Below are 114,054 nucleotides of genomic sequence, written 5' to 3'. Positions count from 1 at the left end.
GCTGACTATGCATTGTCTTCTTTATGTCTCAATTAATTATTTTCAGTTAGTTCTACTCAAACTCTTGACGAGAGCACTCGGCTCCCGAAATTCTTTAATTCGGTATTTTCTGTAGTTGTAGTGTTAATAAAGTTTCAATTTTTAAAAACTCAGTCGTGTCGTCCAATCACTTAACTTAGGACTTAGCTAAATCCCGAGCTCGGAAACCGGCCCCTAGTACCTTGAAGAAAAATAAAATTAATTTTATTTTAAAAATGTTTAATTTTTTAAAATATTTCAAGTTTTTAATAAAAGGGTTTTTAATAAAATTGTTATTTTAATAATTTAATTGTACGGTAGGCCTAATAGAATATTAAGGTAGGTAAGAGAAGATTCATTCTTGAGTGTAGGCTACTTTAACAATTATTTCAATGCACAAAAATTCACCAATTTCTATTACATTAATTGTAGATATGAGCCACATGGTAGCTAATAGGTCATTTGTATGAAAGAAAAGCCTATAAGATGAAATAAGATTTATTCAACCTGCAAATGTTAATAACTATTATTATTCTAAAATATATACAATAAGAATCGATATTCTTTTCGTCTAATGAATGAAACAAAACAAATCAAAAATTTATCATTATATTTGTTTTAAATAAGCTACTCAATAAAGAACCTTTTCATTGCATTATTCTCATTTATAAGATTCCCGATCCATTACAAAATATAAAATGTCTGCAACTCTACCAAATATTAATACAGATTCGATAAAAATTATAACTGACCGGTCAAAAATTGGTTTTAATGGTTCTTCTTCTTGAGCAGTCTCCAAAAATTTGTTCTTAACTTGTTGAATGTCATCAGTCAACACTCCCAACAATACAAGAGCAGATCCAAAGTGAATCACGTATTTTGGAAACACCCTGTAGTTTTCATACAGTATTAAACGATCTAATGCACTTGCTATGACAATTACAATTCCAATCCGCGAAATTTCATATCCAAAACTATTGAAAATGAAATGATTGTTTTCTAAAGGAATAATAGTTCCAGTAACAAAGCAAACAGTTACAACGATTATTGTAAAAAACAACGTTTTAACTAAGATTTCATTACTATATTTACTATAATACAGACTTGGAAGAGCATAGAAAATAAGTGAACCTATAATTAAATTTATTTTTGAGATAAAAGATCGTTCCTGCAGGGTACCAATATCAGGTCGAAGTTTGAACATACTATAAATTGTTATTAGAAAAGTCGTTCTTGGGTATGCCTGCACGCATTCTGGTATTTTTGTCAACTTAATGAGATACATTGAAACAACTGAGGAAAGTGCGCCCAACTTAAAAAAACAAACAGTTTTTGCAAAATTTTTAAATCCATTTCCAGTGGGATCAACTCGCGACCGAAATCCAACATATTTCACTGCAAGACCGCCTGCCAATACTCCAGCTGAAATCCACATCCAACCGCTCTGCAATTGTAACATTATCCTGATCAAATATTATTAAAAAATTTAACATTTGAATTAATACTGATTTCTATTGAACAAACCAGAAAATAAGAGCACTCAACAGGCATTTCAATTAAATGTACATGTGGTTCCATTACAAAGAACAATTAAAAAAAAAAGAGCTTGAACTGAAATTTACAAAATTATTGTGGAATGATAAGCATATGACTATAATAATAATTTGGAAAATTTATGAGTACGTTATTATTTCTTCATCTTCTTATACATGATTTCTAAGATTAAAAGACATTTATTTTAACTCATTTATTTTATTGATTAAACAACTGATTGAAAAGTTTTGTTTTATGTTGATGTGCTCATTAACCTTAATAACACACAAAATTGACACTAGTTTGATCCTCACACACACTACTTCAGAAAAATGACATCCCAATAAAATCATACAGTTTTCTTCATCATGACAACTTACTCCGACATAAAAACAAGACTTTTCTATGACAGAGATAAGACAGCAAAGCAGCGCTTGAGGCGAAAACGTAGCAGTGGTCGACTAAAACAATATAACTCAGAGCAGGACTTGCGAAGTTGGGGCACTGACCAGGATGACAGGCGGCGCCACATTCTCGATGGCATGAGTGGCCTGGTAATCTATTCAATATAGCCTACAAATATATTTCACCAACAAGAAAAGCTTTTATTTAGATTAAATAAATAGTCAATTTTGGTTTTACAAGAAATTTACATTTTTTTCAATTCAATTTTGAAGCAGATTTATTTTTTCATTCAATGATAGTAGGCTTTTATTTAGCACTTTCCATTCTTTGAGTATTACATTAAAGTATTTAAAATCAGTTTATTTTTAAATTCAAAATAAAGAAAAGATAAACTAAGATAAACAGAAATAAACTAAGATATAAATCAATATATAGAAATAATTTAAACATCTTATAGTACAAAATAGTATAAAAATGAGTTAAAGACAATTGAGATAATTGAAGATAATTTGTAAAAACTTTAATAATGTCCAATAAAAAATTATATTGTGCAGAAAGTAAATTTATATTTTTGTAAAAACTCAGCGCAATTAAACCTCTAGAAACAGATTGTAGTCTATACCAAAATACACATTCCACATTGCTATAATTTAACTTATACTAAATAAAATATTAAATACTTATTTAAGGGGTTTTTGTATGAGTAATCACTATTTTAACTCTTATTATGTGAGTGATAGGTCTATACCATGAAGGTGTTGAATATATAAGTGCCATCGAAAAAGTATATCCAATAATTGTTTTCTATATTCTTTATTAATCAGCAAAAAAAATGATGTTATCTTAGGCTTTTTGTGTTTTTTATGTATTTTGTTCGAAATCAAAGAAGGGACTTTGCTCACATGTACACGTACTTATTTTCTAAGCAAGGAGTATTTTCATTCGTATATGGTACTGTGATTTAGTAGCTTATCACACATTTCATTTTTAAAATTATTTCTCAACTAATTCAAGCACCGTTATTTGAAAGTTGGCAATTCTCTTTGTGATAAGGGAATATAGGTGAACCGAGTCATGAGAGTAGTTTTTGGTTTGTGACAAAAAAATAAATATTGATTTTGAGTATCGTAGAAAGTTTTAAGAGTATGGATTTACCACCATAGGCTAATTGTAAACCCCTATTTCTGGGCATTCACATTTTTGAATAAAATACAAATTTGAAACTGCAAAAAATGTACCGGTATCAATAACAATTTTTCTTTTTCATTCTTGAGTTGTAAGTTTTTTTAGTTAGTTATTCATTTCCTATTTGTATTTTATAATATAAATATAACTTTATTTCTTACAGAAAACATTATGGGGAAATTACGTACCTTTCGAAACGTTATTTGCTCAGTTGAGATTGGTAAGTGTCTTGTCAAGAGACAAATTCATAATTGACTTAATTTTAAAAATCCAGAATAATGCATGAATCTTTAATTAATATACCATGTTTTATATTGGATTTTATTGAAATGAATTATTATGTTTTTCCATGAGGGGGTTTCGTCTATTATTTCAAGAGGAAGTAAAAGTAGAATACAAAAAATGTAATTTAGAAAAAAACACTTAGCACCCTAAATACACCAGCAAAGGCACTTGAAAATATTTTGAGCCTGTTATCCCATTATGTAATTATTGTAAGCCTTATAAACGTGAGTACTCATTTTTTTCTCAATAAAAGCCACGATCTTACATATCGTACTTATCAACTTGAATACTTGGCTCCTTAGACTTCATTACACAACAATAACTAGTAGTGTTTAAAAATACTTACGACAATTTTAGTCATCCAGAATAAGTTTTAATACAAATATTGAAATGCTCAAATAATGCATGGAATAAAAAGTTTATTGGAATAATGTGAATGAGAAGTATATTTTTACTAAAAGGGAATTTTTGGTTGTTTTAGATGTCAACTGGGCAGCATCCTATTCCAAGTACATCAACAGAGCCCTCTGCTAAAAGAGCTGGCGAACCTTCTACCACACCCTCGACATCCCAGAAGCCTGTACTTGGTAAGGATCCTTTCTCCAAATATGACTATTCGCAAGTGGCTGGCCGCGGCTTACCCCAATCCGGTGGTGCTGGTGCAATTCCAATTGCAGCTTTCAAAGCCAAGGAATTGGAAGCACAAAAGGTGAGAAGCACCAGACTTACAATCAATAACTCATAATGTATTTTGTACAAACTATTATCATAGTTTACTGATAATAAATAATAATTATTATTAATAATTATTAATAATAATTATCATTATTATTATTATATAATTGTTATAATTATTGCGGGTTATTGAAACAATTATTTTTCTGAATTAATTATTATTTTTATTGCAGAATTATTATTGGTATATAAGTAATAATAAGATCGAAAATTGTATTCATGTTGGAGACCTTACTTTTTCAAACCACAATAATTAATAGCTTTGCAATTTTGATTCAGAAAACAATGTTAATAGCGGATAGGCTATGCTGTTGGAATGTGATAGGCGAGATTCAGAAATTATATTTACTATTTCATTTCATACTTGATCTTCATCCTAGAAATGTTTTGATGTGTTGAATTAAACACATGCAATGTATTTTTTAATAACCAACTCATTTTCAATTCTATTTTATTGACTTTTGCAGGAAGATTTGAGTGACCTTGTGAAGGCTATGAACAAAGATGCGAATGATTTGAAACGAGACAGCGCATCAGTCAAATCTGAAAACGAAAATTTAAGGGAATCAGTAAATCTATTGGAAGATCAAATCAAACAGCTAGAAGATCAAATTAAAGAGGGTCAGGTGTGTTGAATTTCATCATTAGTCAAAAATAATTCATTTTTTTGTCGGGCAAAAAAGGCAATTAAGGTTATCAAGTGACATTACTCAAGGATGTACAGAAGTGAGAAATACAAGATATTTCAATTCGACGAGAGATAAATAGTAATGGTTGAAATTAATGAATTGAACAGCAAGTTATTTGAATAATCTTACATTCATTGTAATTGTGCAGACCCTATACTGTACTGATAATTATTATCATGATGCATTCTATGTAGGATTCTGTAGCTTGCTTACAAGTATTGGTTTATATTAAAGTTTTCTTTGTTTTAGGAAGCGAAAGAAGCGAAAGATAATTTGGAAAATGAGTTAAAAAAGGGAAAGGAGGATGCCAAAGAACTAGAAGAAGAACTAGAGAATGAAAGGAGATTGAGCCAGGTAAATAATATGAAATAATATTAAGCCAGATGTAAAATTATGTGAACAATTATGCACATTTCTGATAAATTTAAGTAGTGGGCCTCAAAAGTAAAATACCTGACACAGCATGAAATTAACAAACTGAGATGCTGAAAAAAATGTCAGCTACATTTCATGTAGATTTGGATGCTAAGGTAAATTACCGATTGTACAGAACTAATCATGAGTACCACGCTCAGCTTTAAACGACTTTTAATAATAGTTTGTAATTAATGGTAACTTACCCTATCCGATTGCTCAGGCATGTACAAGATCCTTGGAAGACTAACACATTGAGAATCATTAAAAATTAATAATATTTTCTATGTTGATATTGATAAAGCATCTTTCTTCCATTATTGTTAATTAGTAGCTAGCTTCAATTTTCTTCATCATCCATAAATAGACACAAAGGCTTGTTTAGAACTTGTATCATTGACCACACAATGATGGAAACAAAATACATTAGGCTACTGTATTTATTGGTACATTATTGGTTAATATATAATTATTACTAATATTGGACTGTAGTAAACATTTGAAAAGGGTCAATTCTGGGAATAAGTATGTTGTGACTTTTCAAGTGTAATAATTGTACATTACTATATAAATAAGAGAAATAAATAATATTTAATGTTTATTCAGGAGTTGGAGGATGAGAAAAATCAAGCCAAAGAAGAAGCTGAAGCTCTTGCCCAGCAGTTGGAAGATGAACGACGAAAATCAGCCGTCATTCAGGAGCAACTCCAAAATGAGTTGGAAAGAGAAAAACGAAAGTCGAGTATAGCAAAGGATGCTGCCGAAAGACTCAAAGATGAATTGGTTTGTTGGTTTTTACCTCATTGGAAAATGATAAAAATGGCAAATTGGCTATAAGAAAAATGTTTCTTTGTGAAAGGACTCGTTCAATTCTATACACGACATCTAGTATTCTTATGATAGGGGAGAACCTATACATACAGAAGACACATCGTTTTATACTGGTCTGAAGTAGCAAATGCAATTGGTGGATCAACTGAAAATATAACAAGAACTTTATATGTTTCCTAAGTGAATTTTTTTATCAATTAAGAAGGCCTACACAATAAATTACTCACTCCACAACCATAGAAGTAAAATTACCCAACTTACCCTGCTTTACCCAACTTACCCAAGAGTATACTTCCTCGTCGATAACGATACCAAAAACCAAAAAATGGATATTTTCAAATCATCTCTTGTTAGTTAAAAAAGGAGGCCTACATTGAAAAACTTCTTTCATTCAAAAGTCTATGAGAATATAGTATTTCATTGTTAGCTTGCAAACTTCAATTGTAGGTTTTTTTGTGATTAGTCTTGAAAACCCCCACCCAAAAAAAAGTTGCATTCATTGAATTATATGGTACCCGTAGTTACACCCTGGGTCCTATGATGTACTCAATGTCATGTGCTGGTTTTATTTGGAGTAAATAGAATATCTAGAGGTACCTATCCTTCCTACATTTAACGCATACTTGTGACTGAAGTCACAAACCAGGCCATAATTGAAAAATTATGTCTCATATTTCCAGCCTCAAAGTTTTTTATTGTACATTGGTTGATGATTGGATTTTGAATGATCAATTTGAAGCTCAGTTTTTGCAGGCCGGACACAGCAATGTATTCCGTATAACATAATGCATACCCAACCATGAAAAAAGCATAAGCTATAGTAGCTTAGCTACTAGTAGTAAGCTAGTAGTAAAGATGTAGGTACATTCTTTCTCTATATCCACATCCACACCAGCAGCGAAAATATTAAGCTATGCATCAATCTCGATTTTATTCCCCCTTCAAAGGAGAAACTAGTTAAATTATACTAATTGTTTTATAGTTTTGCTATGTTTTGTGATAAGAACATAATGAAGCTATATAAAATCATACATAATATTAACAGGAATTTTCGTAATTTGTTAAATGATTTGTGGTAAATGACATCATGAAACTAAATTAATCTATCCGTCTACAGGAGGAAGAGAAAAGTCTTGGTAGATCAGGCTCTTTGAAGTCGGAAGAGCCGCCAAAGTCGGAAAAATCAGTTTCGTTGAGAACAGAGCAGCCGCCATATTATGAGGACGAGCGAAGGGCATCAAAAGAACTCAATGACAGGCTCCAGAGGGATCTGCAAGATGAAAGGAGACGCTCTGATGCTACCAGAGATAGAGTAAGGGAGCTTGAAAAACAACTCGAAGACGCTGCTAGGAAAGATGCCGATGATGCACTCGAGGTGAGAATAAACATATTTAAAAAATCAAATAAATAATTGAAATATTTCTTCCTATTATTAAAGTCCCCCAATGATTTATTGTTTTTCACTTACTGCTATACAGTTGAGAATCTTCTAAAAATCATTCAATCAAATTATTCTTATTTCTGATCACTTGAACACTCGAGTACTTACATAGTGATAATATTTTTGGGCGTAGAAGCATGGCTAAAACCGATCTTTTAGAGTGCACTTGCATATAATAAAATAATAATGATAGCCTACTTTCCGAGTCTTATCATACCGGCGCCACTTGGAAATCTCGCCTCAAATTGGAATGTTCAATGCAGATATGGATACATTATGTTGTATTTCTATTTGAACATTTATCTCTAGTTGTATTTCTTCTTTTATTTGTACAGTAGTTGTATTTGAACAAAAATTCAACTTGTCGTTGATTTTCATTTAGCATTGCTTAAATTCTGTATGAACACTCAATCTCCTGACAATTTGTAATTGGAAGGAAAAAAATATATTCATTGATTTTTAACGTTTGATTGATTGATTCCCCTAGGATAAATCGGCATTGAGAAGATCATTGAAAATGGAGCAATGCCTGAGGAATGAAGTGAGCAGCTTGGAGAATGAAAACGATTGTTTGCGCAAAGAGATCGAGAGACTTAGAATGGTTGAGTGCGAACTGACTGATTGTGAGATTGAGAAACAGGACCTACTTTGCGAGGTGGAATCACTTAAATGCTGTCTTGAAAGGCAGGAATATGAACATCAGAAAATGTCTTGTCTTATCAAGGAGCAACAGGTGATCCTTATAATTTTAAAAGCATTTTTTAATTAGGTAAAAAACTATTTTCAAGCTTTCACTCACTCTGATAATACTTGAACGTTTCAGAATTTATCAAACTCTTCATCTTCTTTATCTGCCCCGTTGTGCCTCACAGCGTCGGGGTAGCGTCAGACCACCGCCTCCAGTTGTTCCGACCACGGCCAGCCAGCGCATTCGCCCTACAGTCTTTCCTCCCTCCTCTCCCAATCTTCTTATGTGCTCTTCATACGAGTACCAGGGACGTCCTCTCTTCCTCCTACCACCCACAACCATATTCGCATATTTTTTTACTTATCAAACACAATACATAAAATTATTATGATTGAGAAGAATGGTGAAATATATATTTAAAAAAAGTAGAATCTATATATATATATATATATATATATATATAATATATATATATATAATAATGAATGTCTGTTTGTGTGTTTGTTTTTTAGTTAGTTTGTTTGTTCCCTATAGACTTAAAAACTACTTGACAGAACGGCATGAAACTTTGGGAATATGCTGTGTGAATATTGGGGATGGGTTTTGACCAGACATTTTAATAGGGTTTTCGAATTGCCGGCCGAGCGGGTACCGAAGATCGGAAAGATGATCATGATTCAAGATCATGTTATGATCTTAGCATCTAAAGTTACCAGCTGTAATAAACAGGTCACCCGTGCTTAATACGGTAGTTTGGAGTTGAAATGTAATTGATTGGTACCAGCTGCAGATAATGGTTCTTTGGAAGACCTATACAAAAAAATTATTATCAGTCCCCTATCATTGAGAAACTGGAAAATGTTGGAAAAAAATTATTAACCTCGTGAAAGAGAGTTGTTCATATTGCATCCATAAATTATCAAAGACCTTGAAGAGATATAGACCCACAATGCCTATGCCTTCCCAATGATAGCTCTTACTTGAAATTGAAGGCCGCCATTGGGGTATTTTAGCACAATATATTAGCCTATATCTATATATTTGTAATGTTATAGATTACAAAGGCATTGGTATGTAATAATCTTATAGGTTACCCCATCAATGGCCGATTTCAATTCCAAGTACGACACTAGTGTTGCATGTGAGTCTATGCATCTTTAAGGCCTTTGTTAATTACTACAGAATGACAGAATATTTTATATTTTTTTTTGAATTTAGCTAAGCTGATATTCATCCTGAAATGGAAGATGGAAAGAATATGGAATTCTGTGTGATTCATCGTATATTTCCTGGACCATCTATTGACAATCAACAACTATGAACGCATTTAATTCTTCTTTGAAACACTGATTTAACCTATCTATTTTTTTTTTAATTCAACACTTTACTGATAGATATTACTACCAATTGACTGAGTGAAATTATATAAAGAAATATGTTTTCGGAATAATAAATGCTGCATGACTAAGCACATAGGAAGTCCATATTGAGATGTAAATGAAAGCATTGTGAGATAAATTTCATGATATTACCACCAAATAAAGTCAAGTGTGACATGAGATACATTGACTTTTTGGCGGTACGAAGTTCGCCGGGCCAGCTAGTATTTAATAAAGATATGAATTCAAAAGATGTAGTATCTCATTTAAAGGAGATACCTTGTCTAATAGACATAGTTTTGTATTAGACAACATTGTATTGAAGCTTAGACATAGAATTATAATTAAAATTAGAAACTTGTCATTTTCATACCTTACTTGTTGGTGGGATTTAAAAAAAATATCACCAAGATAGGAGAATTGTCTCTGATTTTAACAATTGATTGATCAAATTAAATATTTACCAAGTAAAATTGAAGTTAATCAATTGGAACTATTAGATAGATTTTCATTCACTTCAGTTTTAGATTTTCTCATTTGGTCTATGTTGTCTAGTGCTATTCTCTTGATTATCCCGCAGATTAATATTATCAACTATTATTTTTATGTATTCCAGGACCTCATTTTCAACTTACAAGACGTGGTGACAAGTAACAAATCCAATGAAAATCTCCAAAGTGAGTCTTGGGCTAGCTGTAACGAAAGTTTGGTGGAATATCAATGTCAAATAGAAGATCTCAACTCCACAGGTAACTTGGAACATTTAATTACTTTTCTCGTGAATTAAATGTATAATAAATCGAGGAGATCCAAGTATAATAAATCGTAATAGCAAAAAATCCATTATAGAACTTTTTAAATGTAGAGATTCAAGAATAATAAATCATAATTGAAAATAACCAATTGTATAGAATATTAATATCAAGATAAAATAGTAGTTTTTCGCAGTTGCAAAAGTCAGATTGAACTCAATAACATTTTGAATTCTGTTAAAATTGGAATAATGGTTTTTGACAGTTGCAAAGCAGAAGAGTCTGATATCGAGCCAAGGCGAGTGTCTGCAGAGGCAGCATAACTACATCACACAGCTGGAGCAGGTCCGCTGCAAGCTGCAGAGTCAGATCGAAGTCTACAAGAATGAAATCAAGGAGGCTAAATGTGAAGTGGACTTACTGTGTACAAAACGGAAACAATTGCAACAAGAGTTGGACTTCCTCACCAAAAAGCTTGAGAGTTATCTGTGAGTTCTCACCAATCAATTCAATCAAGTATTATTTTGTACAATCACATATTATACTTAAACCTAATTTTGTAAGGGTACAAACATCTTAACCGATTAAGACATATTTTAGCTACTAACCAGGATAGCTGTTTTTCTGTAGATTGCAGTACGGTAATTTTAATTTCTTTAAATTAAAAACTAGCTCTAAAATCAAGACGTTTTTTTTAAATTATATATTTTTTAATTCTACGTGATTACTATGATGGACTAATTCAACATAATGCACGGTAATACAATGTAGAGAGTGGTCAAAATGCCACTCAAATGATAACGCTTTCGATCACTGTGTATTTGCATAATTAATTAGAATAACTTAAAAAAACAAATTATAATCTTACTTTAAAAACATATTTCATTTGCAAAATCAATTGAAAATTCAATTTCAAATGAGTTTCCTGTTGAAAAAAATCCTGTAATAGCTGACCCAATATGCCTACATTCTAGGATCAACATTCTCCCCATAGCGCACCTTTCTGTGGCAGTCTTGTGACTGGGTAACTTAGACACTACTGTATGATTTCTCAAAGGATTCCTGTAGGTTTTATGGCTTTCCTGTCTTATAGAATTTCTACAATCGTATTAACTCTTGAGACACTCTTGATAAATTAATGTAATATATACTGTTTGCATAAAATTGGGTACAAATAATAAAAGTTACTACAGTAATTCAGCAATATAAAACTCAGGTAGCGAGAAATTTCTCTTGCCATTTTTCCAAACATAAATACTTTAATAAAATAATTGCTTTCAAGTAATATTTCATTTTTTGTTGACAGAGAGAGAATTCAGGGACTTGAAAAGTCGCAGCTGCTGAACAGCAAGCCATGTCGGCAATCATCGCCGATGAGGAGTGAGAGGAGCGACAGGGGATCTATGTCGACCTATTCCACTTACAGTCGGGATGTCTGTGGTGGAGGTTCCACTTCAAAGTGCTATCCCTCTCCCTCGATGCAGCCTGAACTGGACATGTCTGCAGGAAGGTCGACGGCCAACAGACAGTCAACCTGCAGAAGTCGGTCGTGCCAATCATCGTCCAAAAAACAGTTTGGGTTTAGATAGCGCGATAATGGTGAGTTATAACATAGAGTAAAGATACCTTTTAATAATCATTCGTCTTGTAGTAATACAAGACAATGTAGATCATGCTAGATCATACCTTGATAATTCGTCTCTGGCTATACTTGTTGAATTCTAACTCCATTTAGACATGTTTGCACACTTTTGGGATGAATGGGCTGGAGATGGATGGAGTCCATTACACAGCACAGCCACAACATACAACTAATACAGCTACAATATAGTATATCTAATATTAATTTCATATCTGTTGTTGAAATCTATCTCAATCACGTCGAGTTCTCATAATAAAATTAATTACTACTGTAGATAAGTAGGCTTATTTTCAAAAGTCGACGTTAAAATTAATGTTTTGTTTCTCATCACTATTACTAGTAGTTCTGTGAACAGTAGACCTCACGCAGTATTCTCATCCACAAGTACCTGATTAAAACTATAGACCTTATGAAAATACAGCAATACACTGGCTTCTCCACACATCTGTGTAATCACTTGTCAGCTGATTTATGATGAATAATTCTATAGTCTGATTTTTACTCTAATATTGGCGTATGAAGGAGGCTCCTTTTTCCTTTTATATTATCCTTGAAATGCAAAATTTCCAAAAACCTTGTATATACGTCGACGCGCAATTAAAAAAGGAACATACCTGTCAAATTTCATGAAAATCTATAACCGCGTTTCGCCCTAAATGCGCAACAAATAAACATATAAACATTTAAACATTAAGAGAAATGCCAAACCGTCGACTTGAATCTTAGACCTCACTTCGCTCGGTCAACTAACTACTATAAGTATTTTTTATTAAAATTTAAAAAAATATTAAGACCATGCAGTCAATAATTTTATTTGGCTGACATGCAATCCTCTTGTGATTATATTGTATCTAAGCAAATTGAATTCAGATTGATTTTCAATCAACCTCAACACTTAATTTATTGGATAGCTGATTTGAGCATTAAGGGTTGTTGTGTGAATTAGATCACTGTTTCATTACCTCGCAACCTATTTTATTATTACTGTTGATCTTATAAATCTTATAGATCTAATGCCTTGATAAAAGAATTTAATAAATTATACTACTGTAGCCATGAAATTTATGTTGTATGTTTCTCTTTTCAGGTAAGTAAATTCTATCGGCGAGCAATATTAATCCGAAGACATGAACAGTTTATAACTCAGACCAGTCTTGATGAATTCATTTGGAAGCCTTAGCAAGAATTTTATACTACATTATTTGGTATCATGAGTAAAAAAGAACATATTTTTAAATGCTTCCAATCAAAATATCTTGAGGAAAATTTTTCGAAATTGGATACTTTACATTAGAAGATTTAACAGATATTTAGAATTGATTCATGGAAGGTATCTTTGAGAAGAAAATTCTAACATTCTACCAAGTCGCAAATAGTTTTGTGTAAATGAGGTGAACACTGAAGATCTATTCGAACTTTACTGAAGTGAGTCGTTTGTAAATTTGGAATTAAAATCTCAGCCAATAGCTCGTTTTTTAGTTTTATTGCTAAGAATAATTAGTTTTCAGGATGGTAAATGATACTGAATTACTATATCATTGATTCAAGTAATGATAATGGCAAAAATCATTACCCAGAGAACTTTCATCATTAAAAAAATTGTCTGGTCCGATAATATTACCATTAGTTTCGTACTCTACTAGCCAATCGCAACAGATCTGTGACTTGATTGATTAAATCTAAGGGTATTACATTGGATGCGTGATGCAATTGCAAGGCAGATCATGCATGAGTCGAAAAACAAAATCTGGAAACAGCCATTGAAACACGTTGCAACTTGCATGTAGCTGCTCACACTGAACGCAACCAGCAACAATTGCACGCGTTCAGTGTGAGTGTTCCTATAGCTCTTTCCAGATTTTTTCTCATCTGGGCGCTTGGTCATGCATGCATAACCGAGAGTGCACTTTCACATATTTGTGTGACTTTGTCTTGTGATTTTTGGGCTAGGTGACAATAAAAATGGTATTTATTTAATTATTTATTCATATTATACGCTTCCAATGTGATGACACCCTTACGATATGGGACTACCATATGATGTTTTCTATAACTTATAAAGGATTAAAGCTACCTTCATCCCATCAAAACCTGTTTTTTGTATCAATATCAATAATTCATGAAATAAAGAATAGTTATTTTACGATTTATAGCCTTATAATCTTAAATGGGATTTTTCAAAATTGATTTTCAATACTTTTAAATGATGATGATTCTATACTCTATAGCTTCAACGAAATATGAGAGAAAGCAACAGAAAAACGAATTTGAATTGTTTTCATTTATTTGTTTATGGTTTTTATAACCCGAAATTCCCATCAACAATCACCCCGTAACAAAAATAATATTTTTCATATTATAACAAAATGTCAACAAAATAAACAACAATCTTCAATCTTAAAGATACCCTCAAATTTAGCATTTTATATTCATAGCAATACATAGAAAAATTATCAAGAACATTGAACTATTAAAAAATAATATCCTTTTAAGGATGTAATTCGACACACCAAGTAAGTTTATCAAAGTCTCATGCAATATTTAAACAATTGTCAGTGCTTCACTAATCAATAATAATCAGTCATTAGAATAATACACTGTCCATTTTATCCAATACTATCGGGAAAGTCCTAAAAATTGTTTCAAGAAACTCAAGTGTTAAGTAGTTGGTAATTATGTTTTCTACTACAGCCAAGTTACAACAAGACATTAATATTTAGAAGGCTACAAAGAAACAAGAAAACTATTCAGAGTTGACGTAGTCGCAAAAAAAGAACTAGCACCAGGAAATCTAATTAAATGAGAATAGTTCATTATATTGCACAGAGTAGCACTATTTTAGATATGACGAATTATTGAATAAAGAAAAGATTTTAAGAATGAATAGAAATTAAATTGAATAGTATCTCTTTTCAATTATTGAGAGACGTTATAATCTAACTCATTACAAAAATGTATTATTCAAAAACTACTCTATTACTAGGCAAAGACTAAAGATCTTGATGTGATTTACACAAGAAACACAACACATCATTAACTTTGATTCACAGTGTTTTCCTAAAAATCACATCTAATATATTGTTTCTACTCGTTACAATGCAGTTTTCAAGAGAAAGTACTAAGTTAATTGAATTAAGTTGATAATTTTGGGCTATTCAATTGAGCTATGAATTGTTTTCTTTGCTTTGTTCATAATCTCTAAGGCACCTTGCTTTATCAGAATCAATGCTAGATCACAACCGACCTTTTCTGCTGCAACCAAATCTTCTGGGCTCAATGATCTTGTAGAAAGTCCACAATATAATCGTTGTTCTTTGTGTTGGCATTTTCTGTAAAAAAAAGAAAATAACATGACTATAAATCTTAATTTGCAGGTAATCATAATTCCCCATTAATTTATCCTGTTTCTTGTACAAAGATTAATAAGATTAGGTACGTTGAAAATTTTCAACTAGAGCGGCTTATAAAGATGGGGGAAAGAGAGATTAAATTTTACTAAAAGCCAATGCTTGTCATTACGTTACTTTCAATCAGATGTTCTGTTAATGGAAAATGGTAAAAGTGACGTGATAAAAAGCACTGGCCACCAGTAACTCAACATTCCTACTTTCCCCATCTATAAGACGCTTTAAAAAGGAAAATCTGCACTGATCAGGATATCAATGTGGTGTCTAGGGCCCAATTCATACAGAAGTTGCGTATGACACGGACGTTGCGCGGACTTTTTCATTCATCACTGCACCATATCACTTATACGTGCTTTGGAACATATTGTGTTTATATAGGAGTGACGTGTAAGTGGAAAAAGTCAATGCCACGTCCGCGCCATACTCCACTTCTGTGTGAATTGTGCCCTAGACTCTACATTGATATCCTGATCAGTACAGATTCCCCTTTCTAAAACGTCTTATAGATGTGGAAAGTAGAGATGTCAAGTTACTGATGGTCAGTGCTTATTATCACGTACTTTTCTGTGCCTAAGACTAGGAGTGATGTTTTGTGACTAAACTGATAAGTAGTAGACTTCTGAGTGGACAATGGGAAGTATGATGAGGGCTGCCCGCGAAAGGTGGTTTCAATCAAAACGTGATTTTAATGTAATCTTTCTGTTCATTGATCAATATCCTTGTTTATTAAAAGACCTTTGCAAAACTAATGACAGCCTGTGTAAAAGTTATACAGAACCACATTACATGCTGTTTGTACCAAACAATTTTATTCAAAAATGTGATTTTTGAAACAAATTCAATAAGAAAGTAATTTTGATATGTTTCTGTTTAATGATTAATGTATTAAACGACCTTTGCAAAACTAATGACAAGGCAGTGTAAACGTTATACAGAACCACGTTACATGCGGTTTGTACTAAAACAATTGATTCAAGAATGTGAAATAAGTAGAAATGTATGGTGGCGCTAATTAGTGGCTTTTTGACAGAATATCTTGGACTTGAGTGTTTGGCAGAGTATTGAATAAGTTAACAGCAAATTTGATAGAAGCAAGGGGCGCAATGCTGTAAGTACACTCCAGTTTCGGGTGGGTCATGGAAGGAGGTGAATGACCTAGCAGTGGAGGGACTGAAGGTTATCAAATCCTGGTTAGATAATAACACCTTGACACTTAACTATAAAAAAAGTAATTTCATAACCTTCTCACCAAACATCAGTACTCAACCCACAAATATAAACCTACAAATACATGCCTCATCCTGTGTTTCGTCCACATCTACCCCGTGCCGGTGTCCATTGCTGGGAGAAACTGACCATGCTAAATACCTTGGAGTTATAATTGATGCACATCTAAGATGGAACTATCACATTGATGATAAATGTAAGAAGTTGAAATACTTGATTTACAGATTCCATAGAATCAGTTTAATAAACAATAAGAGTATTGCAAAATTGCTATATACTGCATATGTTCAGTCCATCTTGCGGTATGGATTACTGGCTTGGGGTGGTGCGGCAAACTGTTACATAAATGGGTTATTTCTTGTGCAGAAGTATATAATAAGAGCGGCTCTTGGAAAACAAAGACGTTTCCCGAGTGCTGAATTGTTCATAACATTTGATGTTTTGCAATTAAAAGAATTATACATTAAGAGTTTAATTCAACATGTAAAAAGGAAAAATATTGAAATTACTATCCGTGAAACTCCATATAATCTCAGAAATCAGACAGTTGAACAGGACAGAATTGACCTAGAAATTTGTAGGCGTCAATTAAATTTTAGAGTAAATAAAATCTTACAAACAGTTCCTGATAATATTATTAAAATTAGCTGTGATAAACATAAGGCTGGTGAATTTCACGACTGGATAAAGGCTTATGAGCCCACTTGGTGAGCCCACTTGTGTGTGTTTGTCTATTGTCAAATCGCGTGTATAGAGTTTTTGAAATCTCCGTTAGTCTTTTTTTTTCTTGTTTTGTTCCACTTGACTTTCATCTGTTTTTTCTGCAGTTTCATCTCCACATCCAAAATCATACGTCTAAAATCACACTGCTGTACGATAAAAAAGCAACTCGTATCCGCGCTCAGTTTTTTCTTTGCGGGTACTATATTGTTTCCGAAGTGTATTGATTTTTAGTTTAAAATGTTGAAAGAAAAAAAAAAAGTTTTAAATATAGTAATAAAGTACAAGTAGTACAGTAGAATCAAAGCATAATAAAATTCATGAACGTAGAGGCCTCGGATTTAACCTAGCTCAGACTACACGCAGACAGCAAATAATAGCAGCGTTGCTGGGAGTGCGAACGGCCGCAGTGGCCCTTCCGGATAAAATTGAGATAAATAAATGGAGGACACTATACGATGAGTTATTTGTGAAATCAAAAGAGTGCCTTGAGGAGAAACTTTCAGGGATCGACAAGCCGCCCATTTTCACCCAATCAGAACTCGACGGTGCTCATTCTGAGGGTGGATGTGAATTGAAACCTAACCTCAGTCCAGCGGCTCTATACATAATAAATATAATTTTATGCACAAAAATTCTGATAGAACGAGCTCAATAGATTCATCTTCTTATATTAAAGTCCATCACTACGCAGATAGTCAAGGAAAGAATGTGAGAAGTGAATTTACAAGGAAAAGCAATCACAGTTTCACTTCATTTGTCAAACCTGGCGCTAAATTTCTTGACGTACTACCAGAGAATTTAGCAGATTACGGTGAAAGAGACTTTCTAGTGATTCAAGCTGGCTCAAACGATGTGTCCAAGAATGAGGCGGGAGACGTGCTGGTGGCGCTACGGAAGAATTTGGCGTATCTCTACAGAACTAATGTTATTGTTTTCTCCATTCCTCATCGATATGACTTGGCGGTCTGGTCATGTGTTAATAAGGCGATAGCACAGACTAACAAGAAGATGCAACAAATTTGTAATCTGTTCTCAAACTGTAGTTTTATTGATATTAGTAATATAGGTAAGTAAACTATGCCATACGTCTCACGGTATGCATCTAAATAAGCAGGGGAAGAAATATGTTAGTGACAGCATTATGAAATACATTGACATTCAACTATTAAATTTGGAATCATCTCCACCGATAGCACTTAATTTTTTAGAGTAGAATCGAGTCTCACAACGGAGCTAAGCTTTGAGGCAACTAATAGATCAGGATTGAAGATGGGTTTCATTAACGTTCAGGGTTTCATTAACAAAGATTTAATTATGAATGAATTTTCACTGGATAACAATATTGATATTATCTGTATTAGAGAGCACTGGTGTAGAAGGGATGAATTATCTTTTGTTAAACTGAATGATTATTGCTTGTTGAACGGGTTTTGTAGGATACAACACATGAGAGGTGGTGTAGCTATATACAGTAAAAGTTCGAATGACTCGTTCGAGTCTTTAAATTGTGACTTTCTCTGCAAAGAGTTGGATTTCGAAGTAACACGTGTGTTAAATCGCATCACCAGACTGGTGATTGTCTCTCTGTACAGGTCTCCAAATGGAAAGCCAAAAATATTTTTAGAAAACATGGAGAAGCTTTTAGACTTTTTACATAGACCTGAATTTAAAAATTTTCAAATATTTATAGGGGGTGACGTAAATTCTGAATTTGATGTTAAGAAAAACCAACGGAGCACAACTGAACTAATAAATTTGCTAAGACAGCACAATATGATTTATTCGAATAGCGAGAATACTAGAGGGAATGCCTGTCTGGACAACATTTTCACTAATGTTTGGAATGCTGCTACTACCAATAAAGTAGTATCATTTAGTCACTCAGACCATAAGTTCTTGACAATTGAATGTCATAATGATGCAACTGTTGTAGGCGGTAGTCATTTTAAGATAGTAGTTACTAGACCTATTAATAAGGACAACATATTTAGATTTAAGAATCTACTGTATAATTGTGACTGGTCTAATTTATTATATAGAAATGAGCTGTCTGCTAATGATGCATTTCAGAGATTTTTTCATCAGTTCACTAAAGCATTTAATGAGTGTATTCCACAACGTGAATGTAAGGTTTTAAATAATGGTCGCATGAGGGTCAAGCACGATACAAATGATAACTGGTACACCCCGTATCTGTCGGCTCTTAAGGAACACTTATTGTTGCTGTTGACTATACATGACAAATATCAAACTGTATAGATACTAGACTAGCGTATATCAAATGTAGAAATGAGTATAAAATCGCTATAAGAGAGGCTAAAAGGTTACATAATAAGAACTCCATTGAAAACTCAAAAAATAAATGTAAGGCTGCCTAGAAGACAATAAATAATGTAGCCAAGGAATCAAGACGGACAATAACTATGCAACCGGAGACACTTAACAACTTTTTCATTCAGTCAGTTAGAGAAATCAGAGCCTCTGTGAATGGACCCAGCACTTTTAGAATTGATATGCAAGCAATCAACGGGCCAAGTTTGCCACAATGTTTCAATTTCTGTCAGGTGTTGCCTGAGTTGGTTATAAATATAGTAAGAGGTTTCAAGTCTTCGAGTAGCAGAGACGACTATGGAGTATCTGTTAATTTATTGAAGGAGATAATTGATAGTATAGTGGAGCCTCTGACTCACTGTTTAAACAAGTGTCTTAAGGAAGGAGTGTTCCCTGAAGAGCTGAAGAAGGCGAGGGTTGTGCCCATTTATAAAAAAGGTGACAAGAACTGCCCAAGTAGCTATAGACCCATTTCTATTGTTCCGGTCTTGGCCAAAATATTGGAAACAATTATGTACATGCAGTTATCTGAGCATTTCGAGGAGTTCCAACTAATGAATGAGTGTCAATTTGGCTTTAGGAGGGGAAGGTCCACAGTGGATGCTCTTCAAAAAGTGGCGAGAAGGGTACTGCAGTCATTCGAGCAGGGAAGCTTCACTCAAGCCACCTTCTGTGACTTGAGTCGAGCTTTCGAGTGTGTAGATTCGGGGATTCTGCTTGACAAGTTGAGGTATTATGGAGCTGGGCACATTGCCCTTAAGCTTTTGAGGTCGTACCTAACGAACCGTACGCAATTGGTGACTGTAGGCAGTGATAATAATAAGTCTTCATTGTTAAATATAGAATCAGGCGTGCCACAAGGCTCAATACTTGGCCCTTTTCTTTTTCTTGTCATGATAAATGATCTGCCTGCCTACATAGGGTCTGATACGGTGCTCTACGCAGATGACACTACATTCTTGCACACCAATAATGATTTGAGAGGCCTTATCCAAGAGACGGAGAGTACGATGGAACGAGCATCTCTCTGGTTCAGGGCGAATGGCTTTGTATTGAATTCAGATAAGACAGAAAGAATCAATTTCAATTTGAAATACGGAGCTACTCTCAACGCATCTAGTATAAAATTTCTTGGTGTACATTTAGATCCAAAACTCACTTGGGAGCCTCATGTCAAATATGTAAGCACTAAGCTGTGTAGAGTGATCTATCTGCTGAGAAGCCTCGCTAATACGGTACCAAAATTATATTTACGGACAGCATACTTTTCTTTCTTTCACAGTCTCATGTCTTAGGGTATTCTTCTATGGGGAAATTCAGCGCACATTAACGATATTCTCCTGCTACAAAAAAAAGCCGTGCGAATAATCACGGAATCACCTTATTTAGAACACTGTAGGCCTTTATTCATAAATAATACAATTCTGACAGTAATAAATCAGTACATATATTCTGTTTTGTTATACACTAAGGAGAATCTGCATCGTTATCAATTAAGAAATACTGTTCACTCTGTTAATACCAGAAACAATAGACAGATCTATATTCAATACCAAAGATTGTCTAAATCTTTAAACAGTTTTGAAGCAGTTGGGCAAAAGGTGTATAATAAGTTACCGCTACACCTCCAACAAACACCCCTAAAACTGTTCAAATTAAAGGTGCACGATTGGCTGGCAAAAAATCCTTTTTATAAATTAAGTGAATTTTACGAGAGCAGAATCAGCATACCTTAATTCTTATTGTTAGCACGTATGAACTAGCTGCTTAATTTTGTAATATTGTCTTTGTTATTTGTAATATTTGGAAATGTAATCTAAATAGCAATGTAGTAGTAACAATGTGTCTCTTAATGTGTGACTGTCTATTTCATGTTCTATTTGTGTGACTTTGTCTTGTGCTTTTTTGGCTGGCTGACAATAAAATTGAATTTATTTATTTATTTATTCCAACCAGGCATCGTCGGCTTTGCACCACCCAGCGTACAGACACAAGATCGGTTCAAGATCGGTTAATTTGATCCCTCAGACAGGCTCAGCCGAGCAGCCAAAACAATAGAACAATGGAGTGGCGGTATAGTTAGCGTTCATCAGCAGTTTTCGCTACGTTCGCCTTATCCATCTAGCCAGAGGGCTCCGCCCCCTAGATCCCAAGCTGGATCATTTCAGCTTTCTTCCTTCCGTAAAAAGTCAAAATATAATTTCAGAAACGATTCAATCATCAGTTCTCTTTGAATTATGTAGTACAGGGTTGCAAAAATCAGAATTAATGGATATTCAGTTATTTTTCGACTAGAGACTTGGCTAGGATATTATGAGAAATATTGTACTTCAGTCTAATAGTTATTTGAAATTTTAAACAGGAATGATATGGAGAACTTAACAAACATCCATATCTAACCCTGTCAAGTATGAATTTGCTTGAGGAATATAGAAAAATGTTTTGACAACTCAATGAAAAACTTCAGAAAAGAAACCCTCTAAAAAACGCTGGGGAACACTTGGAAAAGGCTGTAAAAGCGCCTATATTGGGCGTATCTTTGGCGTAATTTTTAAGTTCTCTCAGGACAACATTCTAGATCGCTGAACTTCTATACCAAGTACGAACATTTTCTCTCAATTGATTCTTAAAAAATGTGAGAAAACGCAGAAAAAAGGTTAGGGAACGCAAGGAAACGCAGTAAAACCGACCATCTTGGACGTATCTTTGGCGTAATTCTGAAGTCCTCTCAAGACAAAATTTCTAGACACTTTCTGAACTTCTGTACCAAATCTGATCAAAACCTGTCAATTAGTTCTTGAGAACGCGTAGAAACCGCAGGAAAACGCTCAAAACCCGCGAAACTTGGGCGTTATTCCCAATACTTACTTTACTTTCGCTGGCTCTACAGTCCGGTGTGGACCTTGGCCTCCCTCACGATTTGCCTCTATGCTTCTTTGTCTCCTGCTTTTCTCCTCCACGACCGCACTCCCATGATATGCAAGTCCTCCTCCACATCCCGTAGCCACCTCTTCCTTGGTCTTCCACGCTTTCTATTCCCATTACTTCCAATTATTATAATATTTTTTGTTGTGTGAAGCCACAAATTCTGAGCAGTGCTCAAGTGGAATACAACATGTCATTTTAATAACTGAGTCACAAACGCTCTAAATCACTCCTCAATGCTATAAGTACAAGCCTCTACAAGTGTCCTAATTATCTTTGATACGAATAACCTATAGCTGCTACACAGCCTGATATCCTCTGGAATATAATTAAAACACTTGAGTCCTGAATAATGCGGTCCCTTTTCGAGAAGAGTCAGTCTATGTATAGGGAACTGGAATAATCCTGTATTTTTAACTCGTGTTTTATAAGTATGACAAATTCAGTTAGCATTAAAAATATTTTTGTTTTCGAACACAAACGAAACAGCTTCCTGGAAGTATATCGCTGGAACTATAAGTAGATGGAGTGCTTTGAATATGGTCTTACAGGAGAAAGATGGAAAAAAATCCGAATTGCTTTATTCTGCATTTTTAGGTCTGTGTTCAAATGATTTTTTCCAGCCCCCCAAAACAAAATACTATATCTAATGAGTGAAATAAAATACCCGTGGTGAACCTTTACAGCTGTCTTGAGATTTGAATTCGACTCAACTGTCCTCAGAGCAAAGAGAGCATGATAAAGCCTTTTCTGGAGTTTCTCTATGTGACTATCCCATTTCAAGTTTGCCTGCAATTCAACCCCCAGAAACCTTGTCATATCAGTAGCAGGACACTCCCATCCCATAACAGCTGGATCATTCTCATTACCTCTCATAGAGAACTTAATAAAATTTGTCTTGTTTAGATTAAGCTTCAAGGAATTATCATAAAACCATCCATTAAGATGCTGCATAGCAATCTTAGCCTTCTCTATGAAATCTTGATAGTGGCATCCTTCAAGTAAGATTGTTGTGTCGTCAGCATACAATACCAATTTACCATCAACATTGTAGGGCAAGTCATTGATAAATATATTGTACAATGTAGGCCCAAGTATGGAGCAATGAGAAACCCCTTGGTTAACCAGCTGCCATTCAGAAAGCATCTGAGAGCCCTCACAATCATTTTTCACAGCCTGGTATCTATCCACAAGATAGGATATCAAAAACACCTCTGCATGACCTCTAAAATTCAATACGGTACTTGTATTCTCAATACAAGAGCTTCCCAATACAACATTTTTATACCTCAGCTGAGCCTGTGTACCAAAATTAAACATTCTCTATGAATTAGTTCTTTCAAAATGTGAAAAGCCGCTCGGGAACGCGGGAAAACGCAGAAACCCACCCATCTTTGGCGTAATTCTGAGTCCTGAATTGAGAATAAATTTCTAGACCCTTGCTAAACTTCTGTACGAAATTTGAACACGATCTGTCAATTAGTTCTTGAGAAGGCCAAGAAAACGCAGCAAAAACCGCCGATCTTGGGCGAAACTTTGGCCTCTGAACTTTAGGCGAAACTTTACTTCCAATACAACATTTTTATACCTCAGCCGAGCCTGTGTACCAAGTTTGAACATTTTTTTTACCAATTAGTTCGTGAAAAAGCTGAGAAAACGCTGGCAAAACGCAGATTTTGGGCGTATCTTTGGAGTTTTTCAAATCCGTTCTTAGTGCGCTTCTAGATGGCCAACTGAACATATATTCGCGTTTATACTGTCATGAATAACGAAGAACTCCAGCTACTGATATTTCAGCAACCGTAGCAGTCACCCAGCAAAGTGGCCGAAACACTTCCATTCAAGCTACAAGTATAAGAACAAACATTGAATCAGGACACTGTTCACTCGGCAGTCACATGTAATGAGAGGCCAAGTGTCACAACTAAATACTCGGCCTCTGCCAAGCTACTCAGAAGACAGTAGTTGACTTCTCACCTAGGAGGCTCGTCGTCATCATCGTCAACGTTGGAATCGCTCTGCAAGGCACAAGAGCTGGAGTGCTTCACAGTTTGCCGGCCATCGAGACTCCACACGGCGCCGGAAAGAGCGAGAGTGGTGGGGGGTGCCGTCTGGGCATGCGCTGTAGCTGGCACCTGTTGCGCCGGCGCAGTAGTGATGTGTGAGCAGACAGCAACAGGTGCCGAGCAGCCGCCGCCCAGTCGGTTGAGAAAGCTGCGCTCGGCCACAATGCGCGCTACAGTCGACTTGTCGCTTATCGCGTCCAACATCACCAGTGTTGCCGAGTCGTGGCCGCGACACTCCACGGCCAGCGCCCCTTGGCCCACCGCGTACATCATGTCGTCAGTGTCCAGCACCTGAAATTATTATTAAATGAATATTGAATAATGAAATATATTTATTATTAATTAAATATTGAATATTGAAAGTGTGGAGTGAATCTTGGAGCAGCAAAACCGTTCCACAGTAAGCTACTCAAAGAGTAGGAAATTGATACTAAACTAATTTATTATTAATACAAAGAAAAGTCAGCATATGCTTTATGGTATGTTTATGATAGCGATATACCATCGCTTCTCTATGGTATTAAATTAGGTGATTCAGTGTGAATGAAAGCATTGTGTATTTTCAAGTGTTGCAATTGATAGCTGATATGTGTCATCACATTCTTACAAGCGCAAACATTACTGAGGTGAGTGTAGACAGTGAGTTTCAGATGTAATCAATCCCGGTTACGTGGTCAAGTGCAAATGGAATATAATATATGCAAATATCATAACCATTACACTTATGGTTTCCCTAAAATGAACATGACATTGATGTGGATATTGACAGGATAAGATTGCTTTTATTTTAGTGAAGGAAATGTGGGTGCGACAAAGAGAACCCAGAAACTCCAACCTAGACGGAGATGAAGAGGGACGAAGAGGATGAAAACGACAACTGATTACAAAATGACTGTAGGAAGTTCACAAATAAAGTACACCCAATATTAGCTGGTACTAGCCACAATAAGTAAAAGGTATCAACTAATTCTAAAATGCCGTCATTCTATTCTGTGACATACAGAGTATGTCAAGAGTAAAGAACTACTGCAAGTGCAGTAGTTCTTTCGCTTGAGAGAGTCTATTTTACCAAGTCAAGATTATTATTTACAATACAAATTATAGAAATGAAAAAAAAAACATTCGACAACAAATACTTTTGACACTACCGTACTCACTCTGACGCTACTCAAATCGTAAAGCCACTCGGTCTCTTGGAAACGCAGTAAGTTTTTTCATATGACGACATGCAGACTGAGTGGTTGTTCCAGTATCGAGTACTCTATGACTGGGCAACCACGTTGCCCGGCGACTTGACATGCTGGTCGTCAAGAGACTAAATTTCGAGTAAACTTATTTTCAATAAATTAAGCTCATGAGTTAGAGTAGATTAGCATGAACATGAACACGTTCAATTATCAAGTTTGTTACAAATGTATCAAATTATACAATTTTCAACTTGTATATTATAAAAATCTCATAGAAATGAACCGAAAATCTAAATTTCAAAAAAGTCGAACGGCTACTGGCAACTGGAGTAGTGGGAAGTGAGCATGGCAAGCGGCTAAAGTCGTACGGTCTGAGGAACCCGTAACACTATGCACGATTTGAGTAGCTCCTTATTCCTTTAATATGAGCGAGTCCTGGATTCAATCTATTCCATACCAGATTTAGAGTGTCATTAGGACGTACCTGGCTAATTTTTTCCGTCCAGCCCATGCGATCAACGCCGGCTTTGGCCAGAACTATGGCATCGTACTGATTGTCTTCATCCAACTTGCGTAGTCGCGTGTTCAGGTTTCCTCTTATGTTCTTCACTTCCAGCTCAGGATAGTTACGCTGCAATTGCGCTGTTCTCCTCAATGAACTAGTACCTGTATATCACAAAATTTCTATCATCATCGGATGAAAGTAAGTTTGGATGATATGGTAGCTACATAGAATTGTTGTAGTTGAGAAGCGATTTGGTTTCGTGGTCGCGCCAGCTACTACCGTTGTAGGAGAGACCACTTCAAGAGCCAAACTCTTCTAAATACCATTTGAGTTTAAAAAACGCTACCAGGTGGTTCGGAACCCAACTAAAGCTGTAGGTTCACTCATCTCACATCGTTATTGTCTCATTACACATGCACAAGCCTAAAGCTCATGTGGGCATCATCCGCAGCAAAAAAATGGTTCAATTTTCGGTATCCCTTACCGAAGGATAGTTTTCTCTATATACAGAATATATAGAAATATATATCTACAGTACAATTTCAAATTATTTATAAATAACAAACACAGCTGTTAAGTAAGGTAAATGTTAGTTCGTAAGGCCCGGTTGCACAAAAGCCTGTTACATTTAAACCATGATCAAATGTCACCAGAAACAATCAGATAAGGTTTTTCCCGAAAAAGTCTTCTCTGATTGGTTGTCGTTGCATTTAATCACGATAAAAATTTGTGTGAGCGGGCCAAACAATTTATTCTATTTTATTTTTTATTATAGCAAAAAGCAAATGAATTTGGTTTTGATTTGATTGATTTAAAATGGAGTCTTAAAAAGTAACAAGTAAAATTATGATAACAATCAAACTAACTATTAATGTATTTTTTTCAATTTCATTATAGCATGATAGTTTTGATCTGAATTGAAATTGAAATATTGAATTGAATTCAACTTACCTACAACACTCCCTTTTGGTAACGTTTTCAATGTTTTTCCTTTCATTTTTGAGTTCATAATAACAACATCTCTTGGATCTTCTCGTCTAGAAAATATAACGCATGATAAAATCTCACAAAACATGGAATTTATAATCATATTTAAATAACTTTTCATGTACAACAAATTTTTTATTTATTTTATGTTTTTGTACAGAATATAATATTCAATGAAAATGTTGAAGATCACCTATGTTTATGTAAGCTCATTTGAAAGTTTTTGAACAATAATGAAGTATGGTTAATTTTTTATATTTTGTCTTCCAAGACAAAACTCTTAATAGCCATTACAGTAGTATTCTTAAAATTCCACAAAAAATTGTTTTGGTTTGGTGATATAATTATAATATTTATCATAATTTTGTTTTGATATATTTCGCTGAATCACCATAGCAGTGGGAATGAATCATTAATATCGGAGAACCGAGCTTCGCTTATTTATTTACTGATACACAAAACACAATTCTTAAAAATGATTGGAGAAGGACTAATATGCTCAGCCCAAAACTGTTTCTTCTAAAAATTTTGATTTTTACACTATAAATAGGTAGTCCAAAAAGTAGGTTATGTTGAATTCAGGTCTAATTTCCAGTCCAAACATTTGAAAATAGAAAAGTTTCAATTTAGATTGTTTACAAACCAAATTGAATAACAAAATAACACTTACTAATCACTTAAAACTGTAAAATAATAATTAACTTTTGAAAATTCTGATATACTTCAATTTAGGATGATATACCATGTTATGTCAACAAATCAGATATTTTAATCAAGTTGATTAAAATTTCTAGATAATATTTATCGCGAGATAAGCTGATTGATTCAACAGCTTGACATAATTTTGTCTCTCTCCCACATTTGCACTCTTATTTTCTGTTATCGACAGACGACGAAAGTATCATCTGTTTTTCCAAGGATGAATAGTGAGGTGCTACCAATTTATCCTAATAGGTTGGTTAGCCTTCACCTATACTCTAAGGAAAGTCATCGGTTCCAAATAAGCTAATATCTTGATATATCATGAATGGATCTAATGCTTATGAATAAGAAATCCAGTTCAGAGCAAATCAAATTATAATTTAAAAAATTACAGTTTACACCAAAACAAATAATTATACATGGATCGAACATAGATTGAACATGATTGAGGTTACTAATATGTTTGTTCTGTTCATCAAAATTGCTTTCACAAAAACTCAGAAATTATTGTTTCAAATCAAGGTCAAAATATATAACTTCTAGATTAAGAATACTTATCTATCGTTTACAGGTTTCAAAACAGGCTTATGGCTTTCAACATTAAACGAGAAATTCAGCACAAGATGAAAAGAAAAATTGAAATCTACATTTCATGTATGTTCAATAACATCAATAAACTTTACAGAAACATTTAGATCACAAATAACACATCTTAAATTTCAATTATTTAGGAGAGAGCAATAACTTACTCGAGTACAGCACCGATGACCATGCCTTCAGGGAGGTCGGTGGGCATATCCTTCAACGAATGTACAAGAAAATCGACAGTACCAAGTTCTAGAGCTGTTTCAAGCTCCTTAGTGAACAGACTCTTCTCTCCAATTTTTGGCAGAGGCTTATCTAATATCTGGTCCCCGATAGTCATCATTGTAACTGATAAACAAACAAAAATAATTTAATTTAGAAAATGAATAAATAGTAAACTGAACTTTATTAATTACATTACAGGAGAACCTAAGTTTCATGTTAAACCCACACATCTTCAACTGTGATTTGGTTTCAAATTTTCTTCAATTAAAATTAAAATACTAAGAAAGTAGAATTTACTATGTCGATTTAAATAATAAAATAGATTTTCTCATTCATCAATACGTGCTCTACAAATTTTACTGGAAAGTAATTTATTTAAAATTATTTGAACTGAAAAAACATTAGTCTATTCTAAAAGTAACTAAAACGTTTACATGCAGTGGTGTACAAAATGTAAAAGTGCTGATCTGTTTAAAAAGATGACGTAATCTATAGATCACTTTTCTAATACTCAAGATATGATTTAGCAGGCTGAACTGAATGAATAAAAGCTATGAATCAGCTTCTATTCAATTTGTGGATCGCTTTAGGGCGCTGTCGCCATTTTAACAACAGCTAATAATAGCAATTATTCATTAGAATCCTGACTGCTATGTCACATCTAAAGTATTGAAAAAGTAGGCCTACCTAATCATTAACAAGCAATTCATAATAGAAAGTGAAATTGAAGAGTAATCTATAGAGGTGACGCTCGCATAAATAATTTTTAAGGTGATATGAAGTGATTGAACAATTGCTTGAATCTTGAAATCAAAAATCGTAGATGATAGTAGGATGTGGAGTTGATAATCTGCTGAGCACAAACCACTAACATTACAATTTAAAATTACGTCATAGTTTAGCCAAATCGTGAAACAACTAATTAGTGATTACAAAATTGGCAAAATTGACTTCAACTTGATTTCTTCCAATCACTAATAATCTTCTTTTTCTCTTGAAGTTGATAAGAGTAGGATTAATATAGACATAATATTTGTACTAACCGATTTCAAATTTCTTTGTAGAATACAAGTCCTCTAATTTTTTGATCACATGATTGGTTTGAATCAAGGCCAACTGAAAAAATAGACAAGATCAGAGCGTTTATTAATCATTTATTCAAATTCAATAAGAACAGTGAGGTGTGGAATTTTAATATTAATCAATATTAGTAATCATGCACCAGATAATCCAATAACACTGAGTGGATCATTCTGAAGCTAATCTTTTCTCCATCTCTCACCAGCAGAAAATTCTTCATATTTGCGTTATTTTGGATTACTTTGGTTTTGAGTCTCAAAAGTAATTACTCAACTGAAGGAAAAGTCTGAAAAGCCTGCTAAGCCACGCGCCTGCCATCGAAAACTCAAGCCTTGGATCACTACCGACTTGATTATGGAAATTAGAAAACGGGATAAAATGAGTAGATTGTTAGAAACAACCCCCACGATCAGCAATTGCTAAATAACTTCCGCTCATTTAGGAATATTGTGACTCAGAAACTGAAATATGTTAAAATTAATTATTACAAAAAAGAAATAACTGATAACGCATATAACCCAAAAGCCTTTTGGAAAATAATAAACGAGTACAATGGAAGTAAAGCTAAAAAAAACAATTTCCCATAAACCTTTTTCTTAATAATCCTGAAGATAACGGATAGGGAAGAATAGGAGAGGTGGCGGATGCTTTTAATGAATATTTTTCCAATGTTGGAAGTAAGTTAGCTACAGAGTTGCCTCCCCCGTCACATGAACAACTCAATCAGGGTGAAAATTTGGGTACTAATTTACAGTTTCAACTTCAGCCTGTCACAGAGGATCAACTCATAAAAATTGTTAAAGATATGCGCGGTGGCTCAGCCACAGGTATTGACAACATCAATGCTAGCTTGATCAAAGACAATATAAATATTCTCTTGATCCCATTAACTCACCTTATAAATCTGAGCCTGACAACAGGGGTGTTTCCTGAGGATTTAAAAATTGCTAAGGTTATACCAATCCACAAGTCTAGCAGTAAAAGTGATATGAATAACTACAGGCCCATTTCCTTGTTATGTGTAGTATCAAAGATATTGGAAAAGTGTGTCAAATTACAATTTCAGAGGTATTTGGAAGAAAACAGCTTGCTTTCAAATCGTCAATTCGGCTTCCGGAAAAGCAAGAATACCTCGGATGCACTGTTTGCGATTAATAAGGCATTCATGGAGGCAATCAATCTAGACCAGAAGGTATTATCAGTTTTTGTTGACCTGGCCAATAGCCCAGTTAATAAAGGTTTTTTCGATCCGAAAATTAAATAAAAGCTGAATCTTTTACCATCGATAGAACCCTCCCAAAGGGTCATTCTCCCAAAAGTCCCAAGAAGTCCCCTTGGAGCTTTCCCCCCTAGCCCCCCTCAAAGTTGAAAAATGCAGGTGATCACGGAAAATCAATTATCTCTGTACCCATTGATCGGAAACAGTTCTATTATATGTCATTCGATTCGTTACATTATAGACTACAATATTAGTTATATTCATTGTTTCAATAAAATTAACAGTTTTCTTGATAAAAAAATATATATGTAAAAATTTAGGGGGTTTGCGATTTGATTTTTTTGTTTTCTTCGATTAACTTCAAAGCAAGTGGTTTTAAAGAAAAATGAGCCAAATAATTAATGTAGCCACTCTCATTGCAAATCCATTGATGTATATTTTTATGTATTTGCGATTCGATTTGACACCGTGGAAGGGGAAACAGTCATCGCGGAACGGCGCGGCTGACTCTCTTAGGCATAGTAAACAGCAAACTGGAAATCAATTATCTCTGTCACCATTAATCGGAAAAAAATCTATCATATTTCATTCGATTCGTTAAATTGAGGACTAAAATATTAGTCAGATCCATTTCCTCAATGAATCGAACAGTTTCCTTGATAAAATAATATATATTTAAAAATTTAGGGGGTTTGCAATTTGATTTTTTTGTTTTCTTCGATTACCTTCAAAGCAAGTAATTTTAAAGAACAATGTGACGAATAATTATTGTAGCCACATTCATTGCGAATCCATTGATGTATATTGTTATGTATTTGCGATTCAAGTTGACGCTGTGGAAGGGGATACAGCCGACGCGGCTGACTCCCTTCACCATAGTAAACAGAATAATACTGCTGTCTACATTGCATCTCATTTACACTATGGCGCTCGAAACAATTAATTTTGTCTATTGTTTTGATTTATATAGATTTTCACTTTTCAATACTCTAAGAAAATATTACAATTTTCTTTTTTTTTAATAAAAATCAGGATTTCGTTGTTTGCTCACAGAATTTATTATATTAATTTGAAGTGCGCCTTCTCCATACGAGTCAGAGGTAACACAATTTTGATAACTCTAGTTTCAGATATTGATGTTTTTCAACGAAGTTTCATGATATATTATGTGTCCGACTCCTACATCTTATCCTTATTTTGTGAAAAATGAAGGTTCAGAATTTCTTTCATAGCTTTACTTGTGTTTTATCTTGTTTCATCACTCTTTATAATTTAAACACTTGATAATGGAATGAATATCATCAGATCACGTGAACAAAAAAAATAAAAGGGTGGGCCTACCTGAGATACTATATGATAAATAACACTGTACTCCTGATAAGTTGAAAATTTTCAAGCTGAAAGTAGATTAATTTGTTGCACATTCGGTTCAAATATTAACAAATGTTACCAAATATTGCCAATATTATCACATATAGTAAGAACGAATTACTCTGAAGCTTTCTATTCTTACTGAACATGAAGAGGCAATACCAAGCCAGAATCGCAGTTCCGTTCAAATCATTATTATCAGAACTTTCAAATTGATGCTATGTAACTATGGATGTTATCCCCATCTCACAATTTCCCTATTTATCCTTATCCTGATTCAGAATAAAGTAGTTGATCTCTATAATCACAAAAATCAATGTACAGTACCTATAATAAGTAGTAAAAATAACAAAATTTCTAGAAATAATGCAAATTTTTCTAGGCACGAATTTCAAGGCTCATAAAATGACTTTTTCTCAATGACAGGCAAAAATTCCAATGATCATCATAATAGTAATTTGATGAAAATTGTTTGTATTGTACATTGTTCGACGTAAGATAAGCTACATCTTTAAGGTAATCAACGTATTTAGGATTATCATGTTTATGAATGAAAGCGAGACTGTGATAGAAGATAAGTCAAACTGAAATATAAACATTATATACAATGCATATTTCTGATCAACTATAATTACAAATGATAATATCAAGCCGAAATTAATTGAGCAACTGAATTTCAAAGTTAGCCTACTATCCACTGTTCAAATCGCACTGTGATTTCCTTTTACTTCCAAATGGATTGAATTGCCTCACTCTTCAACGTAACAATTATTGTAAAAAAAGCAGTGGAATGTGAACGCCATCCAAATAACATTTGGATTTCAATTTTCAGATCATGAAATTCATAAAAAACTAATTCTTGAGAGAATAGTGATGAATTGCAAACAGTGCAAGTAACATTGATACAAATCGATAAAATGAAAATCAACATCGATTAATTTAATACTGGACTTATCAAATTTATATTACCGTTTATTTATATTATTTATTAAGCTTATAAAATGTAAAATCAACATTTTAAATTTTCTCTACTGGAGCAAAACATCGATAGAAAATAAGGAAGAGCCCATTATAAGCACAATATACTTGTGTAGTAGAATTCACTTGAACTAACTCATCACTTCAACCCTTCAATGATCACAATGAACTAGAATGGTATAAAAACCATGAAATTGATAATCAGGTACATTTTTCAAATAGCTTCACCCAACTAAATCTGTGAATGCAAAGTCATAAGAAATCATGTTCAATAGATTTAATTTGAATGCTTCAAATAGAAAATGATCTATTCTTTTGGTGCCCTAATCAAAATCAATTCCAATCAACATTAATCGATATAAAGAAAAGCTTCTGCCAACCTTGTGTAATGAATGACAAGATGCGAGTGGAGGTGAAAAATCGATATGTTAACAAAAATAATAGAAGATGATGAATCATCTTTCAATTAATCTTATACGGTAGGGTACTTTGTGGTTAAATGTGAAACACTTCCATGATTTTCCTACCTTTTATGCATGCTTACTCTTCCTTAATTTGTATGTTTGCATGGCTTTCATCTTTAGAATCTACTAAATTTTCATATTGGACTGTCTAAATAATGTAGATTCAACTAGTAAGAACGGAAGATAAGCTACTTTACAGAGAGAATCATAGAAAGTTTCAACTCAACAAGCCCAATGTATAAATTTTTTTATGCCTCAGCCGTCATATATATTTGGCTCAACTGAAGGTATATTATCAACCTGGCTTGGAGAATATTAACTGTAGAAAACAGCAAACACTGCACGCTATGATTTTTCAGGAAATTGCCACTGTTAACACTATTGTAATCTATGATTTATCACAGTTTTTGACATTCATAACTAATGATAAATTTCAGCATAGAATTATGATCATACACACACATTATGAATATGAATTATATTATGTAATAGTATGAATATTTTATCAATTGCAAATAATATCTTTGTCTGTCATAGAATGCATGATTTAGCACATATATAATAACAAAATGATTTTAGAGAATTAAAATGTGAAGAATTAGTTTCATCGCATGTCAAAACAATAGACATTTTCATATTAAGCTGCGTACACATATACGCGCTTCCAACCCGTACCAAGCACGCTCCGCCCTCGTACCTCCCTCGTTCCTCCATCGAACCACAGTCGCTCCGCCCACGCACCCATCATGAACGTTACGGAAGATGTTAGATCTTCTCGCGCGTTCCCCGGTCGAACCACTGTTGCTCCCCGGTCGATCATTAATCGCTCTACTGGAGTGACGTTCGGTTGCGGAGCAGAGCAAAAAGTCTGTACGCACCTCTAGATTTTCCCACTTTTTTGAGTTTGTCTCTTTTGTACCGCTCTTCCGAACACCCAAAGGCTCAGACTGGCCAGGACCTGGACCTTCCTCTAGACCTCACTTTCAGCCAAAGCTGACGAGATGGTCATCATAAAGGTGATTGGTATCGTACTCAATTAATTATTCATCATTTTATTAATTATAATGTCATGTTGTTTTTCTTTCTTATAGGAATTTAAAAATAATAAATAAAATGTAGAATATTTCAACTAAGAGGAAAATCCTCATAATCTTAAATAAATAATTATCAGAAATTATCAAATTGAAATAAATAGGAACTCATTTTTATATAAGATAATTGAGACTTGTTCGATAATAATCTGTTTTCCTTTTCTTCATAGCCTAAAATATATAACTTTTAACTTATACATTTCAAATTTATTTTCTTTTAAAATAATGTAAACCAATAAATTTTGTATTTTTTAGAATGATTCCTTCTTTTTATTTATTTAAAATATCTGCTCTACCATCTTCAGCTATGTATCTCCTTTGTAACTCTTCTTCCCATCTGGGAAGTGGTGGAGCCCCCAATAGTTACAAAAAATTATAACTTGGTTACAAATGGTGATACATATCAATTGTTTTCTTTTAACGTAATGCAATAAGTAAAAGCTTACTGACCGATACGTCACAGATTCGATAGACAGAGACATACTCTTTACTAAACTGAAGTTTATGGGGGTGAGTGGCTTGGTCTTGGCCTGGTTCAAGAGCTATCTTGGTAAAAGACAGGTGGTTTCCATCGGACCAAAAATGAGTGGAGTCAGTGATGTGTAATATGGTGTTGTTCAGGGCAGTACCCTTGGGCCAGTTTTATTCCTTGTTAATAACATTGATAAGCTGAACATTGAAGGCGAGCTCTTCCTATTTGCGGATGATACTGCTGTTATATTCAGGGGTGCAAGCTACAATGAAACAATTTTAAAGGCTGAAATGGGAATGAAGAAGCTGAAGGCATGGTTTGATCAGAACATCCTCACCATGAATGTAGGTAAGACAAAATGCCTGCCCATTGCACTCAGACCTTGTAGGAACCTCTAGATAATCTAGTTTTGAAACTACACTCCTGTGATGATACCTATGGCACTGTCTGCAACTGTCAGATCATTGATAGGGTGAAGAGTTACAACTATCTAGGAATTATAATAGATTCTAACCTGAGATATGAGAATCACATAATCAGTTTGCAGCGTAAGCTTAGAAAAATGATTTATATTGTTCATCAGCTAAGCTTCATCCTGAACAAACAGGAAATTAAGACAGTTTATTTTGCTCATGTTCAGTCGATCTTGAGTTATGGTGTTATTGCGTGGGGAGGAGCAGTTAGAACTACAATGGAACCTTTATATGTAATACAGAAGCTTATAATCAAGGCCGGCTTGAAACTGGAGAGACTATATCCCACCAAAGCACTCTTTGAATATTCTCAACTATTGACTGTCAGGCAGATATGTATGAAGAATGTACTTGTATTCACGTACAAAAACAGGGATTTTATGGTAACCGAGGTAGCATATAACTACAATACAAGAAGCTCGGCAAATGAGGGGCTACAGGTCCCCAGAATTGTCAAATCAATAAATCGCACTAACCCATTCTACGTCTCCAACATTTTATTGAGGGAAGCACCATCCAGAGAAATAATTAAGCCCACGGTAGGTTTGCTTGCTCACAAAAGAATCATCGATGGTTGGCTGCGTGGAACTGGTGCCAATAACTCAAGAGAATTTGCTCGAACCATTATACAGGTAGTTTCCAATAAGAATTAAAAAAAAAATTGAGAAGAAATAAAAGCTCTAGTATGGAATCCTAACTAGCTCACTAATTCCTTAACTAACCCACAGGCCTACATAAATCCTTTTCTTCTTCTCTTGTATTGCCGTTTGTTCTTTGCTCTTCTTTCTAAATCTGTAAAGGTTATATTTATTCATTTCTCTAAACTTCTACTCAACTATTTTAGTCACAAAATATCACAGTATGTGATATTTGATATATCTATATATATTTGATATTCTATGTAGTGTAAAGGTTATATTTATTCATTTCTCTAAACTTCTACTCAACTATTTTAGTCACAAAATATCACAGTATAATGATACTCGTCCCACACACAAGTCTAAGACTCATGTGGGTCTAGTGATGTGAAATTCCCGGGAATTTAAGATTGAGGAAATATTCCCAGGGAATTTAAAGGAAATATTCCCAAAAATCATAAATCCCGGGAATTTATGGGAACTTGAGGAAATTTATGATTTCTTTCATAAAAAATTACCGAAAAAGACGTTTTCTGTTACACATGGTCTCAATCACCTGTTATACAACAGATTTATGTAAGAAATATAAGGATTAATAACTTATAAAATAATTGTAGTAAGTTCAAAGAAAACAGTAATTTGAAGTTCATAGACTGAAAGGAAAAATGAGCACTCATAAATCATTCAATTGCACCACTATATTCATGCTCCTTTCATGTCTTACAAGTTGAATAAGATTTTTTACTTTCCTTGCCCTATTACCGTAGGTAAGGAAAGTATTGCTTTCCGAAAAAAATTAAAGTACCCAAATTTCTAAATTTCTATACGTTTCAAGGTTCCCTGAGTCCAAAAAAGTGGTTTTTGGGTGGGTGTGTGTGTGTGTGTGTGTGTGTGTGTGTGTGTGCGTGAACAATTTCGATCTAATGCAATTCATGATGGCGGATAAAATTTCAAAAATGTTGTCAAAAACAGGGTTTTTCGCGATTTTCTCGAAAACGGCTCCAACGACTTTGATTAAATTTATACCTAAAATAGGCATTGATAAGCTCTATCAACTGCCACTAGTCTCATATCTGTAAAAATTTCAGGAGCTCCGCCTTATCTATGCAAAGTTTGATTTTAGATTCCCAATTATCAGGCTTCAGATACAATTTAAACAAAAGAATCCAACTGGAAAAGATTGAGCATTAAAATCTCTACAATTAATGTTCAGTAACAATTTCACCTAAAATTTAAAATAAGCTCGAAATTTGAGAAAATGTTATTATTTCAATTGCAAACTGTTGATTCTATTAATCATTCACTATGAAGAGATAGCAGACCTCGTATGTCTCCAGCGTTATTGTCCTGTCACCAGCTGGCTCAGATCTTTGTTTATAAGTAGACTTGAGATGCGCGTCTGGGTGATCAATTTTCATAACGGCAAGGAAAGTTGTGTGAGTGCGCCACACCAGATTTTTTACATTCTGAGTAGATTTTTGCCCACACCTGGTGAGGTTTTTGCCCACACCTGGTGAGGTTTGGTGGGGCGTCCGTCAACCACCCTCGATCGAGTCGGGGGTTGGAACAGGGCCTTGAGCACCTTGGAGAAATGCTTCCCTCTTTTAGGTAAGAGGGGCCGTGCTTTCGCACTGCCTAACAGGGTTGGGCGTGGAGTGAGAGGAGCAGGAACGATCTGGCAGTGAGGGGGGTCTCTGTTACGGGAGTAACGTTCCCGATTGTCACTAGATATCCTCCTGCTATTAGGATTCGAATCAGCAGGGTTTAAGGGCCTCGGAACTGGTTTCTGTAGTCGGCCACCGGGTCCCTAACCTCGGGCACCCGCTGTTTCCTGGGGTCAGGATCGTGTCACGGAGTCGAGAAAGGCCTTCCCAAGCCTTTCTCGAGGTCCTCTTGCTATTATAAGACGAAACAGCAAGCTATAGGGGCCCTTGCACCGGGCGTCACAACTGGTCACCGGGTCCCTAACCTCGGGCACCGGCTATTTCCTGGGGTCAGGATCGTGTCTCGGAGTCGAGAAAGGCCTTCCCAAGCCTTACTCGAGGTCCTCTTACCTTTCCCGGTCCTCGCGATGATGTACCAGGGTTCAGTCAGGTTTTAGCCAAAACCTGACTTGTCGCCACTGGTTGAAACAGGCAGGTAGCTGCCAAAAGTCGAAATGGTCGAACAACACTCGCCCAAGTGAGTGCTGAATCTCGGAGCTTCCAGTGTCTTCGATTAACCCCCGTTAACCTCAGACACAACTCCTAGTAGTCGAAGGAGTTGGAGTACACTCAGGATACGAGCTGTACTAAGTTGCTAGCTGCGCGCTGCTTCCTTCACTCTCTCTGCCGACCGCTCGCACTGGACACCCGCACTAGACTGATCTCCTACTAGCCCTTCACGAGCCTCCCTCAGTGGCCGATAGGAGGGGAGTAAAGATGCGCGGCACTGCTGAGCGGTAGCCCAGCGGCCGGGCTGCTCGTTGGACTCCGAGATTTCATCAAGAGATAACCAAGCGTCTTTAGAACAAGCCCTAAACTCAATTCCCCTCACTAGTTACGATATACATCGTGACAACATACTTATAAATGCCTGTAAATCAGGTAAACAAAGTCAACAAAGTATTGACTGTAATTTAACTTTCATTGCATGACTTTATTCAATTTCTCCGCACAAAAATAATTGACCCCCTAAATAAAGATTAGAGTCGAATATAAATCCAAAAATTAGAAATTATAAAATACAGCAAAATAGGCTTAACTAAAACAAGGAGCATACTCGAGTTTAATTCAATATTAAAAAGAAAATAATTACACAGCTCAGAACCTTTCAAGAGTCATTGAGCCTCACTTTACTTGTAATAAGATACTAGTCCAGGCAACGAATGCTCAAGAAGATATAACCTAGAGGGAAAAGTTTGGAACCCAATTTTTTACCTCGCAGTCTGTAGCTGTGAGGATAGTGAGGGGGTAAGCATATAAAAAGTCCTCACTCCTACCACACTCAACACTAAAACTGCTATAAAAACTGATGGAAAGCATAAAATGATGAAATAATACATTAAGTTGAAGAGAATTGAATGCTCTACAACTCACTGTCTTTTAAATACTCCTATAGTCCAGTCAAGGAAAGATTATAGAGGGAAAATTTGGAACACACGTAGCTCTTCTTTCAAGGATAGTAAGGGAGTAATCATATTAAAATTCCTTACTCCTACCCCCTGCGTAAAAAAATTACATTTTTTTGATGCATTGTTGTCGAGTAATAAGCCTTGAATGTGCAAAAAGTTGGAAGAATAACTGTCTTTTCAAAGATTTTACACTTTTAAAAGTGAATATCTCAAAAACTAAAGAAGATATCACAAAACTCCACTGTACTTGACTTGTAGGAAATCTATCCTGCTTCATTTTTACTCAGTTAGCCATGTCCCTGAAATGCATTGTTTCCCAGTTACATGCGTGTCAGCCAGAAATGAAAAAATGCAACTTTTAAGCTACCGGTTCCCTCATCCCTTAAGCTCAAGGAGTAGGGATGAGGACTTTTAATATTTTCACCTTCTAACTAGTTCAAACAAAGTTTCGAAGTCAAATATTGTGTTCCAAACATTCCCTCCCAATTTCCCTGACAATTGATCTATTGTTGTTAAACTGAAGATTTCACACTCAACACTATAACGGCTGCAACAATCGTTGGGAGATGCGTAAAATAATGAGATCATAGATGAAATTGAAGAGAATATAATGCTCTATGAGCCGTGATTAGTACGGATTTTTTCAATGAAACGTTAGAAAGTTATAAGGCCAAAAAGATGAAAAAATCGGAGCCGGAAGGGGTTTTCTTCAAAATGTGATACCTTAGAGAGCTCATACCTAGAAAAATATCAGAGATATGGGAAAATGTTGGGAATGAAACTTGTAGGATAATTTGTGAGCTTTAATATTATGATTGTGTTCGACAAAAATTTCCGAAAGGCGCAAATTGTTCGAGATATATGCAAAAAACAAAATAGGGCCCCTTTCAAACCACCCCCACCACCTTAGCACAGGGGGTAGGAGTGAGGACTTTTGATATGTTTACCCGCTTACTACCCTTAAAAGAGCTACGGGGTCAATTTTTTTTTCCAAAAATTTCCCTCTATAATCTTTCATTGACTGGACTATACGAGTATTAAAAGACAGTGAGTGAGTGAGCAAAAACAGGCTCAAAGAATGACGATTCATTGATTATATCAATGTAAAATGTGGCTGAGCTTGATCAATATGAAATAGATGGATGATTTATTGATGTAGAATATGAGTGGGATTGATCAATTTCAATCATTTTTAGAACAATTTTATAAATTCCCTTAAGTTCCTAAAATTTCCTTAAATATTGCCAAATCATAAGTTCCTTCCCACTGGAAATATTCCCGATCCACATCACTATGTGGGTCTGTTTCCTTTGTTGTGTTGGTGCAAGTCTTCTTCTTCTTCTTTTCCTTCCCCTTATGCCGCTAAGCGTCGGGTGCCTCCAGCCATTTCTTATATTGCACTCTATCCTGGGCCATCCTCCCAACGTCCGTCATTGTCTTTCCCTTTCCAGCTGCGATACTCGCCACATACTCGCTCCATTCCATCCGTGGTCGTCCCCTGCCTCGACGTCCCTCCGGTCTTGCTTCCATTACCATCCTTGCTTTTCTTTCCTCACTCATTCGTGTGACATGTCCATACCAACCTAAAGCTTTTCGTTGGACAGAAATGATCAGCTCTTCCTCCTTTAGAGTATCTCTGATCACTCCATTTCTCACTCTGTCTCTCCTTGTCTTTCCAACGACTTTTCTTAAATATCTCATTTCTGAGGAGGTAATTCTACTTTTATGCTTATCTAGGAGTGTCAGGCATTCTGTTCCATACATTAGGCTTAAAAACTGCTTGATAGATTTTCATTTTTGTTCCCTGGCTTATCTCTCTTTTCCCAAGTAGTGTCCTGCTTATTTGGTAGTATACCTGGTTAGCTTTCCTTACCCTATTATTGATTTCTTCATCAACCTTTCCATCTGTGGAAATGACCGTTCCCAAATATTCAAAGTTATTCACTCTTTCCATAGATTTTCCATTCCACTTTATTTCCATTTCTGCATTTCCCTGCATCTTATATATCACCATTACCTTACTCTTATCTGTATTTACTATCATTCCCTTGTCTCTTATTGCACTACACCATTCCGTGACAGAATTCTGAAGGTCTCTTTTGTTTGTTGATATCAATGCAATGTCATCCGCATAGATAAGTGCTTGAACATACACAGGACGGAGCTGATGATTTCCGACTTTACTTCTACTTGTTCTTCTTTTACATATTTTCAATATTTGGTCCATCAGCACTATGAATAACAGAGGGCTGAGGCTGTCTCCCAGCTTGACGCCTTTATCCATTTTAAACTCTCCGGACACAGCACCTCCTATTCTCATAACTCTGGTTACATTCTTGTACAGACTCTTGATCCTTTTCATTATTTCATAAGATGCCCCCGCCTCCCTCAAGGCTGGTGCAAGTCAATGATGTATTTTGTAAGTATATTTCGTATAGTTGTTTTGGGCCATCGGTTGGTGTTGTGGTTGTTTGTTATTAAATGATATATAGTATAGTGGGCATGTTTGCGATGCTGTCGTCGACCGATGGCTCGCAATTTTGAATAACAGAATTGAAAGTTTTGTTAATTTTTGCAAAACTTGCAAACTTTTTACGCCTTAGCAATAATATTCTAGGTCAATAATGCAATACAACTTTTCAAATTGATATTTATTCCTATAGACTAGAAAGCATCTATCTATGTATTCGTGTGCACTGTATATGACAATAAAGAATTATTGAATTGAATTGTGTCACAGATGGATGTATTGATGCTAAGGGTTGGTATATCTTTATGAATGGGCAGTTGAGCGTGCATTGATATCTGATCAAATTTTCTCAAGTGAGCAATGAATCTGCGGAGACATGGTGGTGGGATATTACTCAGGACAGGTAGCTAGTACAGAGAAGATGATATTATTGAGCACAAGATCATCCTTATTTTGTTGAGTATCTATTTTCTTCACATGAGTGCTATTTAACCAAACTGGAGATTATTACTCTGCAGCTGAATAGAGTACTAGCTGAAGCACCACAAGTGGTACCAAACAGCTTCTTGGGTCCTCAGTTGCAGCAGACTTTCAAAGGTGTAGTCTGAATAACAGAGTCCTATATAGAGTGACACCCACATACTTGAAATATAGATTGAGGAGTACACTCTCAAACTCGACTGAAAGTTTTTTCTGGACTCCATTTTGCTTAAATGGAAAGAGCTAACTTATGTTTTACTCAAATTGGGCTGTCGCCATCTTTTGCAATATTTGGCAATCACCTTGAAATCCTCTACAAGAGTGACCTCAGTGTCCTCTAAGGTTTTCTCTTGGGTGGCTATGGAAATATCATCAGCACTATTATGTAAAAAATCTGATGTGGCGCACTCACACAACTCTCCTTGCCATCATGAGAATTGATCTCAAGTCTACTAGTAAACAATGATCTAAGCCAGCTGGTGACAGGACAATAACGTTGGAGACATACGAGGTCTGCTATCTCTTCATGAGTGAATCATTCAATAGAATCAACAGTTGCCAACAGTTTGCAATTGGATAATCACATTTTCTCGAATTTCGAGTTTATTTTCAATTTTAGGTGACAATGTTACTGAACATCAATTGAAGAGATTGTCATGCTCAATCGTTTCCACTTGATTTTTTTTTTTTTTGTTTGTTTAAATTGTATTTGAAGCCTGATAATTAGGAATCTAAAATCAAACTTTGAATAGATAGGGCGGAGCTCCTGAAGTTTTTACAGATATGAGACTAGTGGCAGTTGATAGAGCTTATCAATGACTATTTCAGGAATAAATTTAATCGAAATCATTGGAGCCGTTTTCGAGAAAATCGCGAAAAACCCTGTTTTTGACAACATTTTTGAAATTTTATCCGCCATCATGAATTGCATTAGATCGAAATTGTTCGTGTCGGATCCTTATATTGTAAGCACCTTAAGTTCCAAATTTCAAGTCATTCCGTTAATTGGGAGATGAGATATCGTGTACACAGACGCACATACACTCATACAGACCAATACCCAAAAACCACTTTTTTGGACTCAGGGGACCTTGAAATGTATAGAAATTGGGGTACCTTAATTTTTTTGGAACGCAATACTTTACTTACCTATGGTGATAGGGCAAGGAAAGTAAAATCTTCAACATGGGCAGGTCAGCTGTGTATATAATATTTTTTGAAAATTCACTTCACATTTCCTGCTGCTTTGAGATCTTTACAATCCCAAGGTACTCTTGCTTGGCATGTACCACTGGAGTATGTGACGTCACAAGCTATTTTGAAATATCAGTTGTTATTACGACTAGTGAACGTGTTATAAAGGACATAAGAATTGAGTATCTTTACTTTTTATTCTAGTAAAATTAAACCAGTATCCAGTACTTGACCTCGTCATACTAAATAAATCATTACAGGTCTGTCTGATGATGCTGATGGGCACCTGGACAGTGCAGTATTGTGTAACATATTTACATTGAAAGTTGCTAGTATCTTTCAACCAGAGTAAATCCCTTATACATTTATTGGTAGAAAACTTATATTTGAAATTTTTATCTTACAAAATGAACTAAACGTTTTGAATTAATTTTGTTGTTAAGATTTATGAAGTTCAAGGGCAACATAACCTCAATGACAAAAAACTGAAATTGTGACATTGATAATCAATTACTAAATTAAATGTACTTACTTGACTCTTACGTGATCCAACTCTTATTGTCTTTTCAGTTTCATTCATTGGAGAAATTTATAAGAGCTTGAAAGTGGAAAGTGAAAGCGGAGTTTATAGAGGGCAGACTACAACTAAACTACAATAGCACTAATTTCCTAAAGTTTTAAAAATAGGAAGAACATAATTTTAGAGAAGAAAGAAGATAAAGTACTGAGTACAATTGCCGACACTGCAGCAGATTGTACACAATATTTAAATTAGCAGATGAACTTGCAATGAATTATCTATCACAAAACCGCCATGTTATGATGATATTATTGTATAGGCCAATGATTGTGTTCATGGGAGGTTGCGGTACATGTACGATTTCGACCAAGGACACAAAAATGCGTTCGGTGGGAGCTTTTGACATTGACAGTTCAGGTACCGGTCGCCATCTTGGAACAGAGTGGAGTGGTGCATGCTCACTTGCACCGCGTACATGCTCACTTGCACCGCTCGAAAAGCATGTTCCACAAAACCGGTACCGGGATCAACGCTTCTTATTGGTCGAGAGTTAAAGCGTTGGTTGTCTGCTGTTTTGTTAGGTTATGTCTTCACATTCAGAGTCTATATACTAAAAAAGGATGAGGCGTACGAAGTATTTTATTCCATTGATGGAATTAATTACAGAATAGTCGAAAAGCAAGAAATTCATTCATTATTGGCTGGAAAGTTTATTATTTTTCAGCTTTATTGATTATTCTACTAAACTAAGATGTGTTTATGTTATCTATTAGTCGGAATACTATATTTTGTTGATTCATTCCTACGCCAGGATCTATCCAGATAAATGTCTGGATAGGTAGTAGACATAAATCAAGAAACTTCAATTATTAACATTTTGCTAATATTCCATAAAACGTTTTATTCATCAACACTAATTGCTTAGAAAAAGTAGTCAAATTTTCATAGATGACAGCACAAACCATCATTAATATTATTAAAAAAAAAACTTTATAAGGAAAAACATGATTACAATATATATTTTTTCAAATTATAAATAAATAATTATTATTGATTCAATAATAAATAATTGCTGAAATGTTCATATAGAAAACACCTTTATTATTTTGTCAACGCCGATCTGTACACGATTAATTTCAAAAGTACGCGCCAAAAACGCTGAACCAGAATTCGATTTTCGTTCGGTGGGATCAAGTAGTGGTGCACCAGTCACGTGGTTTCTGGTTACTGCTCACTTCGCCGAAGCCGTACATGCACCGCAACCTCCCATGAACACAATCTATGTATAAAATTTTGATTTCGCCAATTCTTCAACGTTCTCAATAGAGAAATTTCAACGCACGCGCAGAAAGCAAACATATAGGTGCGTACAGATTTACGCGCCGCGAACATGAGCAATTCACTTTTAATCAGCTGATGCCAGGCTTTTTATATCTGTATCTTACCGTCTCTGTAAAAATACAGATATAATCAGCAGATTAAAATTGAATTGCTCATGTTCGCGGTGCGTATATCTATAGTGAGGTCCACATTATAATGACAGTATTTGATCAACTTTGGTTTTGCTATCCTTGTCTATCATTCGACAAAGCCGGTGGTACTATCCTTTTCTAGGTCCTCAACGATGCTGTGTTTTTGACAGTTTAGAAATATAATTAATTAATGCAGAGAATCGGCATCGCTATTCTTCTATCTTTATCCACTGTCATTATAACGTGGACCTCACTATATACGCACCTTAAGGTACAATTTTGCGTAAATACCTTCGTCTATAGTTAGGTCCACGTTATAATGGTAGTGGATAAAGATAGAAGAATAGCGATGCCGATTCTCTTCATTAATTAATTATATTTCTAAACTGTCAAAAACACAGCATCGTTGAGGACCTAGAAAAGGATAGTACCACCGGCTTTGTCGAATGATAGACAAGGATAGCAAAACCAAAGTTGATCAAATAATAATAATAATAAACTTTCTGTCCATAAAGTGACCTTGCGGGGCATGCTCACAAGAGACAAGTCAGGAGAAAACAAAAAAGGCAAAAAACCAGCAGCGGACATCACAGCGCCAAAAAAGTCAAAAATATCTACTTACCAGTGCACTGTCACATTCAAAGAATTCGTTGAGTGAGTAGAAAGGATTCTCCTGCAAGAAGTGCTTCAACCTTCGCTTTAGGGCAGCCACAGGTAGACTTCTCACCGAAATGGGCAGCTTATTTATAATCTTTCCCGGCAGGTAGACCACACTGAATTGCGTCCTCCCCAACCTGCAGTATGGGAGATCCAGCCTCAATCTGTTTCGAGTGCTGTACTCATGGGAGTCTCCCCTGACAGGCTGGACCTCCAGGTCACCAAATGCATTCACAGCAGATCTGAAAATATACAGGCCATAAACAGTTAGAAGACCCTCTTGTATAAACAGTGGGCGGCAATGGGCAAGGTGTTCAGCATTGCATAAGATTCTAAGTGCCCTCTTCTTCAAAAGCGGGACCCTCCTCACATGGATGGGGAGTCATTATAACATGGACCTCACTATACCATGACAGAGACAGGATCACAGATTGATTGGATTTAAATTCATCTAATAGCCTAAAAGATCATGTTCAATGAAATTATGTTTCAATAGAGGAGGTTAAGTTAATAATTTCAAATTATAATATGATGATATTATTCAAAATGTTTTGATTCTTGGATGATGAACACAGATAATAACAAAAAGTTATTGGATCAGTTGTTTTAGCAGACTTGAAATTTGATCATTGACCGAGCCAAGTGAGGTCTAAGATTCAAGTCAACGGTTCGGCATTTCTCTTAATGTTTAAATGTTTATATGTTGCGCATTTACAGCAAAATGCGGTAATAGATTTTGATGAAATTTGACAGGTATGTTCCTTTTTAAATTGTGCGTCGACGTAGATACAAGGTTTTTGGAAGTTTTGCATTTCAAGGATAATATAAAAGGAAAATGAGTCTCCTTTGAATGCCAATATTACCGTAAAAATCAGAATATAATTATTCATCATAAATCAGCTGTCTAGTGGACTGTAATACTACTCTTCAAAAACATCCAACATCTTGAAAATATTATGTATCTTTCCATCAACTTTGTAGACAGTTGCAGCCAGACCTGATAACAGCGCTCACACTCACATTCTGGGACGACACGTCACGGTATGATAGGACAGAAAGCTCTATGTCTATTTAGGATTTCTTTTAAACAGTTTAAATTGATAGATTGGGAAGATGTCAGTATACACCACCATCAAAGTCAGACACATCCATCTTAGCACTGAAAATCAGTCTTGTTTTGGCGGTGGCTGCTTTTGTCGTTCTTGTGCTGAAAAACAGAAAAAGAAGTGTCTTGTTTTGGCAGGGCGAGTCCGTGACTAATTTTTCTACCTGGAAAAGAGTCTCTGGTTGTCGCTATCAACACTTGTCATCTATGCCAGTTTTGCGGGAAGAATGGTGAGGAAGTAAACTGGTTTGAATTTTGGCACAGACTGTACCTTCTTGGAAATATTCTTTTTATAACTTAGTGTGACTAGATATTATACATCAAGTTATTCAGTTTCTCGAGCTAAATTCAATAGTGTAATTATATTTTTGATTAACTCACACTCTTTTTATTTATCTTGAAAAAACATTCCTAATTCTTCAGTTCACCTTCTCGCCTAGCCTATAAAAGTGTAAATCCACCTAACGGTACACGTTGGTTCGACCGAACAGAGGCACGCCGAAGAATGAGGTCAATGCTCCAAAGCCAGGGCCAGCTATTTCTGGATCACTGTCTGAAGAGACCCTCCAAATTATTCGACAGAAAATCGAAGAGTCTGTCCATTGTGCTGTATCAATGGCTGTGAAGTCTATTTTCGAGGAACTTCAGGCATTGAAGGAGGAAAACAAACAGCTGCACGATAGAATTCGTGAGCTGGAGGTGTCTTGTCACCTGAAGGTCGACGACCTCGAGCAATATGGGCGCCGACATTCCATACGTATTTTTGGGATCCCGGAGAGCAACAAAGAAGACACCGACCTGCTGGCGCTCGATGTCTTCAACAAGAAGCTGAACGTGCCCGTGACTCTGGCGGATGTAAACTGCTCGCATCGCGTTGGAAGGCGTCAACCACCTCAACAAGGGCAAGCTAAACCCAAGGACCGACCCATCATAGTTCGACTCTGCAGCTACCGGACCAGGAAGATGATCTTCGACGCTAAGAGGAAGCTGAAGGGTTCCGGCGTCACCATTCGCGAGGATCTGACTGCGGAGCGTCTCAAGATCCTCAACGCTGTGGCCGACCGTCATGGGCACAGGAATGTCTGGTCATCTGACAGGAGGATTAAGATCTCTATCGGCGAGGGAGGATCCAAGAGGGTCCACACAGTCGGGAGGATGACCAACCTTTAAAAAATAAAGGTAAATTAAATCATTTCAGGATTCAATGACTAAGGTGCCCTTCACTACAATAATAGGAAACTCGTATTAATAGATTTCACAGTAGATATACCTTGGCATTTTTCATGAGCTGGCTTTCTGTTTTATAAATGAATCCTTCCACTGCTATTTATGATTATATATAAGGCAATTATTTCAAACTGAAGAGATCCACATTTGTTAATACTGATTATCTTGATATTAATTCCCAAAACTACGTTCAATGCATCAACTACTTTACTCCAGAGGGTACTAAGAAAATAAAAAAAAAAAAATCATTATCTCTATTCTTACTAATAATTACATCTCTTACCAAAAGTATTCCCATAATTAATAATTATTTTCGAAATGCTAAATTACAAATAAAATGGATGATTAACATACGTTATAGATATAGATGTAATCTATAGGTATAGATAGTAATCTCTTCTATATTAGGTATACATAATGATATCTTCTACCATTGCCACAGCTCGAGCAATAAAAGCTAATGTGTGAAGAGTTATTGATGGAACAGAGAGGTGGGTAGTCTGTTCATATGCTTATAAAGGGGCTGTGTTTCATTTAACGTTCTTAGACATTCATCACTGAAATATTACAGTACTCAATTTACTAATTTTATCGTTATTGCAACTCCCAATAGTTAATTATACTTCTAATACTATATAATATTTTTTAAACTTCACCGTTCAATCCTATTTAAAACTTATCTAAAATAATCTAGCTCTTCCTCAAGCGTCTTATTTTTCTTTCTCATTTCTTGATTTTTGCAATGATGATTATTATTCTTTTCTATTCTCCTTCGTCTTCTTCTTCTCCTTCTCTTTCTTGTTCTTTTCTTCTTCTTCTTTCCTTGATCAATCCAAGATCACAATATGATGTTCTATTTCTTATTCTATAGTTCAGTTTCATAATTTCTTCTCAATTGTGCACATTCCTTCTTTCTCCTCTCTTCTTCCCCATTATTATCATTATTTTCCCTGTGATTTTTCCACTAGCTATCCAGCATGTTCAAATGTTTATTTCTCTTTCTATCTCGATTATTTCTCTTTCTTCCTTTTCTCTTTCTATCTGATTACTTTCCACTAATATCCATATTTGATATTCGGTTCTTTCTCACATTAAATCATACTATTCCTCTTCCATTTTATGCAAATATTATTCATTATCAGTTGTATTATGTATCTTTTCTCAATTGATAACTTTCTTCAAAGATCTTTAGTTTTTCTGCTGGCTTTTTCTTCTCTTTTGCAGTTTTTAATGGATCCATTTTCGCTCTATCTCCACCTTGAACACAATCTTCCACTACTGGATTCCATCTCTCTCTCTATCTCAAATTGGACTCGATCTTCCACCACTGGATTTCATCTCTCTCTGTCACCACTTGGACTCGATCTTTCCACTACTGGATTCCTACTCACACAATCTTCACTTCGACTCGATCTTCCACTACTGGATACCTTCTCGCTCTACCTCCACTCGGACTCGATTCTTCCACTACTGGATACCTACTCGCTCTATCTCAACTTGGACTAGATCTCCCACTACCAGCTCTTCCTCAATCTTCATCGTATTCACCATCAGGTGAATTATTCATCACCGTAACTCCACAGATCACAACATCTACATCTTATTGATGTGTTTAGTGAATTTTTTGAACTAGTGTTTTTAAATAGTGAAGGGAGCCGAACTGTCAAGGCATACAGGATGCACTCGAATCAAGAGACTTTTTCATTTAGGTTAAGTTTTATCAGTTTCATCCCCATTTTCCTCGGCATGTGTCATTCTGAGGTCGGTTCACGATTGGTCTGGTCTGCTACTTCCATGGTGCCTCTCACTGACACATCAGCTCGCTCGCCCTCAAGTAGGTATGATTATTTCAATAATAGTAATAATGACGCAGGTATGTTTCTAGCAAATAAGCTCCACTCTTCCAAAAAACTTTTCAAGGCCGCTCACCTTAACATCCAATCCCTCAGCTGCCACATTGATGAACTCAGAGCAATCTTCCGTTTTCAGGACTTCAATATTATTGGAATTTCTGAATCATTTTTGAAGCCTAGTATTTCATCAAAATTTTGTTGCATTACCTGGATATAATCTTTTCCGGAATGATAGATTAAAATAAAGCTTGTGGGGGTGTAGCAATTTATGTGAAAGATGGTTGTCAGATTTCGCACTATGCATTGTGTTCTTGTCCCAACTTGTCGCGTTAGTGCGCAAGTCACTTTGTCATCGGTCCACTTTCACTGTGTTTTCTGCAGTTCACGGATTACATCAGTTTTTTGTCATGTTACATTTGTACATTAATTTTATTGTACATTTTGGTATTATTTAATATTATTTTGGAGTATTTCCTACCGTGTCTAGACGTTTTTTACGCATATCTTTTTCATCGACGTGGCTATGCGTGGTTTCTTGCAGCGCGGTTCGTGCATGCATTTTTCCTGTTTCCTTCTTCACACAGCAATGGCGTAACAGTTCACATCAGCTTTTTTCCGTTCTTCAATTTTCGTCGCTTTCAATTCAAAATTTTCAATTCTCAAGTTTTAAATTCATGTTTATTCAACGTAGAATGTTTCTTCCAGTGCTTCGATAAAGTTTCAGTATTTTCGGTTCATTAGTTTGTGAAATATCTTCAATCTCAGTATTTGGTATGTCAGAACACGTTTCATTTGTCACGAGTGCTTCGAATTTTTATCTTCAATCCAAATTTATTCACTTCTCAGTGTGAGAACTCAAATCATTTTCATATTACTGATTATGAAAATCAAGTTTCCAGAACATTCAACATTCAGCAACAAGTTATATGATTGAACTGAACATTCATTTGCGGTAGGCATTTTGTGGTAGGGCTTGAGGCCCAATTTCGCATTCATTCGTTTCATTGAAGTAATTCTGGTCTCGCGGGACATTATTACTGGTGTGTTGCTTGCATTCCAAGATCACACTCTCATCATTTCACGGTGCAGTCAGACGTTCTGCTCTGTATCCGTTTTTTGTTAGGTTAGTCAGCTAGCTACCTAATTATTCATTGCTAGATCGAAGTATTAGCAATTTTCATGTCTACCCCGTAGATGGTGTATCAGTTTCAATCAGTTCTTTTAGTGATCTACGAACATTTGTTACATTTCATTCACCATGCCAAGCATTTGGATGGTTGTCTATTCAGACATTCACTTAGCATCAGTGTTGTGATTTTTGGCCGTAGCCAACTCAATTAACTTTGCATTTCATTCACCGTGCCTAACTTTTGGACGGTTCATTCAATTCAAATTCAGTGAATCTTCAGCTACGTTACTTTCAAGTTTATGTGTTGCATATCTCAACTGTGTCACACCGTCATTGTGTCAGTCTTGCCCGTATTGCACTGACAATAGTTAACCTGACATTACCCACTCATCACTGTGTCGCCGCCGTTCCTGTGTCGTCACCACTGAGCCATCGCTGTTGGCTATCCTGATTCGTCACCATTCCAGTCCGGAGTCTGTCGCTCGGATTGATTCTTGTCCTGCCTGCGGGTCATCCTAGTCGCCGCTCTTCATGGTTCGCCGTCCAGTCCAGCTCCGGTAGCTCGCTCTGGTCCGCTCCATTTCATGGGTCCATCCAGGTCTCCACCATCGTCCGGTATCATCGAGGGGCTCTCGATGTACTGCCCATCCAATTCAAGATTGGATCTCATGCTCTTCATGCATTTGATAAGTATTCTGTATCAATTTTGAATCATTATCAGCATTTTTCATTATTTGTTCAATTGCCTTGTTTGTTTAATTATTATTTGACCTTTTCAGGGTTTACTTGGAATTATTTATTCTAAAGTCGCGATTCCCATTTGTAGACACAACTTTTTACCAATATTTTTGGAAGTATTGCAAGTATTTGTACTTTACATTTTTCATATTGACTTATTTAAATATCAATCAACTTCCAATTAATTTTTTTTGTTGACTTATTATTCATATTGACTTATTATCAAGCATTAAGATTTAGTCTAGGCCATTGTCAATTACGTTCTTGAATACAGTGTCTGTTTCATTTCACTGTACTACCTATTTTATATTGTCTTAAAATTATTAATTACATTGAATATATGCTTTTCAATTGACGTTCAACTCATGATTATTTAGTGTATCTAATAAAACCTATCCAGAACTACAAAGGCTTTAATATGTCCTGAAAGCATTAGTTTTTTTGTTACCTTTAGTATTTACATTTCAATTGTTCTGTTTTGGCAGTTTACCTTTACCTTTTGTACTTTTTGAGATTACTCATTGACCTGATTTTTTCTATTTTACTTATTGCCATTTGAAAGTTTATTTTCTCTTTGAATTTATTCATTAACTCATTACGGAGCATTACATATAGTAGTTTTTGTACTTGTTCATTAGTCACAAATTGTTTTGTTCACTAGGAATTTGGTCTAGTACCTAAATTAAATTTTCCTGTTAGCAATTCAACATTTATCAACTGACAATCTCAATTTTTTACTATGTATTCTTTATTGTTTTGTACTCATGATTATTGAGTCAATTTATCATATTTCAACTGATTGTCTCAATTTTTTATTATGTCATTTTTATTGTTTTGTACTCCTGACTATTGAGTCAATTATTCGTATCTCGTCAGTCAACTGCCCTGTGTGGCATTTCCTAAATCTAAGACAATATGTCACGTTTCTCAAAGTATACAATAAATCTATTGAACTGTTTTACTTAAACCTTACTTTTATTTGGCGTCTTTCCCAGCTACCAGTTTTATTATAAATTATCATTCATTTTTTAGCATGTTGGATTTGTGCAGTAGTACAATAAATATACAATTCATACATCTTAACATTTTTTATTTACAAAAGCATTTCTTACAGTCCACTATTATTTCATTCAGTGGCACAGATCACACAATGGTATCAAAACAAAAGTTTTAATCACATATAAACAAGAGTATTGTTCCAGACCAGAGTTTATGCTACTTGAATTATCCCTATCTAGTACTGATAAATTACTCGTTGGTATCTGTTATCGCCCACCAAAATAGGTCATTTTACAGATTTCGAAAGTGCCTTGCTTTCTCTTATGCTTGTTATAGCCGTATACTAGTTATGGGGGATATGAACACCGACTTGAACATGACAAATCGTAACTTTGACTACTTTCAACTGACTACTATTTTCCAATGCCTAAACATGACTATTTTACCTCTCGATACAACTCATCATACTAATGTATCTGACACACTCATTGACCTTCTCATTGTTAGTGATCCTAACGAGGTTGTTCAAGCAGGCCAAATCCCAGTCCCAGCTATTTCTGGACATGATTTGATCTACTGTGTACTTTCCCATAAGATACCTAAGCCAGAACAGAAAATTATCACTTATAGAGACTTCAAAAACTTTGATGAAGCCGCCTTCCTGACTGATGTGGCTCAGACTCCATGGCATCAAATTGAAGCGTTACCCTCAGTTGATGACATGGTCAAGACTTTCGAGAATTGGACTTTGACTTTGTATGACAAACATGCACCTTATGTGACAAGGAGGATTAATAGAAAACGATGAGTACCGTGGATGACTGAAGACATACTTAAGATGATGGGATGTAGAGACAAAGCACATAGAAAATTTAAAAAGACATTTGACTTGGACAGTTTGATAGAGTATAGGAGCCTTAGAAATAGAGTTAAACAGGAATTACAGAACTCAAAGATTAGGTACTTGAATTCGTTTATGACAAACAATAGACAAGACTCTAAATCACTTTGGCAGGGAATAAAAGAATTCGGGCTTGGCAAACAGAAACCGAATCCACAAATAGACTTACCATTGAACAATATAAATGACCATTTCGTTTCACACTCTAACCAACGCGACGAAGTTGTCATTGCTAATCATATCGATGATCTTGAAGAGCAGGTTACAAACTTAGATTCACCAATTACTGATCAATTTCATTTCCATCCAATCTCAGAAGAAGACACTTTCAGAGCAATTCAACGTATTCATAGTAATGCTATGGGTGTAGACAAAATTCCTATTAAATTTATCAAGAAGATGTTATTTGCTGTTTTACCAACCATTACATACATTTTCAACAAGTCACTTGAAGAAGGCATTTTCCCCGAAAACTGGAAGTTTGCTCTGGTTCGCCCTCTAAATAAAGTTCCATCACCCAATAAAGTTGAGGATTTTAGACCAATCAGTATTTTACCTGCATTGTCCAAAGTGCTAGAAAGACTCATTCATGCTCAAGTTGTAAAATTTCTAGACAACAATAGTAAGCTTCATAACTTTCAATCGGGCTTTAGAAAATTCCATTCAACTGAAACAGCTCTGCTCCGTGTCACTGATGATATAAGGTTAGCTATGGACCAAAGAAAATGCACCATCCTCACCCTATTTGATTTTTCTAAAGCATTTGATACTGTTGATCATACAGTCCTTCTGAATAAGTTGGCTATTCTTGGTTTCAGTCACAACTCGTTAGTTTGGTTTAAATCCTATCTATTAGGTAGGAAACAATGTGTATCTGTCGGTGACAAAAAGTCTACTTGAAAAACGTTATGCATGGAGTACCACAAGGTTCAATTTTAGGCCCTCTCCTCTTCACTTTGTATGCTAATGACCTTTCTTCCATTATCAAATTCTCCAATTTCCATACTTATGCAGACGACCTTCAAATCTATTCAAGCTGTCCCATAACAAAAATTAATGAAACAGTTGGAATAATGAATCAGGATATCAATTCGATAGTGGAATGGACAAGGAAAAATGGCCTTAAGCTTAATCCCATCAAAACACAACCCATTATAATTGGATATTCTCGTCTTATAAACAATATTGACCTTGAATCGATTCACAAATTAGTGTAGATGGTAATGACATTCCTTACTGTAGCTCAGTTAAAAATTTAGGCATTATTATGAATAATACTCTTGACTGGTCAGAACAAGTGAACAAAACTTGTAAAAAGGTATTCTCAGCCATGCATGCATTGAAGAAAATGCACGATATTATCCCTAGAAACATTTAATTATTATTGGTTCAATCTCTCATCTTCCCACATTTAATGTATTGTAATTCTGTTCTTAACAATATGCAAGTCACTCTGAATGATAAACTACAGCATTGCCAAAATTATTGTCTACGTTTCGTCTACTCTCTCCAACGCCATGATCATATCACCCCAGCCCACATTGCTAGTTCAACATTGAAGCTTCCCAATCAAAGGCTTTTTCGAATAGTCAAGCTTGTTAGAGATATCTTGAAATACGGTAATCCGAACTATTTTAAAGATGATTTCAAATTTGTCTCTGAAGGTAGGAGGATAGATGCTTCACATACTAGAACCGGAGAAAGTACTTTAAGGATACCCAATCATCGAACTACTATTTTCACAAAATCCTTCTTAGTCAGTGCCTGTCGTGCATGGAATGCACTTCCTGTTTCTATCAGGTCCATCGAGAGCCGAGCGAGCTTCATCCTGACTTTAAAAAAACATCTTTTGGAACAAATGACTGAAACTGTCCGGCCCTAGAACGATCACATGACAACCATCCCCCACCCATCCCACAAATACAAACCTTTAAACCTGTTATAGAACGAATTGTATATAAATATATATTATATAAACTCATGTTATTTCAATTATCCACTGCATACTGCTGTATATTACTGAAAGTTGATTACCCTGATCTACTTTCAGCCTACTTCATTTTATTAATCAATTATTCAATCTTATCTACCTATATAATTATTTTACTTTATCAATTTTCTGTTTTTTTTCTCTTAAATATTCATATTGATTAAAACTTTCACAATATTTCCATTAATAAATAAATCCTTAGTTTAAATAATGAAATTAACGTTTTGGTAGAGAGTTAGTGGGGAGGATATTTTTAATATTCTTTCCGAAGAATGGACATTGATATGTCCAAAGCTCCACCAATTTATGTAGATGCATAACAATATAATTATTATCTATAGTTATTATATTACAAATTGCTTTTTCATATCATATACAGTTCAATAATTATTTTCTTAGTCTATATCATGTAAATTCATCTATAATTTTGCTGTATTGTAAGCTATTGTATATAAGTGTATAAGACAGTATATATTGTAATCTACATAAATAAAGTACTCAATCAATCAATCAACCCTCATCCAACTCTCTATCACTCCTGCGCCACTCTCTCTCACACACACACACACACACTCTCTCTTTCTTACTTGGTTGTGTGCTGATGGGAATGATACTATTTTATATCATTCTCAGAGAATCGAAAATTCAAATGGCATTTAATCTTTATTCTAATTATTAAATTTTTCATACAAGAAAATTCGTCATTTATATAATACTGTCATTTAATGTAGATCAATGTATAAGGTACAGTTTATAGTTCACTATATTATTATATTATCGACATTCAAATTGCATTTTATATTCATTGTGATTAGTAATATTTTTCATACTTCTCTCCTTTCTTTTTCCTCAGGGTTTTGTTATTATTTCATACAATGCTTTCAGAGATATTATCTTCTACCTATATTGAATTTGACTTTCCCATGCCTACATTTGTAATTTTTTTGTGTCAATTATATCCATTACTATCAACTCTTGCTTGTAATATTGTGAATTCCCCCATTCCACTGAGTAGGATTGTATAATATAATATTGATGTAGCATCATACTGGAGAATGCCAGAGGTTGAATGTGAGAGAGGGCCGGCTGTGCAACAAATCTAAAGCAGCGATTCAATTGAATCCTCTCCTCTTCACTTTCTCACTTTAGGACTATATCCCTCAGAAACAAACTCTCTTGTAAAATATACAATGCCCTACACTGAAATAATTTGACTCCTTCAAGTTTTGTGCTTCCAACTTGAGCATACCGCCCGTTGTTCTCTCAATAATATTTTTACTGAACGAGCGTTAGCAAGTTCTCACTTTTTACCCAAGTTCAAAGTTGTTGCCAGTCTGTGGGTTTGTTTGTTTGTTTGAATGTTCTACAATAACTTTGGAAAGAATTGATCGATCAGCTTCAAATTTTTAATACTCACTCTTCAAACCTTTTCACAGATCAAGTTCGTTGAACAATAAAATATTTTACTCACCTTTTTCAGGAAATAGAAGTAATATGTCTGCCTTACTATTATCCTTCAATAACATACGCGTAATATTAATAATACAAATTCTGATGGCAGTTTGCTCTGACATTTGTTTGTATTATTAATTTTACGAATTTGAATTTTGATTCTGAATCATTCACCCATACGGAGAAATCTATGAAGTTCTATGGATCCATATAGGCATACAGCTTAATATTAATAGGAAAACAACTTAATGCTCCTTTTCGAAAGATAATTTGACAGTGGGCTTCACTGGGAAATCCTATTCAATTTTTTTTTAAATCTGTAGGTAGCTTCAAAATGTTGGTCTTCCATCTTGGTTCCGCCACATTGAATCTAACATTTTTTATGGGAAGGTTTTAATACAAGATTCAAAAATAAAATTTCAAGAGATAATGAATGGTGGAAATCGCCCATCAATTTATATCAAACCGTTTCAAAGAATATTCACATTCTAGTGTTGAAGTTTTTGGATATCTGTGATTCAGAAATATATTGCTCGCTTAGAACATGATAGATTATTCGTCACATATTCTTATTATTATCGTTCCCTAACAACCTAGGTATGTTAAGCGTTTATATAGTTGCTGCTGAGAGAGATTTCTGTGATAGATATATAACCAAATAATACTATATAAATACTATATAATATAAGTAGTATATTCGACTAAACAACGAGAGACCCAAATGAAGGGATTCAAAATATGAAAAAATGAAAAATAGGAATGCGAAAAATATTATAATAATTGAAACTCCAGAACTTATCATTTAATTAAGAGACATTTATTGCATTAATAATTTCCTGAAAAACATTAATAATTGGCAATAATAATTCATCAATAGCACTAATAGTTTTAATTTTAGATTACTCTCTCCTGGGTTATTGGAATCTGTGTTGGAGATTCCTCAGTGATTGCTGCATTATCACGTACACCCTGAGTAGCTTCAGAGGTGGGTGATTGATACCCAGGTGTTGCTCCTGGATGACTTCGCTCAGTCGTAATGTGGGCGGGGAAAGGAGGCAAGTCGAAGTTCCTCTTCCTTCTTCTTTGTGACTCAGCTGGCGTGAACAGCACCTCCTGGTGCTTCTGATGGCGTGAAGGTCGCTCTCTTCTCTGATGACACCACTTTGGTGTAATTTTGTATCGGCCTTACGGCCTCGGTTCCGCTCCAGTGGAGTAGGGAAAGGAAGGACAGACAGGATAGGGACGGCAGACAACGGTCCGCTGAGCCCTGGGGAGAAGGAAGAATAGGGACGGCAGACAACGGTCCGCTGTGCCCTGGGGAGAATGAAGAATAGGGACGGCAGACAACGGTCCGCTGTGCCCCGGGGAGAAGGAAGAATAGGGACGGCAGACAACGGTCCGCTGTGCCCCGGGGAGAAGGAAGAATAGGGACGGCAGACAACGATCCGCTGTGCCCTGGGGAGAAGGAAGAATAGGGACGGCAGACAACGGTCCGCTGTGCCCTGGGGAGAAGGAAGAATAGGGACGGCAGACAACGGTCCGCTGTGCCCTGGGGAAATGGGAGGACAGGGACGGCAGACAACGGTCCGCTGTGCCCTAGGGAGATGGGAGGACAGGGACGGCAGACAACGGTCCGCTGTGCCCTAGGGAGATGGGAGGTCAGGGACGGCAGACAACGGTCCGCTGTGCCCTGGAAATGGGAGGACAGGGACGGCAGACAACGGTCCGCTGTGCCTGGGGAAATGGGAGGACAGGGACGGCAGACAACGGTCCGCTGTGCCCTAGGGAGATGGGAGGTCAGGGACGGCAGACAACGGTCCGCTGTGCCCTGGGGAAATGGGAGGACAGGGACGGCAGACAACGGTCCGCTGTGCCCTAGGGAGATGGGAGGTCAGGGACGGCAGACAACGGTCCGCTGTGCCCTGGGGAAATGGGAGGACAGGGACGGCAGACAACGGTCCGCTGTGCCCTAGGGGATGGGAGGACAGGGACGGCAGACAACGGTCCGCTGTGCCCTGGGGGAATGGAAGGTCAGGACGGCAGACAACGGTCCGCTGTGCCCTAGGGTGATGGGAGGTCAGGGACGGCAGACAACGGTCCGCTGTGCCCTGGGGAAATGGGAGGACAGGGACGGCAGACAACGGTCCGCTGTGCCCTAGGTAGATGGGAGGACAGGGACGGCAGACAACGGTCCGCTGTGCCCTAGGGAGATGGAAGGTTAGGGACGTACGGCAGCCAACGGGCCGCTGTACCAGGGCAGGAGGTCGGGGACGTACGGCAGCCAACGGGCCGCTGTACCAGGAGCAGGAAGGTTTGTGAGCGGAATGCTGTGGTCTGGGGCTCGTCCGGCGTTTAAATACTCCCGCAAAGTGGAGGGGATGGAGTTGTGCCGCCGTCAGAGGCGGTGGAAATCGTCCCGATGCGCGGAAGATGGTGCGCCATCGGTACCTCCCTTATCTCCGCGGTCGGCTAGCGTTGCTGATAGCCGAGCGTCTTTCTTCAATATTATTAATTATTTAACAATATTTTCCGTCACAATTTTACTTTGTGACACCATCATCTGAGAAAACCCCGTGAAAGTGAGCTCTGTTCGAAATTAACAGAATGCTCAAGTATAGAGATTTAGAAGAAAACAACCATTTCATTTCATTGAAATCAACCACATATTGTGGTAATTATTCGTATTGAATGAAAAAGACTAAGAAATTGTCAAAAAACCACAGATTTTTCTTAATCAGATTAATCTGTGGTTTTTTGTCAATTTCTTAGTCTTTTTCATTCTACATCAGTATTTACTCATGAATTACCGGTAGCGTATTGTTAATGTTTTAAGATTTGAGAAGATAATATGAGAAACTTATTGGTTTTTCTCTCAATGATTGTAATGGATGGCTCAATTGCTTTTAAATAATTATAAAAATATCACAGTTTATTGACCGAACGTAGTGAGGTCTATGTTTTAACTCGGATTTTCTTTTCTCTGTATGTATGTAACGCAATTACGCGCCAAACGCATTGATAGAATTCAATGAGATTTGGCAGGAATATTCCTTTTCCAACTGCGCGTCGATGTATACACAAGGTTCTTTGAAATTTTGAATTTTAAGGATAATATGAAAAGAAAAGGAATTCCTCCATACTCTGATATCACTATATATACATATATATAATCTACTCTGGAGATAGGATTAATCAGACTATAGAATTATTCATAATCAATCAGCTGACAAGAGGATTACACAGATGTCTGGAAAAACCGTGTCAATTTCTATAAGGTCTACAGTTTCAATCAAAGACCTTAAAGAGATATGCATCTTTAAGGTCTTCATCTAGAGATATGCATCTGGTTATTTATGTTCAAAGGATCTCGAAAACGGCTCTAACAATTTTCACGAAATTTGGAACATATACCGTAATAGGTTTATGATATAAAAATTTGATTGCACTAGGTCTCATCCCTGAGAAAACTCACTGAAGTACATGAAAAGGTTAACAATATTTCATCCTTGGAAAAACAGATGATAATTTTGTCGTCTGTCGAAACAGAAGATGCGTGTGTGGGAGAGAGACAGAATTATTTCCAGTTGTGTAATCAATCAGCAAGAAATATTATCTAGAAATTTCAATAGACTTGATCAAAATAATGTGATTTGTTGACATGACATGATAATCATTCTTAACTAGAGTATATCATAGTTTTCAAAGTTATTCATTATTTGACAATTTTAAGTGATTAGTGAGTGTTATTTTCTTATTCAATTTATTTGTAAATAATCTAAATTAGACCTTCTTTGTTTTTAAATGTTTGGACTGAAAATTGAACCTGAATGGAAGTGTATGTAACATAGCCTACTTTCTGGACTTTTTATAGTATACATAAAAAATTAATGTATAAATAAAAATTCGGGGAAGAAACAGTTTTGGACTGTGCCTGTTAGTCCTTCCCCAATAATTTTAAAGAATTGTGTTCTGTTTATCAATAGTTTATAAATAAATAACGAGTGAAGCTCGGTGCCCCGATATTGGTATTATTATGCGTGCCCATCATTATCAATATTCTCACTTTTGAGAAAACTAATTCAATATGTTAGATTTCGTCTGCCGTCCATTCCTCACTTACCAGCTTTTTCTTAGCAGTCGCTCTGGCAGTGTTTGAATCTTGGCGCGCTTCCGCTGCCAACTTTATTTCGATCAGCTGACTTGCTGTTTGTTTTTATTTTTCGTCATTCTTTCTTAATTTATATCTTTAGAATACATTGCATATTTTTTAAAGGTTTTCGTTGATTATCCTAGTTAGGCTGTTTTCAGTTTTAAACTTTTATAGTTTGTTTTTACTTTCCTTGCCCTATTACCATAGGTAAGGAAAGTATTGCTTTCCAAAAAAAAATCAAGGTACCCCAATTTCTAAATTTCTATACGTTTCAAGGTCCCCTGAGTCCAAAAAAGTGGTGTGTGTAAAAAGTGTGTGTGTGTGTGTGTGTGTGTGTGTGTGTGTGTTGTGTGTGTGTGTGTGTGTGTGTGTGTGTGTGTGTGTGTGTGTGTGTATGAGTGTATGTGCGGCTGTGTACTCGATACCTCATCTCCCATTCAAAGGAATAACTTGAAATTTGGAACTTGAGGTCCCTACAATATAAGGATCCAACGTGAACAATTTTGATCAAATGCAATTTAGAATGGTGGCTAGAATGGAGAAAATGTTGTCAAAAAACGGGGTTTTTCGCGATTCTCTCGAGCACAGCTTCAACGATTTTGATTAAATTCATACCTAAAATAGTTATTGATAAGCTCTATCAACTGCCACAAGTCCCATATCTGTAAAAACTTCAGGAGCTCTGCCCCAACTATGCAAAGTTTGATTTTAGATTCCTAATTATCAGGCTTCAGATACAATTTAAACAAAAAATTTCGAAGTGGAAAAGATTGAGCATGAAAATCTCTACAATTAATGTTCAGCAACATTTTCACCTAAAATAGAAAATAAGCTCGAAATTCGAGAAAATGTGATTATCCAATTGCAAACTCTTGGCAACTGTTCATTCTATCAAATCATTCAATATGGAGAGATAGCAGAATTCGTATGTCTCCAGCGTTATTGTCCTGTCACCAGCTGGCTCAGATCTTTGTTTATAAGTAGACTTGAGATGCGCGGGAACACTAGTGTCAGGTGATCAATTTTCATAACGGCAAGGGAAGTTGTGTGAGTGTGCCACATCAGATTTTTTGGTTTTGCGTCGTACAATACTGCTATTACCCCCTTCTTCGTCTCTCAAAAAACTTGTTTTTTCGTTCATCTTCACTCCAACTCACTAGCTTCATGGAGGGATTATGTAGCCCTGCATTCTTAAAGTTTTGAAACTGTCTTTTGCACTCAACTTCGATCTTCAGATCACTTTTCAAATGTTATGAAGTGTCTACAATCAAGTCAACAATCAATCTTGAGTTTTAAACTTTGAAGTCTTAAATTTTCATAACTTTCGATTCAGTGCGTCGTAACTACATGTTTCATGTCTACTCAAGTGTTTTTCCAAGTTACTTTGAACTCAAGCTTTAATGAATTTCAATCAAATTGCATCTCTCAAACATTTGTTCTTGAAGTGTCAGAGATTCGATGTGTCTGACTTTGTCGTTTTCTGTACGAATGTAAAAGGGTCCGGTTTAGGCGCCTAACGCAAACGCCAATTCCAGACTCTTTCAAAACAGTCTTTCCTTGTCGCTGGCGTACGGTTTAGATGGATGAGATAGTCGCTGTTCACTCCTGTCAGGTTCTGGGTGTGTTGGAGGACTAAGGTGGCATGTACTCAATAGATTATTTATTAATTTTTGAGAAAACATAACAACAGGTCAATGTGATTTTTTGAGCGTGAGGTCTACTATAGTGAGGTCCACGTTATAATGACAGAACTTGACCAACTATGGTTTTGCTATCCTTGTCTATCATTTGACAAAGCCGGTGGTACTATCCTTTCTTAGGTCTACAATTATGTTTTTGACAGTGTATAATAATTTAATGTAGAGAATCAGGATAGCTTTTCATGTATGTATCTACTGCCATTATAACGTGGACCTCACTATAGTAGTATATATACCCATAGTGAGGTCCACATTATAATGGCAGTGTACAATTGACAATACTGTTGCTGTCCTTTTCTATCATACAACAAAACAGATAGCGCTATCTCTCTTTCACTTTGCAATGTTGTCCGTTTGTCAGGATATTTTATTTTTACTTTTGATAGTGACTACAAAAGTAGACAACAATTCTCAGCCGCCATTTTTTTCTTTATTCTATCAAAATATTTGAGTAGGCCTACACAAGTCGTATAATTGATTTAAAATGTATTTTTGAAACAATGAAATAGTTTTTAGACACTACCCTATGAGAAACACAAATTAAAATACCTGAAATGATATTTTAAAAGTTGATAACTAACCATCCTAGACTTCATGCATGCTTCAGTTAGCCTACACGTATAGGTTATAGTGAGGTCCACGTTGAAATGGCAGTGAAAAAAGATAGGAGAAAACGTTGCCAGGTCTCTCCATTTTACCACTGACTGTACACAGCTGTTACTTAATTCATCCCATTAAATTTAATCTAATAATAATTATCATTTCCTTGATAAAATAACCAATTTATTGTCAAATTGATCAAGAGAATATATTTTTTTATAATTCGATTCAAAAATTTGCTTTCATGACTGAGATCAGATTTTTACTTTTATACAAACCTGAAATGGCGGCTAATTTAAAAAGCTGTGATACAACAATCTGAATTTCAAAACAACAGAAATTGAGTTATTTGGTGGATATTCTATTCCAATTTCCTCTAAAAATAATAGAAAAGTAGAAATTCTATTCAAAAATAAGTAATTTCAATGGATTAATTCTGAAATAACTTTTCAATATTTTTTATACCGGTATGAGTAGGTCTAACCTATATGGGTAGGCTAACTTAAGCATGGATGAAGTCTAGGATGGTTAGTTATCAACTTTTAAAATGTCATTTCAGATATTTTAATAAGTGTTTCTCATAAGGTAATGTTTAAAAATTATTCAATTGTTTCAAAAATACATTTTAGATCAATTATACGACTTGTGCACTCAAGTATTTTGATAGAATGAAGAAAAAAATGGCGGCTGAAAATATGGTTAGTACAGTCACTGTCGAAAGTAAATATAAAATATTCTGGCAAATAGACATTGCAAAGCGAGAGAGAGATAGTGCTATCTGTTTTGTTGTATGATAGAAAAGGACAGCAACAGTATGGTCAATTTTGTACACTGCAATATTATAATGTGGACCTCACTATAGACCTACTCGTACCGGTATAAATAATATTGAAATGTTTTTTCAGAATTATTTCAATTGAAATTACTTATTTTTGAATAGGATTTATATCATTTTTAAAGGAAATTGGAATAGAATGTCTACCAAATAACTCAATTTCTGTTGTTTTGAAATTCAGATTGTTGTATCACAGCTTTTTAAATTAGCCGCCATTTCAGGTTTGTATGAAAATAAAAATCTGATCTCAGTTATGAAAGCAAATTTTCAAATCAAATTATTAAAAATATATTTTCTTTATTAAATTGATTATTTTATCAAGTAAATGATAATTATTATTAGATAAAATTTAATGGGATGAATTGAGTAACAGCTGTGTACACTCAGTAGCAAAATGGAGAAACTTGGCAACGTTTATCTCCTACATTCTTCATTCACTGCCATTATAACGTGGACCTCACTATATATAACAACACTGGTCCAAGGGTACGACGCACGTTCATTACGATGCAATTTCCTTCAGAGAGAAATCGTGCTAATGCATTCAACACAGCTGTTTGGAATTAAAATAAAACAGCTGATTGTACTTGTCGACTTTTGGTTGATTCTTGATTGCTGTTTACGTGTTAATCAGTTCTGCACTTCTGCAGTTCACCGTTCTGCATTCTGCTGTCTGCTCGCTTCACTGCATCATAACCTTTCTTGTAAACAGTTATAAAGGTTTTAAAGAGGTTTCAAATTTTGAAGAAATATAAATAATTTTCTTAAACAATATTTTAATCAAGAAGTTAGTGTATGTGAGAAAATGAGATTACAAACTCCGTTGTTTCAGAACCAAGACCTTTGAGATTTGTCGACTCTTTCGGTAAAAAAAGTTTTCATCACATTAATAGCTTATAATATAAATTGTAAAAAATGCATGCATACCAATCAATTTACCAGCCTATGTTTTTAATTTGTCTGATTGCGTCATTGGTAGTGTGTATTTTTCACATATATGAGGCACTACCGGCACCAGTAAAATTCTGTAAAATCGATAAACTAGAACCTTTTTATAACAGCTATTCTTAAATAAAAACTAATGTCATAATACAGGCATAAAAATTCACTTTTTCTTAAGAAGCGTTTATTATTAAAACCGGCGTTGTGTGTTTGCGGTCCGCGTGGCAGATGGTTTAAGCATCAACAGTCATCTCTGGCTTTCACAATATTAAGCTCGAGGACAATATTCTACTCTTGGTAATAATTTATAACGGACATATCTGGTATTTTTTACTTTTTTTTTAATTTTCACCATTTCTCTTTAAACACCCCAAAAAAATCTTCTGTGACAAATGTCAACTCACTGTTTAACACTATAAACTCCAATGCGAAAGGAAAAACTAATCTCACCAAACCCTACTATTGCGTGGGGACGTACAAATCACCGCCGCCTCAAAAAAATGAAGAAAAGGTTCTTGAAGTTTGTTTGTTATCAATTAAATTACAGAATGAAGAGATCTATTTATTTTCCTTGTATAGATCGCCTTCTTGTGAGGTTAAGCCATTCATAGAAAACTTGGTTAAGATACTGTCAAAACTATCCATTAACAGGAATAAAATAATTTTAGGGGATTTTAATATAAACACAGCCGAGGTGACAAATGAGAGCAGTTTACTCAGAGACATGCTACTATCTTATAATTGACCGAGCGAAGTGAGGTCTAAGATTCAAGTCGACGGTTTGGCATTTCTCTTAATGTTCAAATGTTTATATGTTTTTATGTTGCGCATTTACGGCGAAACGCGGTAATAGATTTTCATGAAATTGGACAGGTATGTTCCTTTTCAAATTGCGCGTCAACGTATATACAAGGTTTTTGGAAATTTTGCATTTCAAGGATAATATAAAAGGAAAAAGGAGCCTCCTTCATACGCCAATATTACCGTAAAAATCAGACTATAGAATTATTCATCATAAATCAGCTGTCTAGTGGACTATAATACTAACTACCCGTTCAAAAACATCAAACATCTTGAAAATGTATCTTTCCATCAACGTTAGTAGACAGTTGACTATAATACTACCAGTTCAAAAACATCGAACATTTTGAAAATTGTATATTTCCATCAACGTTGTAGACAGTTGCAGCCAGACCTGATAACAGCGCTCACACTCACATTCCGGGACGACACGTCACGGTACGATAGGACAGAAAGCTCTATATTTATTTAGGATTTTTCCTAGACATTTTAAATTGATAAATTATTCATCAATTTTTGAGAAAACATAACAACAGGTCAATGTAACTTACTGAGCGCGAGGTCTACTGTTCACAGAACTACTAGTTTTAATTTTATGTATTCATAGCTTTACCAGAGAAATAATACACTCTGAAACAATTATTGATAATAATGCAACCTATTTGAATAAAGATTTTTATAGGGCTGAAGATGTAAAAACATATAATTATATCTGATCATCACTCCCCAATAATAGAAATATTTAGCGAGGAAGTTGATAGGTGTCAGGGTAATCCCCATCCAAACACCCTTCACGTATTTCAGAGATTATAATGAACATAATGTGAATGCTTTTCATGAACTGCTGAAAAAAGAATCTTGGGATGATGTATCGGTCTTGTAATGTTGATGAAATGTATGAATCATTCTTAAAAATATTAACCTCTCACAAAAATCAGGCGTTCCCGCTAAAAAGAAAGAAAGTATCACAGCTTAAACAGAATAAATGGATGAATAATGATGTAAAAACCGCTAGGGACATGGAATATTATAAATAATGATGTGGGTAATAGAGCTAATAATAGAAGAAGTAAACCTATAATCAAAATCAAAACAGAGGTTTCAGAAGTTAAAGACCCAGTGAGAATAGCCAACGTCTTCAATGATCATTATGTATCTGTGGTTGAAGAAATACGGAAAGGCAGGGGAAAACAGAGGTTTGTATTTTGTAGGAACAAATCAACTAATTCATTAAACTCAATATACTTGACATCAGTATCCGTAGATGAGATTCTGCAGGTTATAAGAACACTCAAAAACAAAAAGTCAGAAGGTCATGATGGATTCTTTAATTGGTTAGTAAAGAAATGTGACACTTTTATTTGTACATCTCTTGCCTTTATCATAAACAAATCTTTCGTGATGGGTGTATTCCCAAGAAACTTGAAAATTGTAAAAGTTATTCCACTGTTTAAAAGTAAGGAGAGCGATAACATAGAGAACTATAGACCGGTGTCAATTATATCCACATTCTCAAAAATATTTGAAAAAGTATTAGAAAATAGAATTGTGTCTTTCTTTAATAAGTACAAACTTCTTAGTGTTGACCAGCATGGATTCATAAGAAGAAAATCCACAGAAACAGCAGTTGTTACCTTTGTGAATAGAATTATTGATAATTTGGATAAGAAAAAACATTCAGCTGCCACTTTTGTTGACCTCAGCAAGGCATTTGATACAGTTGAACTTACTATTCCTTCAAATAAATTGGAAAATATTGGCATTAGAGGGCTTGCACTGGTCCGCTTCTTTTTAACATCTACATAAATGATATAAAGGGCAGTGGATTAGGAGTTAATATTACTTTATATGCGGATGACACTTGCATCCTAAATGCTGAGAATGACTGTGAGCGGCTGGAGATTGATGCTTATGTGTATCAGTCAATAACATTATTTGTCAGTGGTTCAACAGCATCAATCTGCATCTTAATGTTAGTAAAACTGTTAGAATGACCTTTTCAAATAGTGTATGTTGTATTGGTTTATTGCTGGATGATGAGTTCGTTTCAGAGGTTGAAGTGTTTAAATTTATAGGTATTCATCTAGATTCTAGTCTCAACTGGCAATCTCATGTGGATCATACTTGTTCTAAACTAAGTTCAGTGATTTTTATTTTAAGAACACTATCCCGCTATTGTACTTTCAATATACTGAAATGCATATATTTTGCTTTATTTGATGTCATCTAAAATATGGAGTAACAGTTTGGGGCAATTCTTCTGAAAGAAATGTAAGAAAAATATTTACTTTACAAAAAAACTGACGAGATATCAGTCCTGCCGAGATTATTTTAAAACTGAAAGTATTCTCACATTTCCATCATTGTTCATATACAAGACTATCCTTAGCACCGTTGATAATAATTTTCTACCCACTAATAGCAATTTCTACAGTCATAGAACAAGAACTGCATTCACCTAATGTTAACTCAGCGATAGCAAAGAAATAGTTATTTGTATATCTAGAGTGAAAAGTAGGACTTTTTCTCCCTGTGGGAAAAAGTTTGAAGCCCGAGGCGAAGTCGAGGGCAGCAATTTTCCTGAGGGAGAAAAAGTATTTTTCGCTCGTGATGTACACAACATTTTTCCTCCATCTACATTTTTTTATAGAAACTGCAAATAAAATCATTCTTATCAATAACTTACGTATTGGTGACAATGATTCCTAACAACATAACCTAAATCTAAAACCTAAAAACTGGTCGTCTGATTGGCACTGCCGATTGCGCTATCTATCGGCAAAAGTTGTAACAATTATATCAGCTGAGCAACTACCAAAAATGGCTGACTCCAGATCATGCGGTTCAGATTTGAATTGCAGATCAAAAATATTTGTTGACTGGTATTTTGAATAGAATAAAATATTTTAAAAATTGTATAAATTTTTATCGTCTACTAACATTAAGAATATAATAATTATCATACAAACATATATTTCATGAGTTAATAAAATTTCTGGTTGTGGTATTGAATTCAGTTGACTCAATGACAGACACCTCTATTATGCTTTCTCATCTGAGCTTAGACCTTCTAACCTATTACAATGTAAGTTCAAAATAGAGATGCTCCCCATGTTATTTAAATGGAGTCACTTTTACTCCCTAGGGAGTTTTTCTGTTTTTTACTACCGAAAGCGAAAAAGTGTCACTTTAGTATTAGGTTTCAGGGAGTAAAGTAAGTACTTTAGACAGTAGGTGGAGGAAAAATCCATTTTATCAAGGAATAATATTTTACAATAGGCTCCCAAATGAAATAAAATCTATAAAAACAAATAAAAATGTATTTAAAGCCCAATCAAAGAAATATTTATTGAATGGTGGCTTCTATTCCATAAAGGAATAAATGGATAATTAGTGGATACATTTCAATAATATTGTGTACTTATAAAATTAATAGCTGTGGTTGTTAACTTATTGTACTTTTGTGTTTTGTACTTTGTGACATTGATCATTTTCATGTATTTTATTTGTTTTTGTAATTGACGTTTGCCATATCTGTAATTGTACAGCTTTTTATGCAATAAAAATATTTATTATTATTAAATAGTGGATGCCCTAATTGCGCTCCCCACAATTGTCATATCTTCTCTTAAACTGGAACTCAACCAGTTAGGCAGGGAAGTCGGCCTTTTTCACACCAAATCTAGGTATATGGTCACTTCTATTTGATAACTAGTAGGCCTACTTCACTTTTTGGCCAAATTGCACTGTTCCCTACACATTTTACACGTAAAACTTTTAAAAATATTGTGTTTTAACATAAAATCTAAAACTTCCTCATCTTTGAACCTCGTTCTCCCTGAATATTTTACTCTACAACCAACACAATCCATTTTGAAATAACTAGGTACAAAAGTTTTAAACAAACTTTGTTGATTAAAATATAAACTACAATCTCTTTTTCTTTATAAAGAGCAACCATAATTACAGAATGGTCTATTGTGCATTTATAATACAAATTATTCTAATTTTTTACTTTCTTTGCCCTATTACCATAGGGAAGGAAAGTATTGCTTTCCGAAAAAAATTAAGGTACCCCAATTTCTAAATTTCTATACGTTTCAAGGTCCCCTGAGTCCAAAAAAGTGGTTTTTGGGTATTGGTCTGTGTGTGTGTGTGTGTGTGTGTGTGTGTGTGTTGTGTGTGTGTGTGTGTGTTTGTGTGTGTGTCTGTATATGAGTGTATGTGCGTCTGTGTACACGATATCTCATCTCCCAATTAACGGAATGACTTGAAATTTGGAACTTGAGGTGCTTACAATATAAGGATCCGACCCGAACAATTTCGATCTAATCCAATTAAAGATGGCGGCTAAAATGGCGAAAATGTTGTCAAAAACAGGGTTTTTCGCGATTTTCTCGAAAACGGCTCCAACGATTTTGATCAAATTTATACCTTAAATAGTCATTGATAAGTTCTATCAACTGCCATAAGTCCCATATCTGTACAAATTTCAGGAGCTCCGCCTCATCTATGCAAAGTGTGATTGTAGATTCCCAATTATCAGGCTTCAGATACAATTTAAACAAAAAAATTTCAGTGGAAAAGATTGAGCATAAAAATCTCTACAATTAATGTTCAGCAACATTTTCACCTAAAATTGAGAATAAGCTCGAAACTCGAGAATATGTGTTTATTCAATAATGCAAACTGTTGGCAACTGTTGATTCTATTAAATCATTCACTATGAAGAGATAGCAGACTTTGTGTGTCTCCAGCGTTATTGTCATGTCACCAGCTGGCAGATATTCGAATAGTGTACTTGTGATGCACGTGCACACTAGCGTCAGGTGATAAATTTTCATAACCGCAAGGAAAGTTGTGTGAGTGTGCCACACCAGATTTTTATAATTTTGATCTAGGCAACCCTATGATTGTACTGTCAGTTTAGTGATGATATGAGAAAAAAATTCTGGAAAACATAAACAAAACCAAACATAGCCTTGACCTAAAGAACGTTAATCTTAGAATTTATATAAATATAATTTAAATGCAAAGAAAAATTGTTGTTTCAAGTTGAACAAAATATCATCACATAATCAAATCCATAAGTTTTGTAAGGAATAGAGTATGTTCATCTTTTTAAATACCTGATGTGTTCGTTGTAAACTGGTACCGTACTCTTCAAAGAAGGAGATCGATCCTAATAAATGAGCAAATTTAAGGCCAGTTTCAAGATTTTCTATATTTGGCAAGTTTATCAAATTAGTGATGTCAATATATTCAGCTGTCAAGGTATTTCGAAAGTAATGCAATCTTCCAACCTCACCATTATGGGTTTTTTCAGATGAGATAAACTACAGGATCAGTGGTTGAAGTAAGTACTTGGAGTGATGGAAAACAAGCAGCCAATTCTATTGCTTTATGTGATTTGATCAAGGCGTTTGACTGAATCTCGCATGACATAATTCAATTCAATTTAATTTTTCTTCCGTCTGTGACCAGTGTATATACTGGATAGACATTGTCGATTTATAAAACTCAAAAGTTCAAATATTTACAGTTATCTCAAGATCGCCGATCAAAGAGACTGACAAAGTTTACAATCTCCTCCTCATTCAAGGAATAGAGAGGGAGGTTAATCAGTTTCTCTTGGAGCACTTTCTTGAGCACTTTTTCTTCCAACTCTCGCACCTGCAGTGGAAGTTAATTGAAAAATTTCAATGCGTGCATTGGATAGCAGGTGTGCAGCGTAGGGAAGGTTAATGTTGTCTCTCCTTCGAGTTGAGTGATTGTGGATCTGGCCTCTTGCAAGGAGTGTGTGAAGTTGGCCTTTCAGAAGCACAAGGGAGCTGAACACATATTGACTGAAGACAGTAAGTATTCCCAGCTTCCTGAACAGTGGGCGACAATGCTTCAAGTATTGTGGAGATGTTATGATGAATTTCTTCTGTAGAAGGAGAATCCTCTGGCATCCACTTGCATGACCCCAAAGTGCAATTCCTTAGTTGATATGGCTATGAAACAGACCGTGGTATGCAGTAGCAAGGTAGTTCTTTGGAACATGACTCCTCAATTTCTGCATCAGATATGTCACTTTGGAAAGTCGGTTACATATCATATCGATGTGCTGGTCCCATGTTGGTGATGAGTCTACCAAGAATCCAAGGAGCTCAACCTCAGACCCACCAAATTGAGGCAGACCAAGCCTCAGGAAGCACAGAACATTTTGCGTCTTCTCTCCATTCATACACAGTCTGCTCTAAACCATGAGCTTGCCTCCTCCAGTAATTCAGCAGACCTCAGCACAGCCAATTGAGGATCTTCATCCTGTGCAATGAGAGCTATGTCGTCAGCAAACAGCAGGGCTTTTCCATCCATACTAAGGTCATTTATGAAGATGAGGAACAGCAAAGGGGCAAGGATTGATCCCTGTGGCACTCCATACATGACCTGATTTGTGATATTTTGTGATAATCAACCATTGAACATTTTAAAACACTTTGTGTGAAACCATTTCGCGAAGAAACCTTCACAAAATAGCCCATTTTCACTTTCTTTCAACAATTTAGAACATGACCCCCAGTTTGAAACAGTCTCACTGTCGGCCATCTTGATTTTAACCCTCAACTTACTGTTGGGTATGATGAAGAGGTGTGGGATATGTGGGATAATATGTTTCTCTGAGAATCATTAAGTAGTACCTCTTCAATAGTAGACAGGTGACATCAGTGAATGGTGCCAAACCACAGTCAAAAGAGGTGATCTATGGTGTTTCACAAGGATTGATTGATTCCTGTTCCTCTGCTGTTCCTTGTATCCATCAACGACTTCAGTGTGCATGGGAGGGCCTTATTGTTTGATGATGACACCACTCTACTGGCCTAGCATGAGAACCCAAGACTGATGTTGCCCAGTCAAATCCACTTGTAGAGGAGACTAGCCAGTGGTTTAAATCAAATAAACTGTGCTTGAATGAGGGGGAAACACGGAACATGGTGTCTACCTTTAGGCTTTTTCTGCAGGCTCGTGGTGAGGCAGAGGTCAAACTCTTGGGTTTTGTGATGGACCTCACTCTGTCGTGAGAGCAACATTTTGGCTTGCTGTGCAATCGACTGGCCAGGGTGACATTTTTGATGCGGAAACTGAAGCGATATGTGCCTGCCAACTACTTGATTTTAGCCTACCATGAGCTGTTCTATAGTCATATACTTACTTGTTTCTTGATTTCATACTTGTGGGTTTAGTCAAAATCTAAGTTCTTCCCTCTTAATTCTTCGCTCTTCCAATTGCTATCCACAAAACAACTCTCCAGTGAGAAACCGATTTCACAAGAATTCAAAGCATCTGGCCCAGCTGCTACGTGGCAAACATAGCAATATTTGTCATTGTTTTTTGTCATGTTTGTCTGCTTAAAATGTTTCCACAAATTTCCGCGGTTTTTGTGTCGAGAAATCCATCTTTCAACAACCCAAATCGGTTGAACAGACAGGTCAGAAAACACTTTAGACCGATAAAAGATGGAATAGTACTATGGGGCCATGCAGGGCGCTATAAAGGATTCTCCTCCTACAGAAGAAAGTTCTCAGTGACATGACGTCATCGCATTACCTGGAGCACTGCTGGCCAATTTTCAAACGTTTGGTAATCTGCCAGTCCACAGTTAGTGCATGTAGGCCTATAGCTTGCTTCTGCTGTTATGGGGAGTGAGATTCACAGAGTGGAGTGAGTGAAGATGCAGCATCAGGAGACGAGTCAACATCGACCTGCCCTAGGCTGCTCAACACTGTCCTAATAAAATGCAAAATAAGAACTAATTAAAATGCATTTTATCGAGGACAAATTGATTGGGCACTGCTGCTTCAATCGGAGCTATACCTTGGAGTATAGATAATTTTTATTTTTCATAAAACAAACTTTTATGACTGGAGTTGCTTCAATCAATTCATCCTATTCTATCAAGACTAATTTTGTTTGTATATCCGACATCGCGAAAACTGCTTAAACAGTTTCGATTAAATTTTAATAATTCATTATGATAAATGGAGGGTATTTTTAAAACTTCAGAAGTGTCTGTTGTGGAATCTATTTGCAAAGAATGAGGAAATTCGGCCAAAATATAACTTGGATGAAAGAAAGGGGTTATTTATTAGAACGGCCAAATAGCTGTTGTTGCTTTTCCTAATGTAAAAATATCTTCCATAGAAGTAAGGCGCTTTTCCCATGAATCAATTATTCCCAAACATTGATTCTTTATTCTAAAAATATTAGAGAATATGCATAATAGTTCGTTGACTGTCAGTATTCCTCATTAATAGCATCAATGCTCCCCATTAAAACAATGCTGACACATTGATGTGAATCTTACTATAATTTGGTTACTTTAGATCAGATGAAGATAATAATGTTGATGATCGCTACTGTTTCAATTTCAATCATGTTTGACATTTTTGCTTTTGATGCCAGCTGTTATTATTTTGTGAAATAAGCTCTCATTGAATCTATATATATATATATATATATATATATATATATATATATATATATAAAAGCGAGATGGCACTCACTCACTGACTGACTGACTCACTCACTCACTCACTCACTCGCAGTACTAAAAATCTACCGGACCAAAAACGTTCAAATTTGGTAGGTATGTTCAGTTGGCCCTTTAGAGGCGCACTAAGAAATCTTTTGGCAACATTTTAACTCTAAGGCTAGTTACACACACATCGATTTTTGGTCGTACGATATTTTGTCGTCACTATGAATTCTATGAGATTAAACGGAACTTGGCAAACATCATATGTTTGAAATCATCTGTTCAATCTAATAGAATTTATAAGGACGGTAAAATATCGTACGACCAAAAATCGATGTGTATGTAACTAGCCTGAGGGTTGTTCTTAAGGGTTTAAAGTTCGTCTTTTAGCATGTATATTCTTCTTTTCCCAATCTCTTAATTATAATTGAAATTTCCATATCATATGTTACTATAGAACTATAATCTAGATAGAGTACCTCTTCGAAACAGTTGTTAACTGGCAACTAAATTAATAATTTTGTCAGGTTGGCATTAAGTTGAGTTGACTTTGTTAGGTTGGCACCAAGTTGAAAATTTAAATGCATTTATCGCGGAAAAATTGATTGGGCACTGCTACTTCAATCCTGCGAATATTATTACTAGCCGTCAGGCTCGCTTCGCTCGCCATATCCGTTTAGCCAGACGTTTAGTCTGGCCCCCGACTAACATATGATAAAAATGCTCAAATGAAAAATGCAGGCGAGCGAAGCGAGCCTGCTGATTTCATTCTTGGTCGATCCAGTCGGGGGTCCAGGGGGCGGAGCCCCCTGGCTAGACGGACATGGCGAGCGAAGCGAGCCTGACGGCTAGTGAAATCATAATCATTGAAGTCAATTATACCATAGAGAAACAATAGCGTAATTGTTTCATGCTATTGTTTCTCTATTATTATACTAAGAAAGCAATTTCTGTTTGAATATGTGTGTTTGTGGATATGTATGTATGTCGGATGGATCTCGAAACGGCTCTAAAGATTTTTATTAAATCAGGAATATAGTGGGTTTGTGACAGAAAACATTATTTTGGAACAGGTCTTAACTCTGGGTAAATTCGCTTAAGTTCCTTGAGAGAGGATTATTGGTCCCTCAAGTAGCAGCTGATCAGAAAAGAGTTTCCATAATCTGTTGAAAACTTGAGAGAGTGTGTGCGAATGAAAACGATTACAATATATGTAGTTGAATCAACAAATTTGGCGACCTAATTAATTTAAAACATTACAGTATTCATGGAGCATCTGGAAGAATAGATTCAGAAAGTGACCGGATTATAGCAAACGAAATTTAAAATCGATCTCTCCAAACATATGGTAGTTGAATGTAATGTTTATTGTGAGGTGATAGAAATGGGACTAATTTCTTCAGCTTCTGTTGTATTGGTTCCTCTGTCACTCTATGTTTGTTGTACGCAGCCATGGCCTTGAGAGAACCAGTTGCACTGTCTGTTAATTCATTATCATATTCATTCGTGGACTAAATACCACGAGAACTAATGAGAGAAGCCTTCTATTTAAAAAAAAAACCCTGCTCTGATTAATTTTCATGAAATTCAATCCTGATTGAAATTGAACAGGCTTTTGTGCTACTGGGCTGATATTTTCATGTTTCAATATCAGCTAAAAACTAAATAAAAAAACATAATATTCCATCAGCTGCCCCTATTTCCTTCCATGATGTCATTACATGACACAAGAAAAACCTATTGATATTGATAGATCAAAATACTAAAGTTGTCAATCCTATTATATTAAGAGAGCAATATTTCTGTATATGGTTATATGGTTATGTATGTCCAACGGATCTCGAAAACAGCTCTAACGATTTTCACAAAATTTGGAACATAGTAGGTTTATGATATAAAAAATCGATTGCACTAGGTCTCATCCCTGGGAAACTCACTGAAGGACATGAAAAGGATGATAATTATTCATTCTTGGAAAAACAGATAATTTCGTTGTCTGTTGATAACAGAAGATGTGAGTGCCTTTATAATAGGAGAGAGATATAATTATGTCCAGCTGTTGAATCTAGAAATTTTAATCAACTTGATCAAAATAATCTGATTTGTTGACATGACATGGTATATATATCATCCTAAATTAGAGTAATTTTCATCATAATTTTCAAAGTTAATCATTATTTTACAGTTTCAAGTGATTAGTGAGTGTTTTTTGTTATTCAATTTGGTCTGTAAACAATCTAAATCAGAACTTTTCTGTTTTCAAATGTTTGGATTAAAATTGGATCTGAATTCAAGTGTATGGAACATAACCTACTTTTTGGACTATTTATAGTGTATAAATCAAAATTCGGGGAAGAAACAGTCTTGGGCTGTGACGGTTAGTCCTTCCCCAATCATTCTAAATAATTGTGTTCTGTTTATCAATGAATAAACAACAAGCAAAGCTCGGTGCCCCTATATTTTAGATAGAAATTAAATTGAATCATATGTTAGTTTGCATCCAAATTTTCATCCCTAAGCTTTTGGTTTCAAGCTAAGATCAAAGAAAGAAATCATATAATGGAAGTCAAAAGTGATTGAATAAACTCTATTCAGATTTATGCAAATTCATACCACTTAAATATTTATGATAGTAAAGTTTAGGACATGAGGAATCAGCTACAATAAATGTTATACTAACTAAGTTATTATGAATAGACTCTTTTGTATAAATGGACTTCCATGAAAGAAAGAATCAGTGGATTGGCTGCTTTCACACTTTTGAATAAGTGAAACAAAAATTAAGTGTCATGCTATGCCAAAAATTTTAGAATAGCAAGAGATTCATGGATACAAGAGTCATAAAATTCCGAATCAACTTAATTTGGAATTTAATCTTCAATTGCATCAAGCAAAAGCAAAAATAACATGATCACTGCTGATTTGATAACTGTCAATGGGAAATATCAATTGCCAATGAATAAATTCGAGGTCGACTCTTAAGCCCCGCCCAATATTCTACAAAATTCTCTGCAATTGGACTACTATTCTACAGAGCAGTTCCAACACATCAATGATTATTCAAATGATTTGACTCAATAATTCTCATGTCAAGTTGTGGCCTAACCTCAAAAACGATTATAACAATTTTGTTAGAATTTAGATTATAAATGTTTCACAAAAATAATCTTATCTTTTAATTCCCGTAGCGAAGCACAGGTGCCCTGCTAGTGCTTACATAAGATAAACCCCCTTCAAGGATACATTCATCTGAGAGTGGTTCAGTAGCTCAGATGAGAGCGAACTGGACTGGTAGATGAAATATTGACAAGGATGATAAGGTTGGGGCTCAAATCCATTCACAGTCTCTTTTTTTGGCTGAGAATTTTCAACATCAATGAAAATTATTTATGTAATTTTGAAATAAATATTTAAAACTGATAAATGAATTATTAAAATTTAAAAAAATATAAAAAATGAAAAATTTAAAACAAAAACTTTAAAAATTGGAAATTCAAAATTTTTTAAATTTGAAACTAAAATTTTCAAACTTTAAAAATATGAAAAAAATTCTAAAATTTGAAAATTGAAAATTTAAAGATCCAACAACTTTTATATTTAGGAATAAACCAATTTTTTATTGAATTATCAACTTAGGAATTAATTAAATTTGTTATTCATTTACAAAATTATACAGACAAACATTTGATAGACTTCAGGACATTCTACCCATAATAACTCACTTTTCATATTCAATGGTAACTGTAGGAAAAATTTAATGTGAAATACATGTGCAAAGTTCCTTTGCTGCACTCAAGAAACCATTCCGCACTCGCCTACGGCTCGTACTAGTTGCACAAATAACTATTTCAGTGAGCAAATAAAAAAATTAATAATTGACATAAAAATATTCTATAAATCAATTATATTCACAGATTGTTGGAAACGATTTAGCAACTAGCTATCTGCTATGTTTCATCCTCAGTTTTATGTAAAATCTTGTCCTGAATAAATTTGTCTCCTATTCAAGCTTATTCCCTATCTATTATGTTGCAGGTTTTTATTTCGGTAGTCATATGACATGATCCAACAATGCTCAGAAGCAGGAAAAATAAACTAGCAGAAACAGTAAAAGAATTTGACACATTCAATAAGCTTCCGGAATCATTTGTAGAATCTTCTAGAGTTGGCGGCACATGTATGTATCTTAGCTCAATGTTTCCTTCCATTGTGTAAGAATATTCATAATCAATTTTTTATTGAGTTAGGCTAGCTTCACACACATTCGGTTTCATTCGGTTCGGTTCGTTGCCGAAAACGAATGAGACTTTCATACATATCAGGCTCTAATTCGTACGGTTCTAATTAGGTATTTTCTTCTCAAACACAGCTGTGTTTGGATTTCCACAATATTATTCATGTTGGTATTTAAATATAACAGCTGGTGTTCAAATAGTAGGATGTGATTTCTTGAGCTACAAAATTTTCAAATTGAAACTCTTTGAATAGTTTTTAATTATGTTAATTTTGGACGTTCAGAGTGATTTTTTTTAAATTGGAAATTTGTTTCTTGTTTTGACACATGGCACATAACTTTCATCTCTTCTCTCCATCAATGAAATCATGTAATTTATTTTTATTGGAAAAATAAATAAAATAAAAATTCTCCCTGAGTTTATATTTATCATCATATTTCTTTATCAAACTATTCATTGAGAAAAAAGTGCTCCAGTGCACTATCTAAAATGAATTGACCATATAATTCTGACATAGAAGATTTTGAAACAGATAATCTCGATATCAGGTTAAAATAAAAACAAAAAACCGAGCGTGTGTGAAAGACTTTGTTTTTGTTTCCTGTTTCCTAGCAACGAATTCAAATATGATAAAACCTATTCGAGTCGAGGGGGCGTTCGGTGTTATGCGGTTGCTATTCGGAACCGAATTCAAACCGAATTACTGTTTCACACTTTTATCGGAATCAACCGAAAGCGAAACGAACCGAACAGAACCGAATGTATGTGAAAGTGGCCTCTCGCTAGCAACGAATTTAAACCTGATGGAATTTATTAGTGTCAAGTGGACGTTCGGTTGTATGCGGTTTCTATTCGGTACCGAATTCAAACCGAATTACCGTTTCACACTTATCGGAATTTGCCGAAAACGAAACGAACCGAACCAAATGTGTGTAAAACTAGCCTAAAGAAATTTTGTTCACATAACAGTAATTCAAGAAGCTTCTGAAATCATTTGCAGAATCTTCAAGCGTTGGAGGCATTTTAATCATATTTATGCATGCATTTAAATGTATGTGTCTTAACTTTATTTTCTTATTTTTATGAGAATATTCCTTTGAGTGAAGAAGTTGGAGATATATATATACCAAACATCGGTGTAATTCAATATTTTTCCCACAGTTACGTTGAAAAGTGGCCATTGCTGCACTGATTACAGAACGCAAAGAATCACTTTTCCGCTCTAGTGCGGGAAAAAATTTTCCTGCACTCCAAATTTGCAACATGGCAACGCAAAATAGTTAGTAGGTTATATGGAGCACCAGTGCGGCAAAATCAAAATTAAGTTGGTAACTGTGACAGGTGCACTTTATAAGAATCTTAATGGGGTGGACAACAGTGGATGACAGCAGTTGACAGCACATAGCCACCATTCAAACACACATAGGCCTACTACATTCTATTTTATTTATTAATAATAAAATTACACAGATTTACATTTGATGGATTTCAGGCAATTTTACCCATAATTACCCACTTTTCATATTCAATGGTAACTGTAGGAAAAACTTAATGTGAAATACGTGCGCAAAGTTCCTCTGCTGCACTCAAGAAACGTTTCTTTCGGTGCAGCAAACTGTCACTTTGCGCACTAGTTGCACAAATAACTATTGAAGTATGGACGTCAAAACAATTTTGAATAAATTATTTCTAACTATCAATATTGCTTCTTCCAGTTTTATTCTTGTATTATTAATGCTAATGCTATATAGCAGTGTATTCAATTATGAAAAATTGCATACCATAATATGTCGTAAGCCTATAACGAATTCAATGTGTAAAAACAAACATTCTCTTCTGTTCTTTCACACTTGAAAATGACTTGGATATTTCAAACATTTTGTGTGGGAATAGAATAAATGTTGAAAGGGTACTTTGATTTTCAATTGTTATGTAAATACAAAGTAGCCCTAAACAAGAAAATGAACACATAAAATATACAGAAAACATTGATTTGAAAAATTGAGTTTTCACTGAATAGTAATTCTTACATTCGTTTCGGTTCCCATAAACTCAATATCATTTCTTCATATTAACCTTAAATTTCTTCTTGTTGTTGTGCTTTGTGCTGGATATACATATTGAATGAAATCAGTGGTTTTTCAATCTCAATAGTTTTTATTCGGAATAGTAAATCATTTCATTCTTTATTAATAAGAATAAGGGATTTACGAATAATTTTCTATTTTTAACCCACATTCTAATCTTAATTTCACCAAGATTTTTGCCATTGTTCACCTTATTCTCGACTTATTAGTTTTTTTTTTCAGTTACTTTGATCATGCTGACTGACGCTGACGTTGTTTTTTTCAGTTACTTTGATCACGCTGACGTTAATAACATGGCTCGTCTACTCGGAAATTCGTTACTATTTTGATAACAGATTTATTTTCAAGTTCTCACCCGACACGGATTATGATGGAAAAATCAAATTGAATATTGATATCACTGTTGCAATGCCTTGTCAAAGTAAGTATAATAATTCTCCTCTACAAACTCCTAATCATAGCAGACTTTATAGAGTGATTTCTATTTTTCTGTCTATAACTTGACTAAAAAAAATAGATTTCTATTTCAAAAAACCATTTATTTATTATTCGGCTTCTTTAGGTACCTGTACTGGATATGTGTTCACTCATTGCTAGTATCTTGAACTAAAAAATAAAATTTAATTTTTTGCCTAGATTGAAAATTTAGATATCCAAGTAAACAACACATTTCATAGAAATACTTTCTGTACAATTCATTCATAATGTGAATTTTTCACATGTAATTATCTCGCGACCATCTGAGTTTGAAACATGAGAGTCAAAAGACTCAAAAGAGTAGCACTCTTTCATTGTGCTATTTTTACAGCTATGTAGAATCTAAACAACAACTAGAAGAACTATAGGACATGGACTAGGTATTTGGACTTCTCTCAAGTAAATTGTACTAATGTAACTCTAATATCAATTATTTTTACAATTTTTTGCAATTTTTCTTCACAGGAGACAGCATTCTTATTGTTGTTTCGTATTTCAGATGTTGGTGCCGATATTCTTGATTCAACAAACCAGAACGTGATGATGTTTGGTAATTTAGAAGAGGAAAACACGTGGTTCGAATTGAGTTTAGAACAGAGGAGGCATTTCGATAATGTTCGGCATTTCAACATGTACCTCAGGGAACAGTTCCACGCTATCCAAGATCTGCTCTGGAAATCTCGACAGGTGCAATACTATGGTGATCCTCCAACAAGGTTAGTTTACCTGAATCATGTAAATTAACCTGTAATCAAATCAAATCTATTTTATTTCACAAAAAGCATAATACAATAATCACTAATAAATACAATGTGTAATCAAGTAAAGTAACGTGTTTTTTTTAAAGCCGCATTTGACTACATAAGCTCAATAAATTAAAAAATGGGGTTTTAATAATTATTGCCTTGGTACCCCCTTATTCGTATTTTTCTCCAGTAATCCCTCGATCTCTCCAACCTCCTGCGACGCTCCTCATCAGAAATCACCATCGCCCGTCATCGGGTAGGTTCCCGCTGTTGAAGCCTTGTGGTTTCAGCTTTCGATAGTTTCCGGACTTAGACTTCTGTTCTTCTATTTAAATTTGGAGCTCATTCATATCTTATTCAATTTTTTTAATCAACCGAGCTAAGATTTTCGGTTTATGAAGAAATTTATTCTTTTTTTGGAAATCCTGAAAGAATCAATTCTCAAGAGATGTCCAAAGAAAGATATTCTCTTCTTCCTCATCTGATCAACTAATGGTTCGGTGATTCTATACACTCTTACCTTTGAAGTAGTTTTAATATATTATGTTTCTGTAACCTTGGTATGTCACTTAAATATCTTGTTATCATTCTGAACTAATTCTGCATAATTGAAGCTCAAAGTTTGACCTTTCAAAGTCTTCATAAATTGATCTTCAAGTTTATATATATTATATGCATATGCACTCATAGGCCAATACAAAAATTAAAAATATTTAAAGAGCCGATAACTTCTTTGGCCTATGAAGCCGGGAGACATTGCTGTGTTCGGCCTGCTATATCTGAGCTTCAAATTACAAGCTCAAAATCCACTCATAATGTAATGCACAACACTTTAATTTTAAGGTTGGAATACATTCGTAATCTTGCCTTTGAAATTTATTCATGAAAAATCCACTTCCAAAAAAAAAATTGTTCTTAAACCTTTAGAACTATTTGATAAACACATAAAAAACATTTGTCCAAAAAAATTAGATAAATATTAAATTCTGTTATAAAACTGGAAATTTAAAAATGTTCAACTCTGTTGCTAAGATGTTGCCTTATCAACCAATATACAGGGTGTTTCAGAAGTAGTGTTGAACATTTTAGGGTATTGTTCCAGGATGATAGAAGACTACAAATCTCGTATTTCAAGTGTCCAAAACTCAGCGGTTATCTTTATAGCTGGCATTTTGTTTTTTCCACTTGGCAATTTTTATCTCAAAAACGAAATGATGTATTGATTTGAAATTTGGCAGGAATATTTAAGCTGTAAAGACTCGACTTTAAAAACTAAAATTATACATTTTCAATGTAAATTTTCAAAATGGCAGCAATTTTAAATTTTTGATTGCAAATTTCACGAAAACCGTTCACTTTACAGAAAAATGTACAAGAGACAAAAAAGTAAGCAAATTTTATCAAGATTTCAAGGATACCTTATTTATTAAGATTGGTCGAAAGTTAAGTAAATGGAACACGTGACACTTGACTTGACTTAGTTCCTGTCGCTCCTTGAGGAGCATAGGGCTTCCGAGAATGTCCTCCATCCAACTCTGTCGCGTGCTAACGCCTTCACCTCCAACCACGTTTTGCCGGCTTTCCCAATTTCTGTTTGGATGGTACGCTTCCACGTGATTTTTGGGCGTCCTCTTGCACGGTGTCCTTGAGGATTCCAGTCCAATGCGTCTTTTTCAATGGCACCTTCTTCCTTGCGCAACGTGTGCCCAATCCATCTCCATTTCCTTCTTTTTATCTGCATTTGGATTGGATCCTGACAGGTAGACTCCCATAGTGCTTCGTTGCTGATAACCTCTGGCCATCTGATGCCCATTATGCGACGCAAATATCTATTTACAAATACTTGTAACATTTTAGAGGTCACTGTAGTCACCTTCCAGGTTTCACATCCATATAAGAGGACTGATTTTACATTGCTATTAAAGAGTCGAATCTTTGTGGCTTTGGATATATTTTTATTTGCCCAAATTGGCCTCAATTGTATAAAAGCTCCGTTTGCTTTCTTGATTCGACTCTTTACATCTTGATCAGCTCCTCCTTCTACAGTGACCATACTACCCAAGTATAAAAAGGACTCTACCAGCTCGATATTGGAGTCGCCCATTTTCAAAGGCATGTCTGTTCTTGCATTTACTCTCATTTCCTTTGTCTTTCTAGCATTTATCTGCAAGCCGGCCTTTATTGCCTCATTTGAAATATTTCTCAGCTTTTCTTGCATGTCAGTAAAGCGCTGTGCCAGTAGACATATATCATCAGCAAAGTCCAGATCCTCTAGCCGCCCTCTTAGGCCCCAAGGTATCCCTCTTCTCCTACCTCCACCAGCTCTTCTCATCACACTGTCCAAAACCAGCAAGAATAACGTGGGAGACAACACACAGCCTTGACGGACTCCAGAAGTGACAGGTAGGGGTTCACTCAAACTTCCTGCATGGAGGACACGGCACTCACAATCCTCATACATATTTCTCAGAATGCTCACCATCTTCTGTGGGATGCCATAATTAATCAGTGTACTCCACATCACTCTTCTGTTAACTGAGTCAAAAGCTCTTTCGAAATCGATGAAAGCCAGGTAAACAGTGCTCTGCCATTCAACACTTTGCTCTAAAATTATCCTCAGTGTGTTTATTAAATCTACACAGCTACGGTGCTTCCTAAAACCAGCTTGTTCTCTCCGTATTTTCCTTTCAACAGAATCCTTTATCCTGTTTAGGATTACTCTTGCTAGCACTTTACTAGGCACTGAGAGCAGTGTTACCCCTCTCCAGTTTACACAATCTGTAGAGCAACCTTTCTTGGGTATCTTCATTATAGTACCTGTCTTCCATTCTGCAGGAACTCTTTCTTCTTCCCAAATTTTGGTGATTAGGGGATACAAGATATCAGCACTCGTCTCTACATCAACTTTTAAAACATCTGGTGAGATATTGTCTGAGCCAGGAGCTTTTCCATTTTTCATCTCACTTATAGCCTTCTTCACCTCATCTTTTGTTGGCACTTCCCATTCTATGTCTGTGACCATTGGCCCATCTCTGTGCTCTATTTCTTCATGATCCTCTATCTCATTTTGCCTATTGAAGATTTCCATGAAGTGTTCTCTCCATCTTTCAAGTTGCTCATCCTTACTAGTCAGCAATTGCCCTTCCTTACTCTTTACTGGGCCATCATTTCGATAGGATCTCTTGGATAAAGCTCTTGTGATTCTGTACAACTCTTTGCTGTCACCTATCCTTGCTGCTTGCTCTGCCCTAGCTGCCATATCATCTACATACTTTCGGTGATCCCTTCTGACACACTTTTTCACCTCCTTCTCTGTTCTTGAGTACTCATCCTGGGCCTGTTTTTTCTGCAACCTAGTTTTGCTCGTATTGATGTTGGCTTTCTTAACTTTTCTGAGCTGTATAAGATCCCATGTTTGTTCAGACATCCAGTCCTTCTTCTGGTGATCTCTCTTACCTAGAACAGATTTGCTTGTTTCTAGGTAAGCTTCTCTAACATTCATCCATAGACTGTCAACACTTCTCTCATCATTCTCCTGCATCAAAACATCAAAGCGGTTTTTGACTTCAAGAGCAAACTGGGTTTTCACATGCTCATTCCTCAGCTTTGCTTCATCAAATCGCATTCTGGGACTCACAAATTTCCTCCCTGCAGCCATTATCTTCATAGCAAACGTAGCTACCATTAAATGATGATCACTATTTGCATCTGCCCCTCTCTTATTTCGTACATCAGTGAGACACCTCCTGAATTTTCTACTAACAGCAAAGTGGTCAATCTGATTTTCAGTGAGATGGTCTGGAGATACCCAGGATACTTTGTGGCATTTCTTATGAGGAAATAGAGTTCCGCCAATTACAAGATCACGGTCTGCACAAAAGTCAATAAACATTTCTCCATTTATGTTACGCTCACCTAGACCATGCTTTCCCATTATGTGCTCTAATCCTTCATTATCCGCACCCAACTTAGCATTTAGATCCCCCATCACTATTACTATATCTCTCTGGTTGACAGTTCTTATAGTTTCATTCAACTCTCCATAGAAAGCCTCCTTCATTTGATCCTCACTAGTCTCTGTTGGGGCATAGCACTGTATAATGGTAACATGTCTAATCTTTGTTTTGAATCTAGCAGTCAAAATTCTATCGGAGACGGGGTTCCAACTCATTAAGCTCCTCCTAGCTATCTTGCTCATGAGTATGCCAACTCCATTTCTACGTTCTGCATTTTCTCCAGTTTTACCTGAGTAGATGAAAGTTGTGTCATCACTTGTTTTCATTTCACCAAAGTCAGGCCATCTAACCTCACACAAGCCAAGAATATCCAATTTGTAAGCAATCATCTCCCTAACCACCTGTCTTAGTTTTCCTCTCTCTCCTAAAGTCCGTATATTCCAAAATCCAATTCGAGTTTTTTGTTTCATTCCAAATGTTCCTAAATTTCCGGTCCGGTTTTCATTCTCTTCAGTTTCAGTAATAAGGTTGATTTAAGGTATGCGGGTTATTAGCCCACAATACCCGAGTGCCTTAGCGGGGCCGCCGCTTTATGGCCTAGGACACCTGCCAGATTTTCCTTCAGGGTTAACTCCCCTAGGCTCTTCCGCCCACTCTGCCGTTGGGATTTGACTCCTCTTCCGCCATCGTGACCGTTGACCGGTTTTCACCTAGTATCCCTAGGCAGGGGCCCTTACAGGGTGCTACCATCCGGAGCCAGATGGACCCTGGTTTTTTCACGAGGTTGTTACTCCTCCCGCTCCTCCTTCCTCATCATTTGCAAGATGAGTCCCGGGCTTGCGACCGGCACTGGCGGAGTTGAACACGTGACACCCTTTTTAAAAAGATTTATTGTTGAAACAAACTGACATAGTGACTGCCCAAAATATACAAATAAGGCAAATAATCTTAATTACTAGAGCTTATATACTATTCCAAGTGCTGTATCAGCTACTATACAAAAACAATGGGTATAACTCGCATAGTGACTGCCCAAAATATACAAATGAGGCAAAGAATCTTAATTACTAGAGCTTATATACTATTCCAAGTGCTGTATCAGCTACTATACAAAAACAATGGGTATAACTGGCATAGTGACTGCCCAAAATATACAAATCAGACAAAGAATCTTAATAACTAGAGCTTATATACTATTCCAAGTGCTGTATCAGCTACTATACAAAAACAATGGGTATAACTGGCATAGTGACTGCCCAAAATACACAAATGAGACAAATAATCTTAATAACTAGAGCTTATATACTATTCCAAGTGCTGTATCAGCTACTACACAATAACAATGGGTATAACTGGCATAGTGACTGCCCAAAATATACAAATGAGGCAAAGAATCTTAATTACTAGAGCTTATATACTATTCCAAGTGCTGTATCAGCTACTATACAAAAACAATGGGTATAACTGGCATAGTGACTGCCCAAAATATACAAATGAGACAAAGAATCTTAATTACTAGAGCTTATATACTATTCCAAGTGCTGTATCAGCTACTACACAATAACAATGGGTATAACTAAAGAATAATAGAAAAATTTATTATTTTCGTATTGCATGCATGACCAATTTTCACAATTTAAACATCAATATTGAATTTTCAATTCAAATTGTATTTAATATGAAGCTATGAAACTCGGTATGGAGCCTATGGTCATCCAGCTTATTTTACAATGTTTTCCTGATGATCTTTTTGTTCATGATCATGCATGCTGTACGAAAATAATTAATTTCTCTGTTCTTCTTCGACAAATCTTAATAAATAAGGTATCCTTGAAATCTTGATAAAATTTGCTAACTTTTTGTCTCTTGTAATTTTCTGTAAAATGAACGGTTTTCGTGAAATTTGCAATCAAAAATTTAAAATGGTCGCCATTTTGAAAATTTACATCGAAATTTTTTTATTTTAGTCTTCAAAGTTGAGTCTTCATAGCATAAATATTCATGCCAAATTTCATATCAATACAATCATCATTTTGTTCTTAAGATAAAAATTGCTAAGTGAAAAAAAAACAAAATGGCAGCTATAAGAATAACCGCTGAGTTTTGGACACTTAAAATACGACATTTGTAGTCTTCTATCATCCAGGAACAATACCCTAAAATGTTTGACACTACTTCTGAAACACTGTGTATTAGATATAGATACCAATAGATATCTTCAAGTTTTTTTTTTAATTTGTACTGTTTCAGCTACATAATCATTAATGATAATCATAATCATAATGATTTTTGAGGTTTCGGTGCTTTTAAAACGTTATTTTCCGCAATTTTTTTTATTTAGTGGATGTCTTCGCTCGCCTTATCAAAGCCATTATAACACAACATTTTTAGTCCTTAGTAAACGTGTATACCATATTTGAACATTTTATGCTTATCACTTCTCAAAAACTCTTAGGAACCAAAATACGATTTCGGGCGTATCTTTGCATTAATTTTAAAACCATCTCAACACAACATTATTATTCTTTATTTTGGCTGTACTTTTGTAACATAATTGAACAGTTGAAGCTAAGAAAACGCTAATTTTTCCGTAAATTTGGCGTAATTTTGAAGCCATCGTAACACAAAATTTCTAGCCGCTTAATAAGCCTTTGTACCAGATTTTCAAAATTTTGCCTACCTTATTTTCCTCATAAAACTGTTAGAAAAACACAATTTTTTAGTATCTTAAAGATATTCATGTAAAATATCAGTCAATCAGCCCTATTGGCGACTCTCTGGAACTTGAACATATCACATCATTTTTTTCCACCAAAAAATAAGCATAATTAACTTACAATATCTATAAAAATACAAAATGACAATACATAATAAAAAAAATATTAGGGAAAGCTTGGTAATTCATATTCAAGCTATTAAACAAAACACACAATAAAAATCTAAAATACAAAAATTATCTTCAAATATTAATATAAATTAAGAGAATCTTTTCTGGTATAAATCAATAACTATATACCAAATTATAACGTAGTGAATGTTTGTTGCAGAAAATACATGCCGGTAACTCCGCCGGACGCGTGCCGACTGCACGGCACTCTGGAGCTGAACAAGGTGGCCGGCAACTTCCACATCACGGCCGGCAAGTCGCTGTCCCTGCCGCGAGGCCACATCCACATCTCGGCCTTCATGTGGGACAACGACTACAACTTCACGCACCGCATCAACAAGCTCTCCTTCGGCGACCCCAGTCCCGGCATCATCCATCCCCTCGAGGGCGACGAGAAAGTCACCACCGAGAGTAAGCACCATCATAGAGGAAAGATTGCATAAGAAGATATCACATGGTATATAGGTCGTTTATGTTCTAAATTACAAGCCGATTTTTGTTAACGCGAACCGATCGATTACTGTCTACTAGCGATTATTTTTACTTTGGCCGGAGATTGTAAACGGCAAGGTATGAGAGACTACCAGCGTCTCATAGCTTCATGAAAATGAACTACGAGGACTATCAGCTTGAGTTAACAATGAAATTTGGAACATGGACGCCCTTTACTAAGCCGATCTCCTGGTGACAAATGATTTTGTCGGAGAAGGCGTAGTTGTTGAAATTGTGCTAGGCCCTGAGGTCTGCGGACTTGAATCATATCAATAATGTGATCCTAATTCTAGTGGTTTGAGGGTCTTGGAAATAAGAACATAGATATGCGGTTGACTGACTGCTCTTATAATAATGAAAATAATATAGAAAATATTGTTAAATACATCTTTACATGAATAATCAAATAATCAATCTGTCTTTAAGAGACCAAATACTCATGTCTTTAAGAGACCAAATTAACGGGGGCTCATCTGATATTGTAGTGGGGGGTATCAAGTACTTATCTAAGATCTGTCGTCCTCGAGTCCGGTGTCCAAAGGGTGATGGATGAGGATGAAGGGTGATGGCCTCCAGGCAACGGGCTAGTGGCGTCAGATCGAAGATCGTCTTTCAGCCCCGCACGGCAAGGTCAGATGTCCGATATCACCGGCCATCTCGGTCGGCGAATTCGTAAGCCCTCGTTCGACAGCAAGGCATATTTACAGCTCGATCCTCGAATGAGTATTCAAGAATACACACACACAAAAAAATAATGCTAGAATAAATAACATACTAAATATTGTATTCAATGAATGATTTCTCATGAAATCATCTAATGAATACAATACATACAATTTATATTAAAAATTAAATTAACATCAGAAGAAATATTATAGGTTTTAATTGTAGAATTTGAAATCTAAGTTACAGAGTTGCAGTTGATGTACAACCAGTGAGTATTTCAAACTTTACTAACAATTATTACAAAATGCCAGAGATATAAATGACTGTACCAATAAAATAAAGAGTAGGAAGATACTCCATTTAGTATAACTTTCTTGTACATTAGGATATCGTCATACATCTCAGATATAAGACTGCAAAATTGAGTAAAATTTGATCATAGAATAATTGATTAATCCATTAAAAATAAAGATAACGAAAAATCGTTCAATCAGGAGTTGTTACCTGATATATACAAGTAAAATTATCAAAATAAAGACAATACAACAATACTATAAAATATTCATCACTCACCCTTAAATGGGTTTTCGACTGTTACTAATCCATAGCCTACAATAATAATAAAGTGCAGCAGTCAACCACTCTGAATGCAAATTAACTACGCCATTAATAATCTAATAAAAATATTAGCGATTTCAAAACTGATCAAATAAATGATTCCGAATAATATCTTTAGTCTCCAGGAGAGAACAAAAAACAAGACTAATATGTCATGATTAAATCAGATAATAAATAAATCAGCTCAGAAAATAATGTCTGTACTCTACAGAATCTAAAAGCGGTCTCCTGTTCAGTTCTCCAAGTCGACCGAATCAGGCTCAAAAATAGGTATCAGGGCTAGCAATGAAGCCAAAAAAATTACCAATTACAAAGGACGTAGTGGTGATGACAATAAATTTCCCTCAATAGAACGAGAAAGGAATACAACTAACAAAGACAGAATACAGGAACATTCCCTCAATCAAAGTAGAAGACTCAGCAATAGAATGGACGTTCATCTGATTTTTTGTCTACAACAATTCTAAGTACTCAAGGAAAACGTTGGAAAACAATAGAGGAAATATTATAATTTAATTACGTAATGTGCGGAATGACATCATGAAACTACTCCGATACCGTGAGAACCACAACGTTAATCCAGCACTCTAATAAAATTTTATCTTGGAAAAGTTAGAATTTTGAAAAAATAAATAAATTTCGGCACCATACCATGGGATATCTTCTTATGCTATATTTTCTTTATGGCACCATTCAGTCCTGTCAAATGGTAGCTTTTTCAACCGAAATAAATCTTTCTGCGATTCTATGTGTCCCTCATGCTGTATGGGATTGTAGGATGGGGAGGTACAAGCTTCTTGCACATCGAACCGCTCCTCAGGGTACAGAAGCTGATCATGAGGGTCATCAACTAGAAGCCTCCACGCTATTCATCAGACCAGAGTTCAATGAGTTTGACATGATGGATCCAAGACAGCTTTACTCCAAGGAGATACTATGCAGATTACACAAGAACCCAACAACATTTCAAACCAGAAACCACAACCACAACACCAGATAAAGGAATCTTCTCATCACCAGTGTTGCAAGGAAGGCACTATACCAGAGGCATTTCAATCATTTAGCATCAAAATTATATAATCTACTTCCTGCAAACTTTAAACAGATTAATCACCCTAGAAAGTTCAAAACAATAGTACACAATTGGGTGATGATCAAAGGAAGATAGAACATTGAAAACATTATTTCAAACAACAACTAACCACCTAATGACTTTGGTAATCCCGTCCTGTCCCAAAACCTATGGATTGGGGTACAGTTAAGATTTAATTCACGAAAACGTCGACAGCCCCAAAAGAAAGTCTATTAATTTGCACTAACCTTGGAACTGGCGAGGAAGTGGACTGTATATCTCGAGTGTAGAAGTTACTGGTGATATCCTGTCTTCATGTGTAGGCCTATATGATATTGCACATATATCATGAAACGGAACGAGGTAATTGCATTCAACTCAAACGCCACGGAACAGGAGAAACGGAACGAAACGTTGTTGACTTCTCGAGCACGCTTCTTGAAGTGCTGGGTTGAAAGATAAACGGGGAGGATGAAGGAGGGGTGAGGGAGAGAGGTTATCTTGCCTCTTTGGGAGAGGGGGAAGGGGAGGAAAGCACAAACTAATCAACCTGCAATCAAGGCTGCCGATCCTCCGTGAATCCACCATCTCCGCCCGCCTTGGAATGCCCCATTTCCAAGAACATAAATTCAAAAAAAACTAAAATTTAAAAGTAAAAGAAAAACAAAACAACATGCACTGAACGGTAGAAAAGGAAAAACGAAGGGAAAAAGAAATAGGAAAGGAAAACGGAAAACTTGGTGTGTGGGTTAAACTAATAGGGAAGTATGGGGGCAAGTTTCCTAACTGGCCTAACATACTCACCAGAGTTAGTTTTCACGTTAGCTGAGCGCACAACACCCTTAGCATCACTTATGATTTGGGTGACTCTACCTAACGGGTATGATAAGGGTGATGAATTGTCCTCTTTAATCCATACTAACTGCCCTACCTGAAGGTTTGTGTCACTCTCAAACCACTTATTCTTCTGTTGAAGAGTGTGGAGGTATTCACTCTCCCACCTCTTCCACAATCTCTGAGTGAAGCGATTAACCTTTTCCCAACGAGACAGTCTGTGCTCGTTGACATCACTCACGTCAATTTCAGGAACCGCCAACAGAGGGCGATGAACAAGGAAATGTCTGGGAGTCAGCGCCTCGTAGTCATCAGGAGATGAAGAGAGCGCATACAACGGTCTCGAATTGAGTATCGCCTCAATTTTCACCAACAAAGTGGAAAGCTCAACAATAGTTAGGACCGAATTTCCCACTTCACGAAACAAATGGAATTTCACATTTTTAATATTAGACTCACAGATTCCATTCATGAAAGGAGCATGTGGAATATTAAAACGAAATTAGATGCTTTTAGATGACATCGCATCACAGACGTTGGATTGATTTTCTGATGATCTGAGAAATTCAACAATTTCCTTCAATTGTCGCGCAGCACCTTTGAAATTCGTCCCTTGATCACAGAATATTTCTTTAGGCAATCCACGCCTGGAAACAAAACGATGGAGAGTGTTAATAAACTCTTCGGATGAAAGACTTGTAAGCACCTCAATGTGACAATCTTTTGTTGCCAGACAGACAAACAGTGCAAAGTATGCCTTGTACGTACGAGCTTTGGGCCAAATACTCTCTTTGACAGTGAAAGGACCAGCTAGATCGACCGCAGCCTTCAGAAAGGGAGCACTGGGAACAACACGAGAGCTGGGAAGATCACCCATGACGGGAGCAACAGGAGTTGCATCGAATAAACGGCGAGTACAATTGAAAATCACATTTCTGATAACACTGTATGCTCCAACAATCCAAAAATAACGCTGAATAAGAGCACGCACTATTCTGGGTCCAGCATGAAGATGAGAAATATGATAATACTCAATGAGGAGTTTAGTAAAATGACTATCTTTATGTATCAAACAAGGATGCTTGGCTTCATATCCTAAAGCACTATTTACCAATCTGCCACCAACACGAATCACACCATCACAATCCAAGAATACAGACAATTTTTGGAAACTCTTATCACAAGGTTTACCCTCTTTCAATAGGTCGAGTTCACGATTGAAATGACACTTTTGAACAATTTTAACACAATAAATTTGTGCACATTTCAACTCTTGAACACTAAGTGCGCCTGATTTACGACAGACACCACTAATTGATGCTTTACAGTTATTCACGAAACGTAAAACATAAGCACAGGAACGTAACAATCTCATGTATGAGGAGAAACGTGTTATCTGAATAACAGCAGTCTCTTCAGTGATATTCAAAACAACACCTTTATTTTGTTTCACATCAGGCAGAATTTCAGTAGCAGGGTAAGTCATAGATGACAACGGCCAACATGACAACGAATTAGAACACCACGTTGGAGCATTGAACCAATCTTGCGAATTGCACAAGTTTTGGGGAGAAACGCCTCTTGAACCAACGTCGGCAATATTGAAATCAGTACCAATGTGATTCCAATCTGAAATATTAGTCAACTCTAATATTCTCACAACACGATTTGCAACAAACGTTTGCAACTTGTAAGGAGGTATATGCAACCAAGATAAAACAATAGTTGAATCACTGAACAGAAACGTAGATTGAAGATTGATTTTTTCCAGTGAAGGAAGGACTGAAACATACAATCGCGAAAGCAACAACGCAGCTTGAAGCTCTAATCGAGGAATAGACAGAGTTTTCAACGACGCAACTTTAGTTTTAGCTTTCAACAGGAAGCATTTCACCGTAGATTCTGACGACACAACTCTCAAGAAGATACAAGCACAGATTCCTTTCTGCGATGCGTCGGAAAACCCAAGTATTTGACAAGAAAAAGCATCGCCATAAACGCATCGAGGAATTGAAATTGAACTTAGAGCAGGAAGCTCTCTCATCAGCTCGTTCCAGCATTCGTTGTAGTCAACAGGAATCGGCGTATCCCAATCGATGTCCAACTTCCACAGCTCTTGTAAAAAACATTTCATTTTGAATATTACTGGAGCTATAAAACCGAGAGGGTCATACAGACGCGCGATAACGGACAGAACAGTGCGCTTAGAGTTTTTCTTTTGAAACTCTGGAATGGAGACTTTAATATGAAAACAATCAGTAGTTGGGTTCCACATTATGCCAAGAACTTTCACATTTGAATTAGGCTCATCACTGATATGAAGTGGTACTTGAGTGTTTTCAGAACGAATCAAATCCAAGAACTCAGGAGAATTACTGCTCCATTTATTCAACTTGATATGAGCACAGTTTAGAAGATTACAAAGTTGTGATTTTATTTCACAGATTTCTTCCAACGAATTAGCACCTGTGAGAAAATCGTCGTGATATATATCATCACGAATAGCTGCTGCTGCCAACGGAAATTTATCTCCTTCATCTTTCGCCAGTTGAATGAGAGCACGTTGAGCAAGAAAACCAGACGGTTTCAAACCATATGTGATTGTTTTGAGCTCATAAACGACAATATCATCGGAAGGATCTTTACGAAACAATATGTGAAGGAAAGAACGATCTTCTTCATCAACGAGGATAGCACGATACATTTTCGTAACATCACACGTGAATACGAATGAGTGAAGTCTGAATCTAGTTAACACATCACATATGTCATTTAACAATTTTGGACCTGAATGAAGAACTTGATTCAACGAAATGTGACTCTTTTTAGCAGACCCATCAAATACAACACGAACCTTTGTTGTAGGTGATGACGGATTGAATACACAAAAATAAGGAATAAAATATTTACCTGGTTTTTTAGCAACTTCCATATGATCCAAAAGAAGATACTCTTCCATAAATGATATGCAATCAGATTTCAAACGAGCATCACGCAGCATACGACGCTCCAACGACAGAAAACGATTTAAAGCAACATCATGAGATTCATGAAACTTGAGTTGATTAGTGTCAACTTTGAAAGGAAGACGAACAACATATCTTCCTTCAGTATCACGCGTGTGAGTTTCAGCAAAATGTTTCTCACAAAACTCATCATCGGGACTAGGAAATTTATGATTAGGAATTTCTTCACTTTCCCAAAACTTATGAACCAAATTATTCAACGAGTTCTCAGAGGTGGGACACGTCATTAATGCAGTCAATGACTGATTAAGAAGACCGGAATGATTTGGAAATTCACCCAAAATAATGTCACCAAACACGGTAGGAATCACGCAAAACGAACACTCTTCACTAGATGAGACTTGACTATGATGACGTAATATTTTGTTGAATAACTGACATCCCAATAGAAGATCAACGGAACGTTGTTCATAGAACACAGGATCAGCAAGGTTGAATTTTTTCAACTCATTTTGCACTTTCGAACTGAGATAAATAGGGGGCAATGAACCAACTATTTTATCAATCACATAAGCCTCAGCTTCTAGACGAGGGTGATTTGAGCCCTTAGGTTTCAACAAACATTTCACAACACCAGAAGAATTCCCTACACTCGAGGAATTCAAACCAGAGAAATTTTGATGACAATCATGAACAGATAAACCAAGTTTCATAACAAGATCTTTTGTGATGAAATTAGCAGTACTACCAGAATCAATCATTAAACGAACACCAATAAACGAACCAGATGAATTTTAAATAACTGCTTGAGCAGTACCTAGAACAATACTCGTTTTAGGAATTAAACTAACAATAAATGATGACTTATCAATAACATTATCAGTGATACCATAATGCTTAGAAGAATTTGAATTCTCAACAACATTCATAGTGCTATCAGTTTAAGTAATCGAATCAACAGATTTCGATTTCAAAGCAACTTTAGAGTTGTTATAAGTAGATTTCTGATAACAAGCAGGAGAATTCGAACGGCTATTATCACTACTACGAGGATAATGAAGTAATTTATTATGCATACGGCCACAATAACACAACGATTTAGACTTGCATTGGTTTACAGCGTGAAATTTGGAGAAACAATTGAAACAGACTCTCAATGATTTAATAAATTCATTCCTAGCTTTTGGATCTCTTTTCAAGAAAGCAGGACATTTGAATAACGAATGATTCATTGAGTTGCAAAGTGAGCATTTTGTTTCAGCACTATCATTTAATTCACAAGTAACTGAGCTGCTTTTATTTCGAACGCTGTTATCAGCCTGAGTAGATAAGACAACCTTTTTCTGAAATGACTTATTTTTCGGCTTTTCGATAGATTTTTGTTCATTAACAGACGGCACATCAGATGCAGATAATTGATAAGATCTAACTCTCTTATTCACGAAATCAATCAACTGTTGACAAGAAGGAAAGCTCTTATCAGCTACCTCGAGCTCAAACGATTCACGTGATATTTTGTCTAATTGACGAATAGCTAATGAGTACAAGATATAATCAGCCAAATCAGGAACTTTCAACGATTTCAGAGTGGTAATACTATCACCTACTTTAACAAGAAAATCTTGAAGCGATTGTAACGAAGGTTTAAATGGGATTGAACTAGTTTTCAAAATCTCATTTACGTAGTAGTTAGCTAGCACCCTATCACTTTCATAACGCTTGCATAGAGTTTTCCATGCCAAATCAAAATCACTACTTATCTGAAAAGATTTCACTACTCTGGCTGCTTCGCCTTTCAACAAATTATGCAAAATATGAGATTTATGAACAGGAGAATAATATTTATCATCCACAATCAATGATGAAAAGATATTTTTGAATCTAGGCCAGTCTGAAATATCAGAGCCATCAAACGATTTTATTTCAGTTGGAGGTAATATCATGTTCAAACGGGGAGAATGAGAGGTTGAAGTTGAGGGTTCACTTTTCTCCTTCGGTTTCTCATTTTTAATTTGATTCAATTTATCACAAGCATTTATTATTGCACAGGATAAATTATCAATAACGGTAAGTGATTGATATTCAGGTTCTTTAGTAGGTTCAACTTGAATAGATAATTCATTGATTTCATCTAAGAGTGCAGAATATTCTTTCACAGTATTTTCAATAGATATGCTTCTTATCAAAAATTGAGATTGAATTTTAGGATCATTGATGTCCTTCAACAAGTCATAAGCTTGTTGAACACGGCTAAACAAAGTTCCTTTCTTCTTCACACGAATAGTAAGCAAGGCTTGTGGGCTTGCCATTGTAACTAAGTAACTGATTAGATAAACAAGGAGATTTGGAAAGGAACTTTGTAACTGGATTTAACATGGATATCAGTGCATGTATCAACAAGTAACTCTACTATTAACGAATTGAAAAATAAATCTCTTGGAAATAGAACATATCCCAGGCCTGGTAGGACCATGTGGTAATCCCGTCCTGTCCCCAAACCTATGGATTGGGGTACAGTTAAGATTTAATTCACGAAAACGTTGACAGCCCCAAAAGAAAGTCTATTAATTTGCACTAACCTTGGAACTGGCGAGGAAGTGGACTGTATATCTCGAGTGTAGAAGTTACTGGTGATATCCTGTCTTCATGTGTAGGCCTATATGATATTGCACATATATCATGAAACGGAACGAGGTAATTGCATTCAACTCGAACGCCACGGAACAGGAGAAACGGAACGAAACGTTGTTGACTTCTCGAGCACGCTTCTTGAAGTGCTGGGTTGAAAGATAAACGGGGAGGATGAAGGAGGGGTGAGGGAGAGAGGTTATCTTGCCTCTTTGGGAGAGTGGGAAGGGGAGGAAAGCACAAACTAATCAACCTGCAATCAAGGCTGCCGATCCTCCGTGAATCCACCAGACTTACTAAACACTAACTAACTAATAATCCGCAAAAAAAACAAAACCTACTCTAGACCATGGTACGCCATAGTGGAGTAAGTCAATTTCCACACAGAAAAAACTAATCAAGTAGAGGACACATAAGATTTTTTGTAACTAACTATTGTATGTAATTGTAATTTATCTAATATTTTGTGTAATATTGATGTTGTACTTTTAGTTTTTTTGGGAAATATTTATTTATTTATTTATTTATTTGTGGCTCTGAATTCGTACATAAACTCTTCAAGTTGCCAGAGTGCGGCTTCATGGCTTACAATTGGAAAAAACAGAAGTTTTGAGACTATTTAGTTTTCTAATTTCATCTCATAAATATCGCGTTAGGATTCCACAACTTGTGGTTTTAGAACCTTTTAAATAGAAATTGTATTCTCAGGCTTTTTTAAAAATTTTCAAAACCGGACACTCTTGCTCGATAGGGATATGATAGAGTAGGTTGATGAAAAATTACATTCGTTTATTCGACGTATAGCAGACAAGCAACACATGTATGTTTCAACAAAAAATATATTGCATAATAAACATGTAAAACATAACTAGAACGAATAAAAACATTTTATTCATTTGTTAAAAGAAAATTTTACAGTAAAGTTTTCCTGAATTAAAGGTATACATCCAGCGAATTCAATTAGGCAATTGATTCTGGTGTGCTCATCAGAAAGTCCTTCTGTGAACTCTCATAGGCTGTTGTAGGGAACTCTGCCACGATGTGCCTTACAGTATGGGCTGCTCCACACTCCCACGAAAATGAATCATCCTCCCCCCATTAATACAGAATAGACACCATGGAAATCACATATCACATTAAATACCATTAATGGTGAACTTTCAGATTAATTTATAGTCATGTTCATATTCATAAAGCTGCTTACAGACTTACGCGTCTTGAACAAGCCACGCCGTTCACAAGCCGAACTCTTGCTCGTCAAAATTGTTGATTGCAATGATCCATATATTTTGTGGGTATAATATAAATACCCAGCAGATGAGGTGACGATAAAATTTTAATGCGCTCGCAACGAACTTCCCGTAAAAACTCGACGAACGAAATACTCTGCTTACGCTGTGTTCGCGAGCAGCGTACAGAATTGGCGAATCTTTGTTAGAGAAACGTTTGTGAGATGTGTGGCACTTGAGTCTGTACGCAGCTTAGATGTTGCAACATAATCATAAAATACGTTATTTTTTACCAAATGAATGGTTGAACTAAACTCTAAAAACTATAATATCGAAAATGACGATTGCAGCAAAAGGAATATCAAAGATTCAGATTTGAAAGTGCATGTTAATTATCTTTTTCAATATTACAACAATAGAACCGCATATTGCGGGTTTTAAAGAAAGGATCCAAATTGAAATTGTGTTTTCTTTATCACAAGTAATATGTCATGAATTCTTTATTATTCTTCTTACCTTTCACTCTAGAATAGAATCTCTCATTTCCTTTGTAAGTTATATAAAATATCATTCATTGTAAGATGTGTACTATCCATTATTAAGGTATGTTATAAAAACATTATTAATTTTCTCTTCGCAAAATGCGTATTATTATCATTACAAAGTTGTAAGCCAAGATATCAAGCTCAATATTGAAGAAGATGTAATTTTGTTGAATAGAAATTTTCATTCTATTAAGACTATTGTAAATAATGCCTTCTTTTTCCAGATATGGCTTTGTTCCAATACTTCATTGAAGTTGTTCCTACTGATGTACAAACATTTATGACTCATACACAGACATATCAGTACTCCGTCAAGGATCATTTGAGACTTGTCGATCATCATAAAGGTAAATATCATAAAGGTTTATTAACTAACTACTGTTAGTAATAAAGGTTTATTAACTAACTACTATTTGTCATAAAAGTTTATTAACTAACTACTATTTGTCAACTGGAATAGTACAACTGATTACAATAAACTGATGGAGTACACCATAGTAATAACACCTTCAGTAAGAGATTTGTAGAGTCTATAGTTATGGAATTACTCCAACATCAAGTTAGAAGTCCTTTCAAAAGAAAAGTAATGCTACTACAAAAATCACCAAATTTTGTAATTGTACTGCTTAACAGTATTTTAATTTAATATTATAAAACACAGTTTCGTATGAGCTTCATTTCAAATTCAATATTATTTTTTGTAGAGTTAAAACTTTTGGCTGATTAGCTGCCCCATTCTCGGCTCTCAACTCGACCCATACTTCCAAAAGGCAAACGAAAAGCTTTTTTCCAGATTGTCTCTTACTATACTACTAGTAGTTCTGTGAACAGTAGACCTCGCGCAGTTATAAACCGCAGCCTCCTCTTATACTGTCCATCAGAGTAAATCGTGTCTGTATGTCATGACGGCGAGATATCGATGTGAAAACGGCTAATGGCTGTTGGGGTTGGTGTATCAAAAATGCTAACATCAAAAGCTAATCTCCTTCAAGACATACTGGCAACAGGACAGCCCAAGCTCAAAGCAGAGAAAGTTCGAGAGACAATACTATGTTATTTTAGTTATTAATTGCATGCGTTATTGCACGCAATCAATAGTTCATTTATTTATTTATTCACAATGGAAACAACGGGTTTCCCCAAATATGTCTCCTTAAAAATAAAAATTGTACAGATACAAATGAAAAAAAGAAAAATAATGATAAAAATAATACGAACTTATCCAATAATAAATAATACAAACAACAAAAATACCAACTAATTCAAAAATGAAAAATACAAAGATTTCAAATAATTATGAAAAAAGTAAAAATAAAACAAATTGAGAATTCAAAATTCCAAAAAAATTTAAAAATTTTATCAGTAGAATAAATAACATTTATAACTGAACGACGTCCCAAACCATATGCACGTCCACACTGATACACCAACTATTTGTTTGATCAGATCATGCTCAAGATTTGATTATCATATAACGCTTTCCGGAATTTAGCGCGAGAAAACCAGAAGACATCTCGGCGCCCAGACAAGCTGTTATAAGTTCTTTGCGTCCTATTTAATAGTGCATAAAAATTGCATTCAATGAGGCATGCAATTTATAGTCTACACAGCTGCTGATTTTTCACCAAGCTACATTGAGATATTGAATTGCATGCGTCATGGCATGCGATTTATAATCCACTCGACAGGTGATTTATGATGAATAATTCTATAGTCTGATTTTTACTCTAATATTGGTGAATGAAGGAGGCTCCTTTTTCCTTTTATATTATCCTTGAAATGCAAAATTTCCAAAAACCTTGTATATACGTCGACGCGCAATTTAAAAAGGAACATACCTGTCAAATTTCATGAAAATCTATTACCGCGTTTCGCCGTAAATGCGCAACATATAAACATTTAAACATTAAGAGAAATGCCAAACCCTCGACTTGAATCTTAGACCTTACTTCGCTCGGTCAACTAGTAGTTCTGTGAACAGTAGACCTCATGCAGTATTCTCATCCACAAGTACCTGATTGAAACTATAGACCTTATGGAAATACAGTAATAGATTGGCTTCTCCACACATCTGTGTAATCACTTGTCAGCTGATTTATTATGAATAATTCTATAGTCTGATTTTCACTCTAATATGAAGGAGACTCCTTTTATTTTCCTTTTATATTATCCTTGAAATGCAAAATTTCCCAAAAAACCTTGTATATAAGTCGACGCGCAATTACAAAATGAACATACCTGTCAAATTTCATGAAAATCTATTACCGCGTTTCGCCGTAAATGCGCAGCATTCAAACATTTAAACATTAAGAGAAATGCCAAAACGTCGACTTGTTACTCTAATATTGGCGTATGAAGGAGGCTCCTTTTTCCTTTTAAATTATCCTTGAAATGCAAAATTTCCAAAAACCTTGTATATACGTCGACGCGCAATTTAAAAAGGAACAAACCTGTCAAATTTCATGAAAATCTACTATCGCGTTTCGCCGTAAATGCGCAACATATAAACATTTAAACCTTTAAACATTTAAACATTAAGAGAAATCCCAAACCGTCGACTTTAATCTTAGACCTCAATTCGCTCGGTCAATTTTTTTTCAAATCAAATCAAATCATTTATTTCGCCATTTAAAAAAAAAATATGATGAACAATAAATTTAAACAAAATACAAGTGTTAACTTAAAAATAAGAAAATAATAATACAAAATCATGAATATCTTTTTACATATGTATATATAATTTACGTATTATATATGGAATAGAATAGAATCTTTATTGCAGCAATATCTGAGGTCATCAGATACAATACAAGTGTCAAATATATACAAAATAAAAATATATTACATCAGTAAGTTATACTATCAGTACCCTATGATAATATGTCACCTGATTTTCAACTTATAACCTAATATTCCTAGCTAATGTATAAAAATCTTCAATCTTGTTTAAAGGGTTAGCTGCTAAGAAACGTTTCATATGAATTTTAAAAGTTCCATTCTCCATATTTCTAAGATCTTCAGGAAGTGAATTAAACAATTTTATTGATAAAAATAGAAATGATTTTTGTGTACTAGAATAGGTATACCGATAAGTAGTCAAATTACCCCTATTTCTAGTGTTATGGCTATGAACTACCCCCTGCTCCACAAACTTCTCCAAATTCTCCTTAACATAAATAAGACTCTGTTGAACAAATACTGAAGGTAGAGTCAATATTCCCAGAATTTTAAAATGCTCATCACACTGTGCTCGCTTAGAAAGCCCACAAATCAGTCTGATAGCCTTTCTCTGTATTCTAAAAAGTCTACCACTGTAAGCTCTGGAACCCCAAAGTATGGTGCCATATGACAGATGAGAATTGATGTGAGCGTAATAAATCACCTTTAAAACATCCAAACTGACATATGACCTCAGTTTTCTAATTAAGAAGACTCCCTTATTCAGCTTGCCAGCAACAATGTCAATATGCTGGGACCAACTAAGGCAAGTGTCAAGTGTGAAGCCCAGAAACTTTGCCTCTTTCTCCTCATTCATAGTCAGTCTTCTATTATAACTGATAGTCAAGTTCTGAACTTTATCAGAGTTTACACATAATAAATTTGAATTACACCAGCTCTCGATCGAATCAGCCAAGTCCTGGGAAGCTTGACTCAATGAAACTACTGTGGGAAAGCTCAGAAAAACACACAGATCATCCGCAAACAAATAGCTTTTGGCTGGAGGGTTTACAATTGTTGGTAGATCATTTATGTAGACGATGAACAAAATAGACCCCAAAATAGAACCCTGAGGCACGCCATGGGAGACAGGTAGATACTGTGACTCAGATTCCTCAAAAACAACCTTCTGGAATCGATCCCCCAAATAAGATTCTACCAGTCTCAAAGATCTTTCCTGGAAGCCATAAAATGCAAGCTTATCTAGCAACAATTTGTGCGATACAGTGTCAAATGCTTTTGTCAAACAATTTAGTCTGAGTAAATTTCTTGTTTTCCAAAGAATTCAGACAATCCCTGTATAGATCAATTGCAGCTCTAACCGTATTTCTCCCAGTCCTATATCCAAACTGAGAATTGTTGAAAAGATTGTTTCTTTCGAAATAATCCACAATTTGATCATTTAGAGCCTTTTCAAGTACTTTTGAAACAGTAGTGGTTATGTTAATAGGTCTAAAGTTATTATAATCTGATCTACAGCCTTTTTTATATATGGGCAGAACTTTGTTCATCTTCAAGCTTTGTGGAAAAACACCTTCAAGGATTGAACTATTAACTAAGTGTGTAAGAGGATCTATAATATAATCAAGACAGAGTTTAAGCATCCTAGGACTAATGTCATAGACGTCTACACTATTACTCCCCTTCATTTTCTTGAGTATATTAATTATGTTATCTGTTTCAACTAATTTAAATTCAAATCTGGACGTGGGCGCACAATAACCAGCTCTCAAAAAGTCCATTGCACTATGACTGCAACTTTTACTTTCAACTTCAGCTACAATTTTATCTATGTTTTCTGTAAAGAATTTGTTGAACTGATTTGAGTTTAGTGAGCCTTTTTTAATCATTGACTTGGATTTACTCAGTTTTTTAATTATACCCCAAATGGGTGCTGGCATCACCAGCAAAAGAATAAACTTTGCCCGCTGGTGACCGTTGCAAATCGAAAATAGTATAATAATATTTAAAATAAAATTAAAAATCCTCATCATTGAGTCATTTCTGAGAATGAAGAAAAGAGAAAAGTAAATAAATTATAAGGATACAATAAATTTTAATTTAAATAAGGTTTTCTATTGAAGTGAAATAGTTTGCAATTATCCAATTTTTCATATCATTACTGGTATCTCTAGTTATATGTGTTAAATTAAAAGGTAATATATTTATAAACTTGCTGCTTAAATATATCAACTGTCTCTTAACTAGTTTAAATTTTGCATAATAAACTTCGTATTTATTGGTAGTATTTGGTCTAAAATTGTAATGAGATTCATTTATCATAAAAAATTGTCTTTATACTTAATAATATATTTTGTTAAATTTTTCAAGAAGAGTTGTCTCAAAGTCAAAACGTTAAATTCGTGAAATAATAGATTAGTTGAATAAAGTCTATGTTTATTTAATATTGGACATTTAAACATTAAGAGAAATCCCAAACCGTCGACTTGAATCTTAGACCTCACTTCGCTCGGTCAATAAATCTATAGCTTCTTTTTTCACTTAAGTCTCTGACATGAACACTTTATCGAAATTCTGCTCTCTCTGTTATGTAGAATGGGAACAAACTCATTGATTTGCGGCCAGTATCAAACCAATAACTCATCTCATTTACCGTAACATTCGATGAACAATTTATTTTATCTGAAATTTACTAATACTGTAGTATCGAATAACCTTCTCTGTAATACTGCCTTAATTTCTACATTCGTAACATCCCCCACTTATAACGCGTCAAATATTACTCTAGAAGAGAATGTTTCTATTTCACTAGAAACAATTCATGATAGGCCGCAATATTAATTACTCTTTCAACTTAATTATTTGCTTCTCTGAAATCTTCATGATAATTATATTATTTTTGTATGTGAATGAATTGTTACTTTGGTTTGCAGGATCTCATGGTGTGCCAGGAATATTCTTCAAGTATGACATGAGTGCTCTAAAAGTGAGTGTGAGTGAGGAACGAGAGCCATTGGATCAGTTCTTTGTGAGACTATGCGCGACTGTATGCGGTATTTTTGTGACAACAGGTCAGTTTGTTCTCTCTCATTATCAGCATGTTTGTTTTTAAATTAACTTCTTGGCGCTAGCACCAGCTTATGAACTACAGGAAACGCCTTTCCCTCTCATTTCATTCTCATTGATACGACACCAAAGAAATATGGAACTAATTTCTCAGGCCAATGTGATAGAAAATCCTGATAAAACTTCTGCCAGAGAATAGGATGTATAAATCTCTTTGGTAGTTCACAGTTTAAAATAGAACAAAAGCTGTTGCAGCTCAAAAGCGATTATTTAGTGTATAACAGCTCTGATTTATAATTATTGCACCAACTTCAATTCATTTCAACTTTCAACAAACGCAACTTCTCTGGTGAACTTCTAGCAATCTGAAGCTTGTTTGAACTGTTAGGACAGGATTATTTGATCGTGTTCACCAATACAAGAACTTACAGAATTCTGGTTAGTGTATTTTTTCTTTGAATATAGTAAAGCAAACATTCATTTTGAATAAAATGGGTAAAATTGAAATAATGTTGTAATTTCAAGTTATTTCATGTTGATTCTTGCTGGATGGATAAACCTTCCTCATGGAAATGGAACCCATGGCTCTCCCGGCAGCAGGTTATCAAAGGTTGATAGCGACTTATCTGAACGAGCGATTGGAAACTAAAAAATATAATTAAAACCAGTGAGCCACCTGGGCTGAACAACTCACCCATCAGCTATATCATTCTGATTTTTAAATCCGCAGCTTGTAGGCTCTTCTCAGAAAGATTGTGAAAAACCTATGGAAAATGTTTTTGAGAAATTTTTCTAATGATGAAAACTCTAACAGAAAGTTATGCTCAGTCTTCCCATACATAATCACATACCTACTGTATATATTATAAATTTATATGAGCATGCATTGAAAGATTTCGTTTCCTCACACAGAAATATAATTTATGATAAATTCACAAAAAAAAGCAAAAACAAAATAACTTTTTTGTTAAAAATACATTTTTTTGTATTGGAATATGAGCTTGAGTACACTTAACAATAAATTTTTCCATTTTTCTACTGAATTTTACTTATGATGCATGATTTTGGACCACCTTGACGAACTGAGAAGAATGAGTTATAAGTTATAAGTGTTTGATATTTTGATCCTTGAGGTGTCCTTATGCACTCCTCTCCACTAGGAAATACTGAAATGAAGTGCATCTAACGGGTGATTCTCATAGAACATAATTTGATGAACTTATGTCATTGTGCGAAATATCAATGTGAGGATAATGTTACTGGTGATGATGGTTGAAGCTGAAAATCAGGTGTTTTTCACAATACAAGGACCATTCTTATCAGGTGTACCTGGAAATCTACATGAGATAGAGCGCTCTACCTGATCTCAGATTGTAGAGCACAAAAATACACTCAGAGGAATTTTGAATTATACATCTTGAAGGTAAACATCGGAAGATATTGTTGATTGAAAACTAAAACTCATCAGAATTGATTTTGTTTTCTTTAAATTTTACTAATTTTCGAAAAATCATAACTCAGTACTCATTGAAGATAGAGAGTTCCGAATGATCTCATTTTGTTCAGAATTTCTTAGTCTAAAAAAAGGCAAAAGAAAAATTTTTCTGTTCGATTACTGGATTTGGCAGAAATAGCTGAAAACTGGAAAATGAACCGAAAATAAGAGATTTTTGGGTCACTCTGTATCTAGCACAAGGAAATTCTACATGAAGAAATTGGTTCTGGACTTATCTCATGTATCCAAATAATATATTAAAAAATCAGAACTACAATATAAATTGCAAGCACCATTGTATATAGTGACTGGACTAAAAGTAATTGTAGAATATACAGACAGAAAACAACTTTGGCCTCTAGTAAGTCAAAAGTGAGAACTCGCGCTAACGCTCTTTTAATTAATGCCAACCTTTTCCATGTTTGTTGCAGGTTTGATAAACAGTTTTATTCAGTTTGTCCTGAGACTTTTCAATTGCCAGAGAGGTGTCTCTTCAGCTACTACCGGCGCAGATATAATCAATAACATCAGTGTCATTGAACCAGAACCTTTAATAGAGCGGTGACCTCAAAACTGTGATATTTTCTTGGTAAATTACCAACTGATTTCTAATTTTTCTCCATGCTAATATGTATTTAGCAAACAGCAGTTTACCACGTTAAGTTGTTTGTGTAGGTGTATTCTTCACTGCAGTACATCCGAATGTGAGGTGGGATGAGTTTGCTGTGGCGCTTTATTTTAGAATATCTTGGCAATAACCGTTTCTGACGTTGAAATTTGTAATTACTGTAGTTCGGATAAAGCATTAAATTGTTCAGTATTTCACTATGTGTTCAACAATTAAAGTAGAGTTGGATCTAATTCTTTCATTTGAATAGTTTTCCTCTTGGAAAATTTTGTTGGTTTGCTATTTTTTCTATATCTAGCTCACTATACAATTAGCCTACATGGCATCTTACCGAAGGTTTCTTATATGATTTTCTGATAGTAAACACCGTCAGTGTACATAGTTTTGACTCACTCAGATCAGTTTAAAATAATGAAATTAATGTGGAAAACATTTGTTGTTTACATTTGATTGTAGTTTGTGTAACTTTGAACCAGCTTTGATTATCTCAACCTTGCTGCTTACTTTGCCTTATTGCCTGTAGTAATATAATTTAGCTGAATAGTATTCCATTCTTCATAAATGAATTAGGCTATTATCATAGGAAATAATAGCCTACATTCAAAATTATTAATTATTTGCACCATACAGTCTCTTGTTACTGTAGTCATGTTTTTATTCAGATGGGTCATTGAAGATCGCCTCATAGTTGCTCTGATGTTTTTACTCATGCTTCGAGGAGTCCATCACATGTCTATGCGATTTGTCTGAAAAGTAATAGGACTGAATAAATTAATAAAGAGTATTGTGCCAATCGTTTCAAATGTTGAGAAATATTCGAAATAGGCTTCTCTCACATCTCACAGCACAGCCAGCTTGATTTCCAAGCAATAGAGGCTTCATGGTAGCCATTCTACAGAATTGCCTTTAAATTCTCTGCGCAAGCTGCATTGTTCTCCTATATTGTTTAAAAATGTTTTTCTTTCATCGGTCTTTTCATGTGAGGAAATCAAAATAAGTCGTGGGGTTCATATCTTCATCAGAGCTGTAGGGTGGTTCGGCAAAGCGTTGAGATGCCTTCTTGGGTAAGGTAACTGTCCAGAAAATAGTAGGTATGAGCCGTGGCCCGTTATCGTACTGCACAATGTAGTTTTGGACCCGATTGACTATTTTTGTGACTTTTTAGTAACTCTATCATCTAGTAAATAAGTTATCAATCGACGGTATGAGGTCAAAAATTTGCGCACACCAATAGCATTGTTGGAGTTTGGTGAAGTGTAAGGCGTTCATCGTTGCCGGCTCTCTAAGAAGGCCTTCTATACTACTGTAGCTTCGTCGACCTCTTGCCAGCCCTATAAAGCTGAGCGCGCACTAGGTCGGTGGGGCGGCGCGACGCGACGCGGCGCGCAGGAGAGCGGAAAATGGGAGGTCCGTGCACTACGAGTGCGGCGCGGCGCGGCACCGTTTTGGACTAGTTAGCTGTGATATAGACTTGTCAATTGCGGTTTTAATTAATTCCATTTACAACACACAAAAATACAATGAGAAAAAGCAATTTACAACAAAATAATTACAACAACTACTATGGTTATATAGTTACTGTAGCCTAACCATGTTCGAAAGGGACGCCACAAAAGTGGGTCGACGACAAAGTGGGTCGATACACATTTGAGACCGACGACAAACTGGGCTAACGACAAATGCGGTCAGCGACAGAGTGGGTCACATTCCTGAGGTGACCGCATTAGTCGTGTCAAGAGGCGACAAATGCGGTCGATTTTCATTCCTGCACCTCCCGACAAATGCGGTCAGCGACAGAGTGGGTCACATTCCTGAGCTGACCGCATCTGTCTTGTCAAGAGGCGACAAATGCGGTCGATTTTCATTTTTGCAACTCCCGACAAATGCGGTCAGCGACAGAGTGGGTCACATTCCTGAGGTGACCGCATTTGTCGTGTCAAGAGGTGACAAATGCGGTCGATTTTCATTTCTGCACCTCCCGACAAATGCGGTCAGCGACAGAGTGGGTCACATTCCTGAGGTGATCGCATTTGTCGTGTCATGAGGCGACAAATGCGGTCGAAAAAATGACCCACTTTGTCGTCGACCCACTTTGTCGTCGACCCAGTTTGGCGCTATACCGTTCGAAAGAAGCAGAGCTCGGAAACAGCCGAGCCCTCACGAAGCTACCCGAGCGCGGAATTTTGCCGACCTGGCCTCCGTGCATTAGGAGCGCGGCGCAACGCGCAAAGTCCAGAAACTTTTCGAGCTCCGCGCCGCGCCGATCCCGTCTTTTTCAATAATACAATTCTCTTTAAACTGCTCGAACTGCGACAGGAAAACTGTATTATAAAACAAGAGCAAAATCTATCCTTTTCACCAGAACAGCCGGACTTTACTCACAGTCCTAACGAACGAACTCTGCCCCAAAAGATAATTTTTGAGTATTAATATAAACTCAGTCAATGCCAAACATGAAAGCCATTATTTCAAGTACATATTTCTATCTGTCGCACAAGCGGCACGTTTGTTATTAGAATCAGAGAGAAGCTAACGTTAATATTGACAACAAAATAAAATAAACAATCTTTATCTTTCTGTCGATGACAAAGATTGTTTAGGGACAAAATACTGTTCATTGAACTTTTAATTTAAAAACTCTAAAATCCTGATCAATATGATATATATATACAGGGTGTTTCAGAAGTAGTGTCGAGAATTTTAGGGTATTGTACCTGGATGCTAGGAGACTACAAATGTCATATTTGAAGTGTCCAAAACTCAGCGGTTATCCTTATAGCTGCCATTTTGTTTTTTTCACTTAAACATTTTTATCTCAAGAACGAAATGTTGTATTGATCTGAAATTTGGCATGAATATTTATGCTATAAAGACTCAACTATAAAAAAATAAAAAAAAATTTTTTCGTTGAAATTTTTCAAAATGGCGGCCATTTTAAATTTTTGATGGCGAATATCTCGAAAACCGTTCATTTTACAGAAAATTTACAGGAGACAAAAAAGTTAGCAAATTTTTTCACGATTCCAATGATACCTAATTTATTAAGATTGGTCGAAGAATAACAGAGAAATTAATTTTTTTCGTACTGCATGCATGACCACTTTTCACCATTTAAAGATCAATATTAATTTTTTTTATAATTTCATGAAAACCGTTCTTATTACAGAAATATACAAGAATAACTTTCCTCCAATTTTATTTTACTTTGAAAAATATTAATTTCACTCAAATCGGTTCACTGATACTAATGCAGCAATTGCTCAAAATGCCGTCCTTCAACTTGATTACACAGTCTGCACCTTTCAATCATGGACCGTCGAACTGCTATAAAAGCATTTTCATCATCTTGAATGGCACCTGCTGCAGCAACCACTCTTGCCACAAGGTCTTCTTCGTTTTCTACTGGCGTGCTGTAAACAAGGTCTTTCATATGGCCCCAGAAAAAAAAATCTAAAGGGTTGAGGTCAGGTGAACGTGCGGGCCCATTTCCGAAATGAGCAGGGGCACCATCATGTTGAAACCAAATATTATATCTGTTTGCAAGAGGCACATCTTCAAAAAGTTCTGGTAGTATGTCTCTTAAAAAAGTAATGTACGTGGGAGAATTCAGACGATTAGGAAGAATGTATGGTCCAATCACGCGATTACCTAAGATACCCATCCAAACATTCAGCGAAAATCTATGCTGATAACCACGCACTTTGACCTCATGAGGATTGTCTAAGGCCCAGACGTGACTGTTGCGAGAGTTGAAGATTCTTTCTCTTGTAAAGCTGAACTCATCGGTAAATAACACATTTTCTAGAAAATTTGGTTGGATAATGTCTTGCTGAAGAAACCAACGGGCACAGTTTACTCTTGGCTCATAGTCGCGTTCAACCAATGAGTGAACTTTTTGAAAGCGGAAGGGGTGAAGTCTTTCCTTGTTTAGTACACGCCACACAGGAGAAGCACTTGAATTGATTTGCTTTGCAACTGCTCTCGTACTCGTTCTAGGATTGAAATCGAATTTCTGCAATACTTCCTCTTCAAAAGCAACATTTCGAACTGCTCGAGGCCTACCAGCAATTACCCTGTTCCGTTCAAATGAACCAACTTCTCTCAGCCGATTGTGAGTTCTTGTGAACACCTTGTCGGAAGGGAGACGGCGGTTTGGAAATGCAGCTGCATACATTCTTCTTGCTTCGGTCGCATTGCCAAGAGCTGCTCCATACATGAAGTGAATATCGGTGTACTCCAGCGAACTAAATTCCACTACAATAATTAAATATTTGTGTAGAAGCAACGTAAGAAAATATTGAAACTGGAAATTTAAGATAGAAATAAGACCTAGGAAACGTGAGACTAAGAAATAGGAAGCACTACATCTGGTTCTTTACTTTTAATGAAACAACAATACTTTTACAAGACAAACATTATCATCTGAAAACCATTGTAAAATCATCTGTTTGCCCATATGGAGCCATACCGAGTTTCAAAGCTTCATCTTAAATACATCTGGAATTAAAAAATTAATATTGATCTTTAAATGGTGAAAAGTGGTCATGCATGCAGTACGAAAAAAATCAATTTCTCTGTTATTCTTCGACCAATCTTAATAAATTAGGTATCATTGGAATCGTGAAAAAATTTGCTAACTTTTTTGTCTCCTGTAAATTTTCTGTAAAATGAACGGTTTTCGAGATATTCGCCATCAAAAATTTAAAATGGCCGCCATTTTGAAAAATTTCAACGAAAAAATTTTTTTTTATTTTTTATAGTTGAGTCTTTATAGCATAAATATTCATGCCAAATTTCAGATCAATACAACATTTCGTTCTTGAGATAGAAATTTTTAAGTGAAAAAAACAAAATGGCAGCTATAAGGATAACCGCTGAGTTTTGGACACTTCAAATATGACATTTGTAGTCTCCTAGCATCCAGGTACAATACCCTAAAATTCTCGACACTACTTCTGAAACACCCTGTATATACACAAGGTGACACACGGGAGACGGACGGTTTTGAACTGCGTAGTACTGAGAGTGCGGCGGTGGGAGGTGGTTGTGGTGGGGATAGTTCTGCTCGACATAAGACGCCATTTTGTTTACTCAGTCACTATGGAGCAGTTGGACTTACAACGTCGATTGTTTGTCTATGACAGTTTCGTGAAAAGTGGTGAGTCTATTACAGCTACGCAGCGATTGTTTCGTGTGCGGTTAATGTTGGTCGACATGGAGCTGTTCCAAGTCGTAACACAATCCTCAGAT

At 35.5% G+C, this 114,054-nt stretch overlaps 3 protein-coding genes and 1 long non-coding RNA gene across 7 annotated transcripts; 2 read left to right on the top strand and 2 right to left on the bottom strand.

Annotated features, from left to right (window-relative positions):
- Positions 1-614: 614 nt before the first annotated feature.
- Positions 615-8,578, bottom strand: LOC120350424. Its single transcript, XR_005570761.1, has 2 exons — positions 8,336-8,578; positions 615-4,704 (listed from the first exon to the last, which is right to left on the bottom strand). It is a non-coding gene; the product is annotated as an uncharacterized LOC120350424 (long non-coding RNA).
- On the top strand, positions 1,378-13,793 carry LOC111050370 (cingulin-like protein 1). The gene is made up of 12 exons (XM_039423764.1): positions 1,378-2,105; positions 3,305-3,361; positions 3,908-4,135; positions 4,629-4,787; positions 5,100-5,204; positions 5,871-6,047; positions 7,213-7,470; positions 8,024-8,269; positions 10,220-10,352; positions 10,621-10,843; positions 11,662-11,954; positions 13,085-13,793. The coding sequence occupies exons 1-11, from the start codon at positions 1,920-1,922 to the stop codon at positions 11,942-11,944; spliced, it is 2,055 nt and encodes a 684-aa protein (XP_039279698.1). The 5' UTR covers positions 1,378-1,919; the 3' UTR covers positions 11,945-11,954; positions 13,085-13,793.
- A 465-nt stretch (positions 13,794-14,258) lies between these two features.
- On the bottom strand, positions 14,259-64,408 carry LOC111050378 (porphobilinogen deaminase-like). 2 transcript variants are annotated; one of them, XM_039423765.1, is made up of 8 exons: positions 64,352-64,408; positions 46,524-46,800; positions 29,911-29,983; positions 28,807-28,990; positions 27,320-27,405; positions 26,348-26,529; positions 24,588-24,967; positions 14,259-15,326 (listed from the first exon to the last, which is right to left on the bottom strand). In XM_039423765.1, exons 1-8 carry the CDS (start codon positions 64,396-64,398, stop codon positions 15,149-15,151), a joined length of 1,407 nt encoding a protein of 468 aa, XP_039279699.1. In that variant the 5' UTR covers positions 64,399-64,408; the 3' UTR covers positions 14,259-15,148. The 2 variants fall into 2 exon arrangements, with proteins under 2 accessions (XP_039279699.1, XP_022192386.2); XM_022336694.2 differs by lacking the exons at positions 46,524-46,800; positions 64,352-64,408 and adding an exon at positions 44,442-44,759.
- A 1,417-nt stretch (positions 64,409-65,825) lies between these two features.
- LOC111050376 (endoplasmic reticulum-Golgi intermediate compartment protein 2) lies at positions 65,826-109,301 on the top strand. Of its 3 annotated transcripts, none has more exons than XM_022336692.2 (9): positions 65,853-66,102; positions 72,307-72,336; positions 79,534-79,675; positions 82,086-82,241; positions 82,797-83,013; positions 90,047-90,297; positions 101,161-101,283; positions 106,549-106,686; positions 108,608-109,301. In XM_022336692.2, the coding sequence occupies exons 3-9, from the start codon at positions 79,570-79,572 to the stop codon at positions 108,739-108,741; spliced, it is 1,125 nt and encodes a 374-aa protein (XP_022192384.1). In that variant the 5' UTR covers positions 65,853-66,102; positions 72,307-72,336; positions 79,534-79,569; the 3' UTR covers positions 108,742-109,301. The 3 variants fall into 3 exon arrangements, with proteins under 3 accessions (XP_022192383.1, XP_022192384.1, XP_039279700.1); XM_039423766.1 differs by having other exon boundaries at positions 65,877-66,102; positions 72,307-72,835; XM_022336691.2 differs by lacking the exon at positions 72,307-72,336 and having other exon boundaries at positions 65,826-66,102.
- The last annotated feature ends 4,753 nt before the right edge of the window (positions 109,302-114,054 follow it).

Source organism: Nilaparvata lugens, chromosome 3 (genome assembly GCF_014356525.2).
Source record: "Nilaparvata lugens isolate BPH chromosome 3, ASM1435652v1, whole genome shotgun sequence".
Taxonomy (NCBI): domain Eukaryota; kingdom Metazoa; phylum Arthropoda; class Insecta; order Hemiptera; family Delphacidae; genus Nilaparvata; species Nilaparvata lugens.
This window is presented reverse-complemented; position numbering and strand designations above follow the sequence as displayed.

Coding starts and splice junctions, on each gene's coding strand:
- LOC111050370 (XM_039423764.1), top strand. CDS start 1,920: ATGACAACTTACTCCGACATAAAAACAAGACTTTTCTATGACAGAGAT. Junction 4,788..5,099: donor ATCAAATTAAAGAGGGTCAG/GTGTGTTGAATT, acceptor TCTTTGTTTTAG/GAAGCGAAAGAAGCGAAAGA. Junction 6,048..7,212: donor AAAGACTCAAAGATGAATTG/GTTTGTTGGTTT, acceptor ATCCGTCTACAG/GAGGAAGAGAAAAGTCTTGG.
- LOC111050378 (XM_039423765.1), bottom strand. CDS start 64,398: ATGAAGTCTAGGATGGTTAGTTATCAACTTTTAAAATATCATTTCAG. Junction 29,984..46,523: donor TTGAATGTGACAGTGCACTG/GTAAGTAGATAT, acceptor CTATTTTTTCAG/TTGGCCTTGATTCAAACCAA. Junction 28,991..29,910: donor TACAAAGAAATTTGAAATCG/GTTAGTACAAAT, acceptor TTTGTTTATCAG/TTACAATGATGACTATCGGG.
- LOC111050376 (XM_022336691.2), top strand. CDS start 79,570: ATGCTCAGAAGCAGGAAAAATAAACTAGCAGAAACAGTAAAAGAATTT. Junction 83,014..90,046: donor TATGGTGATCCTCCAACAAG/GTTAGTTTACCT, acceptor TGTTTGTTGCAG/AAAATACATGCCGGTAACTC. Junction 101,284..106,548: donor ACTTGTCGATCATCATAAAG/GTAAATATCATA, acceptor TTTGGTTTGCAG/GATCTCATGGTGTGCCAGGA.